Raw genomic sequence first — 102,637 nt, 5'->3', positions numbered from 1 at the left:
GTAAAGGCCAATACCTCCCAGAGTTTCTGTGTCTCTGGGATGAGCAATTTGGTTTCACTTTTCTTTAAAATGGAGTTTGGCGTGGCTGACATGCAAGAGGAAAAATTGAGAGGTATCTGTTGCCAAGGCCAAAAGAGGTAAGAGATCCCTCACCTGCACTTTGGTTTCTCTGACACTGCCCTGTTTTGACTTTGGGAAGCAAACTTCCTTGCCTGTGATGGTGACTCACTGTGTGAGTCCCACTGCCTCTTTGTAGCTGATAGTTGGAAAAAAATGGGGAAAAACAAGAGAAAAATACCTGAATTCTGAGTGTGTGATACAACCGAGATATTCACTGATGGGAGTTGATATGATTTTACATAAAAAGGTTCTCCTAAAGCTGGGTTGAAGGTGGAAATGCATGGTCCCTGCTTAAATATGAAGTAGCGTTATGAGAAAAAGTAATGCTAAAGTTGATGCAGTGCATATAGCATGACCATAAGTAGCTCGGCAGTATCAGAGCTGTAACTGCTGTTGGAGAACATCGTCCAAAGGAAAATGTCCAACAGGTTCCTGGAAGACCTGTGGCCCTGTATCTGTGAATTGGAAAAAAAACCCTGAAAGTGCTGGAGATAGCAAAGAGATGGTGTGTAATGGTCAAAGCCAAGGAGTTATGTAGAGGCTCCATAATCGCTGCATAGGGAATGTAGGAAAGTGCTGTTAGCCATAAGGAGTTGATCCTCTCTGTATGGTGCTGGTGAGACCATGACTGTGGCCAGCTTCAGTGCCCCTAACCCACGTATTTGCAGAGGCCTGAAAAATCCAGGGAGATGATTTATGATTGTGCTACTTAGCACACTCAGAGGAAGGCTAAGGGGAGGCTGTGTGGGAGCCAGAGCAGATGGTTTTTGTAATTTTTGCTTTACAGACCACCACAATTTTCCAGGGGAGGTGCAAACCCAGGATAGCGGCTGTTGAGCTCATAGACTTCCTTTGTTTAATTATCATTCACAGACTGTTTAATAGGGGCCCGGAGACCTTAGGACCCACCAAGAGCCAGAGGTTGACAACCACCAAATATCTCTGTAGGAAGAAGGTATATAAAACTTTGATTTATTTAATGAAGCTGAAAAAAACCCCAAAATAATATTTTATGTGCATAATTGGGCATTGAAGCAACAGACTGTGAGGTCTGGTGGGCTTGCTGTCACGTGAAGCTCTTCGGTTGGTCAACTCACCTTTGAATCTGGACAGCCAGGCTTGCTGCTGCTGTTGGTGTTTTGTGTGCTACTGGGGGGTCTGCAGGCCCTCAAAACGCCTGTGCTTTGTGCCAGTTACCTGTAATGCACGTCTTCATGTCAAAGCCTTTTAGGTATAGTGTCTCCCATAGTCATTTTAAACAAAAAATTCCCAACAAGCAAGAGGTCAAATTTCACCTCTTGTTTTTAATATTTTTTTAAAGTTCGGGCACCTTTGCACGTTGTCCTCATTGCTTGGTCTATCAGTTTTAATGGTTAATGTCTTAAATATCTTGTGTCTCAGCCATAGCCTGGTCTTTGTGACTGGTATTAATTCTCTTAGTTTCAACTCACCTGGTGTGTGGGTCCCTCTGCCTCCCTCCCAGGCTCTCGTGGTCTCCGCTGGTTTTCTTCCACCGAGTGTGGGTGATGGATGGATTTCTCAGAGGTATCAAGTCACCTGAAATTTAACTAAAGGATGCAGGGAGAGGAGAGGGAAGGGTTCAGGTGTGCACTTAGCCTTTAGAAAACACTAGAGGATCCACATGAAAAAGAAATTAATACCTTACTGCAGGTAGGGCTTTGGGCCAACTGGCACCTTCTTAGGTGCTATCAGCAACCGGGCACACATCTGTAGGAAATGGGTTTTGCTGGTTCTTGTGTGCATGAGCAGAGGGTCTTTCTCAACAATTTCTTTGATAATTGTTTCATCCTTCTAATAACCCACTTTCTGATCACACTGTCCCTGCGTGTAGGTACACATGTGTGTCCTTTCTTTCCCTGAGCCCTTCTGGTAGCTGTTAAACCTGCTGGCCAGTTTAAGACCTATCTGTCAGCACAGTAAGGGTGTCAGAGATATGACACTCCTACATGTTTAACGAAAATCCGTGCCCTAGAAGAAAACAGAGGTGCAAAATGGGCCCCTGCCGAGGGAAAGGCTGCAGTACCTGCTTGCAGTTTGCTGGAGAATTTCCCAATTAAATACCCCAGCTCAGCCAGCCTCTGGGGTCCCCATCAGATGCACATCTGCAGGAGGCCAGATGTTAACCTTTCTAACACACCGTAGTAGTTCTGCTGTACTGCCTCATACTGCCTGCTCTTTTTCCTCTTCCTCCACCTTCTCTGCCAGAAGACAGCCCCTGGCTTTACCTTGCCAGCTGATGTTTAGAGGCAAGTTTAGGGATACTTAGGAGACGTTTAGGAGATGTGCTAGAGCTCAGGGCTGCATCTAAGGTAGGTGTCTCCTTGCTTCTCCGCTTCAGAGAGCAGCTCATCCTACCCGTGAGACCCGTCTTGGGAGGCATTGCTCGCTCTCCAGGGGTGCCCAGGTCTCTCCACTGACTCCAGAGCAACTTGCAGCGGATCAGGCACCTATTTTTCAGACAATTAAATCCTTGAGTTTAATTTTAATACTGCCTTTAATTCAGGCAGTTAAATCCTGAGACCTGCTCTCGGCAGATGTGGTTTTCCGAGGGGACAAGGAGGGCTGTTTTCCCTCCCTGCCACCCCTGAGCTGTCTGGTGAGGTGGGAGATGCTACAGCCCAGCAGCCTGGAGTCGCTGAGCTGTCCTTGCCCATGCTGTGACCGTGGCCATCCCATATTTCTGACTGGGAAGGGGGCTCCCACATGGCACAGTGACTTGACGGCTGAATGATGTGCACGCACACTCACGTGCGGGTGCCCATGTGTATTTTTAGCTCTGCTGCCAACACTTCAGAGTGAGTTATGAGATGGCTGGGAGAGATGGATTTGGTCCAGGCTTGTGTCTCTACCACAAAACCGGGCTGTGGTTCAGCACCGGGCAGGCTCTTCAGCCTTGGGCTTGCCTTTAGGTGGGGATGCAGCAGCTGCTGGAGCAATCTGCAGTGCGAATAACTGCAGAGCACAGTCTCCAAATTACCTTCTGTTTGTGCACCCTTATATTACCCCAAATGAATCTGAGCATATTTGTAGGGGAGGACGTTCCAGTGCAAGATCTGGGCACTGTGAAAGGATTTAATTCAAACATTTGAGAGAGTCAGAAAGCCAGTTGGATCCTGACAGGAGGAACGTTGCTGCAAAGCCCTTGCTGGGTTTCTGACGCTCAGAAACCTTCCCAGCAATCCCCGTGTGATGAGTGGTTTGGTGAGGAACTATATAAAAATACTGGAAATATAAGTTAAGCAAAAAGGTGTTTGGCATCACAAGGGAGACCTTGCAAATCTAGCCATGAGGCATTTGCACGTAAAAGAAAAGTGCAGTTTCTTTCAGCTGCAACCTAAACTTTGTGCTGAGTTAAATCTCCCCAGCCCTGGGCTGATCCCCGCAGCCCCTCCCGAGTTTTCAATGCATCCAACAATGAAAGTGAAATCCAATCCCATCCAATTAGAGGAAAATGAATGGCTCATCTACAATAAATGGGCTCTGAATAACAATAAGCCAACAAGAGAGCAATGAACTGGAGACAGAGTACAATCTTCCTGAATGTTAATCGGCAACTAACTCCACAAGCTTCTTAGAGGTGGAAAGAATTGGAGGAAAATAGATTAGGGAAGCTTTAGAGCACATTGCCTTTTAACTGCTTAGGCCTCACATTTTTACCTAAATACAAGAATGTTTCTAATGCTGCCTTTTGCAGGGTGAAGGGGAGGGGGGGATGATGGGGATGTTTGTTCTCCAAGTTAAATGTTTTGACTTTATTTATAATTTGACATGGTCAGTCCTACTGTATACCCTCTAGTATTATTTCATTGTTTTATTTCTTTGAAAGTCCCTTTTTAAAATTACAAAGTAAAAGGGCAGAAGCCTTGGAAAATATTTTATGTAGATCTGAGGATTTGGGGAATGCGGCTGAATGAATCTAGAAGTCAGCCTGAGACTGAGGAGACACTGGAGAGGTAAAAGGATAAGGAAAACTCTGCAGTTCCGTGGCTGAAGTGCTATCCGTACCCAGCAGGCTCCCCCTGTGCTGCCCACTCTCTGGTCCCACGTAGACACCTTTTCACACTCTCAAGGCTAATTATACCTGAAATACCTGCAGAGCAGCCCAGCTGCTGCTTTCCACTGCCCTCAGCCCCACAGGTAATTTTTGTAAAGCCAGGGAAGATGAAGGGTTCCTGACCCATCACTAAGAAAAGCCCCCACAGCCATGCAGGCTCCATATTCAAGGCAACTAGGTGTCACCGAACTGAGCTGAGTTGCCCATCTTCTCTATTCACCCTATTAATTTCCTGATAATTTATTTTTTTTCCCTCCAGGCAGGCAGAGATGTTATTCAGCTGGACCAGCACTGTCATCCCATCCTGCCTACCTTCATCCACAGGAGCCCAACTCAAAGGCCATGGAGTCCCTCTGGCCAGTGTGGGCATCTGATCAGGCCCCATTAGGTGAGAACAGGTTAACCTCACTGCAGTCTGAGCACCCACCTCAGCTGTGGTAGCAGAGGGTGCAGAAGCGCCTTGGTCCTCTGGGAAGAGAAGTGCTCCTGTGCTGGTGACGTGTAGTCATGGTGCAGTGGCAAAAGAAAGTACGTGGTGAGATCTGGGAGCTTACAGCGCTCCTTGCCATGGAGAGTCTACACCTTCTCCGTTTGGGGTGTCAAAACCAATATTTTCAATCCTAGTAGCTGTAATATATATAATATACAGATATATATACACAGAAGCTATCCCTGCTCATTCCTGAAGAAATCTGTCAAGAAATTTCTTGCAGAAATCATGAAAGTAAAGGGCCTTCAAAAAGTGTAGTGACGTGAGGGGAAAGTGCCATCGCTGACTTTGAAAAAGCCCTGGACTTGTGACATGTGGTAATGCATGCTGTGATGCCCAAGTACGCAAAGAGGCTGACACAATGTATTCCCATCCGTGCCAAGGGTGTCTAATGCCCGTGAGGCTGCTCTACACCCCAGTCTCTGCTCTGTCAGTGTCTGCCTATGCATGCTCTTCATGATGGCTCCCCGAGGAGGAGGCCCTGATACTACTTGGGAGGGCTGCGGGGATGGCACACAGGGCTTTTCTTTTCTCTGTCGGAGCTGAGCACTCAGCTTTCATGCTCAGCTTGTACTGCCAGGGCTGCTCTTTACCTGCAGGAGGGAGGGCAGGTCCTTGGGCAAACCCGAAGCTCTGGCTGAAGGCTGTGGGGTGCGATGTGGTAGAAGAAGATAAGGTCAGCTCCCAGCCCCTAAACTAGGTGGTCCTGAGCAAATTGTCTTCTACAGCTCACCTACGTAGCTCCTCAGGTATGTGAAGGCTGCAGTGCAGGGGCCTTTGGAGAGTTCACCAACCTCATCAACATGAATCCCAAATGCATAGAACAAGCGAAAAAAGGAATGGGGTAACTTTTAAGTGAAAAGATATAAAATATATTTCTAATTTATTCTCTCAGAAAGGGTTACTGATGCAAATATATTTCCTGCATTGCATTCCTTATCACAAATGTCTCCCCAGAAGCAGCTCCAAATTTGGTACATCATGGCCAAAATGCCGGCAAACAGGTTCATAGAAAAACAAAGTACATTCTTCTATGGCAAGATAGGAATGAAGAGAGGAGCCATATCCCCCTTTCCCTCTCTTGATCTGCTGTACAAGCAAAGAGTTCCTCATTGTATTCTTTCAGAGGAGCAAGAATTTGATAGGCGTATAGATAAGCTATTAAGTAATATACATGTGGACCTGAAGGGGATTTGGAAGGGAGAATTATTCATTTATTAAATTAAATAACAATTTGGTCTCAGCAGCATTAAAATAAATTTCCAAAGGCCATTGTTTATTTGAACAAAGAGGGGAAAGGAGCTGTTAGAAGCAGTTTACACAGTTCATATATGAGGAGTTGTGTGCATTAATAAGACCAGCATTGGTGCTCAGCATGTAGCACAGAAAACACATTTGCCATAGTGTGCTGGACACTGACCAGCACTTGGGAACAGCATCACACCCTGCCAAGACTTGGCACTGAGAGCAAGAAATGCCATGGGGAATTTCAAATTCCACAAAAATATTTTTTCTAAAAACTGACTTATACTGTTGGACCAGGACAAGACAGTGGCAGTGGCCAGAAGAAGCCCCTGGCTTTGACCATTTGGGTGCAAAATACTGTTCCTTTCCCTTCCAGCAGCCTCGAAGCACCATCATCCTTCCCTCCTCTTCCCTCATCCCCTCAGCAGTAAGCATGGAGCATTTGCTTGGAGCCTCCCACCTTGTTTGGTTTCTTGGCTTTGGTCATCACTAACTGCAACAGGGATTCTTTGGTTAGTTGGGGATTTTCAACACAAGAGATTTGCTCTGCAAGTCCTGGGAAGAGTTAGGAGTGCTTTGCTCCCCAGATAAGGTGCGGTATCACATTTAGCCCAGGCCCAAGCATCCTAAAAATTTTAACAACCTTGGCACTCTAGCCTCATTATGCAATGTCTTGGTTTCAGGTGAGATAGAGTTAATTTTCTTTCTAGTAGCTGGTATAGTGCTGTGGTTTGGATTTAGAATGAGAATAATATTGGTAACACACTGATGGTTTTAGTTGTTGCTAGGTAGTTGTAGTGTCTACACTAAGTCAAGGACTTTCAGCTTCCCACGCCCTGCCAGGTGCGCAAGAAGCTGGGAGAGCACAGCCAGGACAGCTAACACAGACTGGCCAAAGGGATATTCCATACCATAGGACATCATGCTCTGGATATAACTGGGGAAGCTAGCTGGGAGGCAGATTTGCTGCTCAGAAATAGACTGGGCATCAGATTGTTTTATTTTACTTTTGCATGTAGTAAGCAATTGCATTTGTGCATCACTTGTTTTATTGTAACTTTTGCTATTATTGTTATTATTCTCTTCCCTTGTTATCCTATTAAACTGTCTTTATCTCAACCCATGAGGTTTTTTTCCATTCTCCTCCCCATCCCCTTTGGGAGGGGGTGTGAGCGAGCAGCTGCGTGGTGCTTAGCTGCTGGCTGGGATTAAACCACAACATGCAAGAACTGCATGTTTTTATGCTTGTTGTATGACAAAAAGCACATGGCACCAACCGGTTAAATTGTTGGTTTATAAAACCAGATTCTGGTAACTTGATTTACCCAAAACAGCACCGTCTATTCTTCATGGTTATGCCTGTGGAGACAGTGGCGCTACTCATGTAACAAGTTGCTATTTATTGTGGGGGGGTCGCAGTGAAGGTACTAGGTAGGGTAAGGTGAAAAACTTTGATGAAAAAACAATTGTCTGTGAGAGTTTCAGAGTGGGTATTTTCATTTAGAAGAGAAATATCCTGTAAAAACAATTTCTCTTTTCATAGGTGCTCATCACTCATCATGTTTTCATTTTTTGGCAGAACAAGGAACCATCTCCACTTGCCCCTGTGACCATAACGCCTCCAAAGAGCCATGGTCCAAGGGCTGACGTCCAATTTTCTTTTGGCGCTGGACCACCTGTCCCATGAGGTCCCGCACCAGGATCTCCTAGGAGGTTCCTTCCCCTGCTTCACACATTGGACAACCAAGATGCCCAACGGACAGATGGCCTTCTCCCAGCCAGGAAAGCTTCTTCACCAAGGACCTAAACAGCAGTGCTCACACATCAGCCCTGAGGTAAGGTGGCTGCAGTTTGGAGACTTAGGGCTGCCCTCATACCTCTCCCTCATCCCAGCTCCCGATCTCCTTGTGCCCTCTGAGTGGCAGCCTGCCCCACAGCAAGGTGGCTGTGACGTTGGCAGAAAAGCACTTCAAGAACTTGCTTATGGCATAAAGCTAAGCTTTGCTGGGCTACAGGCAGGGCTCACTGCTGAAATCTCTGTTCATGGCAACAATCTCAGTGCCTTGGACAAGGTTTTATCTCCTTGCTCCAGCGGCCATGGTGGGCTTCCATAGATCCACAGCATTTTGGCCTGAGGATCTTGTGTCTCCCCTCACCTCTGCCAAGCCAAGGAGCCCCATATTCATGTGTGACCCAACCGTGACTGCCCTCACCACATCCGCATAAAATGCTTGAAAAGTGTCTTTTAGGTGCTTCCATCAGCTGCATCTCTATTTGGAAACTAAGAGCCAAAAATGTGCCTTAAACCGTGTCCAGTCTTAGCCCCTTACTTCTGTCTTCTTTACTAGGGATAGATTTGCCCTGTCATATTTTGTATTCCCAGCCTGCTGCAGAGGCTGATCCCCAGAGCAGAGAGCAAGGCCAGCACTGCCCTGGCACTCTCACGGGGCTGCTCCCGCCAGAGCTGCCTGAACAAAGCGCCATTTGAGACTGGCTTTGGCGGCCCATGGCTCCCTACGGGGATCTCTTCCATTTCTGAGAAAAATCTGGCAAATTTTTGCTTTTTGCATCCTGATGTTTGTGACTGTTCCCATGTGAGAAGAGGTTAGCTGGGGACTGAGCGAGTCAGGTCCTGCAGGCTCCCAGCAGAGCGCTGAAGACCAGACACCTTTCCCTCAAGAAGTTTTACAAATGTTGCATAATTTGTGGGCTGATAATTAATAACTAACTCCTGCTATGTTAAACTACTTTTGCTCTTCTCTCTGTGCATTTACCATCTGGGAAATCAAGGTAGGGGGAAAAGCGTTATAAATAAGGTAAAAATTATGGCCAGGTAGTTCTTGGAGGGGAAGGTTACCCAGATGACTTTTCTAATTATTGACATAAACATCTTTACTGACTCCAGGAGTATCAGTTGTTTGAAAGAGCGTGCTTACTGAGGAATATTTTGTTTATTAAGTAATATTTTGAAAGAAAAGCACCTGTTTTAGAATACCTGGTTGGAAGGAGACTTCTTTTGGCAGTGCTGAACTGTATTGTACACATGGGGCCAAATGTGGCCTTGGGTAATGCTACTCTACGATGAGACTGGTTGTACTTACCACGGCCCTTCTGCCCAGGAGAGGGTGGAATGTAACACAGCTTTCTCTCTTCAGTTACCCCACTGAAAAATGTAAGCAGATCCTCATTTTTTGTGACTCCTTTTTTTCAACCAACACCCCTGAAGGCTTTACAAAGGGAGTCGAGGCTCAGGCCAGAACTGCAGGCAGCACTTTGAGCTGAGGAGTCCAACAGTCATTGCAGCATCCAGCTCCTTTTGTAGCTTTGGGCACTCACCATCTCCCACATTTATTTTATAAACCCATGTTGTTTAAATTCAGATTTATTCCTGATTCCTTTGCTTTTTAAAGCCTCACTAACCCTTGCTGCAATCAGTTTGCTTTTATTTGAGTGCCTGACTATATCAACAGTGGCTGATACTTTACTCTTCTGAATCCCATAGGAGAGCTCAGGTCTCTAGTCCAGCATCTACATTCCAAAATTCAGGAACTACCATAATGCTGTAGCACTCCCACAGCACTGCCATCAGCAGGAAACCCAAACTCAGACCCACCTTTTCTAACGTACAGCCCTCTGCCACATGAACTCAGAGTGCATCTTTATTAGCTGTAGCACTACAGGAAGGACCGCCTTCACTCTGCTCAACTTGCCCAAAAAAGAGATTTTAGAATATCTTTGCACTGGGGCAGCCAGGATTTAGTCTGCAAGCTCCTGCCGCACCCTCCACTTTCTGAGGGCGCTGCAGGCCTGCCATGTCCTTAGAGGCTGCCAGAGTGTAGCACAGTTCATTTGAATTTGAATAAAGTACTGAACTTTATTTTGAGCCCTAATTTAAATCAGAGTGGGATGAATATGCCTGGTGGATGTGAATTTAAAAAAGAGCCACGAAGCAATAGTACGGAGAGCTGCCTGTGTTTCCTATCTCTCTGGTTTTATCATCTGGAGAGCAAACACTAAAAAAAAGTCTCTGCATTGAAATATCTCCCAAAACCTGGACCTCACTGAAAGATTTTCACTGACATTTTTCTGTGAGAGGAAAAAAGTGACACCTTAGGCAATATATCCTTTTTGGTTTTCATCAAAATAAAAATTTGGTTAACACAGAGGGGCTACCTTAACTGTCTTAGCTTAAAAAAAAAAAAAAAAAAAGAAAAAAAAAGAAATAAAAGGGAAGAAGTGTGGGGAAAAAGTAACTAAACCAATAAGGTTTAACCTCACCTCAGTTTTTGGCAATTTGGGATGAGTTTTGTTGTTTTGGAAACACAGCCAAAACTGAAATTTATCTCAAAGTTTGCTATAGGAAAATGGCTGCCACATTTAGTGGGTCTAGCAAAAAATTCTGAATAGTTTGTCAGAGAGAGAAAGGGAAAAGCAGCCAGCCTGTGCCTGGAGTTATACAGGGCTCCAAATTGGCAAGACTAACCAGGTAATCCTTTTTTAGCAGAGTCTTGCAGAGAAACTATCAAACCAAACCAAGAATAATAAAAACATTAATTACAGGCTTTCTTTCCCTACAGAACACAAGGATTTTAATGCCTCTTGCAGGGATTTAGCATACATTAGAATGTGGTGTATTTTTTACTGCTCCTTTTTGCTCTTTTACTTATGAAATACCGGAGTTTTCCAAACATGATGCTCCACTCTCAAGACTAAATCCTTAGCTGGTAGAAAATGGGATAATACAGCTAATTCCCTCTGCAGCTCTACTGATTTGCACCAGCTGCAGATCAGCCCCGTTATATTACCTAGGTGCAGAGTGGAGCTGCTTTAATTCTTTATTCTTGCTTGATATCAGTTTCCAAAATAAAATTGTCTTACAAAGTGCATGTTTACAAATGAGTCAAAACCCATTACACTGAAACTATTTAATTGTAAGCAGGTTAGATCAGCTTTCTTGTGATAAGAGCTTCTGATATTGGTGTTTCTTTCTTGTGCAGGCTTAAAACTTTACTTGCAAAATCTCCTTGTATTCCTTTGAACTCCCTTGGGAGATTAAAAAACCCCCAAACCTCCAGTTAACACTCCCTCATTTCATTTTTAAAGGTCATGCTTAGAGCTGGCAGTTGTTATAGGAGCTGTCCTCTGTAAAGAAAAGTCTTAACTAGCCAGGCACAGACTTAACCTCACCATCGAAAAACTAACATTGTCACTAGGATATGGAGAAACCATGGTGAAGAACTAGCAACAGCTAGACCACGGCAGAATGAGCAGTCGGCATCTGCTCGGTGGGCCTTTATCATGCAGTGTTGTATGTACGATTCAAAATGCACAGAACGATTGTTGAAATGATGTAGACAAATTGACTCAAATTAGTTTAGCATGGGCCATGCAAAGTTTAAGCTTGTTGAGCCCAGACACATAGCAACAGCCGCTGCTGCACTTTGGAAGACCGTGCGTTCGGAGCGCTAGCAGAAAAGCGGTATTCCAGCCCACATTTGCAGGGTTTGCTTTTGTGCCTGCTTGCTCCTTTTCTTTTAATTTTGCCTGGGTCTAGAAAGTCTTGGCAGAAGCGATCCCTGCTGAAGACTACACTAGCACTGATAATTTTATAGAAGTACTTGTGAGCTTTAATGTCATTTTATACTTCCTTAATCTTTTGACTGTTACTTAATGACAAACAAATCCCCAAAGAACTAGGGAGGGGGGGGGAAGATTAAAAGGATTTTGAGATTGTGTTCTCTGCTTTCAGTCAAACTGTCCCAAATCCTGCCAACACAATTCTCCAGTGCCCTATGACACCCCTCCCCAGACCACCAGGAGTGAGTTTCTTATTGTATTTACAGTAATCTAATTACAACAGTTCTTCAATTCACAGCCAGCTTTGGTATACAGACTTTAGCAAGAACTCTCAGTGCAGATTGCAAACTTTAATCTTTTAAACTAACACACTCGCAGAACGCCCCCCCCCCCAAAGTTCTGGAATGCCTATGCAAGCTACTAAGATGTGTTCCCCCTCCCACGCCCGCCAACGCTTCTCTCGTCTTTTTGTTAAGTTTTCTTTTGTGTTAATTTACTGCCTAAAGGTAATGTAAGAGTTCCTAAGAGACAATATTCTGTAACATTATAAGATGATGGTAAAAACAGGTTGCCTGCCAGAAAATTTCTTTTTTAAAACATATTTTTCTAAATAGTGTAGTTCCCTTAAAGTTTTTTCTCTGTATTTCTGTAGTTGAAGAAGCAGCTCCATACAGGAAATAAAGACTGAACATTTTACTTAAAAATGAAATACAGTGTCAGCTTAAAATTGTCATTGCCCAAAATCATTTGATGCAAATCTTAAAGCTGATTAACTTTATTCAGAAGAATCAGATGACAAAAGTAGACGGAGTTTGTACATAATAAAAATGTCAAGAAAATGAAGACAGAAAAGATTGTTTTATATGAAGCAAAATATAAAGCAAAAGTAGGATCTGCAATGAATTAGCAAATCTGGACATTCTTAGTGTGTCATTGCAGCCATCTAGCTATATACACAAGTATTGCACTATTCAGTTTCATTTCCGTCACAGGTTTTCCACTTAAAGCTTTTACAATAATACTGGGTTTGCCAATACACGTCTCTGGAAATTTGAGGGAGCTTTTCTCTTCTTCCAGTCTGGCGTTTGATTCTCTGAGTTCTGTCTAATCTCGAACTCACTGAAGTTAATAAAATCTTCACTCCCAAAGAAATCAGGAACAATTTAGGTCTGATATTACTGTAAAATGTAGATATCCCCTGATTTCTGTGTCCTTTAGAAGATGTACAGAAGGCAGAAATAACATGTGTGCTCATATTTCATTTACGAGTATTTTAAATCCTCAGTGTGGCATTTGGTTGGTTTCTGTGAGGCTCATCAATCCTTTTGCTTTCTAGTATGTACCAGCATTCCCTGTCATATCGGAAGTGTTTTAATACTTAATTCCTCCTGTTGAGATTCATTGCTATGCAAGCTGAAATGAGCTGGACCGTCAAACCTCAGCTATTTCCTACTGTTTTCTGTGAACCTTGAAAAACCGAGGACATAGTAATGTCTTTTCTGGTCTCACATTCACTCTTGAAAAACTGCTTCTAATGCACCTTTGTGCTCATTCCCTCTGAGCAAACTGGCCACGGTAATACTCGATAAATGAAGCAATTACTCAGTTTGTAAAATCTTTAGGTTTCTAGATAATGTGTATACTCGGCTCAATCCAAAAAAACTCAGAATAATGAAATGGCTTTGAAAAGGTAATATGAAAGAGTAAGGGACAGCAGCTGCTTGGAAACCTCCCAACTTTGATGAAAGTGTTTTGGAAATGACAGATTGTATGTAGTAGTTTATTTCTGTGAGATCTAATTTAAATTTTAATCTCTGGGATAATATATCTAATCTTCACAGTCCAGTAATTTATCAGGTTAGACAATGTACAGGAAATACTCATACCCTTATTAAAACAAAGTTCTTTTCTGATTTGGGAGATATTCTCGTGTGAGGGACTCAGTCTCCCCTAATAAAGGGAAAACATACTGCATTGCTGCAAAAGGTGGGGAGCAGGGAAGCCCGAAGTGTACGAATGCCATCTGCTGGCTTGAATAAAAAAGAGGACCCTCCAGCAACCACTGCTGCTGTCTGAAGATGGATATGGAGGGCTGGCTTTCATTTCATGTATTGGCATGAGCCAGTCACGTTATTCCATATCTAAACTCATGTCAATAGAAGAAGGATCACACTGAGATTATATAAGCCAAACTTGCCTTAATGTGTATTTTTGTGCTGGAGCATTAGGTTTGTTTAATGCTTTATGTCACCAGGCCTTAGTTAGATTAGGAATAAAAGGCAGCTGTCCTTGCAGTTTTGCTGAATGTCATGTTTAGATGTACAATCCTCATGTAAGTTTATACCCATTAGACTATTGTTTGATTGTTTTACATGCAATGCTGCACGGAAAGGGTTCTGCACAGCAAAGCCAGCTTTAGCCCAGGTGATTTCATCTCTCTGGGTTCGTAACCAGCTGTCCTTTTCAGGGCAGCAATCTGGCTTGCTCCAGAAGGGAGTCTGGAGAGAATGAGCTGCCCAGGAGAGCCCAGGGGTGAAACACAGAGCAACCCAACCAGGCATGGAGGAACCCACACCTCTACAGCAGCTGGTAGCCCCTGTGAACTTCTCTTTAGGTTTCAAAGTGCAAACAGCAGCAAAAAATGTGTATTTTTAAATTAAACCATAGACTAGAGCCCAATCATTTGCAGGGGCTAAACCATTATGAATTTTAGAAATATTTCATGAGTAATTTAGGGCCTATCTTCTTAGCACACTTCTACAGAAACTGGTAATTCAGCCTGGAGCATGACACTAAAAGGCAATCTCTTCCTGAATACGGTCAAGCCCAGGTCTTGTATAAGTGCTGGCAGAGACCCGTAACCCATTTTCCCTCACAGTGATGGGCCAAAGAATCAGGAAACAAAACCTAAGTTTTTATTTTTCCTCACCATGGCTTGTCCTTCTCTCCTGGGCTGAAGTCGAAGTCCAGGTGGGGAGGAGGATGGTTCCTTGCTAGGCTCATGCCTAGGTTTTGGCAGAGCCAACTGAGTGCAGACCCTGCTTTTCCTGAGCTGCTCACATCTCACAGAAAAGTTGGCAAGAGATAGACCCAACCAGTCCTCTCATTTCTTTTTTTGTGGACTAAACCAGACAAGCAGCTTCTGCTTAGGGACTTTCCGGCTCACACATCAAATCCTTCGAGGAAATACCAGACCACAGGTGGAGACAATGCCCTTTATTACAGCAGTACAAGGCACAACCTTTCCAAATTTGACACAGACCTTCAAATTCACAGGACTTAAAAAATACCAGACCTCAAGTGGGTTTAACTTGCCTTTACGTGCCTCCTGGGTCCTGAGCGGTTAAGATTTACAGGCAACTCATTCTCTCTCCACAGCATTGCTCCAGACACCTAAAGATGTCAGCACAGATGGAACAGCACTGACCAGGGAGTGTGATTTTATCTGTATAGAGATGTGACTGACTTGGGTGGTTTTGCTTAGAAATATTAGGGTGTTTTTAGAGAGTATGTTTGCATTTTATAATCAAAATTATCATATTGTCATTTTATAATCAATGAGTAGTCAGAACATTCCCTTTTTACATGTTTGATAAATTCTCTTGGGTCTATCTATTAATAAATGGCATCCCTCATACTTCCCATAATGCACAGTGAATACGATACACTATATTTTTCCAAGGACAATCTATTCTTGTGAGGTTTTACCTGTTCCATGGTTCTACTCAGAAAAGTGTCATTTTTTTTTTAATTTATTTTTTATTCTAGGTACTTCATGTTGTTCAGAAGTAGCCCACAGCCAAGCAAGCTGAGAAGGCTGTCATTATTTAGTGCCTGAACTCTAAAACAGGGTCAGAGCCGACAGTGTAGCTAATGATGGGAAGTGGTTAATGACGGGTCAATGATGGGATATGACTAATGAAGGGAAAAGGATTGCAGAACTGCAAAGTCACCAAGTGCACTGCATGGCAGACGAAAACTCTGTATGTCCTTGTAACCCCAATCACCTTTTCGCCCTCCCACTCCCCTTCCTGGTAGCACAGCAAGAATTTCCAAATCAGCCATGGAAGTACCTTGCAGAGCCACAGCTCCCACCACAGGAGTTCAGGCTGACCGCACGCACCACCTCCAACACCCACCCTGTCTGCTCCACAGGATGTCAAAGAGTTGTACTGAGATGTCCCCTAAGCAAGGACAGCAATTCCGTCACTTCTTTCCAAAAAACGAGTTTCTGTATCTTCCACACACTGTTAACTGCATTACAGGAATGAGTCAGTGCCATAAAATCCAAGTAATGAATTATACCATCATCCTCATCGTCACTGTTATTATTTTTATTCTTTTCTTGAAGAGAAAAAGGAATAAAGTAAGTATAGGGTTTTATTAGAAAAATGAGGAGAAGGAAGGAAACTATACTCCACATAGAGAAGAAGGATACAAACCCATTGTGCAGAATTTAGATCTAGTTGCATACGGGATTGCATTTCACAGTGTTCAGAGGGCTGGGTCCACAGTTTGTGAAACCATGTGGCTTCCTTTTCTTTTGAACGTTCCTTTTACCCCCTCATTATGCCAACTATAGGTATGGAGTGATCAGACAGAGATCAGGCACAACATTAGAAATCCATAAGGTCATAAAGTATTCACTTCTTAGTAGTGTCAACGTTATCTTACTTCTTATTTGAAGTAGGTGATTTGTAGTTCAGAATTGAAATGAAGGTACTTTTTCTGAGTATTCCCACACCTGTTTTACAAGTCTGTTTCATATTTGTCATTTTATTTGTAGGAATAAACGCAGTAACAGCAAAAAGAGTCTCCAGCACGTCACTACTGCGATATGCACACCTTGAGGTCCAGTGGCAATCTGTGGGCTCTCCCGATTAACAGCACTGATCAGATCACTTACTAGACCTTGAGAGAGAGCATGGAGTGTTTTAGTGTTACGCTGTTACCTCTGGAAGGTACCAAGAGAACATGAAAGAACTTGCTTATCTATAAATCTACATTAAATAGCTGTTACAAAGTACAGAGATACCTACCTGATTTTCCAAATGCTTGGGTGTCTCATCAGTCCACTGGGAAGAATAAGGAAGCAGAGGAGGGAGTTGAATGTCTAATTAAACTGATGGAAGAAATGTACTCAGCTCTGCAGAGACCCCTAGGGAGACAAAAACAAGGAAAGAGGTGCTAAGTGCCCTTACAGGCCTGGGTTTTATCTTTGCTTTGTTTGTAACCTCAAAAAGACAGAAAGACTTCTTGCTGTGTAGACCTGTAAATCTGATAATGTTCTATTTCATAACAAAAATGGAGACATGGTAGAGAGACTTGAGGAGTGACTTCATGCTTAGCACAGCTCGTTATTTTAAATGTCAGTCTCTTGGGGGAGGTTCCCATGCCAACAATTTTCTTCAGAGGCTAGACGCTATGAAAGTGGGTGAACACACACCTAACTCATAACTCAGTCAACTTTCTGCCTTCGTAAAACAGACCAAAACCTTACAAAAATGCACTAATAAGTAGAACACACAGCTGGGAAACAGCAAAAAAGACATTTTATTTCAAACTGGATAAAAAAACCAAACTGTCACAAAAGAGTGCTGTGCTTCTATGCAGCACGTCACACCTAGAAGACTAAACAGCAATGTTATCATCTATACCTATTTATTCAAGGCAGGGATCTGACCTTTCCAGGCTCATTTGTTTCAGCAAACTTTGCTTATGCTACTCATGACTGCTCATATTCATAAGACTTGCAAGATTGGAACATCAAATAATTGCTGATAATATAAAGAAAGTGTGATAGGAGGAACAATACTGTTTCTTATTATGTGATTATCTTGTTTTTTTCTTTAAGACTCTGAGAAATCACTTCAATTATTTTGATCATTTTCCTGTCAAAGGTACATTTTTTAATTGGCCACTGCACTTCCACAGATACAAAGCTTTTCTGTGATCTTTGCAACAATTCTTAATGAATAGATTAAACTAGGTACTATAGTACCAAATAATATTATTGCAATTATTTTGTTCCAGGTTTGTCAATGGCCACCCAATCATTCTCTCAGTTGTATGGAGGAAATGCCACCCAGCAGGCTGAGCAACAGATCCAGACTGCTTCAGGGGTTGGGTGGCTTCAGTCTTGTCACTTGACCCCAAAATGACACTGTGCCCTGACCTATAGAATGAGGACAATAAAATCTATTTACCTTTGTAAACACTGGTGCAACATATGGTTGAATAGCAGTATGTAAATTTAAAATCTTAATTAAACTGAGGCAGAGTGCCAAGTAATCACAAAGCATACGCTACTTGAAACAAGCTCATTAATAGTTCTGCTGCTGGAACCAGTTTTTTAATAGTTCAGTAATTAGCGGACAGTAGTCTGTAAAACCATGGTTCTTGATAATTTTTAAAGTATATAATTATATTGTGATAATGGCTTGAACTTGGGTGTGCACATGTAACAAAAAAGATTCTTCCAACCAGTTAACAGCTTAAGACTTAAAATCTATTCTTGCTTATTCCAATTTGTATTGGTATAACCCTACAGTCAGTAGAACTCAGCTGTGTTATAAAAAGGAATGAGGATACTCTGGCTTTTCTGGTACTTCAGTAGTATGTTTGATCTGTTCCTTTCTGAACCATCAGCCGAAATGTTGTACAACCAATGCATGTCTCTGATTTTCTTCCCTTGCATGCTACAGTCACCCAGTATTCCTAGCAGACAGTTTCATTTTCTATGAGACAAGATGCATCTGCAGGTAAGACATCACGCTTAATTAAGTGTGTCTCTTTATATGCAATGAAGACTTTATATATGTTTGAGTGGCGTATGCTGCTCTCTCATTCCAATCAGTTTTTATTAGTAAGATAACATTGGCCACTGGCCTCACTACCAACAAATCTTGGATATTAATATCCTTCCCTCCCTCCCTTCCCTTCTTCCTTCCAGCACACTATTAACCTAGGTTATCTACTCAGGGAACCCATTTTTAAGCCCCAAGGTAGAATTATATTTCTAATTTGCAAAAGCACAGGTCTTCCCTAATTGTTCTCCACTGTTATACCACAGAGATGGATCTGTGATAAGGATGTATTCACATCTATGGCGAACAAGTTAGGAGATGGCACCCCAGAAGATCCAGCTCTGGCCTTCACCCTTGGCTGCTCCACGTCATTATCTCTAGAAATGAACCAAATAAAACAGCACATGCAGAATCTCACATGCTTTCTCGTTGCGCTCCTCACTGAGGTGTCCTGCTGAGCAAGCAGTCCAGCTGGAGTTTGTTGTCCGCTCATATGCCTATAGACTTCACCAGACTTAAGAGCCTGATGCTCTCCCCAAAGCTTTGGCTTTTCACAACAGCTACCTACAATGGGAAAAATGAAACTGCGAGGCCTAGGGGTTCAAGAGACCAAGAGACACAAGCCACATTTCAATTTGAGTTCTGCACTGAAAGAGAATGACTCCTTTCAGGGCTCTTTCCTAGATCTACATTGAATCCAATGCAGTGAAACTCCAACCCTGGCTGCAGTTCCCTACAGCTACTGCAGCAGTAAAGTAACCACAATCATCATAATGGCATACAAAATGTATATATATTGACCTTACTTCAATTATTTTCTGCATCTGTAATCATAGTGCAGTCACAGACAAAATCTAAAAACCTATAATCTAAATGAAGGAACCACTCCCCCACAGGGGAAGACTGAATGTTTTATTGTTTCCATTTTAAAATTGCTAAGAAGCTGCTTATATGCTATTTCCAGCGAGAGCAGGTTACTTGTTTCTCATAAAGACTAAGCAATACTAAAGAAGTCTTTACTGAATACACCAACAGTGGACCATCTTTGAGAATATTTATGAAGGAAATGTTCAATGCATGAAAAATGAAATGAGATCAAAAATAGTCACAATTATGACATCTCTGCAATCAAATCCTTTTGCTTATCTTCAACATTGGTTTAGCAAAGTAATAGGGATGCCGCTCATTTCTTTTCTGTTGTTCGCAGAGATGTTTGCTCGCAACCAGACACTACCCTTGGTTTTTCACTTAGATTCTTCTGCATTCGTGCTTTCACCCATTCAGTACCAAACTAAAGAAGATAGCTGGTATTCATTCAGCGGGTCAGTAACGTTGAGTCACTGTATCAGCAAACCCTTCTGAGGCCCATACAGACTTGTTCTGCTGGGTCACATTGATGCTCCTGCAACTGTCCAGTGACATCTAACTAAATCTGCATGCTCTGAGGAGGACAGAACTCTTTCACCCCCATCTCACACCAGCATTACATCCCTCTGTAATAACCCAGAGATAAACTGCTGTAGCTGGGGCTGATAAAGAGCCTGGAAAAGGCCTCTTTAGACAGATCTCTGTGGAAACAGGGTGCTGCTTTGTATTTTCCATGTAGGAGCCAAGGTCACAGAGGAACTAGGGATTTTGGAGGAGTCCAGGAAAGACTACGCCTCTTCATACAGAGGAAGGTGGAAGGGCGGCAGTCAAGCACAAAGCCGGGCAGAGGAAGCAGGGGCAGTATTTTGCCTATGCAAGTTTTTTTAATCTTGTGAAGCATTTCATGGGGTATTTAGTATTCCTGTGCTGCTGAGAGGAGTTCTGTTTCTAAACTCACATTCAAAGTATCTGGGACTTCCTTCTGTCCCTTGGCCATCCAACACTTTCTTGTCTAACAGACTTGAAAGTCACTGTTCATCCCCAAAGATCCTTAGAGATGTACATGGAAAGGTACCAAAGAAACACACAAGCACCAGAAAACCTGTCTTTCCCCAACTATCCATGTTGGTGTAGTTACCTAGAAAGCCATGCCCTTAAACCATCATGACTACAATCCCTGCAGGTTGCAAGTAGCTCCACTCACTCAGGTAATAGCTGGGACAAAGGGTGCAATGTAAACGCTGCTTAATGTAAACCCAGGTCCTTTGGATTAGCACAGGGGCTTCACATCACACCGCTGGCACTGCACCAGGCAGTGCTCCTGGCACAACGGTGCTGCTCCTTGCCACAGGGAGCTTCTGCAGCTGCCCCTTTCTACTGACGGCATGGCCAGGGGCCCCAAGGGTGCATCTATTCACCCCGACCTCTCCGCCATGGCGCTCCCCAGCCACAGTACTACATATAGGGTACTACATTCCGTACATTCCATGAGCAAGGAGCTCCTGGAAAAACTCTAAGGGAAGAAGGAAATTTACAGTGTGTGGAAAAAGGGACGGGCCACTTGGGGGGAATATAGGAATGTAGTCAGAGTATGCAGGGATGCAACAAGGAAGGCTAAGGCCCACTTGGAATTAAATCTGGCAAGGGCTGTCAAGGACAACAAGAGGGGCTTCTTCAAGTACATCAGCAGCAAAAGGAAGACTAGGGAAATGTGGGCCTGCTGCTGAATGAGGTGGGTGCCCTGGTGACGGAGGATACAGAGAAGGTGGAGTTACTGAATGCCTCCTTTGCTTCAGTCTTTACTGCTGAGGCTGGCTCTCAGGAATCCCAGACCCTGGAGGTAAGAGAGGAAGTCTGGAGAAAGGAAGACTTTCCTTTGCTCAAGGACGATTGGGTTAGAGAACATCTAGGCAAACTCGACATCCACAAATCCATGGGCCCTGGTGGGATGCACCCTGAGCGCTGAGGGAGCTGGCAGACGTTACTGCTAAGCCACTCTCCATCATCTTTGAAAGGTCATGGAGAACAGGAGAGGTGCCTGAGGACTGGAGGAAAGCCATTGTCACTCCAGTCTTCAAAAAGGGTAAGAAGGAGGACCCTGGAAACTACAGGCCAGTCAGCCTCACCTCCATCCCTGGAAAGGTGATGGAACAGCTCATTCTGGGGGTCATGTCTAAGCATGTGGAGGAAAAGAAGGTTATCAGGGGTGGACAACATGGATTCACCAAGGGGAAATCATGCCTGACCAATCTGATAGCCTTCTATGATGGCATGACTGGCTGGGTGGATGAGGGGAGAGCAGTGGATGTTGTCTACCTTGACTTCAGCAAGGCTTTTGACACCATCTTCCATAATATCCTCATAGGCAAACTTAGGAAGTGTGGGTTGGATGAGTGGACAGTGAGGTGGATTAAGAACTGACTGAATGGCAGAGCTCAGAGGGTTCATGGTAAGTGGTGCAGAGTCTAGTTGGAGGCCTGTAGCTAGTGGTGTGCCCCAGGGGTCAGTACTGGGTCCGGTCTTGTTCAACATATTCATCAATGACCTGGATGAGGGGACACGGTGTACCCTCAGCACGTTTGCTGATGATACAAAACTGGGAGGAGTGACTGATAGACCAGAAGGCTGAGCTGCCATTCAGTGAGACCTGGACAGGCTAGAGAGTTGGGCGGAGGGGAACCTAATGAAGTTCAACAAAGGCAAGTGTAGGGTCCTGCACCTAGGGAGGAATAACCCCAGGCACCAGTACAGGTGAGGGGTTGACCTGCTGGGAAGCAGCGCTGCAGAGGACTTGGGAGTCCTGGTGGACAGCAAGTTATCCACGAGCCAGCAATGTGCCCTTGTGGCCCAGATGGCCAATGGTATCCCGGGGTGCATTAAGAAGAGTGTGGCCAGCAAGTTGAGGGAGGTTATCCTCCCACTCTACTCTGCCCTGGTGAAGCCACATCTGGAGTTCTGTTTCTGGTTCTGGGCTCCCCAGTTCAGGAAAGGCAGGGAACTACTGGAGAGAGTCCAGCGGAGGTCTACGAGGAGGATTAGGGGACTGGAGCATCTCTCATATGAGGAAAGGCTGAGAGAGCTGGGTCTGTTTAGCCTGGAGAAGAGGAGACTGAGAGGGGATCTCATCAACGCTTATAAATATCTACAGGAAAAATGTCAAGAGGAAAGGGCCAGACTCTTTTCAGTGGTGCCCAGCGACAGGACAAGGCGCAACAGGCACAAACTGGAACACAGGAAGTTCCATCTGAACGTGAGGAAAAACTTCTTCACTGTGAGGGTGACTGAGCACTGGAAGAGGCTGCTCAGAGAGGTTGTGGGGTCTCCTTCTCTGGAGATATTCAAAACCCGTCTGGATGCGATCCTGTGCAACCTGCTCTGGCTGATCCTGCCTTAGCAGGGGGGTTGGACTAGATGATCTCCAGAGGTCCCTTCCAACCCCTGCCATTCTGTGATACTACATATAGGGTTACAGCTTGATATATCCTCACTAGATAAGAGTGCCACAAGCCAAACTCCTGCACCCCACAGCATCTCGGTCAGCAATGGCAATGCTCTCATCCCTCTTCTCTTCTCCTCTGCCCTACTGCTATCCCGCATCTTCCTCCACCTCGATGCCCCGGCTCCGCAGCCACGGAGGCCCCGCTCAACGCAGGACCCACACGGGCCCTTCGGGGGGCCGGGCCCTGTGTGGCTGGGGCTGCCCCCCTCCCCGAGGGAAGAAGATGCCCGCGGGGCCCATGACGGTCGGACCCTCTGAGGGTGGACAGCAGGAACGTGTGGCCCCACAGCGGGGTACGGACGCCGCGGGGGGGGGGGGTCCCGGCTGCCCCGAGGCGAGGAGGGGGCGGGAGCGGCGGCGCCTGCGCGCCCCCCGGCCGCCGAGGGGGCCGCGCCGGGCGCTGGGGCGGGGTCTGCGGGCGCCGACGGGGCGGGCGGCGGCGGGCGCCACGTCGGCAGCAGGGAAAGGTGCAGGAGTAAAGTCTGCGGCAGAACCCAGCTGAGCCGAGCTCGCTGCGTGGTGAGTGACGGCTGAGCGGCTGCTGCCGCCCCGGCTCCGCGGTGTCCCGCTCCGCCGTTAGTCGGTGAGCCTGGCGGGCAGCCGCCCGAGCGCCCTTCCTGCTTCCCCTCTTTTCCTCCCCGCGGAGGAAGAGAAACTTATGGGGGAGGAGGGGGGAGAGGACCCGGCGGAGCCGCCGGCGGGAGAGGCGGGCCCGGGGAAGCGCGGCCACCACCTGCCCCCGGCGTCTCCTGCCGCGCCGGCGGCCCGGGGCAGGCGCAGCCTGCCCGCCTTTGTGCTTCCTGCCGCGGCACCGGGGGGCGTGAGGGAGGGAGGGCCGGGCCGGCCGTAGCGGCTCTGCCGCGGCCTTGGCTGCCACGTCAGTGCCGCCGCCCTGCGCCGAGGTGCCCGGCGGGGCCGGGCCGGGCAGGCGGGGGGTCGTTGCCGGGCCACCTCCCGAGCTCCGCCGAGAAGGCAGGTAGCTGCGAGGGGAGGACGTGGCGGGGGCTGCGGGGCCTTGGGACACCCTACGAGCGGGAGTGTGGGGCCTCGACGGGCCGAAGTCGGCATCTGCTCGGGTGCGGGACCGGGACCGGGCTTAGGGACGGCTGCCGCTGCCGCCCTCCCTGGGCCGGGCGCCGCGGCGGATCGCTTCCCGCCTACCCGGGGGGCAGCTGAGGAAGCCCTGCTCGCCTTGGCCTCCCTCCTGGCTGAGCTTATTCTTCCCCGTGAACTTCTCCGTGCCAGGGGGAGCTTTGTTTCGGGTTTTCTCTTTCTTCTTAAACTTTGCTGTACTCGGGTGTTTCTTGTAGTAACCTGCTCTTTATTTCATCTATTTCTCTCTGATCCAGCTTGATGGAATGGAATCTGGAAGAGGTTTTTTTTTTTTGTAAACTGTTTGGGAGCAACTAAGCTTTCAGCATTCACCTAGCCTAGGCATTTGTGTGGTATGGCCTGAAAATAAATCCTTGTTATTTTAGCCTTGCAGCTGGTTCTGGTCATTGTACAAAGCTCATAGACAGACTCTGCGGATGAGATTAAATGCTTCCTTCTGTCCATTTAACTGGGCTGAACATGAGAACTGTGAATCAGGATGTCACTCTGTAAGGAAGATAAATACCAAGTGGACATAACCTGCTTCAGTGTGTCCAGAGCATTGCTTCGGGCAGCATGGCTTTCTGTAACTGGAAGGGTACATACAAGATAGCTTGGTTTGTATGCACATCAATTTTAAGACTGCTCAGTAAATACTGTCTAGACTTTTTTTTTTAAAGCTTTCTGTTAAGCTGTGGTTAAACATTGAGTAGAGTTGGTGTTGCCTCCTCAGTAGAGAAATAGGCTGTGGTGCAAAAGCGCAAACGGAAAGGTGGTCCTTGTCTGGCAAGCAAACAGGCCTAAATGTCAGGCAGGAGCCAACAAACAGGTGGTGGATGCTAGGGTGAAAGTTAATTTTTTCATTAGCAGAGTGGTAAGGAAGTTCAGCAGCTGCTTTATCACCCTGGCTGTTAGGCACTGTCAGGTTTTGTCTTTATAGGTCTCCTGGAAAAGGAGAGCTGAGGCTGGTGTGGAGCTCAGGCATTGGAAGAAATGGGGAAGGCTCTGCTTTAGAAGGCCTAGCTAGCAGGAGGCGGAGGCTGACAGCACTGGTAAAATGGAGCAAGTCCTTGGCATTTCTTAAGCTGTGCCCTGTACCTTACTGGAATTTACCATTTAATTTCTAGAAACCAGTTTTAGAGGACTAGAAAAGGGGAATTCGGGGTGCCTGCTGCCTTTGATTTGGTATCCTGCAGATCCTTGCTTCAGGGACAATTTGATTGCAACATCACGTGTTCCCTAGAGCCTCTTCTGCAGCCTGATCTCCACTTGAGTTGAGGGTGATGGAGAAATGCTGGATTCTCTTATAGGCAGATATGATGATGTAATGTCCTGGGCAGAGTTAAGGGTTGTTGGTTGGGGTTTTTTTTGCAAGAGATATGCCTCCTTTTTTACCTTTAATTGTGGTGTGTGTTTCTTCTTTAATACAGATAGGTTGCCCTACCTTCCCAGCTGTGTGCTGAACCCTGAATGCTGTGAGCCTGTTTATATTTCTTATAGCCGACTTGGTATCTTTGGGGGGGGGGGGGGGGGGGTGTAGCCTAATCCGCCTCAGATTTAAAAGTAAGCTGTGGTTCGCGCCTGGAAACTTCTGATTGACTTGCTATAGTCTTTCCCTGAAAACTGTCTTTTTTCTTCTGAAATGGGCATGCTTTGTATATAAATCTGAATTTTGAAACTTGGCAGAAGGCTTGTTGAAATGTCAGCTATGCTCTTGGTTTTTAGCTACATGCTTTCTACGTGCCTGGATTTGTTTTTTTTTTTACTGTTAGCGTTGACTGTTTCTTTTTGCAGAAGCTCAGTCAACTGTTTCCTTTGCATTAATTAACTGAAAAACACATTTCCATATCGGCTGTGCTCTGAGGTTTATGTCTGAGAGAACTAACAGCACCGAGCACTCTTACCTGTAACATGTTACAAGCCCTAATCCAAGGCGTAAAGCAGACAAGCTATCAGGGGTCACTTGTGCACCTTGAAGCAGTACCCTGAAGAGCAGCCGTGGGTGGGATTACATTTTTGGCTTTGTGCTTATTTCCTTGTTTAATTTGGAAAGTAGAGCATTGTTACTCTTGCAAGATGTATTTCTTAAAGTATCATCCCTGAAAATTTTTTTTTTCATGTACATGAAAGACATCAGGTTCATCTTGAAATCTGCAGCAGCCACTGAAAGAGGGAAAGGAGAGCTGTGCATGTGGCAAGGGTTGTTTTGTTTTCCATCAGCTCTGTAGCCAAGCTTTCACTGCATAGCTGGTGGGCAGAAGGAAGATAATTTTTTCGTGGTGGACTAAGACGAGGCGATCGGTTTGTTTGCAGTTCTGTCAGGTGAATAGTTCCAGCACTGTCATCTGCTGCTGCAGCCTTCTGGAGCAGCGTTATGCTGCCAACTGAAATTGGCCCCATCCTTGGGTAGTTGTTGCTGCCCGCAAATATCTGAGTAGTGGCATTGAAACAAACCGGTTTTTACTGGCTGCTGCTTGGGCCAGGTTTGCTGGGCTGAAACAGTAGGGCTTTTTGTCTGTAAAGTCAGAAAGACATCAAGAGTATCATCTGAAGCTCGGGAAGTTGCACGCATATCTGTAATGGTTAGAGCCCACTTCTCAATGGAAGGCTAAAATTTTACACAAATTGCTGTCCAAGAACTGCAGACTCGTTAAGGAGAGGTTGTGTCTTAATATTGATTACCACACTTTGTAGTAATCCTCATGACAGCATATGGAGCAAGTAAAATTATCTCCATTGCCCAAGAACACAGAAGGAATCAGTGTTTTGGTGAGATAAATCTAGTAAGATTTTGGCATCTTAAGGCCGTGACAAGTGTGCTTCTCCTCTACCCTGGGGCTTTGTATTTAGGATTCCCACCATACTCCCATGGCAGGTATGTGATGTAGCACTGTTCCGTAACATGTCATTAACCTTCTACTTTTCTCATAGGTGTACGCAGAATACTTTTGTGGAAACAACTAACTAGACATCTTCACGAAGGAATATATTTGGTGAGAAAGTCTTATTTTAATCAGCTTTGATCTGAATGTACGTATGGCTGTACCATTACCTTCAGAGCTTCCTGGTGCTTTCATTCAGGGTCCTATAACAGTGTTAATGTTATAAATAGCTCTTGAATTAAAAATCCTCTTCTAAACCACTTCTTTCTTTACAACTGTGTAAAACTTAGAATATGAAATATATAGGAAGCTTCAGACAATATGAAAGTGTGTTTTTTTCTTTAAAACCAATTGAAAGAGTGACTTCCACTTTTTTTTTGTATGAAGGTTGATACATATTTTAATGTGTTGTTAAAAAAGATGAGAAGTTATCCCTTATCTCTTGAATGACTAGCACCCTCATAAGCACACAGGGGAAAAAAAAACCCCAACAGAAAGTAGTTTACATGTGTCACTGTTTGAAATCTCTTCTAAGATCTGGGTTTGCTTCCACTTCTTAATGTAAGAAAATACAAAGCTTACGTATTCATCTACACAGATCAAGGAGACTGGAGAGTGCCACTGATACGCTACACGTCTGCTTCATGAATGTCTGTATGAGTTCTGCCAGGACTCAGAGATCCCCCCTCACGCCATGTGATCATTTAATGCAGGTGTTAAATGAAGCTGGAGCCTTTTCTCTAGTGACACATGACACTCTGAATTTGGCATCACAAGATGAAAATGCCAAAGAAAGATCTATTTGCTTCCTTTTTTTTTGCCAATCTTAGCATATTTTCAAGAAGATTCTGCAAAAACATATCAGAAAAGTTCCAAAGTTCAGGCTTTTGATAAACCTTTGCCTTGTTGTATGCACTTGCAATGCTAGTAGTTATTGTGACTAATGATTCTGTGTTTAGGGGACTTTGAATCTGCAGCTTCCAACTTCAGTTTCCAAAGTGCCTTAATCAATACCGTGTCTGAATGATGTAATTGTCTGCACAAAAGTCTTATCCTTGCACCTCCAGGTTGGTGCCTTAGGTGTTAGCTGAGTTGTAATCTCTACTGGGTCTCATGAATTTGCTTTCCTCTTCTTTGTGGGGACACACCTGCAGCAGGGAGGGTGAAGAGGAACCTCCCTTAGGATACACTGCAGTCTGGTGACCAGGGGCCTCCTGCGACGTGGGACATACAAGCTTGGATCTTATTAGACAAAGGAGACATTGAACTGTGAGTGCTTTCACCTTGGTGGTATTACGTAAAAGATAGTGGTTTCTGCTTTTCTAACTCCAGTTTTTGAAGAAAAAAATTATATTCCTGCCCTCTTTGTCCGAAGACTGGATGAAGTCATCTGCCACCAAGCAGTTATTCAAGGCCTTTGACCTCCAGTCAATAGAAATACTCACCTTAAATCTCTGGAGGGGAGCCAGGTTTAAGACATGCTCCTGTGCATAGTACTTCCTGTTCACCAGATATGCTACAACCTGTTAAGCAGACAGGATTTTGGATCACTTTTCAGAGGCTCTTAAGTCTCCTGATATGTTAAATTGGCTACAAGGATGTGTGACGCAGGCTGTAACCTAGATATCTTAAAATTTTCTGCTTAAGTGCTTTGTTGGATCTTCGTCTTGATTTTGTGATTCACTGGAGAGCTTCTACAGAAAAACAGAAGGACTTGAATTGTGCTTTGTGAGCTCTCTTGTCTCCCCAGCTCTGTTTTGAGTCAAGCTGTGAGCCTTTTCTGACAGCAGTGTGATTCCGTTTTCACTTGCGATGATGCAGTAGGAGAACAGTGAGTAAAAACTAGCACACGCTGGTTAGGCACCTTTCTTGGAGCATCCTTGGAGTGCTTCCAGGCACCTGTAGAACCACACATCATACATTAGCCTTCAACTTTCTGATCTGCAGACTCCTTCTCTGTAGAACAAATGCAGTCCCACCAGCAGTGACTTACTTGCCCTTAGCTGCTCTTTCAGGCCCCCATAGGACTCCACTGGCTTCTGGGGTCTGGTATCAGCAGGTTGCCGGTGCCTGAGCTGTAGAAGGCAGACCACTGTGGTCCGTGTAGTTGTAAGAGAGAAGTATTGCTGTGGTTTAGAAGGAGTTGTAAGTGTGTTAAATCACTGCATGTGAGTGATATATTGTGTAATATTCCTGTCTAACTTTAAAAAGTAGCTGTGGTCAAGAATTACATAACCTTGAGGTTCTGGGGAAGGTAGCAGGGGAGGGAATACCTAATCTTGTCACTTTTTTTTTTATGTACTGCTGTGATTTTTTTTTTCATGCTTTTTTTTCCCTTTCCCCTTGACTTACTGACCTGTGATTAAATAAAAGAACAAGGAATTATATAACTGATACTTTTTCACATTGCCTCTTAGCCCTGATGTATTTAGTCTTCCATCTTGATGTGTTGCTACTCACCTTCCTGGCTTCCACGTTTTGAGTTTCTGGCTTTTGAGAGGTACTTGTTCAGCTTTGCCATCAAATCAGCTGTGCTGGCGGTAGGGTTTTTTTTGCTTGCTTTCCTGTTCAGGTTCTTGCGTAAAGGTACCCATGTTTTCTGAGTCGTGAACTGATACCCTTAGTGCTGACTGCGAGGACTTGTTAATATTCAAGTTAGGCTTGCTTTGGGTCCAAAGATCTATCATTTAGTGTGCGGGTGCCAATTTTTTCAGTGATGTTTTGACTTCATAATTACACTGTGAGGGTTTTAGCTGTTGTTTTCTAGGTAAGTCTTCCCACCCTCAAGTTCTACTTTTGTGTCCTCATACCTTCTTCAGATCCCATCCACTGTTTTCTCACCCAGAGGAGGTACGGAGGCATCTGGGCATGGCGAGAGAGGCTGGAATTATTTTTGCAGTGGTTGGTGACTCCTGGAAGAAATTAAATGATTTAAAGGCTTGTGTATATGTGCAGGGAGAAGGGAACTAAGAGGTCACTGGCAAGAAGATAGAATGATGCTGAGTGGTACAAGGCAACTTGGTGTTCTTTCTCCTTTCACCCTGGTGCCTGCTGAGGAGGGAAAGCAGGATTGGCAGGAGGGGTCAGGGGAGGAGGTAGGACTTAACACCAAAGGGTGCCTGGTGTTGAGGAAAGCAAGAGGGAAACCTGGACTAGATACTACTTTCCCTCTGAAAGGACAATGTAGTAAGCAGAGCTGCTGATTTGAGCGTTCTCCTGTGCTTCTTCTAAGTGTCATGGATTGCTGCTCTAGGAAACAGCTTTTGGTATAAAGAAATTTTCTTTCTGAAATGTTTTCATTGGAAAGCTTGTGTAGAGATAAAACAGTCTAGTTCTGCTGCTGTCACCACACCATGTATGCAACACTGCTACAAGATAAATTCTTCCATCTTGTTTTCATGGCATTTATTCAAATTCTGCTGCAAGGACTTGTTTCTTTAAACTACTGCTTTCTGGGTACTAACAGATCTCATAGGTATGCTACTGATGTCTTTCTAGTGCCCACTACCTCTGATCACTAGGCTTTTCTTTTTTAGTACATAAACATAAGCTGTTGCATGGCAGTGGCTGTTTTATTTTCATACTGGTTTTGTTCCTAATTGTTTTTTTAGGTTTGAGATGCACTTGGTGTGGAGTGGCAGCTCTCACTAAGTCTGCTGATGTGGTGGAGGGCTCCTTTTTCAAGTATTGCGTCTGGTTGAGGAATGCAAAAGCACAATCCAATAACAAAAAGAGCGGTAGTTTGGCAGAAGCTGCTAGCTTATCTAGTAATGAAAAGTTCCTTTTCTGTGGAACTTAACTACATGAATTTTGGATTCATGGATTACATTTATGCTTTGCTAGAAAAGATGTATAGCATATGTGATTTTCTTTTTTAGGCAATAATGAATCAAACGGACAAAAACCAACAGGAAGTCCCATCATACCTTCATGACGAACCACCAGAAGGTATGTATTGGTTTTCATAATATGAAGTCATAGAAATTCATCAGATGTTCAGTTCTCTCAAAAAAAAAAAAAAAAAAAAGATCTGCAAGCTGAACACTTTAACTCTCATTTAAGTAACAGTAAGCAAGCCAATCCTTGGATTGGCCTGGATTATTGTTCACTTCTGCATTATCCTGACTACAGTAAGGCCACTGAATATAGCTCAGTAAACAACTGGGCTGATAAATTATAGATAAGATAGGCAGATACTGAGGGACATGATTTGCAGATTAGTTTCCAGAGATGCGAATTGGTCCTATGGGTATTTATTTCTGCTGTTCATTATGGGAGATGGAAAGAGCCCAGCTTCCCTTTTGGACACCTTGCTGAGTTCATAGTGCTTGTGACTTTTAAACAAGATGTGTTTAAAAATATATGGAACTTTATATTACTACTTTTGGAGACCCTTTCCCATCATACAATTAACTGTGGTTCTAACTGTTGACTTAATCTCGTGGTTTCATAAAAACAAACAAACAAGCACTTCATTAATGCAGTGTCATCTTGGTCTCCTGAACCAAATGAATCTTAAATCAGTTATTAGATCTGCAGAGGAAAGGCAGTTGCAAATGAGCAGAGTTACCTTCCGGGCTGTGCAACGGCAGGACTGTGAAGAGTCCTGTTTGCATCATGTGATTGGAAGCATGCTAGATCAAAAGCTGTTATTGGCACACAGGTGGCCTGTGTCCTCCCTTCTCTTGCTTTAACACCAAATGTGGTGGATGTAGAGGTCGGTCCTGATTCCTCTCATTTCATTGCTCTTCAATTTATAATGCCCCTTTAAAGCTCTGTTTGTTTGTTGGTTTGAGATTTTTTTCCTCAGCTTTTATATGGTGTATAACTGAACAATTTACTTCCCTTGAACAATAGTATTATCCACTGCCTGTAGCAGAAGGGGTTGAAGTGGAATAGCTCACTCTATTCTTAACAGCTCTTAGACAGGAAACACAAGTACAAGAAGATGAAAGGGAGAAACAGATCTTCATGGCACAGTGGTTCTTAAGCTCTACTATACTTGAACTTGTTACAGTATCATGGTGTGAGGACAAAAATCTTTCTTTTTAAGCTCTTATGCGGTTGTTAAGTTCCCAGAAGCATTTCTGAAAGCAAATCAGGGAGTGTAGTGATAGGACAAGGGGTAATGGGTTTAAACTAAAAGAGGGTCGATTTAGATTAGATGTTAGGAAGAAATTCTTTACTGTGAGGTGGTGGAACAGGTTGCCCAGAGAAGTTGTGGATGCCCCATCCCTGGAAGTGTTCAAGGCCAGGTTGGATGGGGCTTTGGGCAACCTGTTCTAGTGGAGGGTGTCCTTGCCCATGGCAGGGGGGTTGGAACTAGATGGTATTTAAGGTCCCTTCCAACCCAAACCATTCTATGATTCAAATGCCAGGTTGGAAACTATCTTCAAGTGTAATTTTTAAGGTGCTTTTTTTTTTTTCTTTTTTTGCCTTAAAGATTGACTTGTGTTTTATACATATTAAACCTCACATATAGGAAGTGAACAGTGGTCTGACTAGTAAACTAGAACTGATTCTTTCTGGAGGAAGGCAGTGAAACAAGTGGGCTTTTTTTATCTTCCTGGAATATTCAGTAGGTTTTCCAGATTCAGAGCATAACAGCAGAGGCTGATCATCACTAGGTGTTGCAAGGTTTTATTTCAAATTCGTGAGCAATTGAGACATTTTCTTCTGCACAGTATCTTCTTTCAGTATGACAATAGCCAGTTTAAATATGAAGTCTAAATAGATGGGAGAAAGTAGGTGTAGTTAGAGGGAGTAGAATAAAACACAGCCCATCTTAATGGAAACACCATCCTTGAAGAGGCTTTTTCCTTTTGATTCTGTTTCACGTGCACTCTTAAAGCCTTATGAGTTCAGTTAAAATGTTGGAATGCCCTTGAACATCCCTGTTTTAAATGTCATACAAGGCCTTCATATGTAATATGCTTACACCATTATAGAAAGATGGCCAGTTGTGGATGGAAGGCTACCAGTTCAATGTTGGCAAGAAGATCATCTCTCTGAGCAGACTGCCGAAAAAAATAAAATCCTTAGAGGAGAGGCTCAGTTCCAAAACCAATTTGCAGTTTTTCGTAAAGATATAGATAGTTCCAGTTTGTCCAAATCACGCTTGACAAGCTGGATGCCCAAAGGCTTTAAAGAAATACATATGTAGAAGAAGCTTCTGTGCTCATGCTTTCTATGAGTAGTGCTATTCTAATGCTTTATTTTCCGCTTTGCAAGCGGCGCCAACCTTTGCAACCTACGTTCATTCAAACTCTTGTTTGCTGTTGGACTCTTTTCAGCAGGAAGCTGGCTGCAAGGTAGCGTGATAGAGCCAGCCCCTGAACAGGGAACTTGTGTCGCTCTCTCCCTAGATTTAGAAATGATCTCTCTTACCTTTTTTCTCATACAGGTTAGAAACAGGGAGACCAGGAATGCGTATCCTAGAATAGAAATCAACCAGCAGTAAAAACTCTTTGCAGCTGCGGGCATTTATTTGATCTAATGGACAATGCAAACAGGAATGAAATGGGAACATGTCAGTCATCACCAGATGCAGTCTGTATTTGCATTTGTGAAATAGAGTAAATGTTGTCAAAGGATGGGCTACCTGAAGTAATGTGAGGAAGGGTGTGTCAAGATTACTTTTGTTTGTTTTTCTATTGTTATTTTTAAGTTAGCTATGATGGGTCCTTTCTTGCTGATATCACATCTGATTTACTGAAATCAGCTCTTAAAATTCAGTGTGATAAGACTTTATTCCCATTCACTCTGATGATGGTGATCCAGTTTGGTGTAAGTGAAGCACTTTTTGACCAAATTTTTTTACAGGATGTGTAAGTCTTGTCACAAGACTCCTCTAATGAATAGTACCTAGACAGTGGATTTTATACCAGGCTCCATATACTGTGCTCTTCTCTGAGTGTAATTCTTTAAAGGCTTTCTGTATTTAAGTAGCAATTCTGATCTCTTTGTGCTTGTGTTGGCAATACAGTTTTGCTGGAGATATCCAGATTGAAAGCTATTGGGCTAAAATGAACCAGCAAGGGTATTGCTTTGCTTGAAGTAAAAGGCCGTCATTTATGTTTCTAGTTTCCACGACCCCTTCTGTTACCTATATCAATTTCTTAAATATGAAAGACTAGTGTGAGCTGGAAGCATTTTTAGTATTTTTTGCTCCCTTGAGCTGCACTGTTCCTTTTTATGCTTTTTTTTCTTGTGAAACTTGTAAGAAATTCTCTCATTTAAATGGCATCTTTTGTTTGAATTATTCTGCGCATGCACGCAGGAACTCCAAGCTTTTTTTAGTGAGTTCTGAGTGCTGGATCAGTCCTGGCCCTATCACAAACTCATTGGAGGCACATGGGAAGTCATTCACCCTAGTTTTCATCTCACAGATGAGTGCTGGGAGGTGACTCTTGGAAACTGTCCTCTGAATGCGAGCTGTCAGCAGTCAGGGTGCTGGAGGCAGAGACCTGTTCTGCTGGTTCTCCTAAGGCATGTTGCAGTGCAGAGGGAATGCGTTGACAGGGGCTGGACACAGTCTCTGGTGGATCTAGATCTGATTTTTCTTTTCCTTTGCCCCTCTAGACTCATTGTCCTCCTCCAAGCATGTTCTTTCTACTGCTGACTCCCTCACCTCTTTATTTCATGTTTGTTTCTTCCCTGGCTTTGGCCACTGTGGTTCCACTTGCTCTTTTCCTAGTTCCCCTTGTTATTTTTCCCTAAGAAAGGGAAACATGTCTGTTAAATCCCATGTATTATCTACAGGTAGCTAGAAAAATAACAAAAAAAAGTGGAACTCTTACCCTCCTTCTGTTAACTGGCTGTTTCCTGCCATGGTTCTCTCTGAAACTTTTTTAAGAAGTGTTTGGGATTGGTGAGAAATTGACAAGACAGGAGCTGGGAAAAAACCTTACCTATACAACATTGTTGTGAAGACCAGAGATTTCTCAAGGTTCACACTGAAAATACCTTGCAGACAAACACGTGTCAGGGCTACTGATTTATAGGTGCAGTGGGTGGTATTTTTTTGGGGTGCTTAAATACAAATCATCTTCCTATTTCTTTGAAGACTAGATGATGCTTACACAGTAGTGGGGTGTGTTGTTGTCTTAATTCCCTTTAGAGCAAGGTACATGTATCTCTTTAGGATTTTGAACCCTATATTTAGAAATATGAAGTAATACTAAATTATTGGAAGGCTAAGTGGCTAATTCTGGGAGTCTTTGTATTACTCTAATACTTTCTATTAATTTGAGGCTATGTAATTGTACGATAAATATGGAATAGGCATTGACTTAAACAGCATATAGAAAGAAACTGCGCAAAGTGCAGGTTGAATATAACATTAAAAAGAAAAAAGCCATATTTAAGTAGTGAGTAACATGCAGAAATCCTATAGTTTGAGATTTGGTTTTGTGTGTCATATTGGGACTTGTGTTGGGAGCCTGTAACTGTTTATTTGGCCACTGGACACACACACCCCCCACCCCGCCCTGCTATCCACATTAGAGAAAAGGCCTTTTTGGCACAAAATTAAATTTGTGTACATGATGATGAAAGGAAGTGATACAGTGAAGAGCTGGCATCAGTTTTGTCCTTCTCATGCTGCTTTTGATTTCTCCAATTGCTCTTGTTTGTAACCACCTTTTCCTCTTTCCTGATCCCTCCATACAACCCTTCAAAAGCCCATCCTCAGAACAGTAATTATTAAGAAACAACTTTGTCTCAAGGTGAGGTCTTTTCAAAGAACAGTTGGGGATTTTTTTTGGTGGGTTTTTTTTTTTTTTTTTTACTAAACCTTTGGCTCTCTTTCTCCAGGAAACTTTTTCCAGTCCTTCCCTAGAGATTTGAACAGCAAGGTAGTGGTGCTGCTCTTGGGGGTGTGTCCCCCCTCAGGATTAACTCTTATTATTAGGATGGGGGGAACAGGAGGGTATGTTATTGTTCCCTCTTCTGCCATGTTAATAAAGTCCAGAAATGAGGCTAACTTGGCCATGAGACCTTCCAGAGTCTGGGAAGGTGGTGGTGCACACAGAGGACAAAAGTTTAAAATGTAAGACTGTCTGGGAGTTACATGCCTGATATTTGTAGGCTCAGTATTGACTTGTGTTTTAGAAAACAGCATTGAGGTATGTCTTGCTGCAGGAAAGTGTCTTTTTTTATTTGGAACAGTGATGGTGTGCAAGCATCCAAGAAAAGTACCTGGCAAGGTAAGTACGTGCAATGGCTGTTAGGCTAGAAAAGGAAGTACTTAGGAATAACTTTTCTTTTGAAAATGCTTTGATCATTGCATTGTGATTGATCTGCTTGTTGTTTCCTCCCTTAGGTTCATTAAAAGACCACCCGCAACAGCAGCCTGGCATGCTTTCTCGTGTGACTGGTGGCCTCTTCAGTGTCACGAAGGGAGCTGTTGGTGCCACAATCGGGGGTGTTGCTTGGATTGGAGGGAAGAGCTTGGAAATTACCAAAACAGCAGTCACGTCTGTGCCTTCAATGGGAGTGGGGCTAGTCAAAGGAAGTGTTTCTGCTGTGGCTGGAGGTGTTACAGCTGTAGGATCTGCTGTTGCAAGTAAAGTGCCCTTAACAGGAAAGAAAAAGGATAAGTCTGACTAAAACCAAAACTGAGACATACTTGATTCTCCAGAATATTACATCAGTGGCATTAAAATCTGCTGAGATACGGACCGTGAGAAGCCATGTGTCTTAGACACTTCATCTTCTAAAGAGCTGTGCAAGTAACTCGATTTCATCTGACAAGGACAGAAGAAGCTTGCGTAGCAGAGTATGAAGATTTATTAGAGCCTAGATGGAAGCTTTGTATCTGGTGAAATGTTACACTTGATAACTATAGAAGTGAGTAAGTGTATCTGAAGGGATAATACATTTTTGAATATTCATTTACTGTAAGTCTTTTTTGCAGTTTTGGACTAAACTGTGAACATAAACTTGGTAATCTCTGTTGTACCATCAATATGAGGAGATGCCATTTACTGTTCTCAGTGGTTTCTACATCCTTCTGCTAAGGATCCTTCAGCTGTGTAATGGCCATGTTGGGCGTACCCAAATAGTTTTGGTTATGAAACTGTATTTGCAGGCAGCCTATAAACCATCAATGACCGCCTTATTCAGTGCGGACTGGAGCAAATAGAACCGAAGTGTGCAGAAATTGGAAATGAGTGTGGGAGATAGAAGTAAGAAAGTTTTACAACATGGTAGAAGGGATCATAAAGAGTAACTTAATGCCTTATTAGAAAAAATATCTTTTTTTTCTAGGTGAAGCTGTGTAAAGAACTGCCCTGTTGTATCAGTCCAGTTCACAGAATGAGCTTCAGGCTCTCTTTACGAATCCTGGTATCTGAAACTTTGTCAATTTTTTACCAAAAACCAGATTGCTCCATCTCAGGTGTATTTAATGACATGCATCTATCTCCTGCAAGTGAAAACTTGCTTCTAATAAACTTCTTAAAGACACTAGAAAAAATGAGGGCTTAATGGAAACTGGGCTGATGTTTGTGGTCATCTAGCACAACTGTCTGATTGGAAAGGAATTCCTTTGTGTAGTTGGAAACCACTGAAGAACCAGCAAAGCTGTTGTCCCAACTCCATGATGCGCCAGGTTAGCTTCTTGCTCTGTTTAAGCAAATGCAAGGAATTTTTCACTACGTCTTTCTCTTATACTTTGCATTTTGATTTTTTGAATAAAATGCAATACTTTTATTTAAAACAAACCAAAATAGGTAGATGAGGCCTTCTTAAAAAAAAAAACAAACCATCATCTAATTGTGTACCGACAGATTCCAAATGTTGACACACCTCAGATGGGAACATCTGTAGGTCCTCTGCAGCGTAAGGCGAAATGCACTTGTAATACACAGCTTGAGGTTGCCTTAAAATAAAAAATAGCTGTCGGTGATTTTTTTTTTCTTTTGTACTGACTTTGCAAATAAGTAACCTCTTTGGAAGCCCAGAGGCGGTGGCTGTGAATGTTATGTATGCAGTATTTTCTAAAAACTTGTGTTCCTACAGAGAACATCTAAGCACGTAAGCTTACTTTTTCAGTGGCTATGGTTGTACAAGAAGGATATCTAGGGAGACTTTTTAGAAATTAAAAAAAATCAGAACATATCACTTGTCTAAAACTTAGTCCTATATTCATGGGTGTTCAAAGTATACTATGTGTAAATTATGGTACAGTAGTCGCCTAGTCTCTCTGAGCCATGGGTACTTCAACTGCAGTCTGGAACAACTTTATTTGGTATCAGTAACCGTTGTATGTGTTGGTAGCATGGTATTCATAAGCACCGGAATTTGGGGCGGTGGGGAGAGCAAAAACCCAGCAAATGGAATTACCTGCTCCTTTTGTTAGTTGCACCAGCTGCTTGGTTCTGTTCTGCTGCCAGGGCGTAATGAGGTAAGTGTATGCAATAAATGGAAGACGTCAACTGTTTTTTATAGACAAGAGCTAATCGCATAGAATATAGCGTAGTTCAAGAATACCAGTTAGCTCTAGGAATGAGCTAGCTCGGATATTGGAGGCAATCTAGCTGCAGCAAATAACTTAGTGTCATCTGCTCCCTCGCAGTTCCCAGTGTAGATGTATCCCCAGAGTGCTACCACTGAACTCACTGAGTCACCTCTTTGGAGCATGGTGATAGTTGTGACACTCAACCAAACCCTTCCTAATCGTTTTCTGAAAACAAATGTTGAACTGGTCATACCCCTTTTCTATGACATTCTCTAGTTTTTATACTATGAAACTTGCTGCAAAACAAGTGTGGTCTGAGGTAAGCGATGTTAGATCTGTAAGAGCTGCCGACACTTCATTATGTTTTGTGCTTAACATATCCTGTAGCTATTACTTCTGATTCTTGTAACTGAAACACTTTAACATGGCATATGGTTTTAGTTTTTGAAAAGAGCTTTGTCCTATATCCTGCATGTTTTCCATTCACTTATGAAACTTGCTTTGTCTTAAAAACTTGTTCTGATTCTGTCCTGACACTTGTGAAACATTAAACTATTGCTGTTTCAGACATTTGAAAGCTTCCTTAGTTAATTTGTGGAGAAAGGCATATTTGGGTATAAGTCTTCCCACTGTACCTTGCCCCAGAGTGTATTTTATCTCCATCTAAATAGTGGCAACCAGGTCCTAACAAAAACTGTAACTTCATTGTGGTGTTGGTTGTGTGTAGTCACAAGATCCCTTGTACTATTTTTTTTTTTCCTGGGAGCTGAGGCTTGGGGATATCCACATTTAAGATCAGTGAGCTGAATGGAATATGGAACTGAAATTTTTAGGGGGAGTGGGGTTGTTCTTGTGTTAGTTTTGTTGTGGGTTTTATTTTACCTTCCTTTTCCCAGCCCCCATTTCAAAAGGGGAAATGTTTATTAAGACTACTTGCACGCCTGACTGCTCACTGTGTAATGAAAGGCTGGTCTACAGGCTTTTATCTGCCAGACTTAAACAGTATAAACTGGTTCACATTCACAGTGAGCAACAGCAAGAGACGAGGAAGCAGATTTCAGTAATACAACGTTTTGGTAATTGGGAGCTTCCCTGAGGTTTTATTATAAATGAATCCTGTGAAGAGAGGAAATGGGTCCCAGGCAGAGAGTTATGAATGGAGGATTGAATGAATTTTGGTCTGCTGGTAGAGAAAAGGAGTCTTTCTGCTTGTGTCTTGAAAGGGGAGGAGGAGGAATTGAAACATGCAGAATGGAAAATGAGTTTGTGATAACTTGGGCTGTGACTCAATTAAGGAAGTATGTCACTTTCCTGTCTTGTCCGTTGCCACTGGAAATATTGTAGGTGATTGGAATAAGCTGTTTCAGGAACTTTTAAACTAGACACCTGTAGAAATGCTGAAACTACATTTTCAGGGAAAACATTGTTTTGTATGATGGTTTCCTTTTCATCCTAAACCACCAATCAGTTGTGTGGTTCAACATTAGGGCTTGTATTATGAATAGCTTCAGAGAGCTGAAATGCCCCCTTGTGTCTGAGGGGAAGGATGCTTTTGAATTCAAATAATATTGTGGTCTGCTTAATAGTTGAGCACTGAAGGACAGTAAAAAAGTGACAAAGGCAAGTTCCTATGAATTTTTAATATGGCTGTCTTTGCCGTTTCCTCTTAGAAAACAGTAATGTGTTTGGAAGACTCAGCAAAGAAATGGCTTAGTAAGACAGCCTGACTGTTCTTGTGCTGGTGATATGTGCCCCTTCTCGAATTGTCGCCAGTGTCACATGTGCTCTTACAAGAGTGGCATTTACCCCTACAGGCTGCCGTCACGTCCGCGCTCGCCTGCATGGCAGTGAGTTTAAGACCTTCAGCTGCTGAGATCTTGGCACTGCTCTAACCAGATGTTTCTAACCCTTTCCAAGCTTGCAGCAGATAATGTGGCAGGCCGTATAAAATCATCATCTTGCAGCCCACCCTCTAAACGAGTAATTCAATATGAGCTTTCCTCAGCAATTTAAAACTTATCTTTAAGAAAAGGAACCCTGCACTTGCTGCCAAAATGTCTGTTAAAAATGACCTTGAAGAATGGCCTGGGGTGGGGGGGTGGTGTAAATCTCATTCCCTCTTGACAACAGGCAAAAAGTGTATGGAATAGTTGCTTAGGAAGGTCTTTCTGAGAAATAAAATCACTGATGATCCTATAATTCTATTGAGATGATTGTTAACGATGCTACTGTTTTATATTACCATTCATAGGCCATAAATAAAATCCCCTGAGAACTTAAACACTGTCAGATAGTTACTGTTTTGAAAGCCAGCACTTGTCAACAATTACCATTCGGTGATATCTGAGAAGCAATGTCACCCATATATTTAGAAACTCTGGCAGCTGTTTGCAAATCTGGTAGTCACTTTTAATCACCAGGTGTTTACAGACTAGAGTTTTGTTACACCTAACATAAAAGCATGACTTTTTCCTCTCTCCTACAACTATCTGAGACTCATGTGAGTCTCTCCCTAACCTTTTCTCTCCCCGAGCCTTGCTAGAAAAGAAGAAATTAACAACTAGATAATAGCAGATAAGGTATTTCTTCCTGCCCCAAACCTTTTGCAAAAGGAGTACATTTTGAAGCTTCAGAAATGTAAAGGAAGTAGTCTTGTAGTTCCTTTGCATTATAGTTTACCTGCAAACATGCTAGGGCCTCAGTGTAGCAGTCACTAAATAAAAATATTATGTCTTGCCCCTGTTCTCAGACTGCGCTCTAGCTAGGATCTCCTATCCAAGAAGAAAATCCTGCTGCAGTTCAGGATCTGGGAGTTAGAGCTCCTTATTTCAGCATTAAGGAGCAGAACTCCAAAAGTCTCCAACAGTCAGTGAACCGGTGGGCTGATGAACACTGCTGGAAAAATAACCCTCCTTTTCTCTTTCTTAGAGAAAGATTGTGCTAATCGCTTCCACAGGGTGGACTGTGCACTGACAGAGCTGAAAATCCAAAGCAGTTAATGCCCTGTTAGATAACGAAAAGTAACAGCACCAAAGAAACATATGAGGTACTCCCTAGGAAAAAAAGGCAATCTTTATCATAACCAGGTTCTATTATATTATTTGAAAGGATCAGAAATCTACAATTGTATAATGACGCTGTGCCTGAGACCCACTTCAGGACAAAGTACAGTGTCTGGCTACAATCTGCTTAAGATTACTTTTGGTTTGGCTCTTCTCAACCAACATCTCTTTTCTCTTTGATAATTTTCTTTTGCATAATGTAAAGGACAGCATTCAAATTAATCTTCAATGTTTATAGGAGCAACAGGATTAAAAATTGGTCTCTCCTTCTTTGACTGTATCTTACCATAATTGACTTCAAAATCTTTCTTAGTACCATTCAAGCTTTCTAGAGTTCCACTCTTTATATCATATCCCAAAGCAGAGAGTTTTTTAATTCGGTACTGAAGAATTTGCGTTGTCAATTCCAGCACCATTGGTGTCTCCCTAATCTGTGCTACAGAAATTCCTTCCTTCAGTAGTCCTTCAAATCTTTCTTCCAAAACTGCAACAGAGTAGTAGAGAAGGGCCGGGCATTTCAGCACTAACCGTTTCAATTCTTGATCGCTGCACTTAAAGATGTTTTTGGAAAAAAGCATACTTTTCTGCATAGTAGTAGGAGTAAGCTGAAAAATAAAACCTTTAAGTTTGGACAGCAGCTGTAGAACTTCATGGTCAGTGAAATCATTCTTCTGGAGAAACTCCAAGTTCTCCTGGATTGAGGTGGAGGTATTTAATAAAATAAATGGATTTTGGCTCAATAGCTTCAGTATCCAGATCTTCATATTTGCATCAGAACCTCCTAAACTTAAATAATTTCTTTGTAATGTCTCTATCACGTTTTTGTTTTTCTCAACAGGATTGTAGAAAATACTGGGTGCACTTGTTAAGAACCTGGTGATTATATTATTCTTAAGTCCCAACTCTTGAAAAAACAGTATATTTGCCTTCTGGTTCTCATGATTTTCAGTAGTAAAAAAAGACTCTGGAAATTGCTCTATTAATTTAATCAGCTGTTTTTCATTCTGGCATACTAATTGCCACAGATCTCTTTGAGAGTTTATCTCTGCAGGGGTATGGAGAACTGCCTCTGGGCAGCGTTCTAAAATGTTGGCTACTGTGGTCTCATCCGCACCCATTTCTTGTAAGATACCAGCAATTTCTTTAACGTAGGCCACATCCTGGAGAAGGACCCATTCCTTTAGTCTGCGTATTTTCTTAATGTCGACTGACAAGCTGTAGAGACTCTCAATGGTTTTTTTATTTTCCTCTCTTGATTTTGTATCAGTTGTGTAACTGCAATGTATTGGGAAGCTTCTGCTTGCTACTTCAGTCCATATAGATGAAAAATTCAATCCCGGGTTACAGTACTGAGATCTTATCAACAGAAGAGTAAATGTATCTTTTGCACCGTGAGCAACGCCTCTCAACATCGTGGAATTCAGCCCTATATAGAGAGAACAACTACAAGAAAACACATTTAAGGCACAAGTTACCTCATAATGTTCTCAGAGACATTGATATTTAGACTGAGCTAGCATAAGAAGTTACTCTCAGCAGTGGTTTTTGTTATTAGCACAAAATTCAGCTTTCACGTGAAAGCGGTGGGGGAAAAAGACTTTTGAAAGGTTAATATTCTGATGGATGTCTCACTGGAACAATAACGTGGAAGCGACAGACCTGATGTGGGGGCAGTGCTCTGTCCATATAAATGCTTGCAGTCATACAACCACCAAACTGTCAGCCATTTCCTGCAGCTAATATTGTTAATTATATTACAGCTCACTCATACTGTATTAGAAGAATGTTTCATGCAATTTAATTTGACAGTAATTCTACTAAATTAATTTAAAAAAACCAGCTTAAATATCTTTCTTAACTCTTCTGACTGTATTTGCTTAACTTCTCAAGCATTGTTAGGAGCATGACTTGCTCCTTGGTGTGTCAGAGACCCCCCTGGTGCTCCTTCAGTAGCAGTTCATAGCTTAACTGCATTGTGAAATCATTCTTGTTATAATTAAGGAAAAAAAAAAAAAGTCACCAAAACCCTTATGTGTTTTTTCACTAGCTGAGTCTGTTAATTCGGTTCTGAATATGCACACTGGTATTTTGGCGGAGGAAGCAAGTACACTATAGCATCTTCAGGCCTTCACTTGCCTCTTCCAGTACTCACTTTGCTACAGCTGCCCTTTGCACTGACACCTTATTTCTGTCTCCAGGTCACTTCTGTGGTTGCCAGCCACCCCCAGTACGCAGAGAGTCCTCGTGGAATAGGTGCAGGGCTGGGGTCCACGCAGCAACCGTAGGGTAGTTGTGGGTAACCCCATACCCCACCTCTGCTCGAACTGGCCGCAGGTATCACCAATAGCACATGCACTGCCACCTGCTCTGCAACAGCCAAAGGAGCTGCAGCAGTCAAAGACAGACATCATCAAGTGTATCTTTAACTTCCTAGGTGGTGTTTTCATAACGACCTTTTGGAAGCACAAAGCGTGAAAGGGAGAATTGCTGGTCTGTGAAATACTCGCATGAATTGCTGCTACTGGTAACATGCCTAAAACTGCTCAAATTGAAAATGAGAAAAAAAAAATTAAAATTTGTGCATTTGACAATTGTATTTATACAGTTGCTTTCACCTCTCCCAAAATATAGCATGCTTCAGAAAGTACTTATGTGAGCCTTAAGTTAAATTATGTTTTGGTTGGGTTTTTGGTTTTTTGGGTTTTTTTTAGGAGAGAAAAGACTGTTACGATCATGCAGTTTAATCTCCTACATAACAGGCCAAGAAGACTACTGCAGGAACAGCTATACAAGAGCCCTAGAATCTTCTTTATAACCCATCTTTTAAGGAAATATGTGGTTTGTTTAGAGAACTTAAGTGATAGAGCCTGTATCTAGTTGCCAGGTAAGGGTAAATATTTTCCAGGGTGAAATACTTTATCTCAAGAAAGTGTACCTTTGCTTATAAGTTGATGTTTTTCAGTTTCTAAAAGGTGGACTCTTGTTATGTTACTACATCATAAATTAACAGAGTAAGACATAATTTCCTACGTGCAAGCTTATGTTATTAACAGAAGCTGTTTATTGGTAACTTGGTTTTTAGTATTATTTCAAATCTCTGAGGCAAAATCTGATTGCCTAATGAAGCTACTTGTGTTATAACCCCAAAGCTAATGATTTTTATCTTCATAAACTTGGTGACTTGAAAAGTGCTGTCCAGCAAGCTCCACCACAGAACAAGCCATTTTTCCCTGAAAGCACTGAACAGTGAAAGTGTAGGGAAGTCACAGACTTTTCATGTGCTGACCTTTCCATGGCCTGAAAAAGTGACTGTTTCATGGGGACTGCAAACCGAAGCCTCTCCTCCACAAGGAGTGACACAACCGCCTGTGTCTGAGTACTCTGAGTGGTTCTATTGAATTTGGTGGGTCCAGTCAGAGCAAGTAAGTCTCTGAAGGATCAGGGCTCTCTTCATTAATGCTTCAGCTCAGCTGGAAACTTGCAGCAAAATAAACTATTGTTAAAATTGTTTGGGATGTCAGATGATACTTCCAAAGTACAAAATGGAAAAATAACTAACCATGACTTTTACTTCAATCTGTAATCCTGCTGTTAAACAAAATTGCCTTGTGAGTAATGCAGTCACTTAACATACAGTCATTTTATCTATTATAGAGCTAATAAAAATTCTGATACAGTAAACTGTGCTCTTCCAAGATCTGACATGGAAATGACTGTTATGTTCACTTAAAAGAAATTTTATGTTGTCTGAAAATGTTTGACATCATAATTTCTTTTTCCTGTTGTTAGGGAGGATCATCTATGCAGAAACACAGAATACTATAAAAGGAAGGAAAACTTTATTTGCCAAACCGCATTGGACTGGGGTACTCAGGAGCCATTGTAAAGCAATGAGTAAAACATAGCATGTAAAATAAGATGAATGGATTTTAATGTCATGGTGTTCTATGGAAACTGAGAAGATGATTAAGAGTTATGATTTGGTGTATTTCAGAGTCCATAGATGACAGTATTGCATTTCCAGGGTATGTAACCTATTCCAAGAGTTCAGAGTTCTCTTAAAGCTCATACTGGACTACTGTTCTAATATGCAGGACCCCACAGTAATGTTTTACGTACTTCTATTGCTGTGAGGATTGTAAATCAATTGAGAGATTAAGAAAAAAAACAGCCATCTTTGACGCGATGTTTGCTCTCACTGCCAGCAGCACCCTCTTATCACCAGGTGTCATAACAGCAATAAGGAAGTGAACTAGAGTCAACCTTGAAGTTATCTGTGATCCTGTTTGCTAGCACACTCGCAGTGACCTATATCTACAGAGTAAAGGGGTGTTATAAGTTTCATTATTTAACGAGACTCCTATGTATATCTTCTATAGGAAATGGATACTAGGATCGACTGGCTGATTCATCCCTCATTTCATTCAGAAATTTTGAATTTCTGAATGCTTATTTTAGGACTGAAATCTCACTTTTTGAAAATCAGCAAACTGACCTCTTGTTCAGGTTGTATTTTTCACAAAATCCTTCACGAAAGAGAGCAACAGTATGACTACTACTGTATGCTGGTTACTACCATTCTCATTACAGCAAACTGTAGCCAGGTATTAGCAGCCTGTAGAGAATTAAATGAAACTACTAAATGCTTAGATTGAACTTTGAATTAACCAGGAAGAGTAGGTATCTACCTAGAAAAGAGCAGTGTAGATAGGATTTGAGTAACTTGTGAAGAAATCTGGAGCGGTAATAGATAACAGTTTTGTAGATTAATGCATAGTAAGCATTCATACTTCTACTTTGAAAGAATCCCCGCTTTGCATCAGTAGTGGAAATGAGGTAAAGAAGGATTACAAAAATATGCTTGACCAATATAAAGCTTTCTAGAAAAAACAAGACAAGATCCTAGGATAATCCAGGTTGGAAGGAACCTCAAGAGCTCAAAGCAGGGTCTGCTATGAGGTAACACCAGGCTGCTTTGTCCAGTCAGGTTTTGAAAACCCCTATGGATGGAGCGGACCCAGCCTTTCTGGGTTGCCTGTTCTGCTTGACTGTCCTTGTGTGGAAAAAGCTTTTCCTTATATCTAGGAAAGACATTAAAAAAAACCCACCACCAAACAAACAAAAAACAACCCAAAAAACCACTTAAGGAAGCACAGCAGTATTTAAACCAAAGGTCATAATGTGGTGCTTTTAACAGAGAGAAAGTGGAAAGTCCTCAACCCCAGCCTGGTCACGTCAGCCTGGACCTACACCATCCCTATCCGCACCCCCTCCCCCTTCTCTCCCTTTGGACTCCACTTCGGGGTGGAGGGGCAGGCGGAGGATGTTTCCCTGCAGCCAGCTCGGGAGCTGAGGGTGGGGGCCCGGTAGAGCTCTCCCCACCCAGCCTCGGCCCTGGCCACCGCGGCTGGCTTCTGCCGTTACTGCCAGTCACCCGGCCCGAACGTCACTCGCGGCCTACAACCAGGACTCGCGCCCAAGGGTTTCCTTCCCAACCACGCATCGTTTAAAAAACACGCAGCTTCCTCAGCATCTTGCCCCGTTTATCTTCAGCCCGTCATTGTTATGACACGGCCGCATCTGTCGTCAAAGCACGGGAGGCCAAACATAACGTCAGCCGGCCCGCTAACGGCGGCGCCCGGGCTGAGGGCCGCGCCAAAGCTTCCCTCACCGGCCGGTGCTCGGCCGGGCTGTCGCTGAGGCACCCGCCGCCCCACACCCCCAACCCCCGGGCCCCGCGGCTGGTGTCAGGCGGCCCGAGCCGGCTGAGACCGGCCCAGCACCCCCGCGCCGCGCCTGACCTGGCTCGCCGCCGCGGAGCGCTGCGCCGCCGCGCTGGGCCCTACCACCGGTGCCGCCCGGGGAGGGGGAGCGAGGATGTACCATGTGGCGGCCGCGGCGGGGAGGGGCGGGTGGCAGCGAAGTGCAGTTATGAAGGCTGAGTTTGCAGCAAAGGAGGACTTTGACGTCCTACAGGCGTGAGTCGAGGGTGCTGCGGATCATGTCTTCTTGATTAGTGTGGCGAGCGGGTTTGCACGGTCTCTTCGTGGTGCAAAAGAGCCCGAGGTTCTTCCACTTGTTAAAACAGATTTTGTTACGATTAGAAAGAGTTAAAGGTGGTTGGATGAAAACAGCTTTCAAGAGAGAATTAGTGTACTAAATTAAAAAAAAAAAATTATTTTAAAATAATTTCGAAGTATTATGATAGCAAAGAAATGAAGGTTATAAAATTGGGTGACTTGAGTGCCTGTGTTCTGATGGGAAGGAAATGATCCTGTTGAGTGGGAAACAGAAACAGTCCGGTTCTTCTATTTGTCCAGAACTGAAGTTGAAATAACGGTGCTAGTGAGGCCTTGCGCCCTGTAGGCACAACAGTTACGGTACCCACCACCTCGGGCATCAAAGCCCTACTGCTCCCTATAACAAAGGTGTTAACCTCCGCAAGGACACTTCTACTCTTTTTGAAAGCAGTACCCTGAAAAATCTCTCCAGGATCAAATTTGGATGAGAGGCGACACTGATGTGATGATGGGAGGCTTGTTTTACATCTGTGGGGGTTTTTTTTCGATATGATCACTGCACTTATTACAGAATAAAATAATATTCATATACGTAGTCACCAGATTTATAGCGTTTTGCTGGTGGTGGTTCAGAAGTTAAATTAGCTGTGATGGTGATACTCATCTTCCTCTTATTTTTTCAGCTGTATCTGTTTCTCTTCTAAAGGTAGAGTAACAAATCAGAAGAGACACATAAATGATTTCTAGACTAGAAAGACTTTTCTAGGTGTGTTAGGATTTTTTAAACTAACTCTGGGTCTGCATGGTTAACATCCTTCAGAGAGTGAAAATCAGCACTGTTCTCTGCGAACACTTCTTTTGTCAGCTACATTTTCAATAGTCTGTACTAGATCTATGACAAAGATCTGATGAAGAAAACTGCCGTGGAAAGCAAGCATGCTCTATGAACCCAGCCCAGGCTTGGTCTCCTACGTAACTGCTGTTTCAAGAACAGTTAACAAAGTTTGTGAATATAGATGACATACAATGATGTTAAAACCATGTATCTTAAAATGCTTCTGATTTGTAACACACAATGTATTGTACACTTGCTTCTTTGTTTTTGTCATTTCACACCTTCATGTTAGCTTTCTTCCCTTCTAGTTCCTCCCCACTCTCTTGATTTTTGCGATCACGGTCTCAGCTAAATTAGCTGAATTAGCAATACTGTTCTTTAAAAGTTATCGACAAGAGAACACAGTAGTGAGGTTTACTTCTATGAGTTCCTTGATTAACTGTGATTCTATTTTCTTTTTCTACTAAGTTGGACAGACTCTTCCCTTGAGATTTGACACTTTAATTAATATATTCTTCACTTTCCTTTCACTTCTAAATCAAGAACAAACCCTTTAGAATGGAAAGCATGGCTAGAACCAAATGGTGTTGTGACATAATGATATCCTACGGTTGTTATTTAGTCTGTAGCGACAAACAGCTTACAGACTGATGGTTTTCATGGTTGCAATTTGGTTATGAAACAGTAAGGTCTAGCGAGGGAGGGTTGCTTCCACCTCAGTATTCCCAAGAAGGCAGATCAGTAGCTGCTGATTCAGTGTCGCAGCCTTGTAAGGAGCTAGCAAGGAACATAAGGAGTATGAAAAAGCAGTTTAAACGTTTGAAATAGAAACTATATTGTGACGTGACTGTCCTTGAAAATAAGGAATCTATTTTGTGCTTAAAAATTATAGAATTAAAAGGAGTTTGATGGAAAGTAGTCATTAACTACTGAGATTTCTTTTTCTGTTTCTTTGAAAATTGTTCACCAAATATCTGGCATTTCTTAAGAATAAAAACAAAACAAAACAAAAAAGCAAGGAAGAATGTACTTTGTATCAATTGAGAAAACAATGCTTAACTATACAGTGACCCAGCTACTCCAGGTTTGAGTTGCAGCAAGGGCATGTGACAGGATCCCGTATGTTCTTGGACCAGAATGATGAGCTGTGGATTATGATGTTGCACATATGACAAAGTAATAATTGAAAAACTCAATAAAATTATTATTGTGAAAAGTGCTTAAGAACAGTTTGGCCTCCACACTTTTTAGAAAGAAAATTTGTATAAAAACAAACAGAGATTCTAATCATGGCTGGGGCCTTTACTGCTAGCAGGCCTTCATCATTAATGACATTAAGTCATTCAAAGTGAGGAAAGAAAAGCGTGAAGGGAAACATGGGATGCACGTCTCTTTTTGTTGACTTTACTTTTACTTTCTGTGTATCTTAGCAGAAAAATATTTTAGTGGAAAGAGCAACCACAATTCTTAAAGTACTGTCCTGCTTTGGAATTCTGGAAGTCAAGAAAGGTCAGTACTGCTAATGTGAGTCCTCTGCCTTCCACTTGAGAGCTGTTATTTCTAATGAAACTTCTCTGGCTGTGGCTACCCACTTGTCTATAAACACTCTGGCAGTTGCAGATCTGAGTTGCAATCCACAGGTGGAGGTTTATTTTCAGATCTGCACCTAGAGCTGCCCTGTTAGACTCGAAATTGCTCTACTGAGCCCTACCAGCGTGTCGCCTCATGCAGTAGTTAGCCATGCCTAGTGGCTCACACGAGAGGAGGGGAAACCTGGTGTGTCGGCAGCACGCAGACGGGGGTTTGAACTCTGTAATTAAAAGAGAAGACGTCAGATATACACCATTTACTAACAATGACTTTACTAACAGTGCTAGAGAGACCATTAACTCGTTCTGCTGCTCAGTACTCGCTTGAAAACGTGTTTTCTTTCAGCAGCTCCCGCAGCAGGAGGCCGCACGGCCGAGCCAGCTCTGCCTCTTCCTCAGCGGTTCTGTTCCAGCTTTTTTTATACGCCACCTCAGGACCGCTGCCGGAGCCGACAGAAGCACGGACTGTTTCGTAAGCAACGGCACGTAACTTAAACTCACACGGGAGGGGAGACGCCCTCCCTCCTCGGGCAGGGGGCCGGGCCGGCCGCGCAGAGGGGGATGTGCGAGGACTAAGACTCCGTGGGGGGGCAGCGCGGCCACAGTCCCCCCTACCCGCACAAACCGGCACCCGGCGGGGGCTGGGCTCCCTACGCACACGCTTACATAAGCGCCCCGCCTCTGCCCCGCGGGATGGGGTGCGGCGAGATCGGCCGGGGCGAGCCGGGCCGGGCCCGGCCCACAGGCGACGGCGACCCCACCACATCCGCTGTCAGGGGGGTGAGGAGAGACGCGCCGCCGCGCATGCACAACCCCCGCGGCGGGCACGCGCAGGGCGCTATACATAACAGGTCAGCGGGCGCGCGCCGGCAGCCGCACGCTCCCCCCGCCCGCGGCGGCTCCCGCGCGTGCGCGCAGGCGGCTCTTGACAGGAATCGGCGCCGCTGAGAGCCTCCTCGGAGCCCCGTGCTCATCCGGGTCCCGCCGCCCCGAGCCGGGCGGGAGGAACACGGTCTCCGCCCCCCGGCGCCACTCCCCGCCGCGGCCCGCCGCCTCACGCCGCCCCGGCGGGTGGGATTCCTGCCGAGATCTGGGCTCCCTCCACCGCCGGCCGCCCCGCCGCGGGAGCGGGGTCGGTAGTGCCCCGCGTCTCCTCGCCCCGCGCCGCCTTCCCCCCTCCGCTGGTAGTAAACACACTTCAGAAACGTGAGGGCCGGCGGTCACGTGGGGGAGGGCCCGGCCAATCGGCGGCAGGGGGCGGGGCGGGGAGGTCGGCGGAGCACCGGCGCCCGGCGCAGAGTCACAGGGCGAGCGGCGAGGCGGTGGCCGCCGGCTGGCACGAGGCGTGCGCGGCCGGCATCGACGTCCGCTTCCCGCGGGCAAGGGGGGGGGCCCTCACCGCCCCGGAGCGACCGCCGGATCCCGCTCTCCCTCCTTCCGTCTCTGCTCTCCCCGGCGCGGGGGCTCCGCGGGGTGATGCGTCCCCGCCGGGCGGCCGCCCCCGCCGTCTCCGCCGGATCCTAGAATCTCCAGAGGCGAGGCCACGCGGACCCCGTGCCGCTCGGCCCCCCTCTCCGCGCGGGGCGGCGGCGGCCGTTGCTCGCCCGGGCGCCGAACGTCGGCGCCGCGCCATGAGCGGCTCCGCGGGCGGCGGCGGTTCCCGCTGAGCGCCCGCGCCCCCGGCCCGTCGGCATGGGGGTGAACGCCGTGCACTGGTTCCGCAAGGGGCTGCGGCTCCACGACAACCCGGCGCTGCGGGAGTGCATCCAGGGCGCCGACACGGTCCGCTGCGTCTACATCCTGGACCCCTGGTTCGCCGGCTCCTCCAACGTGGGCATCAACAGGTGGCGGTGAGTGCGGGGCGGCGGGGGCCCTAATCCTCCCGTTATGTATGCGGTCACGCTGCTTCCCCGCCATCCCCTCCCCTCGCCGCCCGATTGGGCCGCCGCCAGCGCCGGCTTCCCTCGCCCGCCCGCCCTCCCCGCGGCTCCGGCGGCGGTGTTACATATCCAGCCCCTGCGCCGACCCGGGCTGCGGCTGCCGAGGCGGGGGAGGAAGGGGGAAGAAGTGGGGAAGCCTCTGGCGGAGCGCGGGCCCCGGCGGGGCGGGAGGCCGTGGTTTTCCCGAGGAAGGGGGGCGCTTGTTCTCGCATGCGGCCGTTCCACGCCCCCCGGTGCCCGCCCGGGCTGGAGCTCAGAGCAGGGCTGCGTCGCCGGGAGCCGGGCTGCAGGTCCCGGGAGGAGCAGCCTGGAGGGCTTGCTTCGCCTCTGGGCAGACGAGAAACCCCGCACCGGCACAGGGTGACTCCGCTGCTGGAAAAAAACTGTGAAGCTGCTTGATTGGTTCAAAAGTAATTTCTCAGGGTATCTTTCCTGCAGGGAAGGGTAGGTAGCGTCCCTTTCCAGAGCATACAGATCTTTTCCTATGCCTTCAAGCCAGCTGTGGTCCTACCTGATACAAAAATGAACTTTACTGTGGAGTTGTGGCTGACGCTTCCATGGTAAATGTGTGCCATAAGGCGGCAGAGGTTAATGGGACTTCCGTTGTGTACTTATCTTGTGAAGTTACTTAAAACATCACTAGGGGTCTGAAAGTTGTTACCCTTTTAAAAGGCTTGATAATGCAGTAGAGTTCTTCTATCATCCGTGCGTACAGCATCTGGAACTTGAAATAACTGTGAGCTTAGCCTGCCCAGACTATGATGCTGAGAAGTTGCCTAATTATGGAACAAGCACAATGAAACTTGGCTTCACACCATGTCATAGAAGAATGACAAAGTTGAGATACTTCGAGTTTTGGTTCAGCTTACTTCTCTTCAAGGACTGTTTCTTTCAGATTTAATAATTTCTATCCCAGGTCATTAAATACTTTAACACCAAGATAACTTACCTTCGGAGGTTTGGTGTGTGTGGTGTGTTAAATGTTTTCTGTGAACTTTAACTTGATGGCTATTCCATTTTCACTGACAAAAATAACATTCGTACCACTTAGGAATGATAATTGTTAGATACTTACCTTCACTGAGGTTCATGATGTACATTTCTTTTATAGAGACTTTTTAGTTTTTTTGGTTGGTTTTGAACAAGAGGGTTTTTGAATAACAAATCCTGACTTTTTATGAAGAAAGCTCAGAGGTCCTAGTTTTATGGATGAAGCATGAACAACTACTTAAGTTTTAAATGAACGTGGACAATTGGAACCAGCCTAAGTGTTAAGGAAATCACATGTCTTGAGAATACTTCATAGGTCTCTAATGTATTTGCAAATGAAATGCTAAACCGCTTTTGGTTATATTCTCTGCACTAGTGAATGATAGACAAATGTGAACTTTGATTCTAGCAAAAGGAAGTTCATGTCTTCAGTGCTACTGCCCTGGTTCTTCAATGACTATTTAATATGATCATTAGCTAATACAGTCCTTGAGTACATATATGTATGATATATTTGGTAGTTGGTTTACTTTAACAGTGTTCTTGGGGATCTAAAAGATAACTAGTCCCTGCGCTGCATTTTGCATTTGAAGAAACCCATCTTTTTTTAGTTGCTGGTTAGAGGGGCTGAGTTTTTGGTGGTGTGGGCTTGCTTATTTATTTACTTTATGGAGAGGAGCACTTTTCTTTTAGCCCTTTTTCTGTGCCCCCCCTCCCCCGTGCCGCAAAGATGTCCCAGAAGAAGGGTAAATTACAACTCCCCTGTCCAAAGCACTTCAAACAATCTCCTGGGACTTAAATACCCTCAAGGCACATGCTGCACATGGATTTGAGTAGGAAGTCTCTCTGCCTTCTAGCCTGGTTTTGTGAGATCTTCATATTTTTTCAAGTTTAAAAGTATGGTAACTTTATAGAATAACTGGCTGCTAAAGCTGTATTTTTATTAGCATGATCTCAATAAATTCTTATTTAAATGAACAGTTACTAGTTTGGAATGAATTCATTTTAGGTTCCAGCATTTTTAATGAGTTATTTTTAACCAGTGGTAACACACACATTCACAGTGTGCATACACAAGATTTATGATGCAGTTTTTTTGTTTGCCAGTCTCATTCAGCACTTGCAATTAATAATCAAGCATTTTATCTCCTTGGTCACTTGATGACCGTAAGAAAGATCCTTGCTTACATGCTTGTGGAGTAAAGTGTTGGATTAGTCAAACACTTTATTTGAGATGAGGAGCAGAAGCCCTTCAGCATTTGGAACATGAGTCAAATGTAATCTTCTGGTGTGAATTTACAGTGGTCCTTTCTTAGTTTGGGTTGATTGACGCCCAAGAGTTTATGTTCTGGTGAGTTTATGGTCCTAATGCTCTGGTCAAAGCTCTTGTCTGTCAGAGTTCAAAATATATCTAACGCAATGGCTATGAGAAAAAATGGTGCAATAATACAAGAAACCAGGAGGTTTAGTTCCTTGTTAGAAGTAATATTGTCCCTCTGCAGAGTCACCGCTTACGGTTCATTTTTAAAAAATGGGTTTTAAATCTGGCAAATAGCAGCCTTTAATACATAGGTGCTTTCTGATTAACTTCTCTCTTTAAACAGTCATGTAACACTCATGAACTAATATTTTTTTGTAATTGCACTATTGAGCAAGTCTAATTACTAAACAGTCACATGGTCTTACTGACCTCCTTTCTCCTGGCATTCAGCCTACCTGTTCTAAAATCATGAATGCTACGTAACAAATGCCAGGGCCTTCCTCAACTCACTTCATTTTTTTTTTTCTGGTTCTGTTCTGTTTCTTCTTATTGTTCCTTCTTTCAATCTGTCTAATACATCAAGATGTGCTTACACTGAGACATGCTTTTTCTATATAATGAGTTTTTCGGTGTCATTCACAGATCAAGGCTTACGAGAGTGGGGTTATTTGGTGCAGTAAAAGGTGATGGAGAAATGGTGGAGGGAGAGGCTAAATGAAAAATAGGTCTAACGCTCTCTTAAAGTTTTGTCAATTGCCCTTAAACATTTGGCACCATGCATCTAATTGTGTCAACAGAGTAGGCAAAGAATGTAACTTACGTACTCCAACAAGTAACCATTACCTACTTATGAAAAAATGTGTTCCTATGTGCTCACAGACTTTTCCATATTAAGGAGAATGGGATCTCATGTTTAGCAATATCACTGAGGGGAGGGTTTCATTTAGCCCTGGTTTTAGTACAGAGTGGCAACTGATCACAATACCTAAAAAGAAATGCAAACATTCTGGTAGTTGCTGCATAAGAATTTACTTTGGCTAATAATTTACTTTTTTAGTTTGTCTTTTTGAGGGTGTATGTATGCTTTTGATATGCTAGTTAAGGCTCGCTTGCAGCAATTGATTTAAAAAGATGGATTGGATAGTCTAATCTTGCCAATCCTTGTATTTCTTGTTTTAATAATTCCTGAAGAGATCAACTTGCACTTTTAAAATAAGAGTAATAAAACTTGGTTTGTGTATCTAATAGATTTTGTGAGAATATTGATGTGTTCAACATTCTGCAAAGTTAGCTACTGTTGTTATGGCAGATAGTCCTATTGATTTAGGAGAAAGATGTAATTTTTTTTAACACTCATACCTCAAAGCATATAAAAAATTAAAAACCTGAGGAAAAAAAAAAATTCATTTCCAGGACAATTACAGCAATTCATAGAAATGGGAGCTTGTTTTAAAAAAATAATACTTAGACGTCTTTCTGTAGCATCCATTAAATTTTGCTATTCTATGCATCTTTTTTGAAAATATGCTTACGGTTTCAGGTTATGTAGGAAATGATTTGTCCTATAGAGACCTGTTTGGATGTGGGATTGGTGGAGAAAATTTGTCAATAGAATTCTTCTTTGAGTCATTTCAGTGTTAAATGATATCATATCTGTAATTCAGGCAGGCAAAATGTGTGTATTGTACTTTGTTGATTTTGGTGACAAGGTTGCTATGTAAAAAGGAGTGTGCCAAAATAATTATGACTTCCCTGCTAAAAACATCCCCTTAAGTTTGTTTTCATGGTGTAACACTTAAGATGACAATCTGTTTGATTTATGAAGTATTTAACATCAAGCCAATCATCTAAAATATAGAGGCAAGGCTCTTGATTTTTTCATATACAAAGACAGACATACATCAAGTTTGGGAGTAACATTAGTTTTGTAGGTATTCTGTAGATACTTTGGGGTTCCTTTTACAGAGTAGGTAGTCTGTGCTAAGCTCTGCTGCTATAGCCAGAGTGTAACAGGTCAGCAAGGGAACTTCAGTATTCCTGTGCCGTGTTCTATACATACCTGTCATACCTTTTAATGAGTGGCTTCAACTCTAGCTCGGTGCGCACTTTGGAGCACTTTTGTCCGACCAGCCCATTAATTTGAGGGTGATTAATCTGTAAATTTCAAAATCTGTTATCGAAGAGCGGTAACTTGTTTTCAGTTGGGAGTTTTGTGGTACCGGTGGTTAGATTGGAGAAACCCTCCAGTGCCACGCGCCTAGGTTGCCCACCTGTCTTCTTTCATACAAAGCCCCGTCTACCCCAAAAGTGCCCACAGTTCAGCGATTCCCTCTGTAGTTCATGGTGTTATGTGATCTAGTCCTATGATTTACAAAGTACGTCATTGAGCCACGCTGACGTATGTCCTCATGGTTTTAATCCTGCAGTGTTGATGAAAGGAGTGGTTCCACCCTTTCGTGATAGCACACAGCCCTGTGGTGAACCGGGTTAGCTCATCAATCTGTCCGAAAGAGATTAGTTACCAGTTTTGGTAGGATTAGCTCTGTGGTAGATTGTGCTAGCAAAAACATCGCGGTAGTAGTAGCAGCAGCGAAGGGGCGAGAGTGGGAAGGGCAGGTACGATTTCTTTCAGTGGCAGTATGAATTCGAGCCAGATTAAAATTGCCATGTAACTGTGGCCTGCATTGCTCATGTGCGTAGTAACCACTGGGTGTTTTTTGGAAGGTCCTTACCGGCTTCTTCTGTAGCTTGCCATGTGTTGATGGCCTTTGAAGTTATATTGTCAAAAATAAGTATCGGCCTTATTGTGTTAGGGGAGAGGCCCAATTTATTTTTTGTCAAACTGTCAGAATGTGAGAAATAACCCTGCTAGCTGAGAAGTTACACTATGCTTGTTTGTTATTTTGGTGAATGATCTTGTATCGCCAGATTCTGTAATGTAACTACTATTAAATTGGACAAGAAATCTGCACTAGTTGGTCTGGAGAGAGCAGGCGGTACGGCAAATCCAATTTTATACGAAGCGTTCAATAAGTTGGTTTTTTTCCAAGTAGCAGTTGTTATAGGACAGAAGAATTCCAGTGAGCATTTATACAATTTGCTTTTTGACTGCAAGATTGATCTTGAAGGAATCTAATTCCTCAGGTTAAGAAGTTTTGAGGTTTGAGAGACCTGATTTTTACATCACCAATCTCCAACTTTGAGGATATCAAGAGAAGATGTAGGTGGAGTGTCCTTGATAACTAAGAGTAGTGTGTGGACTTTGAGTATCAAGGGACAAATTCTGTCTTGAGACAGCTCAATAGGATTATTTCAGTCTTCCTTCTCTCTTGGGATCAGAATTCTGGGGGTTTTTTTGTTTTATTTTACATAAGTATCAATAGATTACGTTCTTTATTTGAGCAGGAGAAGGTAATCTGTCTGCAACTTGTGGTGTTACCTCCTTTGGTCATAAAAGGAGAGGGTGATAACCCCCAACAAACACCATCTGTGATGAACATGAAAGCAGCTTTTTTTAGGCAATCAAGAATACAGAAATGTTTTTCCCCCCCAACTGATCAGTATGTGGCTGATCAGCATCAATGAATTCTGTGTCAGTCCTTCAAAGCAAATTATTTTGGATATAAGCAAATTATTTTAGATATTTTCATCCTCTTTTGGCCACTTTCATGCAATCAAGTATATTTCCCTCCAGTTTATGAAAACATCTTCATTCCTACCAATGGAAGCAACTCTAAACATATCTCATCATGCAGTATTGCAGAAAAAGCTGTTTATCACTGTACCACCTGAACTTTTTGGTTTCTGACGGTTTATCTACAGCATGGAAGCCTTTATTTTCCAGGAAAGTGATTCTTTTCCATACCCCCTTGATGCCTGGCAGGTTTTCAGGTTAGTTATATAACCTGTGATAGGAGGAAGGTCAAGCTGCCAGTGAAGTCAGCCATTTTTTCAGTCTGGAAGTTATGCTGAAGTCTGTGATGTATTAATTTGTATGTTGAAAGAAACCCTTCACTTTAGGGAATTTTGTGACCTTCCCATAATGATCTAAAAAGGCAAAAGTCTGTTCGAGCATCTTTCGGTTGTGTAAGTAGTGTGGGAGTACGTGGCTTTGCGTCTTACAGGCTTAGTAATTTGCATAGCACGTTTTAGCAGATTTAATAGCTGTGCCTTTGGTTACCTCTAGGAAAGGACTGGATTTGATTACTGGGGTAAGAATTTCACGGTATTTTGGTACAATACATTTTATTTAATTTTTTCAGAACTGTAAATGTGGAGCAAGGTTAGTTTGTGTGCTTCTGTATACGCCTGGCTTTCAAGTTCTTTGCAATCTAGGTCAACAGGTGAACTATAATTGCAGTGTTCTTCTAACCCCAAAGCCTCCATATATTTTCCAGGTCACCATAAAGCATTTGCTTTCATTGCTTTAGAGTTTTGTGTGTGTAAATGTTTCTTTATGCAGAAATAAAGCTTTAGTGGAGGTGAAGGATAGACCAGAAAGGACTGGGGAAAACAGGTCAATATTGCAATGTTCTGTTTCAAGCATGTAAATGGGAGACAGCTATGGCAAAAGTCTAAGTGTATATCTACACTTTTGGAGCAGTTATGAATTCTGAGAGCAGACCAATTACTAATGGTGAGATATTATTAAAAATTAACACGAGCCTTGTTATTGTAGAGAGTAGCTGAGCTGCAGTGAGCAGAGCTTCCTAAAATATCCCACCCCATTTTATGCTTTGATACTTTCTTAAATTGCATTAGTATTTGAAAGGTCTGAAAGTCTGTATTGGTAAACCTGGGTAGGAAATAAGAATTTGATAATACTCAGGGTTTTGGAAGTAAATTCAGGTGTCAAACTGTGGTTTATAATCTCTTTTAAAAGTGCTAACTCCGCAAGTTCCTTGCAATAGGTTGGAGCCTATTCAGATTGTCAGAGATGGAAGGGATTTCTTGCAGTTCAACATTGGTCAGGATGTGTGCTGCAAGGCTGATTTCTGTGTTGACAGGCATGTGATATCATATACATCTGAGCTGAGCTTTTGTGTTGTGCGTTGCTTCCTCCTGCAACTAAACTATAGAAATTTTCTGGGCCTGCTTTTGAAACTTACCTTATCTCAGTGTTTCTTGATTTGTAGGAAAGCATTTCCTTTCCTGTTCAGTCACATGCATTCCTTTTTTTAACATCTGTTAGTATGCTTGTGACTCTTGCACAGCCCTGAGAAGTAAAGGCTGCAACATTCTTGCACTGTAAGTTTGATTCCTTTCAGAACACAAACTCTTATCCTTTCATAATGAAAACCGGAAACATTGGAAAAAAAATCTGTTCAAGCTCAATCAGGGAAGTTGTGAAGTATGAATACATGTTGTTATTGATTCTTCAGTGGTGGAGATGAAATATCTACAGCACAGTCTACTTGTCTACTTAGGAACAACTCTGTAAGGAAAACTTGGATTTTTCTATCTGTTATTTATACAAAGCATGGAATCCATGACCTAGGAAATGCTTTACTTTTTATAGTAAGGAACCTGTGGAGTTCAGCACTTGCAGGTTTTTTTGTTTTGTTTTCTTAATGCCAATATTCTACTTAACGTGTAAGTGAAGAGTAAACTGTGCTGCAATTGGGGGGGGAAGGGCAAAACAGTGATCGAAAGAACAGAAAAAGGAGGGCAAGTTTCATCAGAAAGATGAGTAAATAAATAGGTAACTCCTTCATGTAGGTTGCTTGCTACTTCACGCCTTGTATAGGTCATAAAGCATGATCATGGTCTGCATAGTTAAAATTTTGCTATGCACTAAAGATATAGAACACCATGGCAAGCTTTATCTCTGTTTCGCAATCTGTGTGTGCAGTGCTGAAGTACTGGAGAAGTGTACAGAGAATTGTGAGACTCCATTTTATAGAGCAAGTGGATTATTTGATTTCCAATACACTGGATTAATTGAAGAATGGAGTACATTTTTCTTTCCTCTGAGTTGAAATTTTCTGCCTGTAAATTCTGTGGCATCAAGTGTGGTTTTTTGTTGTGTGTTGTTTGGGTTTTTTTTCTCCTATTCTTCATATTTCACATTCTTGAGAATAAACAATTTTTTTTCTAGGAGTCTTAAAGTAGAAAAAGAGAACAATATAGCTTTTAGCAGAGATTGCCTGCTATTGTTTCCCTTATTCCCCTCTCATGGGAGAGGCATGACGCTACCACTGTAAAACTGAGATATGCATTTAAAATAAAAAATTGTACAAAGTAATTTTTGCCATCCAGGTTTCAGAAAGGTCTTTGGGGAAGAGGTTGTATTTTGGGTTTATTCTTTGTTTTCTTAAGTCTTCCTACTCAACTCAGGAAGTGGAAACTATCCAAGCCTTAATGAGGGTGATCAAGCAAAGGATGTCATCAGAATTATTTGTTTTATTTGGGTTGCCTAGGGATCGTTCCTGTGGCTTTCCATCATTATTTTTCAGTAGATGACAAGCTTAGTAAGATCCAGTCTACTGTGCTTTATCAGTGTTTCTTTTTAGACAGTGTAGCTATTTACTGTTGTTATGCAGTATATCCCAAATCCTGTGAATGCTTCTTTAAATGATTTGTAATGAGTGACTTCTTCATTTTCTTTTTCTCCAGTGTACTCTTTAACCTGGAAACATCTGCTAATGAGTAGTTTCTTCAGTTTATGACAATGGGAAACATTGTGAATTCCTGTGATGTTGATAGTTCAATAATTTAATTATGGTATATTTTCCCCTTTTATTTTAAGACTTTCATAATCTCATGAAATCTATATAAAGATTGGTTTTGATCATATAGTCATGGTGGTTTTTGGTGAGCAGAGGTTTTTCATTTGATTGAAATTTCCTTTCTGTAAGCTAGTTGCCAATAAATTTACTGATGAGACGTCCTTTATTTCAGTGGTAGTGTGTTTTTCTTCTAAACCATGAAGAAAATCGTGGGTTTGTGAGGATAATGTGGATCTTCCTATTTTTACATTTTAGATTTTGGCTTTCTGCATTCTTTCAAATATAACTCCACAAACCTCTCTTTTTCAGTGCCAACTCCGAAACACTGTGTTAGTTTGCCAAAAAGTAGTTCTTCAATGCTGCATTTACTGAAAGTTTTACTCCAGTTCTTTACTACTTCCATATGGGACAGCACAATGGAGCTTGTGTTTTTGGCACTGGAGGTCACGCTTTCAATCTGAAAAGTGTTACTAGTGATCAGATGTTACTTTATCAGCAGCAGCCTTTTTGATTTTTTTAATTCTATGATTTTTTTTTTTCTTCTACTAGTCTATCTTTCTTCGAGAATCCTACCTTTGCAGCTGCTGCTGTATGGTTTGTCAAGTGCAATGGTAACATAAAATAATTTTTAGTTTGTTTTTTTTTTCTGTTTGAAGAGTGTGAGATTTGCAGGACTAATTATCTCATTATATATGATTTGTTCCCAAGTGAAAGCGTGGGAGAAACTTCAAAAACTTCTCCACTCACAATACTGTATTGTCATCAATTCCAGTATTTTTCCTGCTGAACTTAAAAATTTTAGGAAGACTTGAGGTAAAGTAAACTTTGGAGAGCTTTGCTGTGTGTGCTTTGCTTTTTGCTGTCATAGCATGGGCTATACCTGTCAGAATCTTTCTGTTAACCAAAGTTTAATTAGGATGTACTATATGGTAATGCATAGCTGGCCTTTTGTTGGAGTGAGTTGCCTTTTGTTTGGAAGTGTTAGTGTCTTGTGCTTGCCTCTTAAATTTTACTTGGAATGAAAGCTTTTAGGGTTTGCATAAATTGATCAAAAATATCTATGCACAAGTCAGCATAATTGACATTTGAAGCCTTGTAGGCTTATTTCTACAGAGATAATCTTTATTTTCTTTATGAGGTTGAGATATAGCTCAATGAAAGGTTGCACTGGTAATCTTTTTTTCCTTTGTCATAAGGTTAATGGTCATTAACAGCAACAGGAAATTAAGTAATTGCCGATGTTACTTCCGGGGTTCGCGTGGTACCTTTGTATTCCCCTCCTCCACCATCTGTCCAGTGTTAAATAGGGTTTAAAAACGTCTTAGCTTTTACCTGGCCTTCATGAGGGATTTTCTTTTATGCAGATTTAATATTATTTAGACCTGTAATAAAGGATTACGTCCGGTAGCTCATGCTTGGCTGGTAGCGCTGAAGCAGGCAGTTTGTGCTGAAGCTTGCTGCCAGCTGTTGATTCTGGCAGGGGACACGTTGTTCACAAGCTGCTGTTCACTTTCACACCTTCCCCTTCTGGCTTTTTTTATCGGCTTTTCCGTTTTTGTACATTGGCTTGGTGCTTTTTGAACTCCGAGCACGTATTAGGTTTCACTTAACCTTTAGCAGCCACCGCTTCTAAATGCGACACGGAGGAGCAGAACCGACCCGCTGCTTGTACCTGCTCGAAGCCTTTCTCTGTCCCGGCTAGGAATAAAGTTCAGCCACGGTACGGGAATCCTCTCGGAGCAGCTCGGAAGGGAAGGAGAAGTTGGGCTCTTTCTACAAGGGTTACATATAACTGGAAAAGTAGGTCATTGTGGCAGGGAGTAGTCCAAACAGCCGCCTGGTTGCCGCAGCAACGACCTACTTTAGGAAACTATTTTTGTTGATTCATATTGAAATGTTCTTCTTACGGTATAAGGAAATGATCAGGTTATGAGACATGTAGTAATGGAAGCTGCAGACTTTGCAGACTCCCCCCGTGTCGTGTCTGTCTCCCATTTCCCCGCTTCCCCCCCCTTTTTTTTCACCTCTTTGGTCTTGCCCCTTGATGTTTGCTTTTCTTCGGTTTGACCTCTAGTGGGGAACATCTCTTCGTGCTTGAAGGTTCTGCATAGCAATAATACTTATCAGCGGTGATTAAGTTTCCAGAGCTCAGAGCCCTACAAATGCTCCCCTATCATTTTTGTCTATAGAAATAACTTTGGAGTTTTAAAAAAACCAACAAAACCCAACAAAAAAACTTTTTTCTTAGGAGTGTCTGGAGTATTGCTTTTTCTGGAATGCTAACAGTTTCTCTTGATATTCAACTGCTTTTATTTTAACCTCTTTGTCTCCAACAAAGTTTATCCACCTTCAGGAAGGTGGGCTTGGCACACCCCACCCCCCCACACGCCCCACCCCCTTTTTTTTTTTCTTTAAATTGGCAGTGTTCCTGTCTGCATCTCTTCTGTTGCTATTAATTCTGATCTTGGCACAAGCAAACTGGAAAAAATAAAGTGATCCTGTATAAGATGATGTTTTCCAGTTGTCTACCTTTATTCTTTCAACAAAGTAATAAAAAATCTGTGACTGGTGTTCAGGAGGTGAATTTTGGTAATTCATTCCTGCCTTCTGAAAGGAATGTGTAGACAGGGAAAACGAGTAAAGTGTAAAAATACAGTTGTTCTAATAAAGGTTTAATTCTTCATAAAATAATTCTTCATCTAAACTACTATCACTTCTGCAGAGACGATTGAATATCACTTTTTAGTTATCAGAATGTTCCACTTAACTGTACAATGTATATTTTTCAAGATTAATTTAGTTACTTCAAGTGAGGTACTTTTTGTAGGTCCTGACCTTCAGTATTGCAGTAAACTGCTGCAGTTGTGGCAGATGAAGATAGCATGTTTATCTAGAGGTTATTTGATTTTTTTTTTTTTTGTGTCTATTATGTCCTGAGCTATATTTTGGTTTTGTTTACCAGGGCTTATGTTACTGAGCTCCGTGCATCTTTTTCATCAGCTCTGGACTTTGAGATGGAGGGCCTCTGCAGCATGAAGTGAACCATTACCTCCATTAGTCTATTCATATGCTAAGAAAGTTTGGGACAAAGTGGGATTTTTCTGGATTTATGCAGCTCAATAAACAAAGCTGTTTCAGTTATTTGGGATGTTTTGTTTTTTAAAAAATGTTGATTTTTTTTCTACATGATTATTACTCAAAAACCTAAACACATTTTGTTCATGTTTACCTTGTATTCAGATGTAAATGACTTAATTTCCGGTTTGAAAGACTAGTTCAGAAAATTTTGGCATTGTTGATTCATAAGAGTAGCAATGGGAAGGTAGGATAATGCTGAATGTCACACCACCATAAGACAAGCAACACAGAGATGAAATCCAGTCAGTTTTAATTAAGATTTTTCAGGAATGGCTTTAGGGTTTTTTTTCTGTTTTCAACACTTTCTACCAATTTCTGTGCTTGCTAGTAGATTTCAGCTCTGTCCTTAATTCTCTTGTATTAGTTTAATAGATTTTTCAGATATGAGAAACCAGAGACAATGGAATTACACCTTAAGGACTTGCAATTTATATAGTGTAGTTGAGCAATATATTCATTTTATGCAGTTTCATTTCTAGGAAACTTAAAACTGCAAAATCTCATTAGCAGTAATTATAACCTAAAAAGGTCACTTTAATGCGAGGAAAGTAAAAGGGTTTTATTAAAGTAAATGAGGGGCAGTATAAAATTTGTCCTTCAGAATCAGATTGCAAGACTGTATCTTGTTGTAGTGCTCTTATCACACTTGCTCTTTTGAAATGAGCCGTAGCTGTTACTTTCTCATGGACAGCTTAGATTGCTGAAAATAACGTGGCTGAACTATTTTATAAAGCAGGCCAGCTCTGGTTTAATTACATCAAGCCTTATGAGCTACTCCTTTAAATAAGAGAACTTGGGTACATGAGAATAAGGAGTTTTAAATTTATTTAAATGAGCATGTCTGTACTCTCAAGTAACTTAATTTTGTAGTTTGCTTCTAGGTTCTATTTCCCCAGCTGTCCCCGCTGCAAATACATTTGTTTGCTCTTGGGTTTTTCCTTTATGGATCCAACTAGTCTCTCTCTGGAAAGAGTAGGCATAAGGAATTAAAGTCAAATAATAAGCACTCTGATTTATCAGATTGGAATTAGAGGATTAGAGAAAAATAAACACAGAATATATACATTAAAGAATGGAAGACACTGGGAGACAGGTTTAGGAAACTGTGAGCTTGTTAGTCTCATATCACCAGAAGACTGACCTTTGTAACAAGCAAGTAATTTGAGATGCTTGTTCCTAGTTATATGGGAGTAGTTTAGATGAATAATAGGTGCCCTTTGAATGTGAAGGTAAGATCCAGATCTTTACAGAAGCTAAATACGCTGTTTGCTCTGACGTATGGCTCACAAAATAAGAACCAAATGCAGATTGCTATTTGGAAGATTATGAATGCCTTTTGAATAGGACAAAAATTTTGTGTTTCCTTTCTTTAGGGAATGCTACTCTTGAAAAGGTAGTTCAGTTGGAAAGAAATTAATGAGGAGTGATACATAAGGAAATGCTAGCTTTGTGTCCAATGTAAACTAGGTTAGATTCAAACAATGTTATTGTTCTTAATAGAGCAGTATTGCTTGCTGTAGTTGGTATTCTAGTCCCACTCCATATGTGAAATGGTCTTTACTACTTAGCTTTAAAGAAGATGCACCCGAAAGGACTCAGCTTGGAGAGATTAAATTTTAAACATTGCTTTCTCTCAATTACTGTTTGAAGCCCTTTCTTTCATCCTTTTTCAAAGAGTTGAATTTAAGAACCTCTTTTACAACAATTATGAATATTTCAGCTGTATGTGGGCTTGGGTGTATCTTGCATTCTTCCTCCATCACAGCTCTGTTTTGGCTTGAAGATTATAACAGTAGTAAATATTAGAGGGAAAAAGCCAAGTGACGCACTTCATGGTCTGTGTTTGGGTTTGTTTCTGCATGTGGATCAGCTCTTACTAAGTTATGAAAGATGCTGAAGTCCTGAATTGCACTCTAAAGGAGCTGGTTTTTTTCTCTGCTGACTGTAGAGCAGCCCTGCAGGAGATTAGTTAGCTCCCACAGCCGCTTCCCTTAAGTATGTAGAGTTGAATAACGTGAACTTTTTCCTGCTCTTGTGTATAAGCTTAAAGGATAATACCTCTATGAAATGTATTATTGTATGCCTTTTTAGGATGTGGAAGTTGTATGTGGTATTTGCTGAAACAATGTAATATATTAAGGCATGCCTCTGTGACCTTGATTTGGTAATAGGAAAATATTACTATGGCTTGCTGCCAAAGGATGCGGTGGAGTGTACATAACATTTAAATCCTGTCTGAGCTTAATCTTCTTAGAGTTTCATAAGAATATACTGCTCGCACTAAGACACATTGGTTGGTGGCAGTCAAACAGGAAAATGTACTGATAAAATATCAAGTACTTGTATATAGGTACATCGAATTTGTGATACTTCTCAGTGTCTCATACTCTGTTTTGCTATTAGATGAAATCTGCCTTATACTTCCTGTAGAAGCAAGTATGTGGAATATGTTTACCTAAATGATACTGGACTTTCATAATGACCAAACTGAACATATGGCAAAATAGCAGATATGTATGAAAGAAAGGTGCTTTCTATCTCTTCCCATGAAAAGAAATAAATGTTGCATAATTTATTAATACAATTAGGGTCTAATGCTGTAAACTATACTCACTCAAATTAAAAAATGCAGTTGATGTTATACAGTATGTAATATTCTTTCTTTTTATTGAATCCAGCTCTTCTAAACTCTGAAAGATGAAGGAGGAATATCTGTTAGCAACCTTGGAAAAAAAATTGAATGGGAAAATAAAACTAGCAGATGTTAGGCTGCTATCAAATATCCACGAGGACATGAGTCTCATATGTGGCAGTGCTTTTCTTTCACTGGAGAGATTGTAATCAATGGCTTGGCAGGAGGACTTGTGGGTAGATAGAAGGTATTTTAAAAGATTGGTTAAACAGAAGTTTGAGTGGATTGCTGGAAACCAACCAGTCATAGATAAAAATATTACTTAAATTAGGAATGAAACAAGTTTTAGCACTGTTCTTTTTCACTCTTCCTCAGAATGAGGAAGCCTGACTAGATTCTATTCTTTTGTGTGGTACTGGCTGTGCAGTTTAACACACCTGGCTTGCCTAATGGTTAAATTCAGAATCTGGATCAGTTCAGAAAAAAGACTGAAGTTTCTTGATTCTTCATGGCTTAGCACCACCATTTTCAGATGTGAATGACACCTGAAAGAGAAGTCATTGCATTTTAAGTCCTCTCAATTGCCAGCAACTGTCCTCACTTCATACTGGTGAGGATGGTTCTATATGAGTACTGATTCTGGGTGTTTATTACTCCTAAAAATAACCCCAAACAAGACTTAATGGTAATCTTAAACAGTGGGTCTGTAAGAGTATTCCTTGCACGTCTCCTCCTAAATAAAAATGCTACCTTTTTAACAGACTGCTCCTGACTTCTTCCCTGGAGAAAGTCTTTAATCATGTTAATAGGCCAGGAAGGCCACATGACGTGGTGCTTAGTTTTGTTAATTTTGTTAATGGCTAACTGTGTTAACAATTAGTTATTTAACTTTTTGAATTTCTGCTTTGATGGTACTGGTTTATTTCATTTGCATGGTAGCTAAAATTATGATCTGTATTATGGGAACCAGTTTCTGGTGGTCACTCTTAAGATGCATGGGGGCAGAATGTTTAGTTTAGATTTTAGACCCCAAGCAGCCTTTGCATGAATGGCAGCAGGGAAGATTGTGGAGTTTCATGGAGTAAACAACTAAGACTTTATGTGCATGTCTCTGAAAGAATGTGGCCTTCAGAGGCTTTCATGTAAATTCCGAATATCATAATTCGATGACCCTGAGCAAAATGTGTGTAATGCCCTCTAAGAACATTGTTTGAAGACAGGTATGCTTTGCATTAGCATCTTCCCTGTGTTACAATAAGTATTTTCTGCCTCCGTCCACCACCTCAGTCGTGCATGTACCACACACAGTTTGCTACTATGAAATGAGTGGGTGAACTTTTCCTTCCTCTGGTTTGTCCAAGGGAAGTTGAAGACCAGATGCAGAAACCTGGGCTGATGCTTTAGTCTGATAAAGAATATCCATGCATCTTTTCTGTGTCTCTTTAATGAAGTCATGTCATGTAGTTTTTATATTCATTCAAAGTGAAAAAGAAAGTGCTTTCCCATTGACTGTTAGGTTGAGAGGAAAAAGTTGGTTTAGATTGCAGACTTGGAAACATGACCTGTTACTGTAGGGAGAGATTTAAATAGTTCCTAATTGCCACACTTTGGTGTGAAGTGTAATAGAGTTCAAGCCTAGTAGAGCTTTTTCTTCATAGCTGCTAAGAAGAAACTGCCTCAAGAGCTCATATACTGAAAAGAAATTACTTTTTATGAGAAGGAGGTTTCACACTTGGTTTCAGTTCACAGACTAATTTACCATTCCTCTTCATTTGTGTTATACTGTGAAAGGAACGTGTTTGTGTGCATTTTGATGTATCTCTTCAGAGAGAAAGCTCAAATAATTTTGCCTTGTCTGTGCTAGAATGCTGCTCTTAATTACGTTTAAATGTCTGCACTGAGCAAAACACCTGCCTGTTCCTGGGCTGCAGTAAGTGCCCATGCATGGCGTTAGAGTCATTCAGAACTATGTTCACTTGCAAACAGGTGTTACTAGTCAAAATGATACCTTGGAAAGCTAGAAAGTCTTCTCTTCCAAATCTCGTAATAATACAATGTGACAGTGTGCTGAATGCTGAGAATTATTATTTTAATATTTTTCTATCAGTGTGCTTAATATGTGTGGGGTCGTGCGTGTTGTTGACATGTTATTACTCCTCCCTGACGTGTGTGTATGTTGATGAAACATTAATTTGCTAGGACAGGAGATAAATGCAATGCATTACAATGCCATGCCAAAATTAGAGGAAGTGCCAGAATTAGAAGTTGTCCCAGGGAGTTGGTACAATTAAAAAATTTCCTTTCACGTAGGCCTATTCAGATGGACATATGTTAGATGAATGTAGAAGTTCTGAAAGGTAGACTTTTCCTTCCTTAAATACAAAGTAATTTGTATCTGGATATACCTGAAGCTAGGCATTAATTAGCATGTATTTAACCATAGTAAAGATGCTGTGCTGCTCCTGTAAGTTCTAAAGGTACTCATGAGAAAAAGAGGAGGTGAAAACTTTGGGTATGACAAGTAGTTGATTCAACTATAAGTTTCTCGGTAGTGGTTGTATCTAGAAGCAATGATTTAAGAAGGCTCATTTTTTAATTGAGCAAGGCAAATCTGTTCGTAGGCTTTTCTTTTTGACAAATTTTACTAACACTTTAATGAGCGAATGCCTTTAGATGTAGTATAGCATAAACATAGTTGGTGAAAACAAAATAGATGAGTAATTATTTGCAGCACATTTTGTTAAAACACATTTGGTCCAACTGAATGATTCAAATATGCTTAATAAACTGCACACTTATTCTGAGTAACCACTTGTAAACTGAATCTGTGTTCTGAAAGTCTGAAGCAATATTCTTTCGCATTGCTGTTACTATAGATATTGTAGGGTCGCTAGGGTTTAATTTGGTCTATTATTTTTTAACAATATGCTTTCAGTGACAGTCTCGCAACTCAAACTGTGGTTTGGCTGTTTTTCATTTGTTCTGGTTTTGTTCAGGGGAGGGGGAATGTCTCTCTCCCTCAGCCACTCTGCTGCTCCCTTCCTACATATGTTTAACCATTTGAGCCTACACCGTTATGTTTTTTAAATACATGAAAGAGTTTTATGGAGATTGAAATGCGGGAGTGTGGTAAGAGATAGTTAAGAGAGATAATAGAGGGGATTTGGGGAACCAACAAAATGGAGATTAAACAGTATTAAGGGCAAGTTTAGGGATCTTGGATGTGAATTGGAGACTGGGTCAGTGCATGTAATCTTCTTGAATAGGATTTTGTGCCAAGTCCAGACTAGAAGTTGTTTGTTATGGTCAGGTAGGAAGAAAAGAGATCGAGAAATTAGAGGGAACTGCGATGCAAATAAGAAAAACCCCATACAATTTCCTGAAAGACAGATTTTTTACTTTGAATAGTTATGAGCATTTTGTGTTGCCAATTTCTCTTCATACCCTTTCCCTATATTCTGTGATAGGAAGCTAAAAACAAACAAACAAAACAACAACAAAAAAAGCACACCAAAAAACCACCATCACAACAACAAAACCCCACCAAACCAAACACCCCAACCTTTCCTGGACTGTTCCAGAGGCATCTGGAACACCATTGCAGTTTGCCTGCGTGGGGATTTGTGAAGTATAAGTGAGGGCACGTACACTATGAAAGTAAGATTCAAGTGGATAAAGATGAGTGATAAGGTCTGTCATTCCAAGTTTCAAAAAAATGCTAAAATGAAGCTGTACTTTTCAGAGTTCATCTGGAAGTGACTTTTGCCTGGCAGTGTGGGGCCCAGGTTCTCTGACAGAAGCAAATGCGATTCTCATCTGATTCTTAAATTACTCCTGTGTGGTTTCTAACTAAATGAGTATACAGAAGTTTCTTTTTAGATACAGCGTTTCCTTCATGATCTCACTACTCTGGAGTTTTTATCAAAATAAAATTTAGCAAAGTGAGAGAATTAGACATTTCTGACTTGTTCCAGTCATTAACATAGAGGTATAATTGCCAGCCAAGAAGCAATTGTATTCTTGTACACTGGCTTCCTCTCAGGCTTGCTTGCTTTCTGTTACCCTTTCAGGTCAAGTGAGCCACGCATTTTTGGCATTTAATAGCAGCTAGGGGGGTTTCCTGCCAGCCTTAATTTTTATAATTTTTCCCCATACAAAGTTGGAGGCAATGTGCGTTAGGTAGGCATCACTTATATATTGCTACATCTCTAGAATATGTAAAAAAATGTTGGTAGGTTTACAACAGTCATGTGTGCTATATCCCTCCTAGAAGGTGTAGCATTTTCATTGTAACTGGTTTGGTTGGTTGGTTGGGTTTTTTTGGTTGGGGTTTTTTTTGGTTGGTTGGTTTTTTTTTTTAGGATTCATTCTTAAAAACCTTGGTGTTTTACGAACTCCTGGTTGCTCGGTGCCTTTATCTTTGCAGTGCTCTTGGCACCGCAGAGGTGCAGCCTGCCGTTCCCTGGCAGCTCTGCACCCTTTCACCCAGGCAGCGGGTGCAGTGTCTCCAGGCCTCCATGGCACTGCTTTCCCTGCCTTGGTCTCGGGCGGCTGCTCCTGTGGTGTTATCCTCGTGGCCTTGCACCTGCACATAATGTCGTTACAGCCAGCTCTCTTGGGAATAATGGCTTGCAGTGTGGAAATCTCCTCTTTTTTTCACCCCTTTGGGTGTAGCTTTTGGTTTATGGCAGGGGATCCAATAATGTGAGCGCACAGAGGTTAATGACCAGCAGGCTCTGACTCAGCAGCTGCCCTAATCAGCATGCACTTTGGTGAGTGCCAACAGCATTGTAAGAACAGCGGACAGGGTTTGAGCAGCTCCTGGTGAAAACTATATTATTACAAGGAAAAATGTTGTGGAGGAGCCACCTGTTACACCAGAGAGGAGTCCAGGGGAAGGGCACTTATCTGGGGACCCCCAGCATCTTTCTGGCTAGCCACAAGGGAGAGTTTTCATTTTTCCTCTCCCTCCTTTTGTTTTTATTTCTTCCCCCAAACAACTTTCACCATTGGAGTTACTTTTAGATAGTGTATCCACTAATAAATCTTTGCACATCTGAACCTGTCTCAACATCCTTTGTGCAACTACCTGCTTTTCTTGAAGACTTGCGGATTTGCAGCACCCCATTCCTCCCCTGCCTTTTCCTTTTCCTTTTTTCCTTATTTGCTGATTTGATCATTAAATAATTCAGGTGAGGTTACAGCCAAGATGCATGAAACTGTTATATAGCGGGCTATTTTTATAAATGAAGGCCAAAGGGATAGTTATGACCATGTAGTTCTCTGGTATGCTGTTTTTAGTAACAGTTCAGGCTGCTGTGTTGTAAGAAGGACTTGGATTAAGTTTACCAGCAGTATGCCAACAGCTGATTGTTTGTTTGTTTGTTGGGGGTTTTTTTCTGTGGTGTGCTTTTTTCTTTAGAGTGACAAGATACTTCTAGTTTTAGTTAAGACTTGAGTATGTTTTAATCCATTCTAGAATTGAATAGCGTTGAGGTGAAAACTTAAATGACAATGCACTTTGGTTTTCTGAATTCTGTATTATTGAATATATTATGTGGTATTGAACCACTGTAAGCTAAGTGTAATTAGGATGTGAACATGCATGCATCACCAAAATACACACCAAATACTGAAAGTCTGATTGTCTTTGGATTGTTCCTCTTAGTTCCCTTTTTCTATTGTAAAATTGTCTGGATTGCCTCAGAAAATAAATGGGGTTTTTTTGCAATTCCTTGCAGATTCCTGCTTCAATGTCTTGAGGATCTTGATGCCAATCTACGGAAACTGAATTCACGTTTGTTCGTTATTCGTGGACAGCCAGCAGATGTTTTCCCCAGGCTTTTTAAGGTAAATGCCACCTTGCAGTTGTTGACTGACAAACTAATTTTAACTAGGAATATTTCTTCTACTATATACTTGAGTGCAAGTTGTTATCCATGCAAATACTTAACTATACTTGCACTTTCTCTTTCAGGTTGTTTTTGTTAGATTTGGGGTTTCCCCCCCTCATGTGCATATCACCAACTGAACAGAGTTACTCTTAGACTTTACAGTTTTTGGTTTCTTTCTTTCCAGAAATGGAACTGATTTCTAACGGTTTGCTAAGTCTAGGTACTGTATAGTCTAGATTTTTCCTTTTGAGATTCCCTTTGAAATACTGAAATATAATTCTGTGCGCATGAATCCAGGTTCAAAGCCTGACCTGTAAAAGCAATGTTTTATATAGGCCAAATATCTGCTGTGGTTGCTTTTTGGCCATTAAAAGTGATTTAATAAGCTTTTTGCCAGTAGTAAGCTTGGTAAAAGCATAGTGCAGGTAAAAAGCAATTTCTAGTCAAAGAAGTTTAAGGCTTTTGTGGGAAAGGGTCTTATTATTGAGCAAATTAAAGCTGTGAGGGATTGTTACTGATATTAATTTGTCTTCCATGGATAATAGTGTAATTAAGGTAATAATATTGTAATAGGATGGTAAAAATGAACATTCTGCGGCTTGATTTTGAAAGTTTTTATGGAACGACCAGATTGAGGTGACTGAGACAAGCAAGACTGGGGGGGCAAATATCTCTTTTTCCAAAGAGATCATCTGTTCAAGATTTTTATTCCCAAGTCTGTAACACCAAGCTGAAAATTCACATTTCTGTCTTCGTTCTTGTGCTTCAGTTGTGAAATGCTAACTGGATGATACTCTGACTGCTTGGGGGTTTTTTGTTTTGGTTTTTTTTCCTTCTTGATTTCCCCTCAGTGAAGAATTTCCTGCAGGAGTACTGTGACATTAGCTGCTGCTTGCAGCCCCCCTGATATTCAAGCTTTTTACATCTGCTTGCCAAATTTGGTTTGATTGCATTTAAGTAGGAACAAAGATCTTGCTGTTGTATGTGTTGGTTGCCTTCTGGATTTGAGTGACCTGTGACAAGTTTTCTTAAATACTTGGCTATTTTGACAACTCCTGTGTCAGATATTGTTACTAGACTGATCTTTCTATGCCTAACAGCATTGGAGTGCCACATTTTCAGAATATTAATTTTAGTGCTGAGAAGATAATGAAAACAACTTGTCATATACATAGTGTACAGCAATCAAAAAAACATTCACATCTGTCTATGCCTTCTGGTTTCTCAAATTACCAGAAAGTGTCTCTATCCTATATTTGTTCACTGAGGGGCTTTTCAAGACATCCTCTGTCCTCAAACAAATAAGAGGCATTGTTGAAGCTCTTGAGAGCTTCTTCAACTTTGGCTGAAGACTACCTGGAACATGCATCTGTCATTAATCTCTCAACCTCTTTGCCAGAGCAGTAGCTGTACATCAGGCACTTTCAGTGCAGTGAAGGGCATATAACCAAGCTTTTCAGATCATCCTCATTAAAGGTCTTAAAGGTGAGCAATGATCCTGACCCTGAAGAACACACATAGATATTGTTTTGGCTGGGAGAAGATAACCAAGTAAATGGTAGGAGATAGTGGAACTTCTGTAGAACCTTGTGTCAGGAGCCCTATCACAGATGCCAGCATCTGTGGATTTCCTGAGGATGAATGTTTCACAGCTGTTTCTTGGTAGGGCCTCCTTTTCACAGCCTGAAGGACAATTCCCTCAAAAAGCAGAGCACTGATCTATTCTTATCCTTGCAAAAGGCCTCAAGGACCTTTTAGGCTCTTTCATTTGTGTGTCATATATATGTATATATGACTGTTTGTTTTCCTCTTTCCAGTCCTTAAGAGCAGCTTTGCTTCCCTTAAGACACTGAATTCAGTGTCATATGTTTTCAGCAGTACTGGCTAACAGTGCTGCTGATACCAGCAGTAGGCTGTTGTCCTCTGGAGTAGTGTATAGAGACAAAATATTGTTACCGGTGAACTTTGCAGGTCTTTGCAAAAGTCTTTTAGGGGTTTTTTGTTGTTAGTTGGTTGGGGTTTTTTTGGTTAATTGGGTTTGGGTTTTTTTAGGTAACTTGAGGATAGTGGCTCCATCTGACTGCAGAGATGCAACTTCCACTACTAGCAGGCACCCACTAGGCACCTGCTGGTTAACTTGAACCAGTCAAGTTTTGGTTGGTTTTGCCTCATTCTCTTCAATTTGTCCTGGTCTGCTCTGTATCTCTAGCTGTTTTGGACTAGCTTGATAAAGAAAATAGAATTGGAACAACTTCTTAATTCTTTAAATGCATTGGTGTTGCTAAAAAGCATCCATGCAGTAGGTGCAAAACAATTTGTGTCCGTGCTTCTTCTAAGTGCCTAGCTCATGCTGATGTGATCTGGGAGTATTCGTATCATATAGCACTTGTCTCGGAGTTCCTTGGTGACATGGCTCTGGCTCTTGGACACATTTTGTTTAATGGTTTTCAATATGCCAGAGGAGAGAAAAATTTAGAAAAATATCTGCTGCAACTTGTCTGACAGTGGTTTTACATTATGAAATGGGAAATAAATGTTGTATGAGGGTGTAGGAGGTTGCTTGAGGATTCAGGGCCTGCTGGGGTCAGTCCTGGCAGACTTAATGGTGGAAAGAGCTGAGCCTTCTTTCAAAAAGCAAGCACTCCTTGGAATTGCCTATCCTCAGGGTTGTACCTGGGCTTTATCTAGAGGAGAGCTAGAGTTCAGAAGTGAAACAGCACCCTAGGTGAACAGACTAGAGTGCTCCTTTTCTCTTTGGTGTAAATCTAGTTCTCTGAAATAGTCCGGACTGGTGTATTTAAATCAACTGATTAAGATTTTGAGGGATTAGGAGGGTATTTCTCTGAGTTTGATTGGCAGGATGGCTTTCTAGGATCATTCTGTGCATATTTCACTTTTCCAGTTTCCTACTGTTGCAGAAGCCTTTGCCATTACTTGATGCCTTTTTTTTGCTTCTGTCATGGCTTAGCCCCACGCAGACACTTGCTCACTCCTCCCCCCAGTGGGGAGGAGAATTGGAAGAAAAAGATAAAACTCGTGGGTTAGGATAAGGACAGTTTCATAGGACAGCAAAGGAAGAGGAAAAATAACAATACTAATAAAAAAATATACCAAGCAGGTGATACACAATGCAATTTGCTCACTGTCCGGAACCTGATGCCCAGCCCATCCTGGAGCAGGGATCCTTCTTCCTCGGCCAGCTCTCCCCTTTATATGCTGACCATGATGTCATATGGTATGGAATATCCCGTTGGCTAGTTTGGGTCAGCTGTCCCAGCTGTGTCCCCTCCTAGCTTCTTGGGAAAATTAACTATCCCAGCCAGAAAGCAGGACAGCTGTTACTATTGGCCTTGGTAACACCATCTGTGACACAAAGGATATTAGACTTGAAGGCGTCCTCTTTTTAGGAGACAGATTTTTTTATTTTTATTTTTTAGTTGAGAATTTGGAGATTGTCCATTCTGGTGAGTGGAAAAGGGAAGAAAAGTGTGTGGTGTTTGGTTTGGGGATATCTCCCCCTCTTCAGTTCTGCTGTTAAAGTTGACGGGCATATGTGAAAAGCATTTCTGCAGAGCAAGATACTGCTGTTGATCAATGTCCTGAAGATAGCCTGTGTCGTCTTTCCCTTCTGTTGTGTCTCTTAAGGTATATGGATCCTAAAGTTAGAGCTGAATTTTCGAAACTTGCATGGAAGTTGTCGCATTACTGTGCGCACCCACAGTACTGGGACAGACAGAGGCTTTTTTCATGCCTGATTCCTACTTAGATGCCAAAATGTTGGACTTTATTTTTCGTGAGTCTGAGTGTCTAAATGTATTTTGGGCCTTTGTGTCTCTCTGACAACTTTCTGCAGGTAATAGCTGGTGTTCCATCTTGTCCCTGTACTTCCTGTTCTCCTTTCCCTTACCCTCCATCAAGCAGCCAAGTTGCTGAAGGACCACGCTTTTGTTTTGTGTTGCAGGAGTGGAATATTGCAAAACTTTCTATTGAATATGATTCTGAACCATTTGGGAAGGAAAGAGATGCGGCAATTAAGAAGCTGGCTAGCGAAGCCGGAGTGGAGGTCATTGTTCGAATTTCCCATACATTGTATGACCTAGACAAGTAAGTTGCCATTACTTCTCATTTTAAAAAGAAAAAAAGTATGAATTTTATGTAGTATTTGGTTAGATACTGCATGCTACTTTCTACACAGAGCACTTCAGTTAGGAAGACACAAATTTGTTTTATGATTCTCTTTTATCCATCCATTCAAATTTTATTGCGTGCTGAATAGAACTTTGCAACTCCAAAAAATAGTACATAACTGTATCTGAAATACAATTTCAATTTGGGGGTGGTTCTGAAAATAATGGTCACTTTGTCATGGTTTAACCCAGCAGGCAGGTAAAACAACCACACAGCTGTTTGCTCACTCCTTTCTATCCTCTCCCCTCCCCTTCCTGTCGTTCCCCCCGCAGTGGGATGGGGAGAGAATCAAAAAGGAAAAAAAAAAAAGGTAAAACTCATGGGTTGAGATAAAGGCAGTTTAACAGGACTGAAAAGGAAGAGAATAATAATGATAAAAGAATATACAAAACAAGTGATGCACAGCACAATTGCTCACCACCTGGAGCTGATGCTCAGCTAGTTCCTGAGCCGCACTGCCTCCTGGCCAACCCCTAGTTATATACTGAGCATGACACCCTGTGGTATGGAATATCCCTTTGGCCAGTTTGGGTCAGCCTTCCTGGCTGTGTCCCCTCCCAGCTTCTTGTGCACCCCCCTACCTTCTCGTTGGCAGGGCAGTATGAGAAGCTGAAATGTCTTTGACTGCTTGGCAACAACTAAAACATCAGTGTGTTACCAACATTATTCTCATCCTAAATCCAAAACACAGCACTATACCAGCTGCTAGGAAGAAAATTGTCCCAGCCGAAACCAGGACACTTTTATAATGAAGTTACTCAAACATACCTATAACTTCTCCCAAATAAGATCTGTTGTTGTTTTAGTTGTTTTGTTAGATTTTGTCCTTATTTCACTTGCTGCACACAAGTTAGGAAACAGTTCTTGAAAAATAAAGGACTTTCTGCTATCAGTTATGTATCCAGTAAGTAATTAGGAGTTGTTCGATATCCCTATGTTGCCTTACTTAATGTCTTGTTTATATTTTCCCACAGATCTATTTAAATGGATTAGTATTAGCTCTGTATTATAGAAACATAATCCATAAACTAGTCAAAAGTATGACTCAGCTTCTCTTAACATTGAGTAATTTATTGTGGTACATGCCTGTTTTATTCTGTTATAAGCCAACGTATGAGAGGCAGCTAGACGTACGGGAGGAAAGGGAATTATTTGCAGTTTTCAAACCAATATCTATTTTTTTAATCCTAAATTGAAAATTTCTTTTCTTCTGTCCCCACCCAAGCACCCTCCCCAAATAAACTGTTGGTTCCATCTACCACTTAGGAAAACTTAAAAAAAAAAATTTTACAGTTTCTGAGATTTTTAGATATATTTAAGTTGACAATGCAAAATATGGAAACTGTGTGTTTTTACAACAGTCTTGTGCATAAACTAGACCTTAATTTTCTCCCATATTAAGACAGTTGTAATATTGACTACTGATCTCAATAACAGAATAGAAAAAATGTGGGGTTCTTTTATGCAAAAGCATAGTCTTGTAGGTAGTAGACTTGAATGTATCTTTATGTAGCTATGATCTCTCATCTGCATTTCTGATCTGTATTTTTTTTTTTTTTTTTTTTGCCTTGAGCTGTCCATATTCATTATATACTCATTCTTGAGGGACTTTCCTCAAGCCGGGAATGACTTGGTTATAAACAATTTATATGTCTCCCTAGTGGGGGGGAAAAAGGATAGTAAAATTAAAGTTTAAACTATCTGGATTACCATGTATATATGTGATTTTTATGTAACATGCTAGAGGCAGGTAAGAATATATTTCTGTGTGCGTATGTGTGTATATTTTATATATATATATAAAAAAATTGTTATATAATATTGTCTGACATACTACTTTTTTTTTTTTCAATCCAGAATAATAGAATTAAATGGAGGACAGCCTCCTCTTACTTACAAGAGATTCCAGACCCTAATTAGTAGAATGGAACCACTGGAGATGCCAGTGGAGACTATAACCCCAGAAGTAATGGAAAAATGTACTACTCCAGTTTCTGATGACCATGACGAGAAATACGGTGTCCCATCACTTGAAGAGCTAGGTATGTTCTAAGATTACTTTAACATCGTGAAACAAGTAAGATACAATTTACCGCTAGAAGCATAATACTTAAAATAACCACGAGAGAGGTTATTATGGTTAATTGTTAAACTGATGCCAATTATGACATACAAAACGAACAAAAAAGGGTAGTAAATACTGTAAAACTTAGTTGTTTTCTTTTAAATGGGAGGTCAGATAGTGTAGTTTGTTCTAAGTACTGTTTGGCTTCTCGTAATACAGCGTAGCCATTTTCCCGTGGTACCAAATAATCATTAAGCTACTAATAGTCTTTGATACTTCGTTTTGTATTAAATGTATTTGGTATCTTTGTGCTTCAGGTCATTAATATGTCATTTTAGAAATGAATTAAAAAACCACTCTTGTCTTGCAATGCTAAAAAAAGATGATAATAAGGCAAATAATTATTTTAGAAGCTTCTTGGGGAAAAGTCTTATGTTTCTGTAAATTTAATTTTAAGAAACAGTATCAAGCTTTTGTCCTATGAATCCCCCCTTCTCTTTCCTGTTTCCCCATGCCCCGAAATACAAGCAAATGCGGTATGACCTCCAAATTACTAACAGAAGGGTCTGGACAGATTTTGGATAAGTGGTTAAACTATAGGCAGACATGTTATCTCATGCACCTGGTGAACAATCTTGGAGGAGGTGCGGGGGTGTGGAAGATATCTCGTTATTTTCTTTTCATCTTTCTTTTGCAGCTAAGGTATATGCTTATCAAATTGACAATAATCCCCATCTGTTATTTAAGTCAAGGTCAATGAAACCTAGGAATGTTCTGAAGATAGCACTCATGCTTTTAATTTGATGGAAAAAGTTTTTTAGACATTCTGTAACTTGCAATAGCAATGGTTGCTTCTTAGTAGTAATTAAAAAAAAAAAAAGCTGTGGTTTTGGGATAGCCCACGTATTGCAGAGCTGAGAACTTGAAAATAATTTGAAAAATGATAGAAAGGTCACTTTGTGCAAAAAACAGAAGTGGAATTGAAGTAAGATCATTCGGCATGTAAAACTTGTAAATTAATGTGAATGTAAAAGTAAAAATTGGATTTTACTGCAAGTTAGAAGTATTGAATGTGCTTTGATAAGACTTGTTTTAAAACTTGTACTTTGCCATGTGTCTAATTCAGAGTTATTCTTGGGATACAATAAAATGTAGTCAAGTATCAATATGCTGGAATTTTGTTGCCCTACAGTATAAGCAAACAAAGAATTTCCTTGTTTCAATTTGTTTTTCAGGTTTTGACACAGATGGTCTGCCTTCTGCAGTATGGCCAGGGGGAGAAACAGAAGCTCTCACACGATTGGAAAGACATTTAGAGCGAAAGGTATACGTTTCAAATCCTTACAAACATGACATATCTGGGAAACGTAGTTGCTCTTTACAATGGAATGTAAAAGGAATTGGGCAAGTAGTTTTAAAAAAAAATCAAAACCACAAACTTGAACTCAAAGACTCAATATAATGATATAAATCAAATTGCTGTTTCTTAGTTTTAAAAGATGATAGCAGGTTGTCTTCTAATTTCAATTTTAGAGAAAGTCTGTTACACTACTTTCTACTCAAAATTTAATTATTTTTTCTTTGAAGGTAATTTTACTTGAAACATACTTTTTATAATTGTGAAGGGGAATTCCTCTAAAAGCTAACATATTGCTAGTTGTCTAGGTTTCCTCTGTATTTAAAAGAAAAAGATAGGTAATTCTGGAAGACAGCTCATGCCTTCTGCATTGAGATGAATTATCTTCCACTGATTTAAGAGGAACCCCTAGATATTGTAGGTAACGTGATCATCTGTCGCATATGTCTGGATTCAGTTATAGACAGTGTGTGTTTTCTTCCTTTAGGTTTATAAGTTGCTACCTAGTCTGTAGTCTGATGTTGCTGTGTGGTTTTTGTTTTGGTTTTTTTAAGGCTTGGGTAGCAAACTTTGAAAGACCACGAATGAATGCAAATTCCCTTCTGGCAAGCCCAACAGGGCTAAGTCCCTACCTCCGCTTTGGCTGTTTATCCTGTCGTCTCTTTTATTTCAAGTTAACGGATCTGTACAAAAAGGTATGATTTCTATGTAATCAGCTGTACATTCTTAGATGCCATGATTTTTCCCTACTTTTTCTACTAATAAAATGTTTTCCTTTAATGATGATCTTCAGGTAAAAAAGAACAGCTCCCCTCCCCTCTCCCTCTATGGCCAGCTGTTATGGCGTGAATTTTTCTACACAGCGGCGACTAACAATCCACGGTTTGATAAAATGGAGGGGAATCCTATCTGTGTTCAAATTCCATGGGATAAGAATCCTGAGGCTTTGGCCAAATGGGCAGAAGGCAGGACAGGTTTTCCTTGGATTGATGCGATTATGACGCAGCTTCGTCAAGAAGGTTGGATTCACCATTTAGCCCGGCATGCTGTAGCATGCTTTTTGACTCGAGGTGACCTCTGGATTAGCTGGGAAGAAGGAATGAAGGTATTGTTTCTTATTCTTGAATTTCTTAAAGTGCTTCAGATAGTTATTCTAGAATTGTTGTTACTGTGTGGTGTAAGTTGAATTTTAAACCTCAAACTGTGGCCAAAATTAAATTGGTTCTGATAAACCAGTGGTACTGAAGTTTTGCCTGTGGAGTGCTACCTTTTATTGGAATATTAATGTGTTTCTTGCAGTCAGAATAGGTCTGCAGTTCTTCTAAATTTGAGATTTCTTCCTAAATTTTGGCAAATAAACATGAATGACACTTGTAATTGAAATTTCTTTCCAGTCATACTGTGTGAACAGTTTCTGTTCACGTCTCACATCTGCTTCCCTGTGACGGAATAGCACCAGAGGAATTAAAGGGAGAAAACTAAAAGCTAAGAATGTCCCTTTGCCCAATGTTAGAAGTGTGAGTATGGACAACATGATTTGGCTGAAGTTTCAGTGCAGTTAATTTCTGTGCAAGTACACAAGAGATGCTGAAGTTCAAATTACAAATGTAGTCTTTTGAAGAAAAGAATGGCATAATTTAATTTCAGCCTTTGAATCAGTTGTACATTTTTAGAAGGGTAGCACATCTGTTACTGAGTAATGATAATCAATTAAAAATAAGTTTTTTATTTTGTAAATCGAACAAAGAATTTACTTGTCATCAGGATTGTGACCTCATATTTTTTTATATATATACATAATCTTACAAAATTTCACCATTCTTAACAAATAAGTTGTAAGCAAACACCTTTCATTTAAAAAAAAAAATTGTCTTGGTTACACAACAACATAAGCTGCTTTAGGAATTTTCCTTTTGCAGTTCATAGATAAAGACATCGAAGATGCACATACGTAGGTAACTCAGCCAAACTACAAAGCTATGTATTACAGATAAATGCCAGCATGTTCTTACTTTTGAAATAATACAGGTATATGGAGGGCCCCGACTTGGGCAGTGGAAAGATGTTTAATTCATACGTCTGTAGCCAGCAAAAGTTAATCTGGCCTTCCATGGTGATGTTATTTCCAAAGTCTTATTACATGGCAGCATCTAGTGGAACAGTTGTGTGCTAACACTTAATGTTCATCTGAAGGTCTTGTTACATTATTAGTCACTTTCTATTTAAAATGTTTTTAAGATAAACCTTATTTTTTTCAAAACAAAGTTTTTCCCAATAGTTGTGGATATTTAGACAAAGATACTTTTGTAACACTTATTCAGTGTATACTGTAGAATGAATGCCTTATTGGATGTATGTAGAGATATCCTTGTTTGATGGTATTACCTTATTTAGACTTTACATTGGAATAATATTAGTTGAAGTTGGGTGGCAGTAGTAAGATGTTAAGTTTTAGTGTCTAAGCGTGAAGAAAGATGATGGTGTCTTTGTTAAATTTGGGGGCAATGCAGTTTGAAAGGAAAATCAGAACTTGCAAAATATGTATTAAATAAGTATCTGTTTTGAAAACTACTTCTCAGTGCAGATACTTGAATGTTCTCCTTCAAAGAATAAGGTTTCTCTTCTTGTTAGCCTGTATTGCTAGTGATCTGACTGAGCAGAGAAACTTCTTCTCATACAAGTTAGTATTGTCTCTGTTAATAATTAAAAAACAATCAGTGCTGGAAACTTGAATGTTTCACAACCACTGAGCTCCAGAGTATAAATCTTTGACTTCCTCATGGGTTATCTTTAATATAATAGGGGTAGCAATTACAAAAGAAGACTCTTTTTTGTCTTCAGACCAGAGTTCATTATCTGTCCCACCATTCTTCAGTATGTTTGGTGGTTCATTAAACCTCTAGGAATTTAAGTGTGCATCTTCAAAACTGTGACTTACTAGATTGTTGCCTTCAGTAATACAACTTCTGAATGTTTGTGCTACCCTGAAACTCTTGAATTCTACTCTTGGGACTCCTCGAATAGTGAAAGGTGCTGCACAAGTTGAGGTATGCAGGTCAACAATTTGAGTTTGAAATGTGCTTTTTATGTTCCCTGTTTTCTGGAAATTTGCAAAGCTTACTCAATTGTAGTGTGATGAAGCAACTCTTCTGAAAGCAACAAATGCCACTTGCAAGCAGTCAGATTCCAGCCATCCTTTGGGGATTTATTTTTTTAAGGATGTGTTTATGCAAGAATGTGTAACTTTTTGGTTGTAGCTTTCTGAGATGTCTCCAAGGTTTTTTTACAGGGAAAAAATAAACAGGCTGTCATGCTTTTGTTCTTGAGTTTGGCATTTAGGTAAGTATTTGCAGTTGTGTACGGAGCGTTCTGTGAATGTTGCCAGGTAAGAAAGAGTGTTGCTGTGTTGAAGAGCTGGGTTTCCTCTGCTGAAGTCAAACTCAGAACAATTCCTGAAGAAGTAGTTGTCTTAGAGGTTTGCCATGTTCAGACTAACTTGTCTGATTTTTTAAGGTCTTTGAAGAGCTCTTACTTGATGCAGATTGGAGTGTGAATGCTGGAAGCTGGATGTGGCTATCCTGCAGTTCCTTCTTTCAGCAGTTTTTTCACTGCTACTGTCCAGTGGGTTTTGGCAGAAGAACTGACCCAAATGGGGATTATATCAGGTAATTCATAATCCAGAAATTGCAGCGATTCATGGACGTTGCTTATACTGTCAAGTGGCTTTATACTTAAAATGAACTTTTTATTTTTTTTCAAGACGTTATTTGCCAGTACTTAGAGGTTTCCCTGCAAAATACATCTATGATCCTTGGAATGCCCCAGAGAGTGTCCAGAAGGCTGCAAAATGTATTATAGGAGTTAATTATCCCAAACCAATGGTAAATCATGCAGAGGCAAGCCGTCTGAATATTGAAAGGATGAAACAAATCTACCAGCAGCTTTCACGATACAGAGGACTGGGTATGGTTATAGGCTGTTGGCTTTATTTATTTGAAAACTTCTCTCACCTTCTAGCAATTAATAATTTTGTCCCATAGCAGTGGGAATCAGGTGTAAGGTCAGTGTGGTGACCAGAGTTCTGTATCCAAATAAATAAAAGTACTAGGTGTAGCCAAGAAAGGGAATAAAGAGTTCGAGTGGAGTACTTCTTTCCAAATCTTACCTGGAAATATTTTTCTGTGGGTTTTTGGAAGTTTTTTGGTTAAACCGGGTCTTTTATGCATTCTGATACTCTTGTACAAATGGGTTTTAATACCAGTTATTAGAAAACTAATGTGGTTCATAACTTCAGCCATACTGTATTTGCATTTGCAAATGCTGTTGTTCAAATAGACCAGTGCAACCTCTGGTAGCATCCTTCCTAGTTTGGAAGGACCGTCCCATTTGGTCTGAGAGGTAAACCACATGCACTTGTACTGCTCAGGAAGGTGTAAGCAGTCAGCATGTTCAGATATCAGATATTGAATCAAGATGTGTTGCGCTTCATCACAACATAGCGAATACATGTAACTAACGAATATGGGAAAAGTTATACAGAATAGTATGTAGAAAGTTCCTGTTAAGTAATTATGAACTAAAGTTACTTGGCAAGATGAAGAGATGTTTTCCTGTTATAAAGGTAAACCACTTAGAGTGAGGGTAGAGAATTTGCTGTCATGAGGAGAAAAGCATGCTATGCTTAATTTTATTTTTCTTCTGTCTTTCTTTATGGCTATATATTTTATTTCATTGCTTAGGTCTTCTTGCAACAGTGCCTTCTAATCCAAATGGAAATGGAAATGGTGGCCTAATGGGCTATTCACCAGGAGAAAGCATTTCTGGTTGTGGTAGTACAGGAGGTCAGTCAAATTCTTTAAATACGTACAATTATTGGAAGTGAACCGCACAAAGTTCCTTTGTAATGCCAAGGGCATTAAGTATTATAAGAAAGAACTGTTTTCTCAAGACAGTTTTCGGTGCAAGTCACAAACGTTTTCAAATTTATTCACTAAGGTTGGTAGTATTTGTATGTAGACATCTTTAGATTTTTTTTTTTTTTTTTAAATCTCAAACATATAAGAATTCTGTTTGGTGTCATGTGTGTATGTGTGCATCCCCAAAAAATTACTTATTAACATGTATCAAACAGTTTGATTTCAAAAGCATTTGTGATTTTTCTTCTAGAAGTCTGCAAGCATCCTGATATTTGTAATAGAGTGATTTATGAATTTTCAAGTCAGAACTGTTAATTTGTAAAGTTTTCTAATGCTAGCATTAGATTGCTTACTGGAATTTAATTCTGCCACAATGTCAACAACAACATGGTGGATAGTGTCTGAAAGAACTTAATGTAGAAGTTATCATACAGTTTTGATGAAAATTACTTTAGACTATTAACATTCTCATTGTAACATACAAAGACTAGCATTGACTAGTTATGAAGAAAAAAATAAAAAATAAGAACAGCATTAACATTGCATAAATCCACGATGCATCAACATCTTGAATACTGTGTACACCTTGGACTTCTCGTTGAAAAGGATACAGCATAACTGGAAATTTACTGGTTTTGTGTTCTCCTTAAGCTTTACTTAGGGTTAGAAGTGGAATGCAGAAGAAGATGGACCTTATTGTTCTCAGCCAGTACAGTTCCTCTTGAATAATTAAAGTCTAGACTCCTTAAAGCTGAGTGCTTGAGCTTCTATTTCTTTTAAGTTCAGAGATTTAGAAGACAGGAAGGGCTTAGTTTAAAAAATGAACATTATGTGCACTCTTTTCTCCTTAAAATGTATAATGTATCCATATATACTTAAATGTATGCATGTACTTAGACTTTTCACATCAGAAATGTATCCATTTTCTAGGTGGTCACTGTGTATTCATGTGAATTTAGAAAGACAAAGTATTAGAGCGTCTGACCTGTTCTGCAGTGGTTTGGGGGGGGGGGAAGCCACAATCGAAGTCTGCCTATTGAAGAGGGGAAAAAAAACCCCAACATTTTAAATTCCAGAACTGGAATTGTATCTTCTGTTATGTTTAAGTCTTTTTCCTGCCTCTCCAGGAGCTCAGCTGGGACCTGGTGATGGTCATACAGTTGTTCAGCCGTGTGCCCTGGGAGAATCTCATACAGGAGCAAGTGGAATTCAGCAGCAAGGTATTATGGCAGTGCCTGTCTGTAGAGGATCTCCAAATCCTTGCAACTATGGAAAAGCAGACAAAACATCAAAATAACATGGATAAATTTTTGGTGACAGCTGCTGCCTACAACTTGAACTGGCCTTGTTTCTGTTTTTGAAACATAAAAATTATTTCTTAGAGTGAACTTGCTTGTCTTGTCACTTTTATCTCTAAAATGCTCATCTAGAACAACATTTGTATGTTTTGAGTGGGAGGGATCACAAGTGTGACTAAACAAAAATTAATAAACATTATCCTATGTTACTTTAAATGAAAGATACTGAAAGAAAGAAGTTCACTTTGTGTATTTGGTAGCAAAATTAGCATGTTACGTTTTCCCTGATTTCACCACCACTCTTTCAGTACCTAATCAATTTCCACAGTTTTGTGTGGATATTCTCGTATTGTAGAGGCAATTTTTTTGTTACTTACTTTAACTACAGAAATTTAAGCTGTGGTTTGTTGTGGATCAAAGTTGCAATCAAACTTAGCACAACTGTTTCTTTCTTTGCAGTCTTACCAGAGGTTGTGTGTTTACTGATCATGAAAAACTGTAATCTGTGTTTTGTTTAAGTATCCAGAACGTAACCGGAACACCACGACTGTTCAGAATAAGAAACCTTGAAACTGCTTTTGCTACTTTTCACTATATATGCAGAGCACTCAGTGTCAAGGTTGCCAGTGGAAGGTTTACATGAACCAGAAAATACTTGCATCTTTAAGTTACTTGCATATTTCTTCTTTTCACAGCTTAGTTATGCTAAGGATTCACTAGTATTGCTATAACAGAATAATAAAAAGGATGAGGAGACTTGGCAGAACAAATGTTAAAATTTATATCAACGTAGAATTAAAGTGTTTTGGATATATAAACATTCTGCTTGTTGCAAATATAATGCATAAATATGTACGCACTTGATATTGTTCACTGTGCATATGTAAGTGCATATATATTTAACTGCTGTAGACTGCCATGAGGTGCTTTTTTTTTTTTTTTTTTTTGCATAAGAACTCTTCTGCATTCAGGATGGTTTCTGGCAGGATTTTTCTTGATGATGGAAGATAAATCAATTGGCTCCTTTTTGTTGTTTTAAAGAATGTAATTGTACACTTGCTTGCAGTTTGAAATTTTATTTATTATAATAAATATCTACTGTATCTGAACAGGTTACTGTCAAGCAAGTAGTATCTTACACTATGCTCATGGAGACAATCAGCAATCACACTTTTTGCAAGCAGGTAATTTAAAGACCAACAAAAAAACCCAAACGCTTTTCATGAATATCTAAAGGTGCATTAGAGTCTTAATGTAAATACTGGTTTTAAATTGTCAGGAAGAACGGCCCTTGGTACTGGCATTAGTGCAGGGAAACGCCCAAATCCAGAAGAAGAAACTCAGAGCGTTGGACCAAAAGTCCAGCGACAGAGCACAAATTAAACTGGTAAGATCTGAGAGACCTTAAAGTTATCCTGTTAATGAGTAAATTCCTGTGCAGATTTTGTGTCCATGATAACTTTTGTATCACTGTAATGCAAAGGATCCTAAATTATTGCTGTAGATATTTCAGTTCCAGGTACTGTACAAACAAACAATACAAAATTCTGGCTCTGGAGAGTTTACAAAGTATGAGATAGGAAGTAGTTATGAAAGTAGAACCAGACTGAAAATTATCAGACACAGATTGAGGTGTTAATGAAAGGGAGATGGATAAACTGTGGTTTCACATACGTTAGCAGAGCTGCTTATGTAGCTTCAGTTACTCTCTGCTCCCACATCTCACGCTGTGCCAGCAGCACTGTTTGTGTGAATGTACGGTGACCTGAATCAGAAAACTAACACAACTTAAAAGGAAAGGCTCAGGGCCTGAATTAGAGTTTTAGACATAGAAATGGACTAAGCAGAACATGTTTTAGAGAGACACTGCAGAAAACCTGCAAAATACTGATGTAGTTATTGCATGTAAAGGTGCAGGGACAAGAAAGATTTGAAGAATTGAGTGTTTGTAACCTAAGCAGGATGCTCGGGTTGCCAAAGTTTGTCAAGGAAAGCTGTGGTGAAAAGTACTTGAATTTGGAGGTGGAGGAGTTGCTAGATAGTTGACCATGAACAGGTGTGAAAATGTGTAGTGAGAAGCAGCAAATTGGAGAAAGAGTTTGATGTGTGTGAAATCATCACCATAGAGAAGATAATTGGGTTTTGTGTTTTGGATAAAGTTACTTAGGAACAGGCTAGAGAAAAGAGAAGGCCAAAGGTGTTATTCCCCTTCCCCCAGTGAGCTTGGTGTGAGAGGAATAAGGAAGATAACCTGAAAAAGAAGTTAGAGTAATTACTAAAGAGGAAAGCCAAAGAATGGAGGGCTGCCTGAAACAAGAAGGGACAAGATTTCAAGACCAGGAGTGTGGCTGCATGGATTAAAGGTGGTTGACATGTCATCCCATCCTTATCTTTTATAAAAAAAAAAAAAAGTTAAGAGTTGGTCATTATGGAGTTTGAATAAGTAAGGATTGCACATAGGCAAGATAATAGCACATGGAGAGACTTTGGTGGAATTGGAAGATAGGGGTTCCATACAGCAAGTACAGAAGAGGCATTCAGCATCTCTAGAGATAAAAAGGGAAATTCAATCCACTTCATTTGGATTTGACAGCAATACCTAATTTTGCTTGTTATATGGTGTCAGCACTTTGACAAAGTTATTGCGGTGCAACAATTGTGTTGTCCTGATTTGATTCAGTGAAGAACCACAGCACTGTTTCCATAATGCCTGTCACTAGAAGTGAGCTGAGACCTTAGCAGTCGATCAATCTGCTGTTTTCTCACATGCTGGAAGCACTGTAAACTCTGCTTCTGTGTTCTCAAACTGATTTCTGGTACTCGGATGGGCCTGAGTGGAACATAATTCCAAGAGAGTCCCTGTTTCAGTAGCTGTCTAATCCTTAGTATGTGTAGATTCATTCAGCATCCATGTTTTGTATTGCAGAATTCCTTAGGTGCTCGTGTCTGTAGAAGAAGTGCCTGCAGAGCGAACGTCTGGTTCCTGTCTAAGCTCTTTTTCAATTGAGAGACAGGTTGGAGGGGTTTCTAGTTTGGCAGAGAAGACTAATTTTGTTAGGGGTGTTCAAAGCATGCTGCAAAAGCATTATAGTCAAATACAAAAATCAGTCAAGATTATACTCAGAAACACTGCTGGCAAAAGGATGTGTACTTTCTGAATAGCACTAAAGTACAGAGGACGTGGGGTTTCTCTTTTTTTTTTTTCTTCTCCCTCTTTTTTTTTCCTTCTCCTTTTGGCCTCTCAGGAGTAAGAAATAAGAATTCTGAGTATTTGGGCCAGTACAAATGGGGACAGGACTTCCTGCACTGAAAAGGGGGGAAAGAATTTTGGTCCCTTGAGTTATTTCTGCCTCTTTCAAAGACTCACAACAAACTGTGTAAGAATAATTTTTTTCTTTTTTCTTGCAGCGTTATTGGCAGAGAAGATACCACTCAGAGAACACACAGGACAAAATTCCTGCTACTCTATATTGGAACTAAAGTGTGTTGAGAGTACCTGTACTAAAATGACATACTTTTTCCTAAATTATTTTCAGTTGTTCTCAGTTGTAAACAAGTCCAATTTTTAGAATGCTTTATTTGTAACTGGCATTTCTATGGTTTTTAACTTTTTGATGATTCTTTCACAAAGGGCAAATTAAGTTTTGTATATAAAGTATTTGGTGAAGAATTTGCTAACTTAATGTAAATATAAACATGATTAGCTATAGACCCATCAATATATTTTTGATAATCTTTCATGTATGTGGTAGTAGGAAAAGCTGTAGTAATGTTCTATAAAATGGATGGACATAGAAGGTTTTGAAGTTTTTAAATTGTTATTATTTTTAGATTCCAGAACTTGACCTCTGTATGATCAACTTCATATTTTCATAATGTAAGTGCTTAGAACTGTGTTTAATCAAATACAGTAGAGTTGTAACCTTTATTAATCACATCTGTATATGTCATACGCCAATTTTTGTCAAGTTGTAAAATTTTCATGTATATGTCCAGTCCTTGTATTTCCCAGTTGCCTTGTTCAGTAATGACATACCTTGTTAATAAAAGGAAATTGTATATATAGATACATATGTCTGTGTTTTGTATATGCTATTGCTCTGGTACATATTTCCAAACAAAGCTGTTTCAGGAAAAAAGGAGGGAAATGTAATTTTTAGCCTTAATCTGGAAGCCAGGAACAATGAACTATATGACCTTTCACTTCAAGTTGCATGACATTGAAGCAAATCACTGTCCAAATTATTCACGTGTCTCTGTTGAAATTGTATGTGTGTATGTATTCTTACAATTAACTGGTTTTCACCAATATATTCATTAGGTGTTTCTTCAAAATCTAGCAATTTGCTTGCTAGCCTGATTGTCTTTCCTGCACTGCAGCTATTTTGCTGTTCTTCAAGGGCCCTGATTTCTAAAAACACACCGGGTTTGCTGGTGACTCAGTCAATGCTCTGTCCCAAATGTTTAGAGAAGTTGTATCTAAATGTTTTCTCGGACTGTGGAGATCTCTGAAGAAGCAGTCGGAATTACTACATTCTACATATAGCTAGGTCAGTTACCTACTTGAATGGATGCACAAATTAATTCTCATGGGAGGAGTTAATTATCTGTTCTTAGCATCATGAGTGACTGGTGGTCATAGGGCACTTCTACATGTTGATTTGGAAATAAAATTTAGACCGGATTCATGGGTTGACAACATACGCAGCAGGGCATGTGCTGCACAATAAGGTGCCATGATTCTATCTACCCTACATTTTAGATGATAATAGTTAATGTAAATATCTCTGCATACTGATTTGGACACAACAGGGAAATCAAAAGTACTACTAAAAAAAAAATCAGGTATGCTTATTGTCTTGAGACAGAGGATCTTTGATCTTCAAGAAAAAAAAATGTGAACAGTGAGAATGGAGAAGCAGATGGTAAGTATTTTCCACAGATCAGTCCAAGTAGAACGGAGAGGTTTTTTAGGGACATGCGTCATTGTAGAGGAAACAATTCTTCTGTTCATTTAAGTAGTCTAAGAAAAAGAACACCATAGGTCTACACTGTCTTAGGAAACGTTTTATTTGGTCAAGGCAAGATCATATCGGGGTTTTTCTGCTGACTTTTACTAAAAAGAAATCATACCATCTAAATGAAATACCTAGCTTTTCTGAATGAATGGGCTGTGAAACTCCCACAGAAAACCTTAATCAAGGTAAGAAAATCCAGTTAAGTATCACCTTTCCCTCAACCATTCTGGAAGTTCAGTAGGTGAAAGAAGAAATTTCCCAAGGAGTTAATTTGTATGGTAAGTTAATTCCCCCCTCCTTAAATGCTGAAAAGAGGATTCCTCTTCTAGGTGCAAGCAAGTTCTCAGATTAGCAGAGGAAAACTGGTAATGAAGATGCTGTTTCACTTGCGTGCTGGCGTGTATGAGCTCTGGTGTCAGGACTGCAGTGGAAGAAATGGTCTGTAAGTAGGTTATTGTGAGAGAGGGGAGAAGTTGCCTTTGGAATAGCAGGAGGTTTATAAAAGCCCTTGGCTTCATATTCTTGCCTCCCACTAGTACTTGCTGTGACCACAAAAATAAATAAAAAAGGCTGAGGCTTTGGCCGCACAGTAAAATTGACCAAAACTATTGTAACACGAGGAGGTTTTCTCCCCCTGCCCCCAGTACCCCTTTGTGATTTCCAAGGAGGAATTGGACATGTCTTTTAAACCCGGTATGGATAAAGGCCAGGGTATTGTTTCTTATTAGACCTCTCCTCCAGAAATGGAGCTTAAAGTATTCCTCAAGAAAGCTTGTTCCTGAGGGATTTGGCTGGCCTTTCCCTGAGCTGGTAGGGGATGGGGAGAGGAGAGTTGCACACTGAGGCTTCTTGGAAACCAGACCCCGGGGACAATGTATTCTTGAAGTGTGTGGGGACGATGCTAGCTGGTATTTGTGATGAAACAAACTTCAAGTGTCTTTAAGCCTTCAGGAACTGAGCGTTTCCAAAGGAAGTCGTGCAGGCTGTCTTGTACTGGCGCTACCTGCTTACAGAGGTTTCTGAAAGGAGGGGAATGAGAGGAGTTAAATTGAGAGCAAACCTGCAGAGGGGATCTTGGGCTAATTTGGAATGAGACGTATCTGTCAGAAATGAGTTTTACGTTGGGCTTAGCAATATAGCTGACTAATTTCTGTTGAAGAAAAGTGATGTTTACATGCACCTTCCTGTAACTCAGAAATCATCTCCGTACTTGGCCGGAGGACGGAGCAACAGCAAGCTGTGATACTCATGTTTACCACTTCCCTGCCTTGTCAGGAAAAAGCAGTTTGCAAGCGAAGCCGGGTGCCCGCGCTGCTGCCCTGGGTGGTGGTTCGAAGCTTGGTATCCATCATGGCAGGGCATGCTGCAGCCGTCCCCAAACTCCTGGAAAATCGTATCCCTGTATTTGCAGGTGGTTTGGGCTGCTGAAAGTGATGCTCAAAGGTAAAAAACCAAAACCCCTTCAAGTTCTTGATATATGTTTTAAGTAAAAAATATTGATGTTGCCTATTTATGAAGCTCTGTGAGCTTTATTATTTTAAAATTATACTTTTAATTTTTATGGTAAATCAAACTAAAATGTTCTGTGCTGTGTACCTGCTTGAAGCAGTTTTTCCTGTTTGCTGAAACTTTAAATTCAGAATAAGTTGGGGGTTTTTTTGAGTATGAGATGGATGGAAAAATACATCATTTAAGCACATTACAAGCTACACGAGTACCGATGCCTGGAGGGACACAGTTGTGTGCAGCGGTTCGCGCAGTCACACGACCTGCGTACGGACTCAGCTGCCGCTCATCCCTTGCAGTGGTGTCATGGCGTCACAGGCCTGTGACACGTAAATTGGCCGAGATCGCAGCCCGGGAGGGCTTGCCCGATGGCTTCCCCTCTCCTCCTCCTCTGCCCTCAGGAGCGAATCGCACCTTCAGGAAGGATTATTTCCCCGTTCCTGAATTGCCTGGTTTTCTCCCTGCTTTTTTTGCTCTCGGTCTGTAGATGGTGCTGTGAGCTACCTGAAGGGTTCACTGGGCCGGCTGTCCCCTGGGGACCCCTGTGACCCAACCACGGGGCCGGCACCCCTGAGATTTGGGGTCTTGTCTCTGCTCTATCACGGACCTGCTAAGCAGCCTCAGGTAAGCGGCTGCCCAGTCCTGAGGCCTTCGTGCACAAGCTCTTGCTAGCGTAGCCGGGTTGTTCTGCTTTGTTATTGATTTAAATTTAGATTAGATTAGATTAGATTAGATTAGATTAGATGAAGCAGGAGATAAGGAGAACCTCCTCTCTCTTGCTTGCGCTCCTTTATTTCTAATAGAAAAATGTTGCTTGGGCAAGAATTCCCTCCCTTAAAAGACCAAGGAAACAAAATTTTCACACTCTAGCCATTACCTCAGCTTTCAACTTGAGTGTTTATTGCAATTTCCCCCCCCGCCCCCCAAAAAAAAAAAAATTCAAAGGTGGTGAAAATTTCTGGGTGGAGGGAAAATTTACATTGGTACATAAACTACAGGGAAATTCTTAGCAGACACAAAGAGATAATTTGAATGTTGATTTCAAGGGATCTAAGCTCCTGAAGTTGAATTGTGTTGTGAATACAAAATTAATTCAATACTAAAGTTAAAAGTGCAAATAGAATCTATTTCAATAATTTTTACAAAATGTCCTGTAGGATAAAAAGATGGAAGATGCAGAAAAGAAAATTGAAAAGATGCAAAAAAAGGAACATCTCTCTTCAGGATGCTGTTGCTTCGCTTGCTTGCAGTAGGCATTAGTGCAAATTTCACAATCCGAAACTCTTACAAAAGAGCTGCAAAATGCTGAAGTGCGGCCAATGTGCAGGATCACGTCCGAGAATCTGTGGTTAGCAGAAGCTTGTGCACCTAATGCCAGGTAAATTACACTTTTCTCTGATTTTCTTATCTCTGCTAATTACACCTAGCACAAGAAGATAATCTTGTTAACTGTGATTATTCTGACTGGGAGTAGCTAGTAAGCACATAAATAATTAATAAAAGAGCAATTTATAGTCAGCAATTATAGAGAGGAAGATTTTCTTCAGGTCTGTTTGGCTTTCTAGAGCTTCAGCCCATGTGATCATTGCAAGGTCTTTAATTACCTGGGTTTTAGGTGTTTCTCAAGTGCTTTTTACCGCGTCCAAACTAGGAATATTTTTAAGCAGAGTCATCTTTACCTGGTGATAGGTAGAAACAGAGCACTGCTCTGAGGAACGGCTTGCCCCAGCAAACACCATTAATGTTGCATTCAGACCTTGGGGTGGCTGCTACACACACAGGAGCAGGGGATTTCGGAGAAGCTTGGTGAATGGATGGAAGAAAGATGATGGAAGTAGGGAAGGATTTTACAGAAACCTTAGAGAGGGAAGAAGGAAAAGGAAAGAGATGGTGTAAGGACAGTAGCCAGCTGAAGGAAAGAAGCAAAAAAATGAGATAAGACATGGAAGTGCATTGGCAGATGAGAGTGCATGGACAAATTTAGCATCTGTTGTGTCTAAACTAACTGGATAATTAGTCCTTTTATAACATAAGCCTTTTTTGAGGAGGTGAGAAGGGGAAGAAACAATCCTTTGCAGGTATTTTAGGTATTACACAACATTACAGTTTTCTGAAATACTTAGTGCGTATGGCTTTGGTTTCCAAGTGGTTGAGGATTTTGATGGTTTTGGTCCCAGTTCTACTATCAGCCCCACCAGAGAAGAGCATTACAGGGTAGCGCACCTGGCTTCTCTCCCTTCGTCAGGGCAGCTGAGCTGCTGCCCCACTGGGTACTTCAGCATCTCCCTCGTCTGCTCAGCCAGCCTGGCAAAGCATGGATGGGCGTTTTAGAAGGCAGCTCACCTCATGCAAGTATTTGCATACATGTATTTGTTGGTAATTAGCACAGCTGGGCCTTGGTTTTATCTGTGACATCAAATGCTACTAATTACAGCACTTACTGATGAACGGACCCCTCCTCTGCCGTGGCTCCTGTTGCTAGACTTCTGCCTGAGAAGCTGGAGCTCACAAGAGGCTTATCTCTGTGCTGTACGTGTGTTGAGCTAAACAGACCGTGATTTTAGGTGCTCACTGAGGCTGTGGTGTTGGATGCTTACCGAGTGTTTTGGCAAAATCCGATAGCTACGTCATCCAGCTCAGCTCCTGCGTAGCACGGGGAGCATCGAGCTGAGGGGCTGCATAACAAAAGCCATTTGCGGGGCAACGCACCCCTTGTAGTCTGCAGGGTAGCCTGGCCTGCCTTGCTGTGGTCCAAGTCACCGCAGGGAGAATTCAGGACCATGCCTTAATTCCTTGTAGCTGCCTGGGCTTGAGCAAACAGTGAGCTCGCTGGGGGTCAGCTGCCATTAACAGGGCTCTTTGCAGGCTCCAGGCAAGACTTAAAGCCTGTAAATGGTCACGCTTTGGGAAGCACTGGTTTAATCCTCTGGTTTAAGAACAAATGAGTTGAGTAGACCTGTTAAAAAAAAAAAAAAAATCAGCTCACAATTGGTAAAGGAAAAATTACCTTGGTGCGTGTTTGAAGGTAGTATCTGGAGGATTTATTACAGTTTTATGCTCCATACCATAAAACGTCACCTGAAGTAATGAAGTCTGTAGATAGAAGAAAAATTATTGAAATGTTATCTTTATGACTGTGAGCATTTGCACTGCAAGGCATTTTGTCATGTGCTTACAACCCTAATCAAACATGTATTTGTAGATCCAGATAAAGAATAATGCAATTTTGAAACCACAACAGTACTGCTTGATGAACCCTCATTTAATTTGCAGTTTACTACCACCGACAGAAAATCCTGGGCTGATTCTCAGGCTGTGTGTGCACGTCCTTTGGAATCAGTGGGCAGGTAGAATATGCACTGGTGAGAGAAGTCACTCTTCTCTTTCTGCTCTTGTTAACGCTTGTGGAAAATTGTAACAAAAATGAAGCCCTGGGAGATGTTTCATATGCTAAGACTTTCAAATTTGCATACCCACCCTCAGGATCTAAATACAGATTTAGACAGTTTCTAAATAATTAATGACCACAAAATGTAGTCAGAGTATCAGCTTTGACCAAATTATTTCTCAACTGAAACTGATACAATAACCTCTTTCCTGCAGGTACCATGGGTCCATAGCTCATGACCAAATTCAAACTAGTACTCTCTTTACCTGGGCCTCAGCTGTTAGACACACTGAGCACCTATAACCTCCCCAGAAATGAGCTAGCAACAAAATATACAGGTGTGTAGGTTTATCTGTGTGGACCGTGTCCCAGGTTTAGGTCCTGTTCCCCATGATCTGAGCAGAGCCTTGAGTCTCGCCTCTGGACAACCTAGCAAATGCTCCAAGTTTAGACACAGTGCTCTGTGTGTAGAGCCAAGCCTCAACTTCTAGCCATTTTGCATTGTTTGGTGGGTCCTGTTACTAGTTAGTGTGATTTATGTTTTACTATCGCTCCTGTGAGAGCTGGCATCACTGTATGGAGCATATTTACAATGGAAAGAGATTCCTGCGGCTTCACCGAGGTGGTGGTGGATTCCATTCCCCATGTATCTTAGCTATTTTTATCAGACTATCTGGAGTGGGTTTCTGTCTCTACAGCTATCATGACACGATGCGTTTTAACGTGGCAACGGTTATGGTCTAAGTTTCTTTCAGCCTCCGGTGCCCCAAAAAGGAAACCCAGATCCAGCCCTACACACCCCAAAGAAATCTTTCTTGTATGCAAGGGCACTAATTTCCAAAACAATCCGTTCTCCCAGGACAAGTATAGATGAACGGGTCCTTTTTTCTCCGATGATAACTGCAGTCTGACGAGTGTGGCGTCTCCACTGGATGCTGGAGGCGGGCAGGGGTGGGATCTCTTCCCGCTGGAACCCCTGCCGCGCCGTGCCTTGCGACGAGAGCCCGCTGGCAGAGTTTCCCTCCAATCTCCCTCCCTAATTTCTATCTGTAGTTCTTGTGCCTGTCTGCGCACTGCAGAGTAAGCTGTGCTGCTTCTAATTAAGAAGATAACTTTGAAATATCTCTTGAACCCTTGACCTTCTGGATTCCCTCAGTCGATGTCCCTCTGATCTAGGGAGAGCTCTCTCACGGGTTGCCACTCTTCATGTGAAAATAGGTAGGGTGTAATTTGCAAATATTTATAAAGTTCTGTTCTGGGTAATTGAAACTGCTGTTAATTGCTCATGATTTCAATCCAGACAGCTGGTTTGTTTTTCTGCACCGCTCCCACAGGAGAAGCTGCATTACTCAGTGCCTCAAACCCCCAAAGGCCTGCTGGTTTGCATAGCATATTGTCTATCTACCGCATTTTCAGTAACACTTGACTGAGTAGTAAAGGCGACCGTGGCTTGTTCCAGGCATTGAGACAGAGAATAGACAATATGTAAAGCTTTCTGGCTTTGAAAATTTGGGAATGATTGCGCTGGGAGCCAAGTTGAGCACGAAGAAGAGAGGAAGCAGAGCTGTCTGCCAGGGCTCTGAGCAGCATGGCAGACCTTGTTAGAAGGGCAGACATTACCAAGTCTCTTAAGTGGTAATCGGAGGTTAGTTAGACTTCAACTTTGACTCAGACTGACTCTCTGGAGATCAGGATGGATATACTTCACTGCCGCAGAGCACATTTCACCAGAAAACTATGCAGGGGTGGGTAGATCCCACTGGACGGCTAACGAGCAGGAACGGCATGAGAAAGGGAATGACAGGAAAGCTGGTTAATATTCTTTCTGAGAGACATCTATGTGAGAAGAGAGGGTGTGAGGAGCAACCAGGAAAATTCAGGCAGCTGCAACAGAAGAGGACAGATCATTCAAGGCCAAATAAATCAATAAGGCGATCAACGGCCATGTAATTACAGGAATGTTACAAACAACTTAAACACAGCAAAGAACAAAAAGACAGACAAAAGGAAAGGAATCTGCTGTATACAGACACATAAATATACGTGTGTGTGTATAGCTTGTATATAATAAAAGGAATAGAGGATCAATAAAAGCACCAGTGCTCTTGAAAGGAAGAGATTGATGAGTTGGATATTGCTGTGCAACTGAATGTCTCATTAAAGACAGTGAATGAAAAATGGTCTGTGGAAATGGGGAAAAAATAGAAGGAATTGAAGTGAAATCCAGGCAGCAGGAAATTCAAAGCACCTACATATGAGTAAAGACACTACTCCAGCTGCATCTGTGGGACCATCTCACACCCTCAGCTCACAGCACCAGGCAATGGCCTCCCCCAGCTCCATGACCCTCCCTGCAAGAGTGGCCTCATGCACACAGCTGAGCCTTGGGCCCAGGACAGACGCCTGGATTGGGCTGCGATATAGGCCAACACATGCCCTGGCATTCAATAGGCGGGGCCTAGAAACCACATTGCTGCTGGCTCCGCTGCTTTCCAGGGGTTTCACTCCTGGACCCTCATTGTCGACTTAAGATCAGGCAGGATGAAGCTGGAGACAGAGTCTGATGGAGTCTTGTGGTTGCTAGTCAGTCATGCCTGGTTGACCTGATGAGTTGGTCACCTTCCTTGGGCTTTACGTTAGGGCTTTGTTTTGCAGGAGGGCTCAGTCTCCCCCCTTCGCACCAGGGCTTTACCAGCCCTGCCTGGCCTGGCAGCTCCCAGCCCTCAGCCAGGTGCAAGGATGCCCAGCTGTGTCTGGGGAACCGGGGCATGAGGAACCAAGACCAAGCAAAACCTAAGTAGTCAACAGCAGGAGGTAGCAGTGTGGGAATTCTCGGTCAGTTCACGAGTGAAGGAACAAGTATAGGTCAGCTCCAAAACCCCTTGATGGCAAGAGAAGATGCCCAGTGATTTGGGCTTTTGGCTACACACTCCTCGTGGTTGCACACACACTTCAATGCATAGGGGTGTCTTAAGCACAAACTAAACGTGACATGATTGAAGCTACTTTTTGTTTCTCCTGGGACTGCTAGTTTTGAGGTACTTTTAGGAGAAACAGTAGGTTAAACTGAGAAAAAAATAGCCTATCTCAGAAGAGGGGCAATGTCTAAAGGAAGCTGGGAAAAACCAGTCACATCAACAGAAATTTTGGTAAGTTTTGATTGTAACACATAGAAAAACAATAGAATGATAGCTTTAGATAGAAAAGGGGTTATTTTGGATCATTCTTATTAATATGCCTGTTTACACTTCATATGTTATACAGAGTGAAATATCCTAATTTAATTTTTTAAAAATTTGTGGAAAAAACCAACAAAAAAACCCTTTTGTAGCTAGTGGTTGTATTAGTTTGGGAAAGATGGTGGGAATCAGAGGAAGAGGCAAATATATATATATCTGCTATGTATGTATTACCCATTCCTTATTTATTTCCATCTAACACTGTCTTTAATGGCAAATGCTAATGACTCACAATTACAGAAAATACTGAGGAGACAAAGTACACCCAGTAAGACCCTCCAGTCAAACTGAAACTCCCCATAAGATCTCCATTAATTAAAATCTCTACAGATGGGTTCCCTTAATTGTAGGAAATGGAATACAATCCCTATAATTAACTCTTCACTCAAAGGCTTTTTTCCCCCCCCAGCATCTGGAAAGAGTAGCTGTGATTGTTTGGCACCTCATTGCTGGAGGCTGCTGCCGCCTCCCCAAAGCGACCTGCTGCCCAGGGCCCCACACCAAAACCAGTCTCATCTCTTTGCTCAGACTCCTCCAGCAACCCTATCGTGCTGCGCTGAGAGGTTTTTGTCTTTGTGTGGGTCACAATGCTGGTATCCACCAGCGCAACGCCCATTTCTTTTCGCCTCTGAGGGAAATGTGGGTTCTTCTCTAAGGTTTTCTCTGCCTGGGCTGGAGGGTGAGCCCCTCTTCTCCGCTGCGGTGCAGGGACAGCTGCCAAGCTGTGGAGCAAGTGGTATCAAGGAGTAACCAAAGAAAACTTGCTGTCCCCTTTGGAGCAGCAGGTGGTCTTTGGGGCAGACCTTGCCTTATGCTGAGTTTGTGGAGCATCTAACAGTGTGGCAGCAGCAGTTCATGAGGACCAGCCAGTCCTGTGGGAATTTCTGCCTCTATCTCCAGAGCTTACCGTTTCCTCCAGCACAGCTCTGACGTGCTGCCTGTTCTCTCTACTCCTGCAACTAACAGCCTTGTCCAATCCCACAGCATTTCATGTCCTGGTTACTGCCTCTTTCTTCTCTTCCATCCCACTATCCCCTCTTGTTACCACCTTCCTTTGCACTCTCCAAGTCCTATAATCATCTCAGCCTTTCTCATTCAGAAAGTTGTTTTCCCTCCATTAACTGTATCCGCTATGCACTCTGAATCCCATCTGCTGTCCTGCCTTTTCTTCTTCCATCTTGTCAAGTCAGCATGCCAGAGCGGGGCACAGCTGAGGAGAACAAAACAGCCTCCTCCCTGTGGCGGCTGTAAAACTGTGGTTCTTCCCCCCCCCCCCCCCCCTTTTTTTTTCCTTTCTGCTGCAGTGTGAGGCTCTGTGGCACAGTGGAAAAAAAACTTCCCAAGAAATGTAAGGCGGTGCCAGGAAAACTGAAAATTTTGTGCCCCGGCCCTAAAACAGAGCAGCTGGGGAAAGGTGCTTGCTCAAGGCTACCCAGCATCCCTGCTCTTCTGGGACAGCTTGTGTGCGCTGCTGCTGGTAACGGAAATGACCAAAGAATTGGGTATGGAAGGGCCCTGATCCCTAAGGGTATGGTAACTATTACCAGGAGCAGCTGCTACAGAGAGCACTTACACGTGCCCCTTAGCTAAGGGTTAAGTTGTCACCACTGGTGTTAAATGTCCTTGGGTTCTGCCACAGGTGGAAGAAGTGGTGGCACCTTGCACATGGTGAATTTCAGCACAGAAGCCTGAAGCAACATATTTCTGATCACGTACCAGCTCACCCAAGGAGCTTTGCCACCTACCTTTTGGGAAAACCAGGAGACACCATCTGGAGACAGGTCGCATGGTAGGAGGGTTTCAGGGGACCCGTGGGCCTGGAAGTAAAGTGGATACCTGGAGTCACTCCACAGATTGCAGCCCTTAATATCAGCATTGACCTTGGAGGATCCACAGCTCTTCATGCCTCTATGAACACAGGGCAGCTCTCTAGAAGACATGTTCCTCTGGCAACTCCTGTCTGCCTGCTACAACCAACAAGGGTCCTGGTATTGCGTCTTGGAGGAGTTTTCATGGAGATCCTTGTTCTCGGGGTTCACAGGCACATCAGAGCCATTCTCCGGGGAGCCGTGGGAGCATGGGAGCAGCTGCAAGGCTGACGTGCACCGTGGCTGCAAAGGCTCCCCCAGAGAGTTGCATGAGAGGAGCACAGGGTGCAGAGGGCTGCATTCCTGCCCACCAAAACTAGAAAGATGAAGGTCTATGCTGGCAGTGTGGAGACCACAGCTAGCTCTCAGCTGCACGCGTGGCAAGTAAACTGAAAAGAAGACACATGTGAGCCTGAGGTAGGGGCTGCAAAGCCACGTGGCGTCTTGCCCATGGACTTGACTAAGGAAATCATGCAACACGGGCTCTTTGAGTCAGCCCTGACCAGGAGCAGCACATTCAAAAGGGAAAAACATGTATGGGGCGAGGCAGTAATATGAAAAAAATTCATCAGCTTTCCCTTTCTGCCACTCAGTATTTATTTTACTGCAGTACGTGGGTACAGACTCAGTACAGATCACTGCATGTTTCTGCTGAAGGCATTTCCATGTTGTGCAGTACAGCACTGTACAAGGCAGATGTTTTACTGCTGCTTCCCACGCTTATCAGGAAGGAAAGCCAGTAACTGAAATAATGATTGTTTAATCACTCGTGTGCTCTCACTTTGTTCTGCAACAGCATTGTCAGAGTTTTCTGTCTGTAGCAGTTGTTTTTCTCCCTGATCTTCAGGATGAGTTAGCTTTAGGAACGCAAATCTGCTTTTAATCAATGTTTTAAAAAATAGGGTTTTTCCTGGAAATAACTCAAGCATTGGTATCACTAGAATCGCTTGTTCCCTGAGACAAGCTCTTAACTGCTGTGAAATGCTAGGGACTGCCGGATACTCTGCAAACAGTTTCAGGTGCCAAAGAATAGCATGGTTTGCTTGTTGTAGCCAAGCCAGACACCCTTCAGACTGCAGAGGTTCACCTTCGGGGTGGGCAGTGGCTTTCCAAGTGTGGAGCACGATCTTGGTGCTTGTGCCCACGTAAGGCACTAACCTGCATCCCGGGGGAGCTGTGTCCCAGTTTCCCACATTCACACACTCAAAAGCAATTCAGTTCACATATAATTTTCAGAAATTATGAAGGAAGAGCCTCAGACTACCTCCTCAAAAATTACATAGGTACTATAGAAGACTTTCACTGTAAGTCAGTTTTGAAAATGGGATATACCTTAAAAAATAAGGTAAGTATATTTTTGCCTTGTAAGGCCATCGGACTTCACGCAGTAGTGCTATGCAGAGCCCAAAGAAGCCCTTTGTCACGCTCCTTGAAGAAGGTGCACTATCCCTTTTGCTCTTAAGTATAGCATTTACTTTCTGCTTCATTCTCAGCTCCTCTGAGGTTACTCCTCCTGGTCCCTCTCTCCCAGAGCTCACAGGAGTAGCAGCCCAGTCCAAACCATTGCTTCTGAATCCAAAGCTCCTAACAA

At 41.9% G+C, this 102,637-nt stretch overlaps 3 protein-coding genes across 11 annotated transcripts; 2 read left to right on the top strand and 1 right to left on the bottom strand.

The window, feature by feature from the left end:
• The first annotated feature begins 23,072 nt into the window (after positions 1–23,072).
• TMEM263 (transmembrane protein 263) lies at positions 23,073–38,684 on the top strand. Of its 6 annotated transcripts, none has more exons than XM_054813776.1 (5): positions 23,073–23,198; positions 26,703–26,764; positions 27,811–27,922; positions 30,532–30,601; positions 35,976–38,684. In XM_054813776.1, exons 4-5 carry the CDS (start codon positions 30,538–30,540, stop codon positions 36,260–36,262), a joined length of 351 nt encoding a protein of 116 aa, XP_054669751.1. In that variant the 5' UTR covers positions 23,073–23,198; positions 26,703–26,764; positions 27,811–27,922; positions 30,532–30,537; the 3' UTR covers positions 36,263–38,684. The 6 variants fall into 6 exon arrangements, with proteins under 6 accessions (XP_054669751.1, XP_054669746.1, XP_054669748.1 ...); XM_054813771.1 differs by having other exon boundaries at positions 27,808–27,922; XM_054813773.1 differs by having other exon boundaries at positions 23,147–23,262; positions 27,808–27,922.
• MTERF2 (mitochondrial transcription termination factor 2) lies at positions 37,316–50,308 on the bottom strand. 3 transcript variants are annotated; one of them, XM_054813770.1, is made up of 3 exons: positions 49,922–50,308; positions 49,743–49,841; positions 37,316–42,619 (listed from the first exon to the last, which is right to left on the bottom strand). In XM_054813770.1, the coding sequence occupies exon 3, from the start codon at positions 42,586–42,588 to the stop codon at positions 41,395–41,397; it is 1,194 nt and encodes a 397-aa protein (XP_054669745.1). In that variant the 5' UTR covers positions 42,589–42,619; positions 49,743–49,841; positions 49,922–50,308; the 3' UTR covers positions 37,316–41,394. The 3 variants fall into 3 exon arrangements, with proteins under 3 accessions (XP_054669745.1, XP_054669743.1, XP_054669744.1); XM_054813768.1 differs by having other exon boundaries at positions 49,743–50,308; XM_054813769.1 differs by lacking the exons at positions 49,743–49,841; positions 49,922–50,308 and adding an exon at positions 46,978–47,051.
• Positions 50,309–51,312: 1,004 nt separating this feature from the next.
• Positions 51,313–90,096, top strand: CRY1 (cryptochrome circadian regulator 1). 2 transcript variants are annotated; one of them, XM_054813766.1, is made up of 14 exons: positions 51,313–51,470; positions 72,051–72,159; positions 76,165–76,307; positions 78,249–78,433; positions 79,692–79,780; positions 80,368–80,508; positions 80,607–80,918; positions 83,327–83,478; positions 83,574–83,776; positions 84,553–84,654; positions 85,857–85,949; positions 87,140–87,211; positions 87,307–87,414; positions 89,436–89,573. In XM_054813766.1, exons 1-13 carry the CDS (start codon positions 51,313–51,315, stop codon positions 87,408–87,410), a joined length of 1,863 nt encoding a protein of 620 aa, XP_054669741.1. In that variant the 3' UTR covers positions 87,411–87,414; positions 89,436–89,573. The 2 variants fall into 2 exon arrangements, with proteins under 2 accessions (XP_054669741.1, XP_054669742.1); XM_054813767.1 differs by lacking the exons at positions 87,140–87,211; positions 87,307–87,414 and having other exon boundaries at positions 89,436–90,096.
• The last annotated feature ends 12,541 nt before the right edge of the window (positions 90,097–102,637 follow it).

This window comes from Grus americana, chromosome 1 (assembly GCF_028858705.1).
Source record: "Grus americana isolate bGruAme1 chromosome 1, bGruAme1.mat, whole genome shotgun sequence".
NCBI classification, from domain to species: domain Eukaryota; kingdom Metazoa; phylum Chordata; class Aves; order Gruiformes; family Gruidae; genus Grus; species Grus americana.
Note: the sequence above shows the minus strand (reverse complement) of the source record. Positions and strands in the feature narration are given on the sequence as shown.

Excerpts from the sequence above, each read along its gene's own strand:
- TMEM263 (XM_054813776.1), top strand. The coding sequence starts at position 30,538 with ATGAATCAAACGGACAAAAACCAACAGGAAGTCCCATCATACCTTCAT. Across the intron at positions 30,602-35,975 it reads TCATGACGAACCACCAGAAG|GTTCATTAAAAGACCACCCG; the intron begins GTATGTATTGGT and ends TTCCTCCCTTAG.
- MTERF2 (XM_054813768.1), bottom strand. The coding sequence starts at position 42,588 with ATGTTGAGAGGCGTTGCTCACGGTGCAAAAGATACATTTACTCTTCTG.
- CRY1 (XM_054813766.1), top strand. The coding sequence starts at position 51,313 with ATGGGGGTGAACGCCGTGCACTGGTTCCGCAAGGGGCTGCGGCTCCAC. Across the intron at positions 78,434-79,691 it reads CCCATCACTTGAAGAGCTAG|GTTTTGACACAGATGGTCTG; the intron begins GTATGTTCTAAG and ends TTTGTTTTTCAG. Across the intron at positions 80,919-83,326 it reads GCTGGGAAGAAGGAATGAAG|GTCTTTGAAGAGCTCTTACT; the intron begins GTATTGTTTCTT and ends TGATTTTTTAAG.